The sequence below is a fragment of the Athene noctua genome, chromosome Z (genome assembly GCF_965140245.1).
Source record: "Athene noctua chromosome Z, bAthNoc1.hap1.1, whole genome shotgun sequence".
Lineage (NCBI taxonomy): Eukaryota > Metazoa > Chordata > Aves > Strigiformes > Strigidae > Athene > Athene noctua.
In genome coordinates, this window is record NC_134077.1 from 29,319,548 (window position 1) to 29,463,710 (window position 144,163).

At 39.9% G+C, this 144,163-nt stretch overlaps 1 protein-coding gene across 1 annotated transcript; it reads right to left on the minus strand.

Annotated features, from left to right (window-relative positions):
• Window positions 1–9,579: 9,579 nt before the first annotated feature.
• DTWD2 (DTW motif tRNA-uridine aminocarboxypropyltransferase 2) lies at window positions 9,580–120,049 on the minus strand. Its single transcript, XM_074931588.1, has 6 exons — window positions 119,400–120,049; window positions 75,614–75,704; window positions 69,499–69,593; window positions 49,685–49,874; window positions 19,002–19,130; window positions 9,580–14,612 (listed from the first exon to the last, which is right to left on the minus strand). Exons 1-6 carry the CDS (start codon window positions 120,047–120,049, stop codon window positions 14,442–14,444), a joined length of 1,326 nt encoding a protein of 441 aa, XP_074787689.1. The 3' UTR covers window positions 9,580–14,441.
• Window positions 120,050–144,163: the final 24,114 nt, after the last annotated feature.

Below are 144,163 nucleotides of genomic sequence, written 5' to 3' on the forward strand. Positions count from 1 at the left end.
GCATGTGGAGCTGGTTGAGTCCATAGAGTTGACACCAGGAGGGCTTATGCTTTCACTGGCAGCACTCAACAGACACAGTAACTACCTCGGAAAAACGTGTAAATATCTACACCTGCAGTAAACACCTACACTGTGCATGCCGGTTGGATGTCCACCACAGCTACCTTGGGCCCCTTTAGAGTGCACCGGTTGCATCCATTCTGAAAAAAGGGAAGGCCTGTTTCCAGTTTGTCTAGAGCTTGTATCCAGCACTAGAGTTTCATCACAAAGGGAAGTAGAAACCAAAGCTAAGGCCTGATGTGTACCAATATATAGATGACTGAGGGACAGGGTTTAAGTAAGAAGATAAAAGTACCAACATGACCTTACAAACTCACTCTCACACATCTCCTCAAATACAGTTAACAAATCTTGAGCTGGCTCTTGTATTTTATAGCCTAGTAAGTGCTCTATAGAAAGTTATGATCTGAGAAAATGTCAGTTAACATACATGGAAGCAAAGAGGTCCCAAATGGGAAAATTAGTGAGATCTTCCTGAAAGCAAGTTTAAAGCATAACTGCTTATAGAAAACAGATGCCATGGCAGCACACAATTGTATGTTGCAGTTTTAGTTTAAGATACAGCCTTATGAACCATAAAATGTTGTAACCTCATATTGAGATATGAGGTCTTTGGAGCAAAGAAAATGGATCTTTGAAAGCGATGTTAATGGAAAGTGGTTAGTACAGTAGGGCAAATGAAAGAACTAATTTACATTCAGTTAAACTCCAGAGACTCAGAGAAGTAATTTACAAGTCTGTCCAATAAAAAACTGGGCATATAAAAATAAGAGAAAGGATCTGATAATTTATTAGGTGGGAAAACTGGTACACTGGTTTTTAGGAATTTGTCAGACAAAAGCCAAAGGAAAGATATTTAAATGCAGCCTTTCAGAGAGGTGGGTCATATGCCCTAATCTGGGGAGAGGGCACGTCAAGAGACACCAAGAGGTTAGAATGGGATTCCTAGCATAAAGGAGATGTTGAAAATCAAAGACAAGACAACAGAGGATTTTGAAATGTTCCGGAAACCCAAGCAGTCCTGAAGGGATATCTGCAGTTATCTCATCTTTTTGTAAAGCATAAAGTATGATTGGAGATTTATTTAGGAGAATTACAATTTTGCTATGGATAAATTGCTTGAATGATAAACCTCTAGGAAGATTTCAGACCTTATTTCTTTTTCACAGAGGGACAAAAGTCTGTTAAGAGAAGAGGAATAAACTTTTTTTAATGCTGAAATCAGTTTGTTGGAGTTTTCTTCCCTGAGTACTTTTGCAGGGACAAGCTTAAAGACTGGTATAACCTACACTGCTTCACTGAGCATCTGCAGCTAACTGGACAGCTCACCACCTTGAAAAACATGGTCACAAGATTCTAGCATCGTAACTGTGTTTAGTATTAATTACTCTACACTGCAGCTTGTCCTTCAGAGGACACACATGACCAGTAACCACATCTCACCCACCAAGAAATACTAGTCATCTACATTACCTGACAACTTTCTGCTCATATCATTAACTAAAAATTATTCTCAAGCATGTACACTTTGAGATTTAAGGACTAAAATATACTGACATATTTTGGTTTAGCTCGTATTTCCTAGGTTTTATTTGCTGAAGCTGAATATGACCTGTTATCTGGAATTAATTTTTTGTAGTGTTAATTTCTTGAAAGAAATCAAAAGCTATAGGGAGCCTGAATTACTGACAGTCTTGCTAAAACTGTCATTAAATTTCAGTGGGATCCCATTTGCTTTCCTGAAATCATGTCATACTGTTCCCTGCAGCCTTAAGAATTAATGACCTATGTATCATAGCATCATAAATACTGTGTAATTTTTTATTAAAACTGACTTTGATTCAAGGCACTCTGAAATATAAACCTGTCACAACAGTTCTGTGTGTCAATGTGCTCTAAATGCCATTAAATATAAAATTAATGTAAAATTAATGTAAAGGCATCATTAAAATAATTTTCCAAATAGAGTTGGTTTAATTAAAACCTATTATATCCTGGAGGGCACACTACAAAAGACAAGGATAGCATGCAAAAGCTATATACATTTATTTCTGCTCCTAACAAAAGTTGTCAAGCAGAAACTAACACCTTGTTTAAAAAGAGCAAGCTGTTAAGATTCCAAGTAATGGGGAAATGGTGTGCAGTGGTATTTCATCGAGTTATCTTAGATGTGTGGTAGAATCATAGAATACCTCAAGTTGGAAGGGATCCATAAGGATCATGAAATCGAACTCCCTGCTCCTCCCTAAGACTAGACTGACACAAACATCGTCCAGACGCTCCTTGAACTCTTGTAGGCTTGGTGCCGTGATTACCCTAGGGGGGCCTGTTCCAGTGACTGACCACCCTCTCTCAGTGAGGAACAACCTTTTCCTAATGCCCAATCTGAACCTCCCCTGATGCAGCTTCGTACCATTTCCTCGTGTCCTATCACTGGTCACCAGAGAGAGATCAGCACCTCCCCTTCCACTGCACACCTTGAGGAAGTTGTAGACTATCATAAGGTCACCCCTCAGCCTTCTCTTCTCCAAGCTGAACAAACCAAGTGACTGCAGCTGAACCTCATAACACTTGCCCTCAAGACCTTCTCTGGACACATGTCTCATGTCCTTATATTGAGGTGCCAAAAACAATAAAAGGACTTGAGGTGGGGCCTGATCAGTGCACTATGAAGTGGGACAATCACCTCCCTCAACTGGTTAGCTATGCTGTGCTTGATGCACCCCAGGATACATTTGGCCCCTTTTGGCTGCTGGGTGCACTGTTGGCTCATTTTCAACTTATCATAGTTATATACATTGAGGAGATCCCCCCTGAGCCTTCTCTTCTCTAGGTGAAACAGTCCCAGCTCTTTCTACCTTTCCTCACAGGAGAGATGCTCCAGTCCCACACAGACTTCTCCAAGGGGCACCCCAGAGATGGAGGACAGCTGTGAACTCAAAAAACCTAGAGAAAACTACTGCAATCATGAAATGTGATTTTCTGACTTCAGTGGATGACAGATTCTAATCCCAGAAGGAACAACCTGGCCTATCATATCATCTTTGAAGTGCATGGTAAAGATTGGCAAAGGGGCTGGCCTGCCTTCTTGGACTGGCTTTTCCAAGTTATTGTCTGATGCCCTTGAGACAGCAATATGCCACTTGTGCCCTGAGTTTGGAATCAGGGATGCACTAAGAGCTGCCTCCAGCACCTGGCGCTCCACACGCAGCATTTCTTATCTGGGTCTGCTTAGGCACTTGCATGGTGCTCCAGGGGGGTAGGCAAAGCCCTGCTGCACATCACATACTCGCCCTTCCTTCTCTGCACTCCCAGCTCTGCCCTGAGAGGCTCCCCTCCTGTGCCACTTGAAGCTTGCAGGAGAGTAGAGAGGGAAACAAGGAGTCATCCCCACAACTTCTCCATTGTGAAGCTCTCAGGATAGTGTTTGTGCAATGGGGACAAGGGGGAACCTCAACAAAAACAAGGCTGACCCCATCTTTGCCAGTCAGTACAAGGTGGCAGTTGGTAAAGGGGCTGGTCTGCCTTCTCAGGCCGGCTTTTCTTCTCAAGGACCAAGGTCTCAGCTGGGTCCACAGCATAAAGCTTCAGTGCCGTGGCATGTGCTGTGGTCTGTTGCTTGAAGAGTTGCACTGAAGTGTAGCAGCCCTCCACGTGCCAGAGGCGCTGGCTGTCCCCTCCTGCAGAAGCCCAGGCCACGGCCATTGCTCGGGAAGGTGACTGCAGAGGTGCGAGGCAGGACAGCGTAATTCCCATGCTCCTGAACCATTCACTGAGATTTATGAACAGGACAAGTAGAGCAGATGACTGCAAGGACTTTGTGTTGCAGCAAGACTTTGGATGATGTCTCCTCCCCTAGGGAGGGAGCATGGCTTGCAGCAGTGCCCAAGCCCTGTGCTGAAGGGGATCTCCCTAGGTCCTAGTGGGTAACGGCTCTGCTGAACTCCTCCAGGCCAAGAGCACAGGAAACGTTGCCCTCAGCTAACGAGCTACCTGGCTGCTTGTGGTGCAGCAGGAGACGCCCCGGCCAGGGCCATGCCTTGACCTGACTCTTGGCCCTGCCATGGGTGACACCAGGAGCCAGCTGCACAGGGTCACAGGGAGGGAGCCCAGCAGGCTGACCCAGCTTGCCCAGTGCATGGCCAACAAGGACAAGAACAGCCCCCAGCCCTGGGCACAGGGACCACCTCGGGTCCAGCACCCCAAAAGCCTTCCTCTTGTGTGGCCCTCCACCATGACATGGGGGGCCCTGCCACCCGCATGCCATGGTGCCATTACCCAGCAACGCAGCCCAGGCAGGATGAAAGGGGCATCCTCCTGTGCCCCACCGCCAGCCTGACAGGCTGCGTCATCGGAACAGAGCTGGCCAGGGGCTGCCCCACGGCATGGCAGAGGATGGCTTTGAGCGGCCAGTGGGATTAATTGGAGGGGCTGCAGGGAGAAGACTGAATGAGGCTGCTGGGGGTTCTCTGCCACAATCCCAGCTCATGGCAGGCCCACGTTCAAAGCTGTGTCTGCTGGATGGAAATCCTGCTTCATCCTCCCTTTGGGTAATGGAGACAAGCTCCTGGGGAGATGAGAATCTCCACAAACACCTGGAGGTGCCCACAGCTGTCAGACCTTTTCAGCTGGGGAGCAGTGGCAAAGGTTGGCTTGGCAGCCAGCCAAGACCATGGGAACGCGTTCTTGGTGGATCTCAGGATCACTGCAGAGCTCGCCATCCTCATCCCCCGTGGAGCCAAGGAGTGGGCTGCAGACATGTTGCAAGGGGTATCGGAGCCAGCACTTTCCCCCAGTGCTTTGTATCACACACTGGTGTCATGCCAGGCACGGGAGGATTTTCACCCCCAAGGTCGATCTGGCCAGGGGCTTTTGCCAGACTCAGAGATGGATCCAGGTTGCAGGAGGGAAGGGGTTGGGCAGTGGTGACATCTCTGTTAATTGTGACCACCCCATGGGGCCGGGAGGCAGGTCTTGCTCATATGCTCAGGGAACAGCCGACAGCTCTAGGATCAGGAAGGAATTTTCCTCCTGGGGCAGATTGGCACTGGTCCCTGGGGGCTTCTTCCCTTCCTTGGCCTCACTGAGCACAGCCCTTTGACAGGGCTTGTCTGGGCCATTTTGGCTAAGTGCCTGCCTGCTGTTCAAGACACCACAGGTGTCTTGGATCTCTCAGGACCTGCCACTTTTCAGCTGTCCCTGCATTCAATAAAAGTGCTTTTTCATCCTTCATCTGCTGTTGGTGTCATGTGTGTGCTGGTCTTGGACTGGAAACCTTGTCCTGCAGCTGTTCTGACAGCAATGGCGTGTACAATGTATTGGGTTTACGTGGCAAGTTTTGAGGCAGGGGGGAGGCTGCAGGGGTGGCTTCTGTGAGAAGATGCCAGAAGCTGTCCCCATGTCCAATAGAGGCATTTCCAAATGCCTCTAAGACAGACTGCCACTGGCCAAAGCTAAGCCTGTCAGTGACGCTGATAGTGCCTCTGTGATAATATATTTAAGAAGCAGAAAAAACTTCTGCAGTAGCTATTCAGGTATTGCATTGAGCTTTTGAATGCCACTGCACATTAGAACACATTTTCAGCTCTGGGATGCTGAAACAAATTTCACACGCTGCAGTGGAGTCCTTACGCCAGTGTACAAAATCACGATGATGGTAAGGCAGAAGCAAAAGATCAGTCTCCAGCTGTACCTTAGAGAGGCTTTGAAGAACCACAATCACTGCAGGATGAATTCTAGCCTTACCAAACAGCACTAATGAAGCAGATAAATAGGAATGGTACAATCGACCCATCAACTTTTCAAGAACTCCTTTCAAGCATAAAGAAAGCATGTTAGCAGGTTTTGCCACCACAATGAAAAGGCAGAAATTAAGCAACCTTTTTAAAGTCCTCAAAGATTCTCAGATAACAGTCTTTATCCTTTGTATAAGTCAAGCATCTACAGACTGCATTCACATCTGGGACACATTTGAACAACAAATATATTTGTTTAATAAATATGGAAATCAAAACACAACAGTTGGTTATTTACTGCACATTTCTTACAAGAGCTACAATAGTTCATTTTAAAAAGATACTAGATTTCTATCAAAGCTTGCTTGTGCTCCTGCTTAGAATTATTTACACAATGTTTAACTCTTCAGGAAACAGAGCAACACAGAGTGGAGTACCTGCTTTTTCCCTATAGTTATTCCACACCCATCTGTAAAATTTTGTTACCATGCCCTCTTTTAAAAGCTAGGTCAGCTTGTCTGGAGCCTGGTATTCCTTTAAGCAACAGTGACCATCCACTTGGTTCCATTTTAAAACAGAGCATTTGTGGCAGCCTCAAAAGTGATATACACAAATCCTGTTTGGGGCTCAACCCTACTGCACTTCTGGCTATCCTACAAGACAAAACTTATTAATACTTAAACATGAGCATTAAGACTATCATGTATTTTACATAGGATGGTTTGGTTTCAACATGATTTCCTTACTGAGTCATTGGCCAGCAGGGCACTTGTTTCCATCTTATCTGAATTATTCATGAGGCATTCCTCTATAGAAATCATCAACTTAACTGGAAGAATCACTCAACAGAACACTCCTGTCATATTTTATTTTTTCCCCTTTATTAAGTTCTAGTGTTAATCAAAAGCATTCCATTTTTTCCCCCAAGACAGAAATAGTGTATGAAGTGAAGCATTTATTCATGAATGTCTATTACCTGCCACACATCAGAAACAGCACCTTGAACTAAAAGGTTGGAAATTTGTTATGCAAATAACAAATGTTCCTAAAAGTTACTGAATAAGTACAAATAGGTAGATATGAAAAACACTTTGATATAAATACAATTTGATGTAAGTAACTACTTGCCAAATATCTACTTCTAGAAACTAGTCATTTTCTCAAAATAAAGGAACTAGTATGACTGTACTTTAGAGGAAGTTACTAAGGGGAGGAAAATTAGCTGTTGGCATTGAATCGACACAATTCATACAATTATTTTAGGAGGACAATGTTTCATTATGAAAGATAAACACATATACAAGGGGCAACTAGATTCCCATCTTCTACAGTTGTTTCAGCAATTTTGGATGCAGAATATATGCAGTATTTTACAGGGAAAAAATCAAGGCTAACTACAAAACTTGTAGTGAATTCAATCCAAATCACCAAAATTTAATCCAAGACTTCACAAAGGTGAAGTCCATACCTCTGCAAAAGGCAGCAATGGGCCTTTTTTTATTATTTCAACAGAATATATAGAGGAAGACTTAGTTCTCTGAAAGGTTATAACATTCACATTACAATTTTTCTGACTTGAAAGTGCTAGGAAGTCAGAGCAGTTGCAAATTATAGGGTCTAAACTCTATGATACTGTAACTCATACCTCTCTCCACATCCACTTCCTCCAACCATTTTTCCTTCACTCCTGAACTTTAGAGCTACCTTAAAATAAATAAATAAATAAATAAAAACTAGAAACACCCAATTCCCTGTCTGTAGCAGGAACCCCCTTATTTGCAGGATGAGGCTGTGAGACAAGACACACACCAATATGGTTAACAGTCAAGCTCCCACGTTTATTAGAAAAACAAGTCCTTATATATTCCTGCAACAGCAAATCCGTGTGTTGCTCTGGTGTATGCTCATTTCAAAAACTTGTTCCTCTCAGCACTTTTAACAAGCACTACTAAGCGTGCACAACTGGTAGATCAATTTCTGCTTTGTTATTCTAAAGATTCCCTTCTTATCTGTTTCTTCCCTAATGAGCAAAAATACTTTTGCTTTTAGCCGTCATTAATCTAGAGGCCATTAATCTTCTAACACAAGCGCGTCATTAATTTAGACATCGTTAATCTCCTAACTTGAATCCTGATGACACTTTTACATTGTCAGTGATGCAGACAGTTCGCGACCCAGCATACGCACCCAAACCTGTCCCCAAAGTCTTGTTATCGCTTTGAATTAGGTAGTATTTTGTCGTATCCACACTGAAAACAACAAAAGTAATTCAGATCAGTTTATATCTGAGGTAAATAATGCTGCCAGGTAAGTGAATGCTCCTCACTTAAATTTTTAAATATGCTTAACTTCCTCTTGATGTAAAGTCCTTAAAAACTTTAAAAAGGACATATCCTAAAGAAGAGGGTGTATCCATCCACAGATGCACTTTTATAGTGGTACTATTCAGTGTTACAACAATTGTGAGCTACATAATAGTCATGCCACTTTCCCTCTGAAGAGATACAGGCCTCTAGAGACAGAAAGAACTGTTCTATTCCCTTAAACAGAAGAGCTGCGATTTTCCTTGCATCTTGTGAAGGGCACATAAGTGAGGACTTCCCATTACCTGCTACTAGGAAAGGTGTAAAATCTGGTCCTTAAAAGTTCACTTTCATATTTTGTCCTTTACCACTGGACAAATACTGACTTCTTTTTCTGTTTCAGATAAACACCTAGTAAACAGTAACTGCAACAGGAATTGATGTTCACACTGTGTTCTTCTTCATCATATCAAAAGCACATAATGCCCCAACAGTGCCAGCACAGTTCTGCAAACTATCACCTGCAACTCCACAGTGACGACGAGGTCAAAAAGGAAACGTGACTGCTGTCTGAACAGAGAGGAAGGGATGATTTAGTTTTGCAGGCAGAGGTCTAAATTCAGCATGCATGGCTAAAGAAGGTGAAACTCTTGCTGATCACAGGGAGACCAGCAGCACAAATCCCAGAGGGAAGCACTCCTGTCTGTCTCGGGGGAGACAGGTGAACAAAGCCTAGCAGAACAAGAATCTCACAACTGTTTCAAGATCAGCTGAAGTACATATTTGGTCTACTACAAATGCCTGCTCAAAGAAAAAGAGAAATAAAATGTCTTTGAATAAGGCAAGGGTCACAAATTTTAAGTGTTCAATCTTTTTGTAAGTGTTCAATCTGACTGCCAGCACTTTCCATTAACAAATTCATTATTATTGCATCCAGAACGAAACAGAATGACCAGTAAGATTCCAGTTCTGTATAACTATTAGACTCAAATGGAAAAACCCATAGACACTGCTCCATAGACATTCACTCTCAGTGAAAAAGAAAATACACATAACCTTTCTAGGGAAAATTATTATCTTTTTGTGTAAATTTAGTAGTCCTCACAATACTGATTCTGCATTTGGCATACACCAGCACACCTGTCTAATCCCTAAAAATAATAGGGAACTTGATTTTGTATAAAGTTAAAATCCCTTAGAGGACTGTAAGTATAATAAAGTAGTGTAAAATGATAAATTAATATACTATAGTATCACTTTTTCTTATTACCTCAGTTCTGCAAATGCTTAATCACAACCTGTATATGACCCATTTCTTAACACATCCATTTAAAATGTATTCAAAAAGCATATTAAAAAAAGAACCCACACTAGAAATTTACTATTACTTTTATATACATATCTGCTACATATATATATGATCCTTTTGGCAACAAAAAGAAAACAAGGAAGTAAAACCACTAACTTTTTAAATAAAAATTTAATTTTACTTTTAAAACCTATTTAAAAGATGGTGATCTCATAATTATATATTTTGTAAGCATATGATCTATATTTACATGCATGTAAATATGCAAATGTTCACCTATTACTAACTTGACATTCACATTGTTCTGTTCCACTAACACACAGATTAGAAGATATATCTTAATGTGCTTTAAATCTTTTCTATACACTCTGCCACACCTTTTTTTGAGAGTAAATCCAAGTATTCAAGCCCAAAAGAATCTTTCATATGCCAGATAACATCCCAGTTTCAGTTCAGCTATAAAAGCTAAAATATGTTACCTGTCCTTATAGACACAGTAGGCCACAGCATAGCATATGGTCTATTACAACTACTGAAGGTTTTAATTATTACTTACATGGACAGAGAGAACACTTCAAAGCTACATCCAGCTGAGCATCTGCTGCCTTTTACGTCCATGACAGAAGATGTGCAGTATGCACCAACCAGATCAAGTGGTGTATATACATAAACTTATGCTGTAATTGTGCTGCAATCATTGCTGCCCCATGCATCTTTTAGGAAATCCAAAGAAAAATTTACTGAATCTTAAACCAGTAAAAGTATCTGCCCTAGGATATATTGCCAAAAGAAGTCAATACCAGGACTGTCCTAACAGTTTAAGTGAACACCAATCCATAGTGATGAGTATCAAGCTTTATAGAAACTATACCCTAGCAACAGAAGCAACTTCTATCTCTCTTCTACAACTTCTTAAAACACAGATCTTTCTCTCCTCCCCTCTTTGCTTTCTCCTGTCATCTGTCCCTCACCACAAAAGCAGCAGCTCTCAGGACATGAAATGCCGGGGCTTTGGAGGGATTGTGAAAAGGGACACAAGGAAGAAGCCTGGTAACTGAGGGTGTACACACGTTCCGAAAGTGGAGGTTTTGTTGCAGGGAGATAAGGAATGGCTGCACAAGAACAGAACCTTTTTTTTTTTTTTTTTTTTTTTGAGTACAACAATTTGGGGAAGGAAAAAATGTGGGCGAGATACAGGATATGCAGATCATTACTCCTAGCAGGACACTGAGCTTGAGATGCAGCGCTTGGGGGATGCTAGAGCATGGTAAGATGTGGATGTTTGTGGGGTAGCAAACAGGTATCAGCCACTACTGCAGAAAGTGAGAAGAGAGCTCTGAAAATGAAATGCTTGAGAAATTGCCACAGCAATTTAGTCTTCATGGAGGTTTCAATGATAGCAAAGGAACCTTTCTCTTCAAATCGCACAGGAAAAGCCACATCTCTTCATTAGCTAACTGAATGGTGTTAAAAGGGCACAAAAAAGGACTCAGCTTACCTCTTTGTGAAACCAGCACATGAGGACAAATTCAGTTCTGCAGAGATGCAGTGGCATAACGATCACAGAGAATTAGATCTTTTATTGCTTTGAAGCAGAAACAAATATATAATTTATGTGCATTCATGTATATAGGCATAATGAACACAAACCTCAGGAGAAAAGCATGAACCGCTATCCCTTTTTAAAAGTTCAGTTTTTAATTAGATTTCAAAACAAGCAGGAAAGTTGTAGAAAAGAATGCAGCATAAACAATTTTTTATCTAATGTAACAATTGAAAAGAAAACCCTTAGTCTTAAAATAATTTTTGCCCTTTTCGAAGCCAGTTGAAAAGTTTTCTTTTTATTTTAAGAAAAGCTAATAAAAAAGTAATTTATTGGTGGTATTGTAACACCATCTTCCAGCTGGAATTCCAATGGGGTTATGAGGCAGTGAAAGTAAAATCTTGAATAAAAGTAAATTTATATTTGTCCTGAGTGTCTCTTCGCTTTTAATTTGAAAGCTTTCTAAACAAAAGGGGTTGTATTCTTATTTTGAAAGGTTTCTACCTCAGTATTTTTTCTTAAACTTTGTCTTACAGATATGAAAATATGGAGACTTAACAATGCCCACCTTTGTAAAATTTTTATGTGTCTTCACTTGTTCAAAATCCTGCTATCTGTGTCACCAGTTCCCCAGAGCATGACATAGCGGAACACAGAAGGCAGATTTCATTTCAGTAGCAATATTTGGAAGTACAAAGTGTACAAGGATAAAGGACCAAATATTAGAAGCAAACACATCCCTTTCTTTTTAATCAATATCTTGTTAGACTGGTGGGTTTCACTCATTAATCTTCTGGTAAGTGAAAAATGAAGCAGACTGACCACTACACCAAAAAACAAAATTCTAAATTAAACTCATTCTAATGAAATTGCTTGCAAAGATTGTTACTTTGTCATGCATAACTTTCATCAAGAGTCTGGACTTTGGAGTACACATTTCTTTGAGGTAACATATTTAGAAGTAAATTCTGAATCCAAAAGGCCTGAAAACAAACTTTCTTACACTGGGTATATTTTTAAAGACATACAAATTTCACAAAAAAAAAAAGTATTTTCTGTTTAATAGCTTTCAACAAATCTGAAATCGAACTTCATGTGACTGCTGTGTGGCCTCTAAATGATCACTATGTTATAGCTGAGATGGGACATACAAAAAACCCAAAAAATAAAATGCCTGGAGGTTTGCAATGAATTGTTTTTCATTTCTTCAGCAACTGCTGCACAGTGATTGATCTAGTTTTGTAGAACACAGGAAATGAGCAGTTAAAGGCTTTCCTGCATCCAGCATTAGGTCCTACAAATCCTGTTAACAACGGGGGCAAAATTAGAAGAACAAGAGGAATCAACAAAACTAAGAAGTGCTTATTCTAAGCTGTGTGGAATTTGTCCTCTCCTGAAAAACATGAAAACTTTGCACAGAGTGCACGCATAAAAATATTTAATGTAGGATTATAACAATTAAGACAACTATTTCTCTGATCCTGTAATTCTAAGGCATTTTGCAGATGTGTGTGAATCCCAGGCTGTAATACAAATTTCTTTCTGTTCTCTATAACATAAACTCGTATTTTATGAGAAGACACATATGGTCTTTCGTCTAGGAAAATAATCTTCACAATGTAGGTCAAAAGATACACTACTGTTCTAGATGAATCTAAAATAAAATAAATTAACATATGTAACATTAAATGTGACTATTGTAAATACTGCATTAACAATAAAGCCTAACTGATACCCTTGTTTCCTTAAGGAATGCTTGGACCGTGTCCCAGAGCAGAGTCCCAGCTCAGCACAAGCCATACCACTGACTTGTGTGTGTCACACAGAAGTTGCACAAGACTGCAACTTCAGACTCCAAGCTAGTGTGGAGATTGCTGTGCTGGGCTTTGCTACAGGAATAAACATGCCCTTTCTCTGTTCCAACATGAACAAAAGTGCATCTACAGTATCATTAATCACATGAGATTGTTTTGCTTCAGATTTGTCAAGACTAATTGAGATTTGCCGAATTTAGCAACAGATACAGGATTTATCTAGACTGGGAGAAAAGGAAAAAGCTTATATAAACTTTGCTAACATAGCCATACAAATTAAATTGTTAGTCTATGCCTAAACAAAAGGTCACTATTAGCTTGGGTTGACTAAAACTTCTTAGCTAATCTTTGACCTAACTTTGACCTCTCTTGTTAATTGAAGAAATATTTTCAGTTAATATATTGGTTAGCTGTGTTTACATCCACCACTTCTGTAGTTTCTTGCCTTGCAGCTCATAAATTAAAGATAAAATACCTTTTTCTAAGACTAATTAGTACCCAATTAGCTCCATGTTGTTACCTAGAGTGGAATTGATAGTAGAGACAAACATCAAGCATTTTAATCTGTTTCACGAAGGAGGCATTTATGAACATGAAGAAAGGTACATCAAAACCTTTATTTCACTTTTTTTTCCTCCAGATCTTAAAATATTACTTCACAAAGCTTGTAAAAATACCCAAATCTTTCCCTTCTAGTGATTACCATTACAAAGAGGTAGAGTTATATGACTGTTAGAACAACTAATTAAAGAACACATGTCAATCTAATGTATTTGCAATCATGTTAGTAGGATGTATCCAGACATAATAATTTGTCATTGAATCATACTTCTTATAGATCTGTTTACACTGGGCTTGTTTAATTCCTTTAGTATCACAACCTTTGTATGTCAGGGTATGGGTATGACATATACATATCCATGTCCACTTCTGCGGAAGAGTAGTTTTTGCTCAAGTGAAAGTGAAGCACCTGAGTTATAATTCCAAAAGTAATTTCTCCTTTTTTTTCCCCCTACGTTGGAAGTGTTCAGGTTCTGGTAAAAACATATGCAGGCTTAATTTAAAAATTAAGTCTGAGTCGTAAACTAAACCCAACTGCATTGGAAAATGTATATAAATTTATGAAAAAGAATTCTAATAATGTAAGAAATAAAAATCTGAGTTAAAAAGAACTGTACAAATAGAATGCCTTATGTTCATCTGAACTAAGCAATACAAGGAATTACAGTTTGAAATCCTATTGTAACTAAATACTGAAGTTAAAATGCTCAGCAGAAATTCAATATGCTTCTAAATGTTGAAGCCTTACCGTTCCATCACATTCATATCCCTTGTCTTTTTGTACTGATAAAAGCTTCTCCAAAGTAAATTTATCCAGTCATATTGAGCATCATACCTTGTCACCCAAGAGATAACATAATTCTAAAATATGCGCAGACTTTTCTTCTTTTCTGTAGGAAATGACAATGATCTTCCGTCATCTGAACAAAGGCACCTGGTCTAATGCAAAAATGAAAAAGCTTGTCCATTATTGTTTGTCACATTGGTAGATAAAACTCTTGCCTATGAAGGGCCTAAAAGTTGTTTTATTACAGCACAGTCAACTGTTTGGATCATATCCAGATTCATATTCATTTGCTAGTTGCAAATAAATCCCACTGTACTGTCAGTACAGTTTTATATTTTAACATTATTCACCAAAAGCTCCATTCTTCTGAGCTTGCGCTTGTTCTTTGGCATTGGCTTGTTGTATAAGCCATTTTTGAGAAGATGCTCCTTGCTGTGATGGATCTGGGCACCATGCTGAAGCTGGAAAGAACATAAAGCTTGAAGTGGACGGAGTATAGTCTGCAGAAAGATGAAGGGGTGGGGGAAGACAAAAACCCCAACCTTTTAGTAAGCTATTTTAGAGGCATCAAGTATCCCTGGTTTTGTATTCCAGGGCTATTTAACAATGCTAATAAAATATAATTTGGATGATAAATCCTGATAAAACATAACCTTTGGAGACATAGAGGGCACAGCTGAATAAGAGATGTACTGAAAAAGCCACATAGCAGGCATACATCCATCTACCTGCCGTCATCATCCCTTACTCCTTCTTTGGACCTACTTAATCCTGACTTCAGCCCCAGCTACATTACTGTAAATTATGGCTTTACCTTGACCTTAGCAATGCACTACAATCAATTACTATGGCTCAGCCAACAAGCTGTAATAAAATAAGTAACAATAACTAAATTGTTTGTGCTTGTATGAAAATACCTTGAAGGCAGGGTTTTAGAAAGAGAGGAGGGACTCACGATCAAGGCAGCTAGACTGCTATCCTGGACACTGGACTTACCCCTGCCTCTGCCCAGCAATATTATGTAGGACTAATGAAGCCACACAAAACAAATTTATCTCAAGTGGCTCCTAATTCTAGGTTCTTCATTTTCTGGTTGCCTGACTCAGTATCACAAGGTCTCATGTGCAGATGTGTAAAGCAATCACAAATGTAACTGCAGTCAGCAGGAGCTGAATTTCTACCAAGTAAAATATGACTCCTTCAAGTACACAGCAAAATCAAGCAACATACATTGGGCATCAAACTAGGTGCCCATTCTTAACTTCCATGGCTCTCGACTTCAATTCACCATTTTATATACTAGGAATAACACTCAATTCAGAGAGGGCATAAAAAAAGAGTACGAATGTTTATGAAGCTCTTGTCTATTACAACATTTACAAAAGCACCTTTGAGAAAGCATCTGAGAAAACAGATAATTTTGCCTTTGAAAAGTAGGCTGGGCCAATAATGAGTGAGTGGTAGGGATGAAACAAATACAAGACTGGAAATTGTAGACACTAACTAAACATTAACCCTGAACCTGAGTAAGACAGAAGTCCTAATGAAGGAAAAATATATCAACGTTGTTGTAGCACAACAAAGGAAAAATATACAAAACTCACTTTAATTTCATTATTACTAATTCTTCATAGCTTTAACTTCTACATCAAGTAACTTATCTCTTTAGCATGAAAGCATGTGATATCTGTACCATCATAAAAGATACACAAATTTCTAGATAAGTTTCTTTATGCAGAGTTACAATTTCAGAGCCATGTATTTTCTTGTGTGGCCGCATACTGTCGGTCTGGTTCTAAATGCAACATTGATTTAACGTTCAGGTGACTCTCTAGTGTCACAGAGGTAGACACAGGCATAGCATATTCTGCACTATTCCAATGGCAGAAGCAATTTTTGACCTGGGAACATTTTTTAGTAGGCAGAACTCAAGTACCAAAATATTCATTATCTGATAGAGAGGGATAGGATAGGAGCACCCTAGGGTGGACAAAAGAATGTAGTGAATACATGGATGAGCTTTAAATCCCTCTTCGCAGACCCTTCTGTACTACATTCTGGGCACATAATCAGATTGCAGACCTGAATCTCTGGTGCGAAACTACCCATAGATCCTTTTCAAAAGGCTTATTAAATTCATATTACTAATGCCAGCAACAAAAGATTAAGAAGGACATTATCTTAACAACCTCTTCCATCACAGATTAGTCAGATCATAGCTTGCAAGGAAAAGGCTAATGTCCAATTAGTATTCTTTGACCTGGGACAAACTTAAACTCAAGAATTCCTCTAATAAGTCCCAAATTCCTCTGATGACATGTAAGAGCTGTGAGCTGGCTGGTGGGAAGACATAACACAGTGGGTAGTACTCCACAGCTGCAGGAGTGCAGGAGGTCAGTGGAAAAGGCTTACAAAAGCATTTTATTTTCAAGCTAGCTGTGAGGGAGCATTCGGATCATCTCTGCTGTCTAGTTTGTGCAGAAAACAACTGACTACTTTCCATGCAGTAATATAATCAACTGCCTGTCTCAAACTGGATCAGCTTTTGGGTTTTTGAGAGTCAAAGATAACCTTGTTATGCTTTGACTTCAGAGGATCATTTAAAAATACTGATCTATTAAAAAAAGATAATGGTTATGTGACTCCAGTAAATATTCCAAGACCAACACAAAAGGAAATTAATCCTACCTGACTGCTAATGAAATGAAGCTTTTTAGAGTCTAGTACCAGTTATTCTCAATAACATTTCTCAGGCCCGTACTTTCACGCAAAGTTAACCATTAATTTAATGGTAGCTAAATAATTTAATATCCTATGTGAGAGGGATAAACTTTACTGATACTAATCTCCAAATTTTCTTAAGTTTCTCACATCTTGGAAATACTCTTCCTTTTTAACAGGTTGTATAAATATAAAGATATTTTACAAATTCCCAAGAGCCTCAACTGATAGTACCTGAGGTAATACTATTCCCCACTATTAGAATATGAAGAGACTGGTGAAAATACCCGAATGTTTCTGACAATTTTCTCAACTAAAGTAAATAAACATTTCAAGGTGTGTATACATATACATTGCCTCCTAACATCTATTATAGGATGTATGATTTAAAATTAATAAACTCTCCTCACTTTAATTGGCTTCAGGTTTTATCTACCATTAGGAAAAAGCACAAGAAAGTCAAGGGCACAAAGCCTTTGACACCCAGCACAAAAATTTCATTCCAGTTGCCACATTATTCAGTACCAATGAATCACTAATCAACTAAATCATCATCATGCTTTTCTGGCCTCATAAAAATTAGACATCAGAGTGATTATAGGCTATAATCTCTGACAAGTTTAATATCATCTTCCTTTGCTACAAAATACTAATAATACTTTAGAGTGAGTATAACTTCCATAACTGAAGAGTGCAACAAGTTAATTCCATACATTACAGCAACTGAACAGTTGTGAACAGTTAACTGTTAACTACAGTTATTTAACATAGTACCTAAAGCAAAGTAGTTTACAATACACTATAGTTAAGAAATACCCAAAAGAAAACTGTTTTAAAAAAAGAAAATCAAACTAGTGACTAGTGTGTTACATTTGTACAATTTAGTACATTAAACATGCCTTGTACATACTATATGTTTTGAAGATTGCAGTAAGGAATGTTGAAAAACAGCAGAGGAAGAGATAACTAGAACAGTGCATCTCTGCATTATTTGCCCTGCAATATACATAGTAGTACTTCTGTTTGTTTTGGATTAAATGTCCAGTTATCTCTACAGTTTTTTATTCTGTATGTGGCAAGCACAACATGTATTTGGTGCCTTAGAAACCAATTTTTTTTTTAAAAAGTAATGTACAGGTGAAGAGAATCTGAGTCACTCTTGTAATCTTATTTAGAATTACAGGAAGAAGTGTGCAAGAAAGTAGCACATGATGTTAGAATGTGATGGGAAAGAAGAATGAAGTAGAAGGAAAGAAGAAACTAGAAGACACTAGGAGTGTTAAAAACACTTAAAAGGCACAAGTGAGAAACAGTGAACAGAAAAGACAAATGGAAAAAAGAAGGAAGGGAGATTGAGTACCAAGTACAGGAAAAATCACAAATCCTGAAACAAATTAACCTGAAGTCTACACAGTGAAAATCTGTAAAAGTGGAAGTGTCTGGGGAAATGACTAGACAACTCAAGAAAAGGAATGAAAAAAAAAAAAAAGGCAAAAAAAGCGCAATTGACACGAGATGTGTTGGGCAGGTAGCAGTTGTTTTCAATAACCAATCTGTTACTCCATACACAAATGGGGTACCATAGTAAAAGTGGTATGTAAAATAGGGAGTCTGCATTCAGCCTTGACGGACATTGCAGCACCAAATACAATCTGTTACAGGACATGATCTGACCCTAACTGGTACTTTAAATATCATCAAAGCAAAATTTTTAGACCTGAATCTTGCCCAGGTTTATCTTCAGACAACTCTTTGTGGTAAAAAAGCTAATTTAATTCCATTGTGGTATAGAACAAAAAAAATACCATACTAGAATTTAACATATTGAAAAAAGGAATAGCAAAACAATCATTCAAATCATTCAAGATCTTTGTATCTAACAAGTTCACTCAGCAATCTGACAGTAATGTTGAATAAAGAATAAGAAAACTCTAGACACTTTTGGAACACGACAAGAAAGAGTCACAGTAATCTGAATATACTAGAGTTAATAAATATCTGAAGAAATATAGTTTCTATTGGTACATTCTTGTTTTAGCTTGCTATGCAACAAAACCATTACAATATCATTAAGATTTTGACTGGCAAATGTGATATTAATAGCTAAGGGCCTTTGCTGCCCCTCTACTAATCATAAAATACAAACTCAGGTGTTTAAAATTACATACCTCTTGTATACTCTCATTTTTTTCCATGATAGTAAGAGCAACAGCTGCACATTCAAGTGTAGACAAACAGGTGTTTGTTGGCTGTGTACGAATTACGTATTGACTTGAAATATTGGGTTTTAACTGCACCTGAAAAACAGCAAACTACTAAAATAAACAGGTCAGTATAGCAGACAAGATATTTCTCCCCTACACTAATAAAACCACAGGGCATTCCCCTCTGTGGTCAGTTGCCTTCTTTCCTGTTTGCTGTTTTGTCTCCCAGTAGTTAATAACCCTATGCTACTGTTAAGTATGACATTATAATAACTTTGAGTCACTATCAGAGACAAAACTGCACATTTGTTAGTGTACAAACATGTAAATAAAATATAACTGTTTGTGAGAGAAATTTTAGCAACAAATTTCAGTTGCCATAGATATCCTATAACAAAAATGAAATTTTTCACTTATGCTTGTTTGACTGCACACTCTGAACATAAACACATGATCCCATATGATGTACAATGACTGTGTAGTCACTGACACTATTTACCTTGGTTAAATATTATTTGTCAAATTCTAAATGAAAGACTTTTAGAAACTACATTTATTCATATAACGTACTAGGTCACTGATTAGAACTATTCGCTTACCTAAATCATGGCTGAAAATGTTTTATTGGCTCTGCCTCAAGTGATAATCACTCTATGCTATCTCAGAAGTCAAAGGTCTTTAAGAAAAAGAAATTTAATTCAATCACTACACTGCCTGTTTTATCAGCTCCAAAAGCTTTTACTGAGTTTACAAATGGCGGTTGAAACATCATGGAATTTACATTACTAGACTTTGTGTGAAAATTCAGATATTATTCCTTTATTTCTAAAATTTTGATTTCCACATATGTTTAAAATATAATTTGCCAAAGAAGTCAATGTTTTAGCAACATTGTCACTACTCTTAAACAAAAATTTTCAGTTCCTTTTCCAAAAAATTTTAATACAGTGCAATAAACCTTAAGGAATTATTATAAAAGAGCAAATTCTTTTTTTTTCTTTTTCCCCAATCTCCTCCCAACAACCTGTCATTTATTTTTTCTTCTCAAAAACTGAGTGACTGTTCCCCATGGCCATCATAATATTGCTACCATTCTGCCTGACAGATGTTTTTCAGCATTCCTCACTTCATTCAGTTTTTACCTCTTCATCTTTCTCCTTTTTGCTTTTATTTGTAATGTTTCATTTTCCTTCATCTCTTTTACATGCAATTACCCATTCTCAAAAGTTCAAGGTATCTCATTTATAAAAGGGGAACTCCAAGCTGCTGAAGAAACATGAATTAAGATCAAATTCCAATGCTTTTCCTGATCCCAATGTAATAGCAATTAAAAATAAATAAATAAAAAGAAGGCAACAAGAAAAAAGGAAAGCCATTCTGGAAAGAACAAATAATTTAGCTACAAAAGTTCAGTATACTTAAATACAGGAAAAGACAGAAGAATGTAGCTTTGTGACAGAAGGTCCTAACTTGTCTATCATAGGAAACTTTTTTTAAAAATGCTAATCTTGTTATTGTTTGAAGGACCAAAACATGCACATTTCACAATGTTTTAGAAGCTTCCAATGAGGACTGAGTTTGGAGAGATCACTTTCAACAAGACAAATAATACACACTTGGGTTGAGAAATTGAGAAGATGAATGCATGTTAGGTACGTAAACAATACAGCATACTAACATGATTTTTGCATTATATAAAAATACATTTGTATTATTTTCACAGCTGTAATATTGAAGCTGTTATTTTAATTAAATTATTTAAAAATCACATCTTTCAAAACCAATTTTGCTTCCTTGAGTGAAGATTGATGCTTTAACTATTTTAAGTCTGCTTACTGTAATAATTACCTGGAATGTACTGTATTTTTAATTAGGTTATACAATTACCAACTGTTAATTAAACTGCAAATGTACCAGTGGCCTCAAAGCACATATAAACGTATCTTTCCTGAACATACTTATTATTCTTAGATATTTGAAAGTGATGGCTACAGGTGATGATATACAGTTATTTCCTGCAAATTCAGTAGTCACCTCCGCTTAGTTTTAAAACCATTTTAATTTTCTGCAGCTATTCAGCCTATTTCTGCAAATGAATTGGCACAATGTATGATAAATTACTCACTGAATCCCTATTACTTACTCTAAAGTTGAACCTGATATTTCATATTTAAAGCCAAGATAGTTGAAATAGTTGATGATTCCATGTCAGCAAACTCAGGGTCTTTAACCTCAAGCTCTGTATTCTGACTGTTGAAAGAAACAAATTTATATCTAGCACCTTACTAGCAGATTATGCTAGCTATTACACTATACTGGAAGCCTATCACACAATCTTTAAATTAAAGTCATACTGTAGAGTTTTTATCTACTGTATGAAAGATGTTAACAGTTACTTGGATGTTCAACAGCAAATTCAGTCCATATGCTGGGGAACAGATCCAGAGCAGATTTAAGAATGAAGTTAGTGGAATATACTAGCCTTTATCAACTACATTCTTCAATTTGGTATTGAAAAATCAAGAGAATAATTTAATTTAGAAGAGAAAATGTAGAATTTGGACATCAGTGTAAGTAATGAAATGCAAATAAAATTAAACTGAAATTAATATTTTCACTTGTTGTTCCTCAAGGTTTGCTTTGTTTTTATGCTCCCTTTACTGGGACCATGTATGGATCTCCATCATGACAGAGTAAAACGCTAGTTATTTCAAGTACACAGAGATCTATGCTGGAGGGAGATTTTAGCCCCTACTTAGAAATTTCTGGATAAGTATTAAAAAAACAGGATAAACTCAGTCCACTGTTTCTCCAGCGTGTACCCTGAGCAGCAGAACAGGCATATATCCACACTTTTTCTCAACAGCTGACAGCCACATTCTTCATAGTGTCTCTAGGAGGTTGAAACCACCTCATGAACTACCTGCAGGCACACTTGCTTCCCCCTCCTTGTACGTGGACAATAGTGCCTTAAGGCTTTTTTTTTTTTTAGGAGCCAGAAATAGTTCAGTCTGTTGGTTTCTATATTTTGTTTCTTGGGTGTCACGCTGGAAAACTTTTGAGGATCATCAGCATTCCAGAGAAAGGAAAATTTTTCATGATTGCAAGGCAATGTCTATGGAAGAAAAGATGCCTGCACTTCGCCTTACACCATGACGCCAAAAAGTCTGTAAGTGCAGGTCTCAAACAGCTGAAAATGTATGAAAGGGCAACCTTCTATTTCTAACAGCAACAGTAGCAGCAACCAGGTTTCTTCTTTCCTGGGAAGAGTGAGAGAGGATGGAAAGAAGTGGTGCCCATCCCTTTTTCTAAAAAATTACATGTTCACTGGGATGAGATGAAAATACCACAAGACAGACAGCACAGTGGCAGAAATGAGAGGAAGAATACCTGATCAGGACAACTCCCTGCTACAGTTTGTCTCTTCTACTTCTTTCAACAAACATGCATTTTAACCTACTCTTTACTACAGAGCAGCACAGTATCTAAAGAAGAAATCTTCAGTCACCTGAAATATAGTTAGGGTCAGTCTTTGTCTGTCACAAATTGGATAAACCCACAAAATGACTGATTGTCTATCAGGAACTGATACACACAGTATACACAGGATACACACACTGAATGAATACAACACCTAATGAATGAGGAGCTCTACCAACTCAGAGCATAAACTGAATGGTAAGACAAAGCAAAAACAATACAGAAACCCAAAAAAATTAATGTAGTGAATGCATATTTCAGACATGGCAAGAATATCTTCTTGGAAAAAAAATTGCCTAGATATGTGAAATATTCACTGTTCTCAGACATAACTGAGTAGGAGGATGACTTCACTCATTTTCAGCCAACAGGTCTAAAACTTGCCCTGCCTTCTGAGTAGTTAATAGTTTCAAGTAGGGTATTGCAACAATCTCATCAAAGCTTCTGCACTAGCTAGAGGGATTAATTCTTTGTCTGTCACCTGCATGTCTCAAACCCAGTTGAACAAGCTTAATTCAAAGTTACAGAGATGTTCTCCACAGTTAATGTAAACAAAATGAGACAGTCTGTCCCTTATACTACACTTCAAAAACTCGGAATGAGTATACATAAATATCCTACTCAAGTATATTTCAAAACAACATTTATAGTATTTTACAACCACTTCTCCATAAAATGATAAAGATACCATGATACAACAAAGTAATTTGCAAACCATATGCATATTTTGGAATCATGTCAGTTACTATCAAAATACAGCAATGTCAATTTGAAAAAAACAGCAGCCTATTCAACAGCACTCACCAAAATAAACAATAGCATAAGACAGAAGATGGAAATTATCTAAACCAATTCAAACTGGAGAGAGGAATTTAGATAAGCTGAATGCAATTACTCACTGGAATTTAGCCAAGACAATGAAATTAGCATCTCTATTCTCTTTATAACTGCAAGGGAGTTTGGGGGCTTAGTTTCCAAGCCATGAGAAGCATGAAGCAAGACATACAACTAAGTTCCATTTCTACATGTAACTCAAGACCCAGGGTTTCCAAAAGCCTGAATGTCAGCAGCTCTCACAAACACTGACTTCTCTGCGGGTCCACCACCCTCTTAGCAAATACTACAGCCTCTGAGCATTTACAAAGTATTTGAACCAGAGTAAAAATAGTGACTCTTCAGTATTTCTCAGGACTGAGCTCTTCCAGGGCCCTCTTTTGAAGATCCCCCAGGCATGTGACAACCCAGCTGATCCTGTTCAGCTGTTCAGAACTAATGGAAGCAAAAGTGTTGCCTTGATAGGGTTAAAGACCTGCTGTTTGAAATTTTTAAAATTCAAGTCATTAAAGACAGGCAACTCATTTCTGATCTTATGTTAAATATTAGGACTGGAGCTCTTGCAGAAAGCTCTAAGTGTTATCCTCAGTCCTCTCCTTAATGTCAATATCCTTATGTTTTTACCTTTCTATGCTGATTTCTCCATCAGCATTTTACTAGCTTTACCTTCCAAACAGAATTGAGCATTATGCAAAATAATATCTGGAAAACAGTGAATCCCCAAGAGCACAGAACAGCTATAAAGTTAGTACACCTGTCTCACAGGACACACTCAACAATTCTTGGTTTTGTCTGTCCTGTTTTCTGCAGTTAGAATACAGGCAACTCAAAACAGGCAGAGAAACAACATATCCTTCTGTGGCTTCTATGAAAAAAACAGTACTTACTTATTTTAAAATCCCCTCCTCTTTTGTTTATATTGATAATGTTCCTATAAAATCTGAATTCCTGTTTGAGAATTCATTTTCTGAACTCTCAGAGAATGAAGTAAGCAAGTACTATCAGTCATCCTGCCTAACACAGGCAGTAGTTACTGTTCATACATACTGCTACTTTAACAAGTGTCTTCCAGAAAAAATAGCTATCTTTTTTAAAGGAACTCAAAATATACAACAAAAACTTCAGAAAGAGTACAACCACATCCTGCCATCTCGCCCACCGTTCTAGAAACTAAGAACAAATTCCTTTAAGGTGATGAAGAAGAAGAGCATTCTCTGTGTGCCACTGGACAAACTACCTCAGACTGAAAAGGGTGTTCAGGCATGGAAAAGATCTTTCACTCAGTATCCAGTTGGCATGAGCGCCTTTTACCTGCAAGCCAAAACAAACTCTTTTCTAAATCTTATAGAAATTTCATGCAGTTAAATAAAATGACCTTTGTGACAGAAAAGATAGCCTCAGCATGCTACTGAAATTTAAATCAAGAATATAAATAAGTTATTTGGCTCAAAATCTTGGCATTAATTTAAAGTGACATCTTAAGAGCACTCTGTACTGGAGGGAATAACTGCCATGTAACTGTCACAAATGGATAGCCTGAAATGGTATATAGATGTCACAAAAACCTCCATCCACTTTGCATGTCTTTTGACTGAATACTTAGGCATATCCATGACGTTCCTGTGTAGGTTCCATGTAAAATCATGAAACAAGTCACAATTATACTGTGACAATCAGGTAAACTTGAAGAAATTTGTTCAATTTCTACAAAATGACAAGATACCTTGCACATTGTCTTCAATAATTTCCCATGAATCCCAAAACCTTTGTGTTTGGGTATCCCACAAACTTCTCAGGCAATTTATGGCATTAGTTTAGACTCCAGAGTCTTAACACTCGCTACAAACCTCAGGATAGCTCACTGCTGCTGTGATGGGAAGTGTGGTGAATATGTAATATTCCATTTTTGCAAGAGAAGCATAACTGCTTCTGCTGAACAGTGGCTCTGTGTAAGTTCTATTTACACCCCTCTCAGCCTCTGCAGAAGAACCTGAATTCAATTAGCAATTCAGATTAGCTCTTTTGAAGGTGAAAACCAGAAATCTTCTTGTGCACTTATAAAATGCACCTGTGCAAAGGCAGTGCCCAGAATTTCTTTCACCAAATAAGTCATTAATGTATGAAATTACATTAAAACCTCTAAGCACTTTCAAGAATGCTATTTCTTTGCTTTCAAAACCAAAACAATTTAAGAACCAGATTCTATTGCTTAGGGTATTACATGCTAAAGATAAATGGTCCAGAAGAAATCAGTAGAGCTACTCACTGAATGATGTAATGCTCATAATCTGAATATAATCCTACATGATGCCTCCTTGTTCCATGCCTATGCCAAAAGACACCTCTTTTAAAAACATCACATCTGTATTTCATTATGTCTCTTTCCTGTTGCTGTATAAACAAGTTTGAAGAAATAAATATCCTGTAATTTGGTATATAGAAAAATATTTAAGAATATCACAAGTATATTCTGGGAAAAAAAATATTTTTTGGTGTTTCACAATATTTTGACCTTTCTTTTAAAACATCTTTTTGATGAGGATAATTCAGATTATACAGAGTATTTCTCTAATGTGTCACTTGCTTTCATTTTAAGACATAGTTGACTGACAGGAAGAGATTGCAAAAGGAATTTGTCCTTCACAGACAGAGATTCTTACATCACATTGCTACAGAAAATTTTTGGGGGGACAAGAAAAAAAAAAAAAAAAGGAAAAAAAGAAAGGAACAAAACACAAAACCTCAAGTATACACACTTTCTCCACCTCACCCCTGCCAAACTTTAAGTTTTTTGATTTACACAAAAACAGAATAGTTTGCAGTGGCCTTCTTAGTACTTCACTTGTTTTATAAAACTATTTACAACAGTCTTCTGCCTATGCAATAGTTTCTTAAGTGTTTTCACCAGGATTCTGTTATTACAGTTTTTGTATAATCTCAAATTTTCAGCATCTTCTCAAAGATGCTAAGAGAATTCAACAATTGAGCACTTGTCACATCTTGCAAAGTCAAATGAAATTCTCTCCTCTTTTAGATTGTGAAATAAGGTAGCAGAAACACCTGCAAACTTTAGTAGTTCAGATGTATCATCAAAGTAGACATAACATCAAAGTAAACAATATTTTTGAAAGTTATTTCTGTTGCTTATGCAGATCTGCATACTTTGAATCCTTAACATTACATACAACATGTACGGGATAAAATTACAGAATCAATGCTTCAAACCATTTCCCATGATGTCTGTCATCATTTATACCACGCATGGAAAATGTTTAATATGAAATAAGTATCCACCTCAAAAGAGGTTTGGAAAATAAACCAATGCCTACCTAAGAACCTTTTTTTCCAAGAAGAGAACAGGATATTCTGGCTTACACTTAATAAATAAGATGTAAACAGCATGTAAATATTAAAAAAAAGAAGTAATCTCTTCAGCTGCTCTGTAGAAAGTAGTATCTAACTTACTGGATAAGTAAAATGAACTTTTACATTAATGAAAATCTTCATCAGTAAAAGTTATCTAAAATGGCATTCTAAGGTTTCAAGACCAGGCTGCCGATAGTGAAAGATAAGTATCAGCCTCCAGTGGTGGAAGAAAATTGAAGAAACCTTGTACGCACATCTGCTTCCCTGGAAGATAGGACATTGGACTTGATATCAGGAATTAACCTGAGCTCACTAAATCCCAGTGCAACTTCAGGCAAGCCACCTTCCTTCTCAGTTCAGTCTCTATCTCTGAGACGGTATTTACCCAATGCTGTAAAGAACTTTGAAAGGTGGGGGAAGTGATGATGGAAAAGCCAGAGACAAACCAGAATCAGTAACTGCTGCTACTGGAGATAAGAAAAAGAGCATTCTGATACTTTTTTGAGATATATTTCTAAAAAAGCTATGGATATGGCAAGGCGAAAAAAGCAAACAAGAATTATACCAATCTATCTAACATATAAGGATAAAGGAAAATCAAGGTTCTCTTCACTATTTCCTGTGTGTTTCTTCCATGAATATTTAGAAGCACAAGAAACACTACCAACAAAAACCAAACAAACCAAACAAACAAACAAAACCCCCCCCCAACAAACCAGGAGGCCTCACTGTCCTTAAAGGAAGCAAAATAGTATGGTCTTCACTTAAAATAGATTACTGAAATAAAGTCCAAATACAGACAAGCTGTAGTTAATAGTTCAAATTCCTGTAAAAAAAGGCAGCCTGAGGCTGACCCAAATGGCTTACATAAAATTAAGAGCTAACAGACAGTGAAATTTTAAGGAAAGGAAAGTCTTCACAGCTAAGGCATAACAGAAGACAGGACTGACCTAGTAATATGTGGACTATATATTTTGCACAAATAATTGACCTGGCCTCAGGTTCTGGAATTGCAGGTTTTTATCTGTAACTAAGAAATGAAATAACAATACTTTCATTATGTAAAAATGATTATATTTAAGTGCAAGTCATACAGGGCATGCTTGGCAGTTCATAAAATGACTATGCATTTTTAGTTAATTTCCATGCATTGTAATTTTTTGTATTTAGAGAAAGAAAGATCCAGAAATTATTTCTGGTAATATCTCTCTTGCTCTGCTTACATTTAAAAAATGAATGTCAGGGAATCGATCAATATTTTATGCAGCACTATTCTTTTAATAATTAATGTAACAGGAAAGTGCTGCAAGTAAATTCAGTCAGTGAGCAGAGTATGGATCCACAGAATGGGGTCATGAAATGAAGGAAGAAAATTTAATAACTTGTATTGTCACAGCCATTTAACTGTAATTACCTGCAAATATCAGAAAATTGAAAGAGAAAACTAAATACCTTAGTGACAAAAAATAGCATCAATGCAGTGACTTTGTTCTTTGGAATCTACTAATTACTTCTGCTTTCTCTGATTTCTTTTTTTTCTTATTATATGTGCATAGTAGTAAGCACTTCCTTGGACAGGGAAAAAGCAGTGGAAGAAGCTCCGGAGAAGAACTTTGGCAATGGCACAAGGGAACATGTAAAGAAAGACTAAAGAAGGAAAAAGGCTTCAATTGAAAGCAAGCTCAATCAAAATGAAAAATATTTCTATTTTCTTTTTACAAAGTGTTCATATCCCATGAGCACCTCAGCACAGGTACAATGGTACAAAACCCACAATTGCTCTGAATTGTTATAGCAGCAGGATATTCAGATATTCCGCAAACAGTCTGACAATAATTATGAAAGAGAAGGCAAAGAAATAAAAGCAAATTTCTACATGAGTGAAAGGTGTCACTTCTGACATCTGACAAATTACCCGAGACCTTTCAGTCACAAAGAAAATGTCACTGTATTGAAAGGTGTTCAGACAGCTGCCTATACATCTGGAGAAGAGAAGGCTCTGGGGAGACCTTATAGGCCCCCCAAAGCAGGGGAGAGAAAAGCTTCAGAAAGCTGGAGAGGGACTTTTTAGGAGGGCTGTAGTGATAATGGCTTTAAACCGAATGAGGGTAGATTTAGATTAGATGTAAGGAAGAAATTCTTCACTGTGGTGAGACACTAGAACAGGTTGCCCAAGGGGGCTGTGGCTGCCCCTTCCCTGGCAGTGTTCAAGGCCAGGTTGGACGGGGCTTTGAGCAACCTGGTCTAGTGGAAGGTGTCCCTGCCCATGGCAGGGGGGTTGGAACTAGATGATCTTTAAGGTCCCTTCCAACACAAACCTTTTTATGATTTCATGATCTTAAACTGTGTTACGCTAATGTCTGTAAGCACTAACTTCATTAGAAGGAAGTTTTTAACTTTCTCCAGAAAGATTTTATCTAAATGGCAAATTACTTTTTAGAATAGCTGCTTGCCCCAGCAAAGAAATTCTTCTGATTTTTGAACATGCTTTCAGAAACAGACTTCTACTCCTTCTTTAATCCTTTAGGCATGAAAACAGCAAATCCCCAAATAAATTTTTATTATCTAAACATACTAGAGGAATAGACCACAAAAGCCACTTTAAAGCACATCAGTATAATGATTCTCACACCTTTAACCATTTATCTTGGTTTTGGCCAGGAGAGGGTTAACGTTCCTTGGGCTGGGAGGAAGCACAGCTAGAGGGCTGGGCCAGGATCAGTCACTGGAGTATTCCATATCACATGTCATCATGGTCAGTGTATAAGGAGACGGTTTCGGTTTCCTGGTTGGTCGGTGGTAGGATTTCCGGATCACTGCTAGAGGCGGGCTGCGTACCGGTCACAAGCTGGTGAGCAACTACTACTGTATATTACCCGTTTAGACTTACTATTGTTACTGTTGTTTTGTTACTATTACTAAATTTTATTTTTTTTTTAATTCAACCTACAATTTTTATTTTTTTTTTGTCCCTCCTCTATTTCACTGGGGAGTTGGGGGGAAGTAAATGACTAGCCATGTGGTGACTGGCTACTGCCCGAGGTCAACCATGACACCATTACAGGTTGTCTATAAATTCATTAATGACTTTATCCATCATTACTGGAAAAATAAGAGACAATTTCAGCTTCTGGTCAACTATGCAAGCTGATAGTTTTGTATTGATAATTCTGGCACTGCTGCAAGTTGAATTGCTGGCAGAAGAACCTACTGCCAACAATTCAGTGTCCTATACCTGTTGACACTTGTGTTTTATCCTATTTGCCATACATATTGCCTTAAAACAGATGGCATTTTATCACTTCCTGCCCAGCATTTAATCTCTTATTTTCCCCCATGGGCTTCTCCTACCTAGTAACTCCAGTGGCATGACTACAATTGAAAAGCAGGTAGATCCCTAAAGGAACAGCTTTTTTAAACTTTGTTTTTCTTTTCTTTTAAACAAAAGGAGTGGCACGAGTGTTTTGAACCAGCTTGTTTTAATAAAGATCCCTTCCCTTTGTTTCCATACTCCAAGTGCAGTGCCTACATTTCAGTACTGCTGATACAGTGCTCAGTGAGGTCCTGCCAATAGTTTGAGCATCCCTTCACTGACTCCTACAGAAGAAGGATAAGAATCCTCTTCCAAAGAGTCCTTAGGAGGACAGCATTTCAACCAACCTGCTTGATAAGACTTACTCCTAAGCATCTGTGAGCCCATGCTCACTCAGCAGAGGCAGCACAGAAGCAATAATGTCAATCCATTAAGTGCTACTCAGTTTGCACAGCATGAAGTTTTGATGTGAGCAACAAGGTAAATTGGCAAAGAATTCCTAAAGCAGATGTTGATGTGACTGATTTTGGCGGAAGATCAAAACTCTGGAAACTCAAAAAGCAGCTTATGTTGACAACTTCTTAGACATATTACAAGATGGTCAGTGAACAATGGGAAAGAAACAGAAATGCAGAAGTGTTCCATAAATATTTCATCACAGTCTTCCAAATTGCAACATACAGATTTGGACCACATTTTTCAGAAGCTGAGAATAAGCAAAAGTTCCCTCTGTCCCATACGTTGTCAAAATTCTCTTACATTGACTGTAGTTCACGATAGTATATAGGCTTGATATTACAAATTTCTAGGGCCTTTTTAGAAGACAGCACATCAGCAATGAACTGATATTAACACTTCCAATTAACCAGTTTATAAGGTCAAAGACCATAGCTTCCAGTCATAAGTAACACCTTTTTTAAACTTTTCCTTTCTACTGAAGAAAACAAAGTATTTTGAGGGGGATTTGGAGTACTATGGTATTTTAAATTATGAATAAGCATTCTTAACAACCTGATTATATTGTTTGCAAAATGAAGCATGTTTAGTGGACTGTGCCCATCATATGCATGGAGTTAGAATGTTACACAAACATAAAACAGAAGGGAACAAACAAACTCAGCAGGAATGATTCTTTTATAAATGCAGTATTGAGTAAGAATATTTGCATTGTACCTTGAACTTTGCAGTTTATTGCCACAAACAAGCTCATAAACAAATTGCCCTGAAAGTTTTGGCTCAAAACCATTGTTTACCTGCAAATGTGCAACTTATTTTAATAGCTTTCTGATGATGCATTTTACCACCAGATTTCTAAGATCCCATATAAATATGAGTAATTGGCTGTAAAAAAAAAAAAAAAAAAAAAAAGGTATAAAAAAGAAAGCATATGCTAGCATTTACCTCACCTACTAGTAGGTCACATTTTTTCCGAGGTCATTTAACAGTTCATTTCAAGCCCATAAAACTGTGTAACAAAGAACATTTAATTCAGTTGGAAAAATGGGGCAAATTGAATTTAAGAGAATGTTTAATTACTCTGGGAAGAATTTGGCTAGGATGCCTGAGCCAACAGCTCATCACTTGAAAAAGACATCATAAAAATCTCAGGTTTTGTTTGTTTGTTTGTTTAAATGAGTTGAAAGCACTTCAGCAAAACAGCATTTCCAGCAACAGGGGCTCCTTAAACTCTATTCACCCTGGTACAGATGTGAGAATATGTGCATAGGACTAAAAACCTGGTATCATTTGAGAGCAACCTGCTGACTGTTCTATACAGTTTCCACCAGCCATTTTAAACAACCTATCTCAAAGGGAAACCTTATGCCCCACAGCTTGTCACCTATTACATGTCTCCTCAAGTGATTCCCACTCTGATTGCCTGGAGCAGTCTCATGAAGTTGGGAAGGCACCTTCCCACTTCACCCATGGGATAGAGGGACACATTTGCACTGCTCCCTGAACCTTTCTGACCTTGTCTGGGAGTCCTGACAAGGTGAGGCACCAGCACAGAGATGAAGACCTAGAACTTGTGCTTTGTGCACTGATTGCCAGGGTGTCGGTAGCAGGGGCAGGAGGGCAGACCATGGTGGGAGGAGGTGCCCTGTGCCTGACACAGCCAGTTCCAGAGAACTCCACAAGGGACATGTTCTGCTTCAAGCCCATGCCCTGGTGGTGGCCTGGAGCCTGGGCCATCACTAGGGGAAGAGCAGGACTGTTTCGCAGAGCTGGGAAGTCCAATCAACAGTCTGTGTCAGAACAGCAGGGCACTAGCAAGTGCTCAGCTCAGAAGGGAACCAGCAACCAACAGTGCTCATAATGGAAGCTGCTGCCCAGACCATGGAGTTAAGAGAGGGCACTGCCAGACAGTGGGGAGCAACTGTCCCCGACAGTCAGGCACCCCAACATCTGGGACAGGAAAACAGAGGAGCCTGATCATGAGTTAACAACACAGACCAATCAGTCCACTCCAGTTGCAGTTCTTCGCTCAGAAGAGTGAAACTATCTAAATGAGGAAGACCTAGGGTCACTGCCCCAGGGAGATGCTTCTGCATGGTGTATTGGATTTATGTGGCAAGGTTTTGGGGAGGAGGAGAAGGGAGGGCTGCACAGGTGACTTCTGTGAGAAGACACCAGGAGCTGCTCCCATGTTGGACAGAACCAGTTTTAGCCAGCTCCCAGATGGATCTGCTATTGGCCAAAGCTGAGCCAGTGATGCTGGTAGTGTCTCTGTGAGAACGTATTTAAGAAGGGGTAAAAAAAATTGCACAACAGCAGCACAGCTGTGAGAAAGGAGTGAGAATATGTGAGAGAAACAGCCCCACAGTCAGTGAAGAAGGGAGAGGAGGTGTTCCTGACACTGGAGCAGAGATACTCCTGCAGCGTGTGGTGAAGACCATGGTGATGCAGGTTGTCACCATGTAGCCCATGGAAGACCACAGTGGAGCAGACCTCCACCTGTAGCCCACAGAGGACATCCACTGCAGCAGGTAGATGTGCCCTGAAGGAAGCTCTGACCTTGTGAAGAGCCCACACAGGAGCAGGTTCCTCACAGGAACTGAAGCCCGTGGAGAAGAGCCCATGCAGGATCAGGTCTTCTGGCAGGACCTGTGGCCCTGTGGGGAACCCATGGTGGATCAGTCCATTCCTGAAGGACTGTATTCCATGGAAAGGACCCACACTGGAGCAGTTTGTGAAGAACTGCAGTCCATGGGAAGGATCCACACTGGAAAAGTTCATGATGGATTCTCTCCTGTGGATAGGACCCCACGATGGACTAGGGGAAGAGCATGAGGAGGATGGGGCAACAAAGTGCTATCAACTGACCACAACTTCCATTCTCCTGTGCCCCTTAGGGGGCAGGAAGTAAAAGAAGGAGGAGTGAAGTTGAGCCTGGAAAGAAAGGAGGAGTGGGGGGAAAGTGGGTTTTTAGATTTGTCCTTATTTCTTATTATCTTGCTTTGTCTGACCGGCAATAAATTAAATTAATATCCCCAAGTCAAGTCTATCTTACCTGTGACAGTAACTGGTAAGTGACCTCCATGTCCTTATTTTGACCCAGAAGCTTTTCATTGTATTTTCTTCCCCTGTCTTGTTGAGAAGGAGGAGTGACAGAGCAGCTTGGTGGGTACCTGGCAACCAGCCAAGGTCAACCCACCACAAATGACTATAGTAATGAGCTAGGGAGACACCACTGATAGCTCCAGAGAGCAGAGTCCTGAGAAATCTGGGCCTATGTCACTTATAAATGCTGTCCTCTATAGGGAAAAAAGCCTTTGGGATGAGCTGATGGAGGTGTATGTGGAACAGTGGGTCAATCCTGTTGCTTCCACAAAAGAGACACCCCCCGGAGTGACAAAGTTTGGAAGACATGCCAGATGAATATGGAAACAGCTATGATGGTCAGGATGCATCTTTTGTAGAGACAAGGGGTGGAGGTTGTTGAAATGTTGAACCTGAACCAGGGCCTACGTCCTGACAAGCAGTGGAGATTGCAATGCATATAGAGGTTGAAACCATCGTAATACACTTGATATTGGTGTTTTGCAGGGACGACAGCGGGAGTATCACTGAGCATGTGAAAGTATTGCTGCCATGTCCATTCCTTTTGTGTCTTATAAATTCTGTGCTTCCTACCAGATGTCTATTGACATTATGGTGACCGTAAAATCAGAGCTTGCAATAAATGTAATATTTTGCTGAGGAGAAGGATAGAATGTATAAGCTAGGATAGAAGGATAAAATGGCCATAATTGTCAGGGTTTTGGTAGCAGAAGGGCAGCAGGAAAGTCCACAGCAGGAAGAGGCCAAGGGCTGCCTACTCTGTAACAAATCCACCACAGGTCACAGCTGAGCCCATCAGCCAAGCATGGTGCCTCTGACTTCTGACTCAACCAGAGGAGTTTGCAGCACAAAATCCTATTTAAGAAAGAGTATTAAATCAAAAAAAAAAAAAAAAAAAAAAGATAGAAAAGAACCCACAAGACCAGGAAGAGAAGAGCAGAGATAAAAGCCAAACTAGCAGCAGATCAAGCAGAGACCACAGCTGAAGCAACAACTACACAAGTAGTAGCTGAGTGGTGGGATGCCGAAGGGACAACCACCTGTACAGGAACCACCCTGCACTGCTCCCAGCCTCCTGCACCATCCATCCCCCTCACTGAAGGGGCCAAGTGTAGCAGGCAGCAAGGGCCCTGGAGAACAAATCAAGGGAGAAGAGGTTCCACAGAGACAAGGGGAGCCTTCCTTAAGTGTGTGTTTGTCTTCTTCTTTCTATTACCAGAAGCAGTAATTAGAAGTTTGTTTACTGACAATAAATTGTTTATTGAAATTACACTGAAATCACTAAAACTGTTTTGCCTGCAACAAACCTGGCAATAAAATCGTACCATAAGCAAATGAAGAGTGACAGAAGAAAAGGAGATAATACAAACAGGTTGAAATGCTGGGACTACAGAGAAAGAGAGAAATCAGATCCTTGGAAAAGAGGCATACCTCTGGTGTAGCAGGATAGTATTCAAACCTGAAAAAACTAACAAAGTAATGCTATAAGTAAAGTAAGCCTACCCATATATTCCCAGCAGTAATGCAATAGCATCCTGCAGCTCTGTTCTTCTCAAAACTTGTTTAATGGCATTAGCTAAGTGTGGCTCCAACACACTCTTAATGGCTATTTTAAAGGAATTCTGTCTCCCCTCCTTAATTTAGCCACAGAACACAGCATCAAAAGAGTGAGAGCAATTCTGCCATTTGTAGATCATCAAGCATTGCACAAAAGGTCCAGCCTACACAACATTGCCCACAATACTTTAAGAACCATTGTCTCTCACCTAATCCTCAATTTAACAATTTTGCAAAAGCTGAAGCAGGCATGGCTCTGTGTTACTAGAATCTGCAATGGGGAGGATTTTATTCCTCTTCAAACCTTGTAAGGAAATCCAATTCAGCAGATTTTCCCAGTTGTTTAGATGGCACAATTTAAGATTAAAAAAAAAAAAAAACAAAAAAAACCAAAAAAACCCCCACAAACCAAAAACCAAAAACCAAAACACTTCTATACAGATGTAGAAGAGTTATCTAAAAACTAATCCATGGCAATCCACCTGCAGATTGTACCAGAGGCATGGAAATGAAGTTGGAAACAATTTTAAAATCCATTGTATTTCTGAGATCAAATTATAAGAAATTCCTGTTATTAGTAGGATGGTTCTGTATTTTAATGAAGAACTCTGTATTAAGAAAACTTGAAATTGCTTTTCTGAGACAACAAAATCTTCTAGACAACCAGAGACCATCAAATAAACAGTGTTTTGCTTTTGCTTCCATACACACCTGTCTATTAGGACTTAGGAAAATCTACTATAATAAAAATAAAATTTTCCATACATAATTTTGTATATTAACCATTTAAAAAAGATACTAGTGATAGTCACCCTTTTTCAGAGCTATAAGCACTTGTCCAAGAGACTTCAGCTTTTCAACTCCAAATTTGTTTTACTCAGTTATATGTATATCTAACTGTAATAATTGCTACTATAAAACCAGAAATGTTTAACTAATTGCAAACAGTTAAACTGACAGAAGTATGAATTGAAAGGTGGATAAAGTACAAGAGTTACAAAGTTCTTAAATCCATTTTATTAACTCCCCTGCTTGTTTCTGACCTTGCTGAAATACCTTACATTCTGTGCAATTCTTTTTTCCAGTCTATAAAGTGACACTGTCCCCCTCCCGCTTTGAAACAATGAGCTGTTTGGACAGAAAGCAATGTTTAGAAATTCACAGGCAATGTATGAACTGATCCCCTGGTTTTAGGTAACATAATGTTGTCTTGGGGCTTAGGAGTTAATCATGTCTTCTCCCACTGCCTTTGGCAGAACAAGCTAGAAGCTGTTGCTGCCTCTGATTTCATGCCTCATCAAAAAAAAAAAAAAAAAAAAAAAAAAGTATTTCAGGATTTGCAAGATAATGTTTTTTATACATTGTATAAGACTGTGAACTAGTCACCAAGGCCACAGAGATCACTCAGCTGGAATAATAAATGCTGGACAGGGTATTACATTACATGACATGGATGGAAGTCTACAAAACCTGCATGTTGAGAGTCTTGTATGAAGTTCATATATCACATTTGATTACTACTACTTCACAGGATGTCAACTAACTGAAATCCCACTTCTAATTAACTTCAAAAGAGATAAAACCTCAGATTGCTGTACTGGACTTACCAACTTTTTTTTTTTTTTTATTTGTAGTAAAGAGGTGTTCCAGGTGTCTTTGGTGAAGACATTTCAAAGCAGAAAGTATCTCATCCACAGTGGTATTGCCTAGGGACACACTGATTTAACAATTCCAAATTTAGTCCTGAATTTGAAGTGTTGTTTTGTGGGTATGTAAAGTCCAAAATTTACACAGATAATGTAGTTAGATACTTGAATTTTGCCCTTAAATGTGACTATCTTTTCAAACAAATGCAATAATTCCTATCAAATGCCCAAGTTCATAGGCTCAAGGACTGCAAGAAAGCCACTACTTACACTATTGAGCAGCTTCTTACATTAATATTTAGTAATTGCTCAGTGGTATGAGAAAGACTGTGGAATGAAATTTCAAAACAAAGGACCAAAGTCCGCTATCCTTTATTTGCACAGGAAAATACTAAGCTCAACTTAAATAAATGTAACTGATTTGTCATATGAATCAGAGAAGAAAACCCTGGTCCTAATTTTTCTTCTTAAATGTTAAGAGCTTTAAAATTTTACTTTTAAATTAAAGCACATCTAGTTGTCCCCTTGATTCATAATTAACCCTGTAGAACCACCATTCCTCCAGAATTTTTTAAGAATAGCAGTCACTTTCATGAAAACGATTGAAACAAAATAATTTCTATAAAAGCATTTGGCCTTATGACCGTTCAGGTGGTGAGGCCAAAAAAAAGTCTGCTTCAGCTTTCTCATAAAATGAAGATAAAAGACTTTAATGTAAGAACTAGTTATTCTAAAAAATAATGTGATAGGGAGACAGCTGGTGAAACAGAGGTTGCACTGGAGTGGAAATCTGAAATAAAAAAAGGAATGCAATCAAGTACAGGATCTGCGAAATCACAGAAGTGACTTAAGTCAAATAATCCAGTAGTCAAAAAAAAAAAAACAAAAAAAAAAAACACAGGAGACCTAGTAACACAAAAGACCATGGTTAAACAAAACAAAACAAAAAAAGCACCTAATTAAGAAAAGTCAGAAATAGCCATACAGGTAAGAAACTTTTTTAAAAATGGCAAAATACCAACTGTTTTCTGTCTTCTTAGAAGCAGTTTATACCAAACACGTATAAAGACAACCATAAAACAGAGGACAGATGCTGCAAGCAAATTAGTAAGTCTGCAGAAGTGAACATTGCTGTGCAGAAAATACATCAAGAAAACAAACAAAAAAATACAACAGATTCTGAATTTTAACAAGTTTTAATACTGAAGGAGCCAACAATAGTTGTATTATGTGATTGGAGGCTTTTGGAAAAATGACTTCTTGTCTCTCCTCTCTCTTGAGGTTTGGGCGGTACTGTTCTCATTATCAGTTGCTACTTATCTTTAGTTGTTACTTATGCTGCTACCATCCACTTAAGGCCCATTCAAGTTTCAGGGCTTCAGTATCAATCAGTGGCTCACTGTCCCACACAGTATTTCATTTTTTTACCCTATTTTTCTACTTTCTCTTTTGGAGGAGGGATGGGGCAACAGAATATACAATTTGTCAAGTATGGGTTTACATCTGTCCCTAATGAGAAAAAAATAATTTAAACAGCAGAAGCTTACAATAAAGTACACACAGACGTACTTCCTCTGGATGTTTTTCTAGCCTCCAACAACTCAGCTATCTCACAGGCTGAAACTGACCTCTTGGCATTTAAAAACAATCCAATCCTTGATGGATTTTTCTTCTGTGATTTTGCCCAGTTACTTTCCAAACTCTGAAAATACACAAATTCCAACTGCAATGAATTCCACTGCTTTGATACATGTGCGAAGAACTACCATTTTTTCATCTGAATTTCTCACTACTCATTCCTTTTGTTGCCTTTTATTTCCTGTATTGGCAAGGACAGTCAACAGTTGGTCCATATTTTGCCTCTGTGTATCACTTACACATTTATAAATCTTTGCCACGCTGGACTTGTTCTTTCCAGCTAAAGAATAGCCCAGTTTGCTGTTTCTTATATGCAACCCATCCGCTATTTTGTTCTTTTGTCGTTTTTCTTTGAACATCTAGATGTTTGTCAATTTTTGTGCTTTTTTTTAAAAAAAGAAGAGGGCTGTGGGCCCGAAAGAGACAGAATACATGCAAGCAAGCACATGTGTGCATCTAACATTAAACTTAATTTTTCAATGCTCTTGGGCAATGAACTGAGGTTTTCATGGAACTTATTATAATTCCAAAATCTCACTGCTGATGAGTGAAGTGCCCAGTTAAGAGCTTTACTTTTTTTAAAAAAAAAAAGTAAAATAGGATAATTTTTGGTGTATGCTTTCACTACCATTTATCTATAGTGAATTTCCTGTTAATGTCCAGTTACTGAATTTCATAGTCTTTCTCCAACTCTTCACAGCTGGACGTTCCCATTACCAATCTAAGTAACTTAATGTCATGATGAAATTTTATCACTTCGCAGTAAACACTCCTTTGTATTACTTCAGAATATGCTGAATGTCACGGATTCACTGGGAGCTCCAGTGATGTCATATCTACAAACCATAAAATAAAATTACAATCACTATGAAAACAGACCAGTTACTGCTATCCTGCTTAATATTTTTCACATGAGACAGTTCTTGTTATGACTCATAGTTTTATTGATGATATTTGGTGAGGGCATCTGACAAAAGTGACCTCCACACGCGGCTTCAGTCAGATTGCTTCTGAAGGAGCCATGAAGCAGGTGGATAAAGAGCTCCAGTAAACTTGTAAGATATGTCACCTATTTTCAACAGCTACATTGGGCTAGCCTGATACTGCATATTTATACATGGATCTTCTAATTCTATTCTTTATAATCTTTTCCATTAACCTGGTACAGGTATTACCGCAGACTTCCTAGATATGTGAAAGGATAAGCAGAAACACGGCCAATAACATGAAGTCCTAGAGGAATAATCAGGGACTATAATAACCTTAGACTCTGGAGATGTTCAGACTTCCTGATGCCCACACTCTCCAAGTTGTCACGATGGGGTGAGATGCAAATGAGGCACGATTGTCCTTAAAACATTGACAATTCTAGAGCTGAACATAAACTTTGTGGCCACAAGATCATTTCGGGATACTTTATCCTTCTTTTAAGAACTTTCTTTGCATCGTGTCCGAGAAATTTAAAGCATGGTAGGATTGCCTTTGACATCTTATAAGGGGCTACATGTCCTTATATATACATCACTATGTCTAACACACAGGAGATAGCACCTTTTCTGACACAGGTATTTTATTTGTGTGACAAGTGTTGATAGGTCTATAGATCAACAAAATGATAGTTATATTGAAGGACATGGACCTCATTAAAAATGATCATATACAGAGCCTGCTTTGCATCACTTGAAATAACTTCTGACTATTAAAGGTTGTTCTCCAAGGGCTACTCCAGATAGATGCTCTCAAGTCTAACCAAAAACTCTAGTCTCCAAAATCTCTAAATATTCACTAAAATTACTATAGACAGTGTTTGTCAAAAACCTTTGAATAACAATCAAAGTCTGTACACATACATTCTTGTAATTTCCGGGTGCTTCTACCATATATTCTCCAGCTGGTGTTTGGTATTCTCACTTCTCTTGCAGAAGAAGAAATACAGAAATAATTTTCAACTGTTAAAACACTAGTTAAAATAAGTCAGATTTACTGAAGATTCCCTGATCTCAAAACTACCTCTTATTTTTTTAAAAGCTCAAGCAAAACTTCTTGCAGATCTGTTGAAAGTCTTTAAAAGTCACATCCTGGGCTCTGAGGAAGCATCTCTGGGATGGAAGGATGAGGAGGGAGTAAAAGGAACAAGAGAGATCACAAGCATAATCTTAACTCAGATATCGAAATATCAACCCATTTGAGGGCTAGTGCTTGGATCAGTACAAGCATATACACACAAATGTTCACCACTAGTCAAGCATATTTAAGCATACAGTGCAAGCTGAATTGGAATGCTAAACCTCAAGGGTTAAAAAGTTGCTGTAAGAAGCCAGATTTTAGCTGATGATACCAATTTTCATATAACAAAGGAAATATAAGGAAAACAGAATAAGTGTGTCAGAAGTTGTGAAGGTATGATAGGAAAAGAAAATGAGGTGTTCAATATTTGCATAACAGTAATGCTGTGATGAATGTATAAATAGACAGTATGATTTGCTGGCATCTTGTTGCTGAACATTATTATGCCAATTAAGTATCAGAGAAGTGCATCAACAAAGAATTATAGAGTCTAAGTGAATACGAAGCCATCCCCAGCCTCAAACTGTGCCCACTCATGCACAAGTGGGCACAACATTTAGATTTACATCTGAATTAAGTGAATTAAGCTAGGAGCAAAAAGTTAGAGAGTCTGTGCAGATGGTAACATTACAACTGGAATACTCCTTGAAAACATACTTAGCTTTTCTGAGATGTTTAGGAAGTATTTTGTGACAGCAAAATGTCAAGGAATTACAGATTATTAGGTATAGATGTAATGCATAAGAAGACAGGAAGAAAAAGTAAACTAAGTAAAAGTGAATTATGCTTTACACCCCTTTCCTGACTGTCTGAAATCATATTTCTCTTGACAGTTGGCTAGACTGATGGTAGCTTAAAATTACAGAGGAACACTCATAGTTTTCATAATCATTGTACATTCAGTTAAAATTATTTTTTGATACCAGAATGCCAGTATACGAATTCCTCCCAAGTCTCAAAATCAACATATAGCACTTTCCAACATTTTTAAGGGATGGATAATTCTTTTTTTCTACAACTATACAGCATAAGCATAATGATCCCAAGGAGATTGTACCTAGCTGTTTAAAACAGGAAAACAAGGTATCAGGTGATAGAAATAATCCATTCAGGTTTCGAGGCAAGAAGCTTGGATTTACAACAGTGTCCCAGAAGCCCTTATACATAAATAAAACTGATTCACCTGTTACCTACTCTGATAAGACAGTAAGTACTTGGGATAGAATGCCTACCTTTTTATACCTGTGCTTGCCACTAGGTTAATTTTTTCAACCTTTTTTTGATACTGAAGGAGTAGAAGGTCAAATGTTTTTTTTTCTTTAGCCATCTGTTCCCACTATGCTATGCTTATGTCCTCATAAACAGAAGCAGCTCCACCCACAGTGCTCTCTGATTGCTTTGTACAATATACCACCAGCCTAACGGTGCCAAGTACGCCTGCTGTGCAAACCAGATCATTCTTCCCTCTGAACTAATTCCATCCACTGCTCCAAGTTAACAGAATACTTTTTCTGTATCACCTTTGCAAACCACAACAGCTGTTGCAAGAAAGCCCGCAGTGCATACTGTAATGCTTGTGGTCTCTTCCTCAGTTGTGGCTATGCAAAACATCCTGGGATAATGTGCTTCTCTAGAGGATGCCAGCTCATGGAATACAAGACGTAATCAATGTAATCATATTAAAAACTATAAAAGTCACCTTAAGACATGTGTTTCGTAAGTTTCTGCTATAAACTTTGTTCAAGTTCATGCTTTGTCATTTGTTAAAAATTCCAGACCATAAGAATGATGCTGGATCAAGACTTATATTTAAATCCTTCTGATAAATTTAAGTATGTTGGATTCATAAATATATTTCCAGTGGGACTTTCTGGAAGAGCTCAATTGAAATTTCTTCCAAAATTCTTTTCAAAGTAAAAAGCTCTGCTGACTGAACTGTTGAATAAAAGAGCTTTTCACTGAAGATATTTAGATTTCAATACTAATTTAAAACAACAACTAAGTTTATTAAAATATCCTACAGTATCTTTTAAATCATTCAGTATAGGAATTTGTATTACCCACAATCAGTGAAGTGTGATCTTCTAACGCCTCCAATTTATTGCATTTTTGTAGTATAGCTTACAATTCAGAATTGCTAATCTCTTCATTATTAAAATAGCTCTTTTCTACTACAGAACATTGATTAAAAACTCAAATCACCATTTGTTAAAGAATTTTAGTTATAACAGCTTCTTTTTCACCTACAGATGATGCCTGCAGGAATCACAGCCTCTTTTCCTTCAGTACCCCTTTTCTTTGGATACTGTCATATCTACCTCATTCTATTTCTGGGAGAAAAACCTGTCTTCTTAAATTCCAAATATAGTGATGTACTACTAATATTAATCTTGCAAAACTTCATTACCAAACCAAAATTTCAAAACATGAAACAAAACCTCCTTAATTCAGATAGACAACCATTTACAGAGTATTTAAATCAATAGGAAAACAGGAAATAATGTAGAAATAGTAAAAAGCCAGGAAAACCTTACAGTGTTGGCCATGATGTCTGGCTCATTAAGAAAGATGAAACAGAACACAGTCACAGGGTGAACAAAATTTAATCCGTAGGAGTGCTGATGTTTGCTTACAGACAGTTTTATTATAATCTTTTATCATGTAACTGTTAATCTTAACTATTTAGAAGTTACAGTGGATCACACAAGTACCTCTAGTTCATTTCAGCACAAAATGACCAAACTCAGTTTAATACGTAGTTGTATACACAGTGCTTAAATGTCGCCTTTGCACTGCTCCATGCTCAAGTGGTGTCTTCATTGAGCACTACCTGTCTCAGCAGTTACAGCACAAGTTCTGACTTAGCACTGTACTACCTCTAACAAACTAACTCCACTTAGGTCCCACTTCAACATGGGAAAACATTTTTTTTTTTCATTAAGGAAGCTGTTTCTGCATTTGAGAACTCCAACAATGTTCTTAAAACAGCACCATGTGATCTGAATAATCACCAGCATATAAAATGAAAAACAAATCAAATATTGATTTTAGTTCTGGTATATTTGGTAACAACCAAACTAAACATCATAGTTTAAAAAAGTATTTTAATACACTTAACTAACTTACTGCTTCAAGAGCCACTGTATTTTCATTTTCACTAAGAATTTAAACCCTTTAAAACAAGAGTTGCAATGCAATTCCAATAAAAAGAAGGGTAGGGACAGCAGAATATTCTTTTCCTTTACAAAAAGATCAGACAAGAAGTAGAGTGTTAATTCAGACAGGCTGTAACTGCAACTGTTAAAGGCTGTGATCCATGCAATGCAGAATTCAAGTACATGCAAAGAAGCAAATCTGCTAGGAATGTTTTTGATATTCCTGCTGTCTGCTTGTATTTTTCCCCAAGAGCTTAAGAGTATGATCATCTGCATCGCTGCTTCATAACTCAAAGCCTCAGAACTTTCTCAGCAAGAAAGTCTGTGACTCACCCCAGTGATAAACCATATCTGACAGTTGACTTTCGCAGAGTCTTAAACCCTCTATACAGGTGCACACTGCAAGGGACTGAAGGTACACAATTACCCTGCCAACAATTAGCATCTGGAAGACTGATTCTTGAACTTTCAGGGCTATCATGTAGTTACACGCATTTATCCATGTTCATGGACAGATTATCATTACCACACTTACCTTTGTTCCTATAAAATTTTGTAAAAACCAAAACATTTTAAAATCCAGAAAACTATAATGGGGAAATTTTCTACAAAATCACATGTAGATGTGATTTATACCTAGTCTTTCTGGTGCAACAGCCTCCTACAGTAAGAGCAGATTTGTTTGTAAACAGCAAATGTTATTTTCAGTTTCCTGTAATACACAAATACATTTTAACATCTTACTGAAATCTAAAGTAATAGTAAAGTAAATCTGAAGTAAATAATAAACTTTTAAATTAGATTTTATTAATATTTATTAAATATCAGTAGTTCTCGTGAAATTATAAATGTTTTGGAAAAACACATTTCACTCAAAATCACAGAGCCAAAGAAGAAAGCTTAAGAATATTAATTCTAATTAGACTTTTTCAGAACACCAGTTCTAAGCATGTAAAACACTAAAATGTCTCTCTTTGCCTGCCATTTTATCATTAGCAATTTATCGTTAGTATCATTCCACACTTAAAAAACAATTCTTAGTCTTTAACAAAGAAATACTATCATGTTTCATCATTGTTTTAGAAAAAATATGTATACAGACACATATGTAGGGAAAACTATAAGTATCAACCATAGTGGGAATGATGAGAATATCCAGCAAATGTTTAATGAAATATTAAATATTTTGTTTGTTTATAAATATGCAAAATAAATATTTTGTATACTGAAGCTCATCTCTACAACCATTTTGTGGTACTATCTCAAAAAGTGAAAAATGTTTTGTGCAGCATCATCAATACTACTCACTTTTCCAAGAGTTTCTTGGCATACTTTCATAACACGATTTTCACTCATCCTACCACTTCGAATTCTTTTTCAGTTCCATATTGCATTAGGCAGGATCTCAGAATTTTAAAAGAATCATTTGTATGTTAAATGATCCATAATTTTTCTGTCCATTATTTTAACAAAGCAATCATTTTAACAGATTCATGGATACTAATTGCATTTTACACTTCACTACAAGGTCTAAAAAGATTTAGGGGAGTAAAATGCCAAAATACAGATGTATTTAGTCCACATTCCTTGGACTGTCAGTAAATACTCAAACTGTAGTAGCATTTATACAGCTAGGTTCAATTCAGTTAGTATTTAACATCATTGGCTTAAGCCACTGTTTACCAGGATCATAACCACACTTACACAGTACATGCTGTGACCACACACTGCTGTGGTAAGACTGCTATTGAGATTTGTATAAGACAGAGCAGTTTAAACCAATTGCTTCAAAACTATCTCAAGGACATAAGCACAATTAGGAAAACCACTCTCTCAAGGGTAATGCAGATACAATTTTAAGGCTCAAAGTGTCAGTGTTTGAAAATGGAATTAAACACTGAAGTCTCTTCAGACTTCAAGGGTGCATAATTTTCAATATTTGACTATGATCTCATCTAGCACTGCAATACTTCTTGCCGCCTTTTCTCCCTGGAGAAAAGAACGCTCAAGGGGGACCTCATCACAGTATTCCAGTACATAGAGGGCAGCCACAAAGATGACAGAGGCTCTCTCTTCACAGGAAGACATGTAGAAAGGACGAGGGGAAATGGGTACAAGTTGAAGTGAGGGGTTTCATCTCAATATAGGAAAATTTTTTACAGTAAGAACAACCAATGACTGGAACAACCTTCCTAGAGACATGGTGGAGACCCCATCACTGCAGGTTTTCAAGATGTAAATCTCATCCAGACTTCCTTTCCCACAAAAAGGTGGACCAGATAATCATTTCAGGTCCCTTCCAACCTGGGCCATTCTAGGATTCTTTAATTCCAGTCCAGCAGAGTTTTGCAGGGTATCGCATATGAAAGACAAAAACCATAGCATGAAGAAGTGGTCCTAAATGGAGAAGTGAAGAAGTAAATGATAAAAATCATAGATCGATTTAAGATGGAAGGGACCTTTAAATATCATCTAGTTCCAACCCCCCTGCCATGGGCAGGGACACCTTCCACTAGCCCAGGTTGCTCAAAGCCCTGTCCAGCCTGACCTTCAACACTTCCAGGGAGGGGGCAGCCACAGCTTCCCTGGGTAACCTGTACCACTGTTTCACCACCCTGACAGTAAAGAATTTTTTCATTATATCTAATCTAAACCTACCCTCTTCCAGTTTAAAGCCATTACTCCTTGTCCTATCACTACATGCCCGTGTAAAAAGTCCCTCACCATCTTTCCTGTAGCCCTCTTTAAGTACTGGAAGGCTGCTATAAGGTCTCCCCAGAGTCTTCTCTTCTCCAGGCTGAAAACCCCAACTCTCTCAACCTATTCTCAAAGGGGAGGTGTTCCAGCCCCTGATCATCTTTGTGGCCTCCTCTGGACCCACTCCAAAGTGTCCATGCCCTTCTTAAGCTGGGGGGACCCAGAGCTGGACACAACACTATAGGTGGGTCTCACGAGGGTAGAGTAGAGAAGAATCATCTCCCTTGACCTGCTGGTCACACTTCTCTTGATGCAGTCTATGACACGGTTGGCTTTCTGGGCTGCGAGCGCACATTGCTGGCTCATAGTCAGTTTTCCCACCCACTGCTATTCCCATGTCCTTCTCCACAGGGCTGCTCTCAACCCACTCATCACCCAGCCTGTGTTTATGTTTGGGATTGCCCTGACCCTTATGCAGGACCTTGCACTTGACCGTCCTGGACTTCATGAGGTTCGTATGGGCATAACATAAGAAAAAATCTGAAAGGAACATAATAAATTCTCAAATCAGCGTCAAGTATTAGAGACTTGGTAGTTTTCAGAGTCTCTATGGACCTTTACTCTGAATAATTACCTTCTACAACCCCTGAAATTTCACTTGTGGATTCCTCGCCATAAGATCAAATCACTCAGATAACCCAAAAGGCCTAAGAGAACATTATGTACTTCTGACAAAAAAAACCCAGAATATTGAAACCATTTGAATTTTGAAAATAGAATTAAGGAATTTATTTTTAACATTGAGTTCTTCCATAATGATAATGTACAGACCAGATTAATAACCTCACTTCTGACCTCTTTGATACATGCTGCAATCAGAAATAGGTGAGGCAGGGTGTAATTTTTTCATAGACAGGTTTCTTGTCAGGTGTTTCTGACAGGCACCTCAGGTGCATTCTAGTTGCATCTGTGTGACCAAATTAATTTATTTGTAATACAGAAGGTTAAGTAAGAGGAAAACTTATCCTGATGTATTATTCATTTTCTGTACCTTATTTACTCAATGCTATGCTTGGCAGGTTAAAATAAACACTTTAGGTCTACACTTAATACAAATTCTTTTTATGCCCCTGATTTACACTATGATTATATAAAATTTTGCTTTTTGGAACAGTGAAGTTTTGAGTTAAATAACTTTTCAACTATTGGACAAAACTTAATATTCAATGAATTCTGCTGGTTTATCCATCACTGACTATCTGCTTTACACTCATTTAAATAAAAGTATGGTTCACAGGCAAAATGGAATTATAACACAGAGAACAAAATTCCAGCATGAAGTTGTTTAAAGAAGGTATCTGGAAAACACTTTATTTCCAATATCTTTCCCATATGGAAACTGGACTTCACCCCATGTTATTTAATTCCCTTGATTATTCTTAACAGATATATGTTATAATCAACCATCATTTCACAGGCTGGTAAGCTCCTGATTTATTTTTCTCAGCAATAATGTGCAAGAGTGAAGCAGAGAAAAATAAATGTTAGTAAGGAATAAAGTGAAACAAGACAAACATCATTACCTTCTACATCATGCATCATGCCATCTACAAGAACCCCAGTGATCAAGACTTCTGCCCCATTTTGATCTGTAGCAAAACTGCTCTTATATGTGATTTGGACAGTTAAATCAAACTATCTGATGGAAACAAGTATTTCAGAACATTTACGAATTTTGAATTCAAACCAAAAGCCTGCAGTGCCCAGAAGTTTCAAAAAAGTAAATAAATAAGGAACTGCAAACTAGTTATAAACTAGAACAAAGACTGGAGTTAAGACAGATACTTAAACAAGAGCTGTGTTCACTGCATTTGAAAGTTTGAGGTGTGCATTTTTCTTTCAAAGGGCCAGAAGCTCTTCACCCTTCCAAAAGCTGTGTGCTCTGCCACACCCTAGGTCCTTACCAGTATGACCACAGGGAAACTGGTCAGGAGGAAAATCAGGAATCTTGTTGTAAGAACCAACACAAGAGAAAACCTAAAGCTATGGCAGCACTAAATTCAGACATCAGTTTGACTTCCAAACAAATCTGAACTTGTATTACAGACAAGTTCCAGCCAGAGAAGAAATGTAATGGTTGACCAGTTTTTCCATGCTCCATTGACCAGCATATGAGAAAACTACAAAGACAAAAAGTTACGTTTCCTTTCAAAGACTTATAACGAATCCAACCAGTAACATTCTCTAACTTCTGGATTTAGAAGTTCTTGGTTATGAATGATGCACAACGCAGGTAACAAAACTGCAGTGTGCAAAATCAGAGCCTTTCCTAGAAAATCGGTTTTTGAGCATTTAACTTACATCATTGTAGTACATAAAGAAATGCTGCTTGGTGTGTGTATGACACAAATACAAATTATTTCAATCAAGTAACAGGAGAAACAATCAAGTAACAGGAGAAAAACTTACTCAACAACAGCAACTGAGTCACACAAGATTACATTTTATCTTTTAAAAGTACAATTTGGTACTCCTGTACCAAAGTCACACTCAATTAGCCACTATAAAATTTGTTGAAAAGTAGCATCATACCATTAACAATGCAGCAACAGGAACCTATGTCCACTAATGTTATTAACATTGTATTACAATCTAGGATACTTTCACTAGCCTTAATCCACATTGGCAGTTCAAGTGGGTGGGTGTTGATGTTCCTAAGGCGGGGGGGGGGGGGGGGGGGGGGGGAAACCCAAACACCAAAAAACCGCAACAAAACAAAACAAAAAAAACAAACCTCATGTGGACAGTATCTGTTCTGCTTAAATTCTAAGTAACATTTGCCAAAAGTCATAAAGTTTTTAATATGGTGGAGACCAAATATACAGGAAAGAGTGTGACACTTTCACAAGAGGCTAAGAAATTCGACTTTCAGATTTCCTATTGCTGCAATGTAAAATACAGGAGAGAAAAAAAAAAATGCTTATTTCACTGTCTATGTTGTAATATTTTAGGCAACAGGCAAAAATTTTCCAACACAAACCAGTTTTCAATTTTGCAAAACAATGATTCGCTATGAAGTTCAACGCTTAAATAAAAATAAATTTTAAGTGACAAAATGAAAAAACCCCAGTATTTACAGTCATCTTTCTCATGATTTTATAGATTCTTTATTTAATTATTAAAGTTTTCCTTATCTTGTCAGCTGGTTACAGCTGAGAAGGAAAACAGGTTTCCATAATTTTCATCCTCACAAAAACACTCCCTTGTGGCTGGTCAGAAAGCAAGCATCTATTAGACACACTTAAAATTTTTATTTTACATATTATAACTCACCTGCCTGGGAAGGCGGAAGAGAGAATTTTTGTAAAATATATCCTTAGCCTGACTCCATGTTCCATCAATGATGATCATAATAGATGAACTAGAAGACATCACAGCAACTTCTTCCAAATCGGTTGCTTCAGCTCCAGGATATAAAATTAGAGTATTGGGATTTCGGCACACAGTTGCTAATTCAGGATACCTTCAATGCACAGACACACAAAATGACAATAACTATTAAAAGGTTTCACAATAAATACATACTTCCAGATATTCCAAGTTATAAACCCACACTCATCTTCTCCAAATTTTACTTAAGTTAAAAAAAAAAAAAGAAAAGAAAAGAAGTCCATCACTGAGCTACCACTTTCTCTTTCCAACACCTCAGAAGTAGTTGGTTCTCCCTCAGGTCCTAAGGGGGAAGGAGAAAACCAGCCACAGAAGTAATCAATGGAAGCTTGATAAAGCAATATATCAGGAATAGAACATTAGCAATTCATGGTCCATGTCTACAGGACATTTTTGAAAAATTTACCATCTCAGGTTTCTGTTTGGTTTGGGGTTTTTTTTAAGTACTACTTCTATAGCTACAATCCCCAAACTTGTACATTTTCATCTTCCTTCCTGTTGGCTTCTACATTTGGCAATGGTACCAGAGGAATAACTACTGTCTATTCAAAGTTCACTTAATGTACATGGAAATTCCTGATTTTTTTGCAGGACACCACTGTAAGTCAGTTTATAAAAATCTATGAAAGGCACTATCATTTAAGTAGTACTGGAAGCCTCAACAAACCCTTAGTGGCTGGTAAGGGAGAATCTGAGAAAAAGCCAGCCTTGTAACAGACCGCATTAACTTTCTTGAATCAAGTTTCAGCAGTATCATCATGTAGTCTTCAGAATCGCCTCAACCAGAAAGCAGGAAGAAATATAAAGCAAAGGCTGACTGTCTGAAGCATATGACAAACCATAAGAAATTAATTCTGCATAGTACCTCAGATATTATAAAGAGTAACTGATGTAGTAGAACAGCAGTATGTAGTTGAAACAGCAGTAGTGAGTGTTTGTGCTCTGAAGTGAAAAGGGAAGCCAGTATGGCTTATCAGAGAAAATAAGATATATCAGAACAAGGTTAACAATATACAGCACATAAAGTGGGCTCTCCATGCTACCTATCAAAAACCACACAGGATCATGAACACAGACACAGGCAGAATGTAGATATATTAAGTCCACACAGAGAAATTCCTAATGCTGCTGTGACCTCACAGGTTTTTGGGCAGGGCACCTGCACCACTCCTCCAATAATTAAGCAAGAATCTTTCTTCTTAAAAGGGAAAAAAAAAATTAGAAAAGGTTAAGGAAGAAAGAAATGCTTAATAATGGGTTCTGAGTTGACATATACTAGGTGTACTTCAAATCTGTACACTCCATTATCACTCTCTGGGGACTTACGTGAAAACACAATTTTATGTGTTACATTCAGGCAGAATTGCAGTGCCTAAGACATTGAGATCCTGAGCTTAAGACCAACATAGGACCATATGAGAAATATCTGAAATAAAAGAGGGAATTAATTCAGTGTACCAGTATGCCAGAGCTAGTATTGCAGTATTTGACCATCATCTCTCCAAGCAAATATTCCAGACTGATTCAACACTACATGTTTCATTACTAAAAAAAATAGTAATGATCTTTCTTTCCAAAATGAACAATAAAAGAAGCGTAGAGTCAGGAAATCTGTAAGATAAGTCTGTGGAAAATAGAAGTACATGGAAACTTCTCCACCCACTACTTTTGTAAACTTTACTTACATTATGGTGATTTGGTATCACTTTAGTTTAACCAAGAATTATGCTACACAAAATCAAAAGCAAGGCAGGTATCTCACCACAAGCTACCTAGCACTCAAGGTTTAAATCTCAAAAATCAGTTGTTAATTTCAGATGTTTAAGAACCCAATTCCTCAAGAGTAAAGTATCCTAATTCTGGGACAGCAGAGCTTTCAAACCACTAACATCTATTAGATGATTTAAAAAAAAAAAAAAAATTCTTAAACTAGTCGAAAACCATAATGATTATGAAGCACTACAAGTTCGTATTATGAACACTACAACTGAAGTCTTGGTCTTGAAAACAATGGTTTTCAACACATGCTCATCCAAAAATTCAGATCACTACAGTTTATATGCAAAATCAAAGGTAAGGGGGTGGTTCAAACAAATTTTGTAGCTTTGTCCCACAAATTTAACCTAGGATTTGAAGACTGATTATGCGTACACTGCCATGAAAAAAAATCCTATCACTTGGCAAACTAGTAGGAGATGCTGCTATCTTCTAAGAGTTTACTACCCACAGACTTAATCCTGTGACACTGAGCACATGCAGAGAGCTATTTAGTACTCTTTCCTTCCATAGAAACAGGTTCTCAGAAATATATGTTGTGCAATTCATTCTAGGTCATGCTTCACACTGACAGTCACAGTCCATGTTAGTAGCTTTATTAAAACACGTGTCTTCCCTTCATAAAACAAGCTTGGTTTTCCTTCCTTAGTACAGCACAGGAGGAATGAGCTAAACAAACACCTAATGATTTGCTTAGAAAGGGAATAGTTCATATAAAACAAGTTAAAAAAGTTTTTTTTACCTATTTCCGTACAGGCACATCCTGTTAATTTGACTGTAGGTTTTGTACTTGCTGGAGTTTAAGACTTTTCTTCCTGTTAGTTTGTTGCTGATGCATAGCTCAATTAGACATTTTTCTACTCACATACTACCACCACTAAGAATTTGTTGCCCAAACCAGTTTTTAGGTACATCCTTTGGCTGCATTTAATTAGATCTGTGAAAGAAATTTAAAGTCTCATTAAAAGACCGAATTGTATCTGCTACATAAAAGTAATCTATTAACTGAACAAATTGGTATGGCATTCAAAAGGCAAGTACATATCAACAATCTCACTTCTCTCAGCCACTTTGCAAGAATATGTTTCTGACATGCTTGCTTTGGGTAAACACTGTAATACAGTGTATTTAATCACATGCTACTTCTGAAATACTGCTATAGGACAGGATTTTCTCTACAAGAATCAGATATTTTAAAGGAAGCTTAAAGGAAACAATTCTGAAGAATTAGCCATTTCACTGTAATGCTGAAACAGAGTTGTTTAATGCTGAGCTCTTTTGAGAACCTGACACACACCCTATGGTACAACTGTTTTTTCACTTGTATGCTTAAGATTACTACAGCATGTAAGTAAAAGGACTAGGAATTAGATTTCACAGAGCTCTACATCTGAAAGTAAGTGCATATAATTCTACTGTAAAAACACATTCAAACAATGTTAATATTGATTTTTGATTACCAATCATTTATTCCATTGTTTAAGTACAAGGCTGATTTGAGAAAAATATATGGCATATACAGGAGACAATTTCATTAAGGGTGATGTTTGTATTCATGACGACTCACAGAATATTAAAGCATACAGGCCGGTTTTGAAACTCTCCTCAGAGCCACAGCAGAAGCTCCTTCCTCAGTCTTGTGCTTAAAACATGGTTTCACCTTTTATCCCTGCCTGAATTTCCCCTGCAGAACAAGGGTGGAGTAAAAAACTCAGCACCAGGTCAGCTGGCAGTCCAGACTCCCTTGTTCAGAATGACTAGACAGAAATTTCAGGTCACACACTAGATCACTGCACTGGGAGGAAGGTAACTTCTTAGCAAGATCCCAAGTCCTCCAAATAGGTAAAAGCTGAAAGAGGAATTGGGTAACTCTCACCAGACTTGTAGACACTCTTCTGTTTATTCTCTTTCTTCTTTTGGGTGGTTTTTGCTTTTAAATTCAAGCTGCTTTTATTTAAATTCAGGAACGCAATTCTGTAGTGCAGTTAAACTTGCGTATGTGGGGAAGTTAAACCCAACAGAAACACAGAGGTAAGTTAGGAGCAGGATGCTGAGTTAGAATAAGCACAAGGACAAGTTAAAAGCACAAGCAGTAACACCAGAATAAGCTAGTCCAAGCTACCGGAAGAACAGTTGATTATGATGATGGAAGAATTTCACGCAGCAGCTGCCCACAGTCAGAAACCTGGTCTTCTTGCTTTTCTTGCCATCTTGTGGCATACAGCAGTACACAGTTTCACAGCATATATGACTTTGAACATGGCAAAATACAACATGCCTGTCATCTAGACAAGTAGCTTCAGCAAGGCAGGTGCAGCATGAAGGGGGATGTTTGTGCTGGGAGAAGCAGTTGCTGTAGACAAGATAGCCATACCTCACACCTCACAACAACGCTTTGTTCACAAAAAGTCTCTGCAAATGAGTTTGCCCTCTGGTTTATGACAACCTGGATTCAGGAACAATTCAGTGAATGAAATTCCTCCTTTAACTGCATCTCTTCACACCAGTGTTCAGAACACCTTTTCATGCCATCTTTGAAACCTCAACCTCATCTGCAAATGCTTGAACATACCTGTGGCCCAATACCAGCTGACATGTCAAAGACAGCGTCAAGGCTGGGCATGGTAAAGGGGCACGGCAGTAAGCCCAAGAAGCTAAACTGGAAGGGGAAGAAGAGGTTGAAGGGCAGTGTGGTTGCTGGTCAGTGTTGGAGACTACTTGAAGTGACACCTTATTCCACATGATAGTCCTAGACCTTTACACAGTGCTTTTGTAGAAGCCTTTCTTAGTGTGAAGCATGACTAATTTCAGGGGATTCATGAGGACTTTAATTTTACCTTCTGTTTCAGTCAGAACAGACATGCTGATGGCAGACTCCTTGAAGCCACAAGTTTCAGGAGGAAACTGAGAAGCTGAGTTTCTAAACAAATACTTTTCTTCCAGCAGATCAGAGGCTGACTTTTAAAGAATTCACAACTCTGTGTTAGTCAGGGTAAAAAAGAAAGGTAACATTTCTACATATGAAAAAATCTCTTTAAAAGTCTGCTCATCCTTCAACAGAGATGCTGCAAAATAATGGTATAAACTCCTGACTGACAATCGGAACTTACTTCTTAATTTAGGTACTGTACTTTAGTGTATTACTAGACTTAGAAGGCTTTAGCATTACTTGATTTTGCATGCTACTTCACAAAGAGATTTTCTCATTAAAGTAGACCAGGTAAAGAATTTCAAATACAAAATTGTTCTATGTTAATTTAATAGCCATGAAGACAATCAATTAAGCAAATCCTTCACTTATTTTACATCACATGTGTTCATGCACTATCAACAGCAGTCACCAAAAGCTTCCTGTGGATTTGATGATTAGGACTTTGAATCCATGAATCGCAATCCTTAAGTAAAAATTTCAAAATAATATATTACAGTGAATCTCTAATGAAGTTATGAATATATACTATTCACTCATATACACATAACAAGGAAAAAAAGATGTGCAGCTCTGTAACATTCCTCCCTAACCAAGGCAATTATTTAACTGAGTTCTTAATTGTCACTAGGAGTGAGAGGGAAGGGGAGAAAGAATACAGCCTAGCTTTCCTTTTGGAAATATTATAACTGTAACAGTTTATAACAGTTTTTAGTTGATTTTAACCGAAAGGGCCCAATAATGAACACGGCTTGGTTGCCTATAAGGCAATATTTAGATTTGTGAACTACTGTAAAATTAGTATTAAGCAATATAATTATAAAAATGTGATTTAAGTTATAGAAGTAACACTTAGTAGAACTAAAGGGACTTTAAATTCATGTGTTGGACGTTAGAAAAAGAAAAGAGTAGAAACTTCGAAGAGACTTCCCCCACAAGCTTTCCAAACAAAGACAACAGAATCTAAAACCAAAAGTTGTTCACAGAATTGGTGAGCAATACTATGTGTAAGTATGAAAGGACAAAAAAAAAAAATTACTATTTCCACAAAAAAAAAAGTATAGATTAAAGGGGACAAAATGCAAAGGATGAGAAAGAAATGCAACGCACATTTTTGCCAAATCCTGAACACTTCACTGATGTCATGAACTGTATGAAACTTAAGGAGTATAAAGCAAAAATTAATATAGATACAGAGAAACTCACAAAAATACTTAAGGATGGTTATAAAAGTATACCACAAGCCTAAGTGAGTACCACAAAAACTGTGTAAAAATTAAGCACATTAATTAAAAGTGGGGGTGGGGGAGTGGAAGAAAAAAACATGAACCACCACACTGGTACGTGATCCAGAAGAAATATTAGTAATAACGTTTGGAATAAGTAAAACCTCAAAAACTGAATTTAGCAGTTGACTTTTTCAATGGAATAATGTGAGCAACACAACCAGCATCAACAAAAAATGTCAGCTTTTACATTAGAATACAGGCCACCTCAAAATTACTCCACTGCAGTTAAAACACAGTGGTCTTTCTTACACCAAATCCACAAGAGGAGGGAAATAACTTATTCTCCATGTCCACAGAGGACAAGAAAAGAAGTAATAATTTTAACTGCAGCAGTAAAGATGCAAACTAAACAGGGACAAAACTTCACAAGATTTCTAATGGTAATAAGTTAAGTTCACGTTAAAAGTCCCACTGAAAATTCTGCAAACTATCCTTTACATGGTATTAATACCATGCCTACATGAGGCTGATGTCACTTAATAAGAGAGTAACAGTGGCATCTTGAGGATCTTTCTATCCCTATTTCTCCAACTTCGTTGAGATATAGATAGATAGATAGATAGATAGATAGATAGATAGATGGATGTAATGAATATCGAATGCCAATGCTGGTCTTCAGTTGATCTTATTCTTAAATGTAATGGTTTCAAGTAATAGAATTATGCTGAAAGAATATTCTCTATACAGATATGATGATGTTTCTAGTGTTTGCACACATATACTTAATAACACGACTTTCCTATGAACATTCATTCCTGGTGAATTTGCAGGTATTACTAGCTTTGAGTTTTTATTAGCAGTTTGTGGACTTTATAAATGCTGTAATTACCAAGAAAAATAAATTTGTATCATTTACAGTTGCAGTATTCCACTTCAATACAGGTAATGTATCGTTACAATAATTAAAAATAAGATGAATCTGAAGATAATCACTTTCTCTTTCTACATATACATCAATATAAAATTTCTTATCTGTTACCCATCTTTCCATGACCAACAGCTAATGTAAAGCTCAAAAAGATGATATGATTTAAAAGATACATTTTAAGGTGCAACAATGGTCTTGAACTCTGTAGGAAAAATAGTTGCCAATACTTGTTTCTCATAGAAATCATTATTCAGCCTTAGTTTTGGTATGCAGCAGGCACTGCAGGCCTATATAATCCATTTAGTCTGACAACAATTTCTGCTAAACAGAACTATTTGGATCTTTCATTTGTGCTTGAATTGTATCCAACCACTTTGTCATAGCAGATTTATACATTCTCATGATCATACCTAAGACAAGTTGCATTTCATTATTTCTGGGATGACTCTTGAGATGTGCAATTTAAACACCATCATATCTCATTATAATCCAGTTTTTGTGTCATAAACATTTTTATTACACATCTATATTCAGTTTCTCTCAAACTCTAAGTGGTTTTCATTCAACAGGGATCTATTAAACTTTGCCAGTGCAAAAGGCAAGTGTTCAAATTTTTAAAATCCAACGTTGCCATTTACTAGCAAACAGTACTAGCAGTACAGAACAGATGTTAATTTATCATCTGTGGAAAACCATCAGGTTAATGGGAACTTCTGTTTTTCTCATCATTTTTACTATTTCACCTTGGTCATAAGCAGGTGCCTTTGCCTCTCTCAATACTCCAACACTTGGAAGATTGAAGGACTATTGATCTCCATAATTCCCATAAGGTAATGAAATTATTAAAGGTAGGAATCCTCTAACATCTCCACACTCAGAACTAGTCCCTTAGGATCAGAACTGAAGCATAAGAGATACCCAGCAAGAGAAAAACCAGTATTTTCATATTAGATGCCCAATTTTTGCAGATAAATGTCATAGTCTCTAATACAATCTGTTTTTGTTGGGTTTTTTCTTCTCTTTAAAACAGATCAATTGTATAAACAAATTATCTTTAATTGAAAGATCAAATAATGAGAAATATTTTTAAGGTTTGGAAACCTGTAATTTTATAATTAAATATTTTACCATTTACTAGGGAAGAAGGTCATAAACACAGCATATTAAATATCCTTTTTAATCTATGAAAACCTGTATGTAAAATACCTAGCAAGAACTCTGCTAAGCTCCCCAGTGAAAAACCATCATTACTAATGCCTCCAAATAACATCAGCTTTTACATCACAAACATGTAAATAAAACAGAAGTGAGTTCATCTGTACCAGGACCCTAGTACATGATACCTAGTTTCTTATTACTGTCACAAGTGGAGTTGACCTGCAACATTTAATAAACTAGAATAAAAAGAAATAATGAGTAATAATGGGTGGGTTTTATTGTGTCTTCTATTATTCCAATTTCAATTTACTTCTCCTTTCTCAGGTACTGTGCTTAAATTAAAAGAAAAATAGAACATAAACTAGTAATAAAGCAAAACTACTGTCTGTAATATTAGAGTACTAACAGTTTTTTCTAGAAAAATGGTTTTCAACCAATCTCAACATTTAAAAATCTGACTTCTGACTAATTTGTCAACAGTCCTATTTTGTAACATGGGCAGATGAGTTTTGAAAATTAATGCAGTGGCAGCTAAAAGTACAGTCTTGTGAAGAAATGAAAAGCAGAGGCGATATCTTGGCAAGTATTTGCTCTGTTAGTGGGCCTCAGTATCAAGTGCCTCAAATATTTAATGACTTCCTCAATAAAAAGAGTTTATTGCAAACCTCTTCCCCCCCACCAAAAAAACCCCAAAACTTAAAACAACCCCACAACAACAACAGATTCTTATGCACTAAAACACAGGTCTTAACATTCTACTGAAGGCACCTTTCTCCTTTACACCGCATTCAGTAACCTCTTCCTATCTACTGTGCATACAACATAAAACTTACCAAAACCATTTCATGGCTTATCTAGAGTAATGGAAAGAAGTCAGAAAACTAATATACAGTCTTCTTATGAAGAAAATTAATATTCTTTCTACAGAAAAGCAGCAGCAATATTTTGGTTTAAGTTATACCCAGGTTCCTTAAGCAATTAATGCAGGGAAGCCTAGCCTTGGTTTTCCCCTAATATTTCCATAGTGAACAGCAAACCTACTGCTCAAAAAACCATACTGCAATCGTTAGATATGGTCTTATGTACGATGCTAGGACAAGACATTAGCACACTTCCCTTCACTCCCCCACCCCATTCCCCTACAACTCCAGTTTCAGAAAACAATACTGCACACTGTTTGTTCAGCTATATAAACTACACTTTAAATCTGTATTCAGGAAAGAAAAATTACCTAGACAAAATGAGAGAATACCCTAGCTACCCCTCTGTCCTCCACAGACAATTTTTTAATCACCCTTGCTCACTGTATCGTGTACTAACAATAACACTCCATTTTCAGTGCAGAGCTTGAAATTTATATTATGTAAAGCAAACTTATTGTTGAATATAATTAACTGGGCAGACTTTTGGATTTGACCTTCAAGTGTGCTAGTACCTTGACCAAATGGGCATCTTGGTTCCCTTTTAACACCTTAATCATTGCTACTATGCAACCTTCATAATCTACTGTGAATTCAGTAAACTTTCTTTGCCAGAGTACTCTCAGTGCAAACATAACACACAAGAAACAGGCTCTGCCAAAAGGGGTGGCACACACCTAAACTTACACTTGGCAATGCCTGAAGTCCGAACTTTGGGATCGAGATGAAATATTCAATGCATAAGTATGGTGGTTTAGGCCCTGCCAGGATCCAAGACCACGCTGCCGTTGTCCCTCTCCCACCCTTGGACTGGGTGGGGCAGGGAGTGACATACAAACCCCAGAGTTGAAATAAGGAAAGATTTAATACAAGAGCGTAACAACAACAAACCAAACAGCGATAACCATAACAGTAATAACAATGAAACAGAACAAGAGATATACCACAGGGATCCATCAGTGAAGGTGTCAACACGTACAAACACCGTCTCTGCTATTCCCACACTTGGGCGTCCGGACCTGACGTCAGCATGGTATCGAATAACCTGGCTAGAGCTCCCTCCCCACTGCTGGGGAAACTTAACTCTATCCTAGCTGAACCAGGACAGTAAGTTAGCCCTCTCTTATACGGTATTTAACAGAAAGTTCAGTGAAATATTTTCCAAGTGTCATTGTTTGAATACAATTTGTTATTAAATAGTTCTATGTAAAAGAACAACTTTAGCTTGTGGAGTAGAAGGAAGAAGAAAAGGACAGACATTCAGTGTTCCCATGCCAACATGATCAAGACTGAATGTGATTCAGGCTATGTCTGTTCATGCATATGTAATCACATGCTAATGTGCTTAGAAAGTCTCAAACGTGTGCTATAGTAAGAATACTACTCACTACATTTGCAGAACAAATACACACATAATACTACAACTGCATATGCAAGTTTCAGGTATAAATTCTAATGCATGAATTTGCATTACTCAAGCACTGAAGACCCTCTTTTTTGGAGACTAGACATCAGTTCACTGAGGAACTGTGAAAACAGAAGTATCTAGTCCCTATCAAGTAATTAACACGATGTAAAACAGATTAAGTTTCTTAAGTTTCCTTTCCAGTAAAGGAATAAGAAACCTATAGTAAGAATAATGGGGAGCAAAAACCTCAAGTATATTCAGTATATTGGGAGCCGGACTTATGATCCTTCGTGCGCATATTAAAATTTATGGCAAACTGAGTTTTTCAGACAGATAAATAGAGACTAATTACCACTACAAGTGTTTCCAGGACAATCAGCCAAGCCTAAACAGACACAGAGTCACAGAATCACAGAATGGTTTGTGTTGGAAGGGACCTTAAAGATCATCTAGTTCCAACCCCCCTGCCATGGGCAGGGACACTTTCCACTAGACCGGGTTGCTCAAAGCCCCATCCAACCTGGCCTTGAACACTTCCAGGGAGGGGGCAGCCACAGCTTCCCTGGGCAGCCTGTACCAGTGTTTCACCGCCCTGACAGTAAATAATTTTTTCATTATTTTAAATGAATTAATCTAAATCTACCCCCTTCCAGTTTAAAGCCATTACTCCTTGTCCTATCACTACATGCCCGTGTAAAAAGTCCCTCATCATCTTTCCTGTAGCCCCCTTTAAGTACTGGAAGGCTGCTATAAGGTCTCCCTGGAGCCTTCTCTTCTCCAGGCTGAAAACCCCAACTCTCTCAACCTGTTCTCAAAGGGGAGGTGTTCCAGTCCCTGATCATCTTTGTGACCTCCTTGGACCTGCTCCAATAGGTCCATGTCCTTCTTATGTTGGGGGCCCCAGAGCTGGACACAGTACTCCACCAGGTGGGGTGGAGCTGGACAGAGTACTCCTCCAGGTGGGGTGGAGCTGGACACAGTACTCCTCCAGGTGGGGTCTCACGAGGGTGGAGTAGAGGAGGAGAATCACGTCTCTCAACCTGCTGGTCACACTTCTCTTGATGCAGTCCATGACATGGTTGGCTTTCTGGGCTGCAAGTGCACATTGTTGGATCATAGTCAGTTTTTCCATCCACTGCTACTCCCAAGTCCTTCTCTGCAGTGCTGCTCTCAACCCACTCATCACCCAGCAATGATGGGCAATGACCACACTGCTCAGGATTGCCATGATGCATGTGCAGGATCTTGTACTTGGCCTTGTTGAATTTCATGAGGTTTGCACGGGCCCACCCTCTCAGGCCTGTCACGGACCCTCTGGATGGCATCCCTTCCCTCTAGCGTGTTGACCAAACCACAAAGCTTGATATTGTTGACAAACTTGCTGAGGTTGTTCGCAACTTGCTGACTGTCACCAATCATGACACAAATTCAACCAACAATCAAAAAGAAACATGCATCTTTGAGTAGCAGGAGGTAAAAGCACACATTTCAAGAGTGAGTGGGATGACAGGGCATAAGACAAAGAAAAGCTCTGAAAATTACATACTTATTTTGAGTTTGACAACAAGAGGTAGCATCCTGACCTGTCAAATAATCAGGACAAAGCAATTCAATAAGCTTCGAAAACAGTTGATCAGCAGGATTTTGGATGGACCTTCAAGGGAAAAGACTATTATACTTATCAAGGCTAAAGAAAACCAAGCTATAATATTTAAAACAGATGAAAGTCAAGACAAGAATTGTAAGCTCAAGCTTAATAATCACCAGAACATATCAGAGAACTAGGACCTCTCCTTATATTCCAAAAGAGCATAGATTTGCAGGTTTTCACCATCTGGGCGAGATATGACCACACGTCTGTACAGAATCAGTAAAAATCAAATGCAGATAAAAGCAGCAGGCCTCTATGAAACCAATACACAAAGCTGACTCAGAGAAGAACAGCATTCGGAAGGCAAAACGATGAAATAGGGACAGAAAGTAATCAGTATGAGAATATCAAAATATAGAAGATATCCCAAGATTAAAACAAAGTTTTGAAAGATGAGACTAGTGTGCTGGGTTTGAGTGAGTGGCAGAGTTTTTGATAGCAGGGGAGGGGACTACAGCAGCGGCCGCTATGAGAAGCTTCTCAAAGCTCCCCCAGCTCCAAGTTGGACCCGTCTCTGGCCAAGGCTGAGCCAACTAGCAACAGCGGCTGCACCTCTGTAATAATGTATTTAAGAAGGGGAACCTGAAAAGAGGAGTTGGAGTTGTGCGGGGGAGTTGCAACGAGGACACTTCTGCAAACACTAAGTGCAGTGAAAGAAAGGAGAAGGAAGGGACTGTGCTGTAACATGCAGAGACCCCCTTTGTGGTGGTGCAATTCTTACTCCTCCCCGCCCCTCCTTCTTGGGCTGCTTGGTGTTAGGTGTGATTCCACCCATCTCCCCCAAGCTATACATCAATCTGTGGAGACAAGGACTGCTAATGTTAAGGCACCCCATCAACCAGCCTAGCTCCTGCCCCTCTCGATTGCTCAGAAAGGTTATAACAACCCATCATCTACTAATGGCCTGGCACACCTGTGCCTGGGGAGTGGTCATATGGGAACAATAACAGAATTGCACATTCATCAAGTTCTTGTGCAACTGCTGGAAGGCACCAGAATACTTGTTGTTTGAGCTGGGCATTGTTTGAGCTTGGACCCTATAAATTGCGACCACAAGGGAGACCCTTTGAGCTCTCCTGGATCACAGCAGGCCTATGACCAGCATCTCCCCTGAGTTGGGATGCCTCTCAGGTATCAAAACCCTTAAAGTGTCATCTGCTGACAGAGCTGACAGAAGGCCAGGGCAAAATCAAACTGCTCAAGTCTCAATTATCGCTCGTTGAATGCCAAGGCATTGTATTTACTCTGAACTCAAGAAGAGGGAAATTTTACTTCGAGCTAGCTTCAATTTCACTCTTTCTCTGCTTGCTGGTGTGTGGGTACATACTTCATTCTACTGGATCTGAATAGTTCTGTTTCTTGTGTATTTTATACGTTTAGTGTTTGTGTATGCGCATGTACATATGTATAAATTAAGGTACCGTAAAGTAAGTTAGTGTGAAACTTGTCGTTTTAGAATCTGTAAATGTCGCCTTTTTTAATAACATCTTCTAAATTATTTTGTAAATGATCAATTGCTGTTATTTATTAATAAATCGAAAATTCCTGTTAAATCATTACCGTGTTAATACTTTCATCCGCAACACCCTTGCAGCCTGCAGTGAGACAGCAGGCCACCCATGGAGGTTCATGGTGAAGCAGGTGCTCACCTGCAGCCCATGGAGGACCCCACACCACAGCAGGTGACTGCGCCTGAAGAAGGCTGGAACCGTATGGGAAGAAGCTCCCGCTGTTGTAGTCCAGTGCTGGGAAGAATGCAACATGTGAGGGTGACCCATGCTGGAGCAGCTCAGGAAATGCTACAGCCTGTGGGAAGGACTCACATTGGAGAAAATTCATGGAGGACTGTCTCCTGTGAGAGGGACCCCATGCTGGAGCAGGAGAAGAATGTGAGGAGTCCTCCCTCTGAGGAGGAAGAAGCTGCAGGACTGACTGCACACCTTCCATTCCCTGCCCCCTGCGCCACTGTGGGGAAGGAGGTAGAGAAACTGGAAGAAAAGCTGAGTCCAGGAAGAAGGGAGGGATGGAAGCATGGTGTTTTTAAGATGTGATAATGCTTCTCACTGTCCTACTCTGTCTGTTAAGTGTTGTTGTTGTTGTTGTTGACACTGTCTGAATTAAATTGACGTTCTTTTTCTTCTTCTAAGGAGTCTGTCCTTTGCTCATGATCATAATGAGTAAGTCACTCCTCCCTGTCTTTATCTCAATTCCCAAGACTTTTTCTTTATTTTCACTTTCCCATTTCTGAGGGGGAAGGGCTCACTGAGTGGCTGCATGGTTCTCAGTTTCCTTCTGGGCTCAAACCACAACACTAGGCCAAGAGACATGAGAAGATAAAGCGTCACTAGATGAAATACTTTACCTAGAAGAAGGGATGAGAAAAGTATTTTCTTTTGCCACCGCAGAACAAAAACTACACTAATATATTCTGTCAATATTATCCTAGAGTATTCATCAGTATTGAGGAAAGACAGCAGAAGAGTTGGAGGAAGATCTACATGTTTCAAAAAATACAGTCTTGATGGTGGTGTAGGTTGCAAAATACACTGGGTTAAGTTGAATGAAAAATTAGAGTTGCTTAGCTGCAAAGATAGCAGAACTAAGAAAAAGGTGAGCACAGAAAGTTTGTTCTTTCATGGACGGGAAGGTCCATTGTACCAATGAAAAACAGGCAGCAGCTTTGGGGCTGACAATCGTAGCAATGAACACTAATAAACTGATAATCATCTGATGACCAAGTAAGAACAGAAAGGAAGATGCTGCTGGAAATTACTCAGAGGGAGGTGGAAGTATTTAGAAACTTAAGAGAACATTATGTTTCAAGAATTATATATGCCTTTGATAAGCAGAAGCACTGAACCAGAGATACTGATTTAATAAAAAAAGGTTTGATCAAGAACTATGAAATACAAGTTATCTTGATTAATGCTGAATAACTTGAGATACCGTCAACTAAGGAAGACCTAGAAATCTTAAGTGAAACAGAAGGGCTTGGATAGGTGGTAGCTAATGAAAACAGTAAGAGATTTGTAAAATTATTGGATGAAACAATGCTGCAAGAGGGGAAAAATAGGAAATTTCTATCTGGACTTGTGCTGCTAGAAAACTTAATCAAAGAATGGAAAAAACCAAAAGACATCTGTAATTTCTAACATGAATATACCAAAGAGGACAAGGGGAAAAGGAAAGGAAATTATGCCTAAGTTATGCACATTTGAATGCTGACAGGCAGAAAAGTAGCAGTATGAATGGCTCAAGTTGTCAACACAAAAAAAACCTATTTTATAAAAGAACAAAACATGAAGCAAACAGCAACTACAGTCATGAGAAAAGCACTGTTTCTAAGTGAGAGAGGAACAAAATAAAATGGATACAATGGTAAAAAAATGCATACGAACATTTTTCTACCATTCCTAATGAAGGCGATTAAGTTACACACATTACAGCTATTACAGTTAAAAACCCATTTGTTTCACAAATACAGGATTAAAATATTCTGAGATATCAATGTAAACTTTTGCATTTTCCTTTCTAGAAAAAGAACTAGAAGGTTAAAAACCTAAGGTACAGGCCATTAGAAGAGTCTCTAGTAAAATTTATTGGTAAAACATACTCTGTCAAGGTTATAATAATTCTCCTGGGTTTTGTAGCATCAACACCACCAAAACAACAGCCTTGTAACAGAAATTAATAGAAATAAGTTAAACTACCACCAATTTAGAAATTAACTAGAGTCCTACCACACTGTTTAGGTAGGTCTGGCTAATCCTTACTATCAATTTTTCAGTGTCTGTTATGTGATAGGTGGTCACTTCATTAAGTCAGAAGTGAAAACTCCAGTTACCATGGAATCAGCCTGACCTCAGGCAAGTAAGAAAGCTTACATTGCATGAAAGTTTTGAAAATTTCAGTACAAATAATCTGAGCTCTCTGCTTGCTTATGCTGTCCTTCTAGCCAACGTCTAAAAGGTACATATATTTAACAGGCTCAGCATCTATACTAATAAGGTATGTCAGACACACAAAGTAGTATTTTACACTTTTACATAAAATTCAATCTCCAGTCTGGCAGTGATGCTAACTACACCCTCCCACACCCCTGCCTGCCATACTACGATACTGGGTTCATTCTAAATCTATAAAAAGAATTGAACAGAAAATATGAACAATTCACAAATGGGATATTTTTACAATACCACAGTTCAGTAAGTACTTGTGCCAAACTGTTCACTTTAAACTTAATAATTTTAGCGCATCAGAGATTAACCCTAATATCTGATAATAATGTAATCAATACAAAAAAGGTCAGAAGTTAATGTCTTTGAGTACTTGGGGAAAAAAAACATAGATAACCAACAGAACTGATCTTTCAATTCAGAAATACCATCTGATGAGTCAAGTCACCATGCAAACATTAAATACTTTCAGAAGAATTAAAATGCCAAATTGTAGGAAGAATGGACAAGACTAGGAAAAATCACAAATTAGCAATGGTGAAACCAATTGGATTAATCACTTCTCATCTTTACCATTACTGTGTCAGTTATATGCTGAAGATAACTTCAAAAAAAGCTTTGATTAGCTGTTTACTTCTGGCAAGACTTTTGAAAGTCAGTTCTTCGGCTTTTCTGCAAACCAAGTCAATAAAGAATAAGCTAAATGTAATCTACATAATTTGTGTATCAGTTCTCAACCACAAGAAAAGGTGATGCAAGAAGGTGGAACTGTGTAGAGGAAATGCTAAAAAAAAAGAAAAAAAAAGTGTGCTTTATGTTTACCCTTTCACCCAAACACACACAAAAAAACCCCTTATTTTCAGTCTTACTGTCATAAACATCAGAAGACTAAATGTTAAGCTTTCAAATCAGCCTAGTTACTCTGTAGTACCCAATTCTATCTGGAGTTCCTGAAGAAATGCCTCTGTGTTCCTCACTGGTTTTGGACGCTGATTACAAAGCACAGGGAAAACATAATTTTGTAGCCCTAGGACAAATGAGGAAAAATAACCTGCATACACTTGGTTAACAAACTTGCCTTCCCCTTCAAGAGAGGATCACTGAAGACTGAAAGAGCTACCCACCTCAGATGGTATGTGCACCTGAAAGCAGACATCTTCTGACAGCTACAGATGAACAACTGTCAGTTTGCTGCTTGATAGAGATGTTATGAAAGAGAGTTTAAAAAAAAAAATCAGCTGCTGTGTATGACTTAATTTTCACTCAAATCCATAATGACAATTATTTATGCTCCCAAAGGCTACCTTGAAGTGTTCTAAGTTTTCAGAGCTGTTGCCAAGCTCCATGCTGTTGCTGGATCCTGTGATAAAACACATATGACCGCTACCATTCTACTCTTGATAATTTACAAATGTATAGGCAAACATCAAGGACATCACTTTCCCAAATCTGCGTGGTAGGGTTTCTGTATGTATGCAGAAGAAGAACGTGTGCACCACATTATACATCCATCTGCAGGTACTGTTTACATGCAAGATCAACACAAGCACAGATTTAGAGTTACACTGTTTCTATTCCTTTCCAACCCATGTACTTTTGGTGGAAGCTGCAAAGGACATCAATAATATCACACAACTTTATAAAAAAAGAAAAAAAAAAAAAGAAAAAGAAAAAAACAAAGGTATTGCCTTAATGTGCTTCAAAACAATGATACTTATAAAATGTATCAGCAAGCACTCTTTCGTATTTTTTTTTCTTCCAAGTAAAAAAGACAGAAGTCATACCCTGACACAGGGTAAGGTTAAATTGCTTGTACAGCAGCTACCAAATTGTTTACAGGCAGTGTGGCTTTTAAGAAAACCAGAAAAAAACAAGCACTGCTTAGTTTAATATGCCCTAAAACATAAGCTGATCTACTGCAGTTCATGAGGCTTTATAAGTCCCATTAGTAGAGATTTTCACCCGAAGAGGAGGACAGGCACCAGTACAGCCATTCACGGCAGCCAAACACTGCAATGTTTCCACGCCTGTCACCACATGCCTGTTCACAGAACATACCACAACAGAGAAAGAACTTAAGTCATTCATTCTAGGTGTTTAATGTGAGTTCTCTGAACACTTCTACCAAGTTTATGGCCTCAAAGGATGCTAGAAGTCCAAGATAACATTGATATGATCCTCTAACCAGCTATTCAAGTAGTGAGTGTTACTTACAAATAATGATTATGGATTATAAATTTGGCAGAATATATATATATATAGCTAAGAAAAAAAAATGTAGCAATAACACATTGCAAAGCTAGAAAATAACTTTTCTCCCCTTCTCATCCTTCCTCTCCCCAGAAAGGTGGGAATGAAGACCATGGTGGAGCACTACCAATTTCTGCAGTCTCACTTACATCCACAGTACAAAAGAGGCATAATGCAGATACTGAGTGGAGCCATGATTACTACCTAACTACTTTTAGCCGTGCATCCAGGTAAGTCAGAGCACTAAAATTCATATTAACCTAAGGAAAACTTTCATTTCCTTCACCACCTCCAGTATGTTTTATGGCAAAAAAAAACTTCATAGGAACAAGATCATTATGAACACATTTGAACTATTTTGAGGCTGAGATGTTCCACAACTGGTTTTGATATAAATAGGATCTGTTAGGTTAGAGAAATGTGTCTAAATTCAAATTTGAGGAAGCTTTAACACTGACATCATCACTTCTAAAGAAAATTCTAAGGAGATATACTAGAAGCAGAGTGTATTGATAGTGTTACACCCTGTGCATATCAGTATGAAAAAATGCTTCATTTTTCAGGTTTAATAGGAAGACAGTACAATTTCTCTATAACCTAGAACTTCTTAGATAATTACTACAGTTAATATAATAGAAGATTAACAGAAGAGAAATTTCTATCTCTAACATTCTCTAGTTTTTCAGTATTTGTAATGTGCTTTAGTTACTATACAGGCAGCACAAAGTTAGGGGAGCACCATTCTGAATCCCCTTCCAACACTGTTGTTCACTGAACTCTACAAAAACTTTTCTCCAAAGACTGAACTCAATTTTAGAATTAATTTCCTTCATCAGTATTCATGATTTTTATTTGCTTTGACTGAAAATGTATGAAGTAAAATTTCATTTGCATTTGTATCAAGAACTGGTTACTGCGAGAGATTATCTAGTGAAGGTTAATGACATCACGCGGGAGACCAATATTGTCCAAGAACTCAAAATAATAAAAAAAAAAAAGAAAAAAAGTTGAAAGCTATACTTTCTTATGATTAATTTTAAGAGAAAGAGGAAAGGATCTGGAAAAAAAAAACATTCTCTGAGATTTTTTCACCACTGGACTCCCTTCTCAAGTACAATCTCTCACACTTCAGTAAAAATGACTACTTACATTTCAGTAACACCAAATCATTTGGCAGAGAAAGCAAACATGAAAAGAACCATAGAGAACAGCAAGACAAACCTAGTACCAAGTAAGAACAGAACTGCAAAAAGCTAAGAGTTGCAAAGTAACCACCCAAACTTTCCAAGAGCACAGAACTGAGACAGTATAAGTTAGAGGAAGACATCAAGTGTTTCTGACTGTTATACATAATTTATCTTTGCTGGAAACCAGAAGCTTATATCAACAGTGAATGTGCACACTTGAAATAAAAATTGAGAACACTGTTGGCTATTAATAAGACAGTGAACAAAAATCCATCATTTACAGAGGACCAGAAAATGCCACTCACCTGTCTTCACTAAAACGTCGACCAACCAAAATTTTACACTTGTCTGAAGGAAGACAAGCTGCTAGTAAAGGTACTGTCCTTAACACTCGACTCTCCTGTAAAAAATAAAAATTACTTTTGAATAAAATCAAAGAGGGCTTCTATGAATTGTTAATGTTTCCATTTATTTTCAGGTTGCATTGACTAAAGACACTGAAAAAATCTTAACAGATAACAGAAAAAAAAATCTACAATTACCCAATTTTGATGCATTCAAATCATACTGTTCTGACTGACAGTGTTAACGTATGATCATCAGCATAAATCTGAACTAGGCTATCAGAATCAAAACAACAGAACTTTACAGAACAATAAACAGTGGGCAAAAACGAGCATTATCATTAGTGTAACAGGTTGATGAGCTAAAGTCTCTGTATTGGAAAATGAGGGGAAGGCTTGATTTCTACAAACAGGTGCTAAAAATAAAAGCACTTGGTGCATCAGAATAGACAGCGTGAAATACAAACATCTCCATGCTGCTCTCACTTCACAGTAACCAGGACAACAGCACCAACACTGCCATGAGTACTCCTTCTTGTACCATTTAGGCTGTGTTGACCAAGCATCTGCCTACATCTTTGTGCCACATATAAGAAAGGTGGCTGCCACGCCTTGGTGGGGAGCACAGGCTTTTCAGATCTCAAAGAGCATTAAAGAGAACTGTGTTGGAGCATGGCTTCAGAAAATGGAGGAAGAGGGAAGTACTGCTCACTGAAGCAAACTATCTACTTCTCAGAGCAATTTGTTTCTTTTTTTAACACAGTTGGGAACACACTAGTTTTTGTCTAGACAAGAAGCATTGCAAACTGAGCTTAAATATTTAACTCGTCAATTTTTGTTTTCCCATCAGCAAAGAGGGAGCATAGGTTTATCTTGCATTGAATGAAGACAGCAAGCCAACACCAAAAACTGAGTGAAAGTTTCAGTTTTTTCATTTATCACAAGAGGAACAACGGAAGGTTATATAGCAGGAGGCAAGACACTAGAGGTCAAGTGAGGATTACGAAAGCCCTAAACCGGTAAGAAACCAGTTCTTGTAATGCTCTCAAAATGAATGTCACATGATTCAGACAATGAAAATCTGAAAAGCAGTCCTTAAACCACAGGATTAATTAATGAAAACCCAGAGGGGTTTTGGTCCATCTTTTGATTTATGAGCCATGTATCAACAATTCAGTATTTGCAAACATGTAAAGCCTTGATTACCTCTCTCAGTTCTCTCTGGGTGGCTGTTACCTTCCACAATTATCAATGTGCAGCTGTCTGTGGCTCTCACATTGTCTTGCTACCAAACTGCTGTTAAATTAGTTCAGTAAAGACTTCTATCACTGTTGCCTATAACCTTTATTGATTTTACTTTTTCTGATCCATATCTACTGATCATCTATAAACAAAACATCATAGAGTTGAAGGAATAAGTTGTCCTGCCACATCCACCACCACTTTGCATGGTAGCAGCAGCATAGCAGCATTTATCCCTTCTAGGAATAAATGAAGTTCAAAGTACCTGGGGAGTGAAGTGCTAGCGAGGGGAAGGAGAAATATCCTTCAAACTACCATTGATTTCTTCTATCTCAGCAAAGTGGAATAAGCCGTCAGTGGCGGTACAGTAATAATTGTCTTTGTTTCATCATAATTAAATAATATACCAATTCACTAATCAGAAGACTCCCTTCTTCATAAGAATATGAGAACTGGTATTAAAGGAACTGGAAGAAAATAAATTATTTGTCTCTGATAAGCAAAATCAAAAAAGCTATCATCAGTCAAGGGAAAGTCATTCAACTGTTCTCTTCAATGTCATATCATTACTTCAGAATTCCCGCTCATATCAAATGAATACATTCACTTACCAACAGGGAAAATGAAATTTTCCAATCTAAAAAACAATCCATGTTTACAGGAAGATGAAATATAAAATACAAAGCTGAAAGGAATTTTTGAGAACAGAAGCTTAAGAACAGCTAAGACTAACATTAAAAAGGTTGCATTTGTTTATAATTTTCTTCATGAAAAACTATTTGTATTTAACAAGACTATATATAACCTATTTGTTGTTATATCTGCTATTTTTGATTTACTGGTTTGAAAGTGAGCAGTTACTCTCTCCTTTGTTCTTCTCAGTGTTCTAATAGTGACTTGCAACTCTTTGTTTATTCATTATTTGACCACTGAATTACATAAATAGAAACAGGAACAGAAGACTCATGTGGTGTTGACCTTGGTTGGCCTCCAGATGCCCACCAAGCCGCTCTATCATTCACCTCCTCAGCAGGACAGGGGAAAGAAAATAAGATCAAAATGAAGTCATGGGTCAAGGTAAAAGCAGTTTAATAAAGAAAAGCAAAAGTGCAGAAGCAAAGGAAAACAAAAAGATTTTATTCTATACTTCCCAACAGCAGGTGAAACCCAGCCACTTCCTGGGAAGTAGGGCCTCAGCACATGTAGCAGTTGCTCCAGAAGACAAGCACCTTAATAACAAATGCTCTGCACTGCCCCCCCAGCTTTTATTGTGTCATATGGTATGGAATAACCCTTTGGTCAGACTGAGTTAGCTGTTCTATATCACTTCCCAATCTCTTGCCTACTCCCAGACTACTGGCCTTTGGAGGGGCGGGTTGGAGGGACAACCCTGACGCTGGGTGAGCACCAGCAGTAGCCCAAACACTGGTGTGTGATTAACATTGTTCTAGCCACAAAGCACAGCACTACAGGGGCTGCTATGAGAAAGTTACCTCCATTACAGCCAGATCCAGTACCACTTACTTACGCATTTGTATTTTTTCTTTTCTGGGAATTAGTGGTGCTTTTGGTTAGCATAGCATCAATGTACATTGAACAGAACAGTTCTAACTAACAAAAACATTTATTAAAGCCAGCAGATATATATTTCCTTCATTTTTGTTCACAAATTTTTAGGACAGTTAGCAAAAATTCTCCCCTTATATTTGATTCTTACTGTTCAATAAAGAATAGAGAAGAAGCATTATAATATGCAAGTCAAAGCTAGTCACTGGAATTAGATCAATATATAAATTCATTAAATACATGCAACCTAAGTTTGCTTTGCAGATGCTTAACATTGAGAATTCTTACACTCATAGAAAGAAAGAAGGCAGGGAAGAGAACAACCTAAACAGACCCTCTGTTGTGCTTTAAAGGTTCTGTCCTGAGTTACACCTATCACTCAGGTTTTGAAAAGTACGTAATGGCCTACACTCTGATGGAGATCACTCCAAGGATGATAAAAGGCTAAGGTAAGAAAATACATACGCAGGTTTGTACATCTAGCTACGGCACTGACCTCACATAAGCTTCATAACATAACATACATGAGAAAGGAAAAATGACAAAATTATTGTATCTACTTTTATATACATATATATATATATGTATATGCAGAAGAAGAAGAAAAAAATTAGGCTAGGCAAATAACTCCTTCACCTTTCCACCAGTCCTGATGCTGAGCTTGAGATACTGGGTTTCTATGTAATTAGTTTTAAATTACTCCCATTATGAACAATGTACATTAATGCTATTCAGAAAACAAGTATTTACCCCTTGAGATGGAATACTGAATTCTCTCTGAATTCCTTCACAAATAAAAAATAATTAATTCATGGACTAATTATGCAAAATGGAAACTGAATGGTATGATTCCTCTGGGATCCACTGCTCTGCAGTAAGTCTAACTGTCTTTCTCTCTACAATCTGTCTTTCACAGTACCTGATACCTGACCAGGTCTATGTGGCAGCATGGCCTCTGGATAAGTAAGAATCTGGAGACACAGTCACATTAATCAGAGCACAGGAAATGTTGCTCCTGACTTCCTACATTACTACCTTGCCAGAATACAAATCTCAATAGCATCATTTTACTATAGCTGGCTTACTTCACTTCACAGCAGACTTCCAAAGCCAATAAATAATGAAGCACGTGGAAGGTAAGAGTCAGCACCGATGTACAGTAGGGCAAAGACATTCGCTATCTGGTTAGTTTCATGAGACACTTTTGAAACAGACACTTATAATGAAATGGCAGACTGAAGGATTAGATACAGTCCTGAAGATTTATCTACCGTCAAGACCAATTGAGTATAAGCAGCTACAGCAAAGGAAACCTACCTTTTGTCAGGTATGCCTCTGAAGTTCTGGAATCAAAAGCATCACCTGTGATCATCTAAGACAAATAATACTTTCAAAGATGATTGTAAGATATTCTTAACTTCACACCATCTGTTTGGATTTATCTCTGATAAGCCAAGTGCCCTCTTATAGTCAAAGTTGCGTTTTTCCTCTCGATGGATTGTCTTCAAATACAGTGGTCTTCCAACACTAATTTGTTGTGTTATGATTATGTAACGTGTTATGATGTGATGGTTTGACTCTGGCTAAATGACAGGTATCCACCAAGTCGCTCTATCACTTCCCGCCCCCCCCCTTCCCTTTGTTTTCTCAACAGGGTAAAGAGGGGAAAGAAGATAAACTAACCCTTGTGGGTGAAACAAAAGCAGTTTTAATATAAGCAAAGTGAAGCAAAAGTCCGCGCGCGGAAGCAAAAGCAAACAGATTTATTCTCTACTTCCCATGGACAGGCGCTGTGGGGCCTTCTCAGGAATCAGGACTCCAACACGCGTAGTGGTTCCTCGGAGGACCAAGGGTGACCCCACCCCCTTCCTCCTTTCTCCCAGCTTTATACTGAGCAGACATCACATGGTCTAGAATATCCCTTTGGTCGGTTCGGGTCAGCTGTCCTGGCTGTGTCCCCTCCCAAGATCTTGCCCACCCCATCTCACTGGGGGAAATATCAGAAAGAGCCTTGGTGCTGTGTAAGCACTGCTCAGCAGCAGCCACAACACCAGGGTGCTATCAACACCCTGCCAGCTCCCAGCATAAAACACAGCACTGTGAGGGCTGCTACAGGGGAAAACCAATTCCAGCTCAGCCAGACCCAGTACATATGATTATGTAACATGTTATGATTATGTAACATATACAAATGGAAAAGTTTCATCCCATTGTAACAGCCAGCTGTTGTGATTGTTGATCAATAAAAAGTGTAGCCTTTCAAAAGCACACAGGAACAGTGTATGGAATCTAAAAAGAATCTGCAAACTTCTAATATCTTTCAGCACAAGTAAGAAATTCAGCACAATTCCAATGCCAGTTCAAAGTTCTCTGGTACATTTTTAAACCTCATTTTTCCAGCAAGTATATACTTAAGTACTTTTGAAATAAATAACATTAAATATCCTTATTATAAGTAGCCATTTAAAAATAACAGCTTTCCCATTTAGGGACCAAATATATCATGGATTCTGGTTTGTTTCTCTGTGAGAGAACACTTTTTTTCTAACTTATGCTTTTACATTCTGCTTAAGTTCTTCAAGTAGAGTCTCTGTGTGCTGACTGAGCTACTGTACAATGCTAAGTAAACAGCTGAACCAGAAGAGTACAGGCTTCTAAACTCCAGAATCTAATTTGCAGACCCACAATCTATCCAGATCTGTGTAAGTGCAGTCCAACTTCTAAAACTCTTATGGTCTACCACCATACTCCATTGTTAACAGACAAGAAAACACCAACGTAAATTCTCCTATTAGGTAAACCAAAACATACTGTTCCGAAGCTATACTTTTTTCAGTGGCTAAACAGCTAAGGTCATCCCTAAGATGAATTACTTAATTCATATTTTTAACAGAACACTAACATTAATAAAAGACCACTGCTATAATCAGAACATACTCCTCCCTGAATCAAGTCTGAACAACTCCGTGAGACACCATGTCAAGATTAATTCTTCCAATTTGTACCAAGGCAAGTAGACTTCAGATTCTAGCAGGACTATGCAGATAAGAAAAGATGTCTTGCATTCATGGAAGGTGCAGAAATAAGGTGTGATTTCTCAGAAGAACTAAATAAAAGATACAGTAACTCAGATGAACTGGCATTTCAATCAAGTTTAAAAGGAAAAAAATCATTACATTATGTTAATATCATACCTGTTTCCTCTTGCCTACCATTTGCTGCATTAAGATTCTAGCTAAACTTCAACAACTACTGTAGCCTTACTCACCTCTGCTGGATGCTGAATGATATACAAGCAGCTGGAGACCTTTAGTGGTTGTATTGGCAGGAACGGACATAAACACACCTTCTGAGGACGGCTACATGACAGAACAGAGTGAGGGAACATTACTTTTGTAAGTAATCAGCAATTTATGAAAGATAGGATAAATACATTGCAAAAATACATTCCGCATTCTAAGAGGCACACTAAGAACTTCCCCATATGACACAGTTAAACCCGATGTAATTTTCTGTTTGAAACTCCTTCTGTTTCTAAAAATAAAGAAGCAAGGTTTTCATTGAAACAGAGTTTTCAGAACAGTGATTAGACCCCTCCTGTGGTCTGGTTAGGGTTAATGCACTCTAAAAATCCTTTTATAATCTCCAAGAGAAGAAGCGTACTAGTATCCATACCCCAATTACTAATTCCATACCCCAATCAGAGAAGTCTATTGCTGTTTTTCATCTAGCATTTCAACAATTTGATTAAAATATTATAATAGAATATATAATTTATAACTGATAATAAAAATATTAGATTAAATAAACCAGAAAATTTTAGATGTGTACACACATAAAAAACCATATTTATGAATGGGTTCATTTTTTGTAATTCCATCTATGCTGAAATACGTAGGAGGCATGTAGTATGAAAAATATCCTTATAAGGAACTTCTAATGTAAGTCTGAAAAAACAAAATAAACATTATTTAAAATTTTTTTATGTACTGCATGTAGCTGTTAAAATGACTAGCAGAACTGTATCAAATTAAATGAAAGAATTAAGCTTGAAGGTATAGAGTAACTGAATTTGTTACACCAAGAACACATATACACACACTTAATGAGCATGCACAGAAGTCACTATAGCTACTTGCATGCGTTATTCAATAACTCAGAAAAATTAAGGATTTCCTTAACAGTGAAACTGTTACTAGTATTCACCACTTAAAATGCAAACAAAGCTTTCTGAGCTTAAGAAACATAAAGTCAGGATTTTCAACTGAATGTGAGGGACTTGGAGCAGAACTTCATCTGCATCCTCCTTGTAATCTTTACTTGTAACAGTTTATATCTTGGTCACACATGAGAGACAGTAAAGAATCACTGCAATAAATGCAATTTAAAGAAGTGAATTCTGAAGACAGGTCAAGTTTGTGGTGAGCCTGACACACTGCACTTGCTTGTCCACAAGAGCATGCACCCAGCCAAGTGTACTAAGTAATGTAACGGTAACCCAAGCCAGTACAGCTGTTCCCTAGTCAAATATTACTACTTACGAGTAAGTCGTGGCATTATAAAAAGGCAGTAACAATGGATAAACCCCTCTTTAACAGTTGACAGGTTGTGTTAATTTAATTTCCATACTTCTAGCCCCAAATACTGAGACACAGAGACTATTCACTTCTCCATAGGGTGTGCAGTTAAATGTCACAGCAACAGTTTAATCCAAAGTAGTGGGGGGAGTGTTGATGCAAGGGAAGGAATTGGTACTAATCAAAATAAGTACTGGGGAAAGTATTTTTAAATATTTAGACTAAAAGGCCCAGGGCCAAGAAATCAGCCTAATGACAAAATGGAAAGCATTCTCATATGCTTTTCTGGTATACTGTTCTAGGGGCCTGCTGTCTGTCTTTCCTTTGCACTTCTAGCACTGGCATTTTCCTGTTGCAGACATGTGGCATGTTTCCAATCCTGTTTCCAATCTTGCACACATTTGGCATGTTCTGTTGCATTAATGGACAGGCTTTGAGCCTAAATTAAGTACTCATTAATTTCACTATTCAGTGAGCTATTCCAGGGACCTTCACCATGAATGAACTGAAACCAATCTCGCTTCCAGGTCTGGTGGGTATAATTTCAGTTCTCCAGCACTGTACCACTGCCTTTTTCCCAAAATTTTCTCATGTCTAACCAAATGAAAAATAAATTTTTGAAAACAGTTTTGCTAAGAACCTGGAAGCAGCAAATACCCCTGGAGGCTGACTGTTGCCTCTGCCCTAATATTTAAGTAGAAGTTCATCCTCTTTTTGATTATCAGATTTAGTGGAAACTCAATTTTGTAATAAGCATGATTCCTCTTTCTCTCTGTTATTAAATGGCTGTTTTCATTAACAAGAGAATTTCTTAAAGTTCTCCCCATTATGGTATTTTCTACTGAGAAGAGATTAAGGCATGAAAATGTACCACATAAAGCTGTTCCAAAACAGTTAGCTGATGACCTCAATCCAAAAAGCTGCATTGTTCACTAGCTTTTACAGACAGATGGAAACAGTTTCCGGTGATTTCTGACCTCAGCGTATTTGACTATAACAAAGTTGGCTAGATATAACTTACTTATTTTTAAGTCTCCCTTTTGCATATGCCTTTTGTATTTTCCACATTGGCTTGGAATTTTCATGTGTAGTTTTTTAAGCTTCGTTAACCTCACCAAAAAAAAAAAAAAAAAAAAGGAAACTACCCAGAAAGCATGCATTTTCAAATAGTTACAGAATAAACACTACCTACAGTTTGATTTGCAGGGAGCAGAGCACAAATCATGACAAAATACCTTCTAGTATAATTTAATTACTTTTGTATGTATATACATTTCTTAACTTTAAACACCCAATTAGGTACTTAATTATGTTGAATACGTACTTTTACAACACCATCCTGGGGGCACAAGACTTAATTCTGTACTTAACACTTTGATACCTAAGTTACTGTGTCAAGAAAAAAACCAAAAAACAAAACCAAAACAAACAAACAAACAAAAAAAAACCACAAAAAAACAACCCACACAAAACCACGTTATTCCGACATGATACTGACATTACCAGTCTATATCAGATAGGAGGCACTGCAGAACAAGAGAAGTTCTGTTCCACCAACACAAAAGCCACCTTTGCTCTGAGAAAGGCCACCTAGGTCTAAGAAAAGGCTTTTTGTCTTTTTCTTTTGTTTAAGGATGGTGCTACAGTCTTGCCCTACATATGCTGTTGATGTTACAGAAGAGTAGAAGCAGCACCAGGGAACTTATTTAATGATGAACATCAATTTGCTCACATTTCTGTAAATGAAAGTAGCAATCTGCTCCAGGCAGGAACAGTAGTATTCAGAATACTAAGGAAAAAGTTTGTGGGTGGGGATTAGGATTTGACGATGATAATTTTTACAGTCCTATTCACCTGTATGCAGTTTCACTACAGCTCAAAGCTATCCAGTGGGTTCTTACCTGTTTTTCAATACAGCATTTCTAGTTTAAAAACTCATGAAAAATTAACTTGGCACATTTGGTGGGACAGAAAAAAAATCATTCTGTGTCTTGCAGAAATGCTCCATATGCAAAGATGGAGCCATGCATATATATGCAGACTTCTCATAGCTTTCTTTCCTTTGTCCACAACTATATCAATGATGTTCAGGTTCAGAATAATGTTTTGTCTATTTTCCCCAGCAGAACTGAATCTTTACAGTGGACTGTGCTATACCATGGTGTCAGGTTTAGTGTGATTACTAGTTTCTGGGCAGAGATACTCTAGAAATGACTATGCAACAGCCTGGAAAATAATGAGCTAATCCTCAAACTTTTTAAAAATCTTTATGATTTTCCTGCAGATAGCAATGTCCTCACTTGCTTCAGGACTTTTACCTTGTTACATGTCCAAAGGGCTTCTGAAAACAGGCACCACTCTGGGAACGCAAATGAGTGTACTCTCATACCACATTCAGACTAAAGGCAGGCAAATCAAGGATTCAAACCCAGGGTAAGCAAAGAGTAACAATGTTACAGTTTTATGCTCAGCATTTGTAGATGTTTCTAGGGAGAGATATAGCGGTTAAGTGTGACAAACAAATGTTCTGGAAACAATATTAAAATAAAGAGGAAGCTGATGTTTTTAAACTGCTAATACATGTGGCAACATTTTCATGTTCCAACACATACTGCCAAGGTCAGGCCCCAGACTCTATTTCCAAAGAAACAAGCCTGTCCAAACACAAAGGGCAGCTTCAAGTAAATTAGATTTCTCAAAACACCAAGGGTTCAAGGTCAAAACCCACCTGAGAAGTTTGGAGAAAAGCCACAGTTACCATATGTTTGTTTTATAGTAATGTTTTAATACATGTTTTATACTAACACAACTCCATTACACACATGCATTAAAACAACATTTGGGTTTTTTACAAAGCTGTGTTGGAAGTTTACGGGGACAAGCCCATACATTTTACAGAATTTGAGAACAAATGCTGTTTGTACTATTTTTAAATTAGAGGATAAACACAAATTTAAAATGGGGTTTAGATTACATTTTGCATCCTCTTCCTTAACCACTAGAGCTATAGAACACCCTTAAAAATATGAGTGGATTAAGTCAAACATAGATAAAACATAAAACAATGCACTTACGAAGAAACAGTCCTAACCCAACATACAGAAAAACCCCAGGGTCTGAGGTTAATATAGCATGGCATTCAGGAGCAAGAACTTGATTTTTCTGTAAAAAAGGAAGTTTAATGTCCAGCAGTTCTCAAAAATGCAGATCAGATGTTAAAAGTTAGTAGGAAAGGATGAAAGAATTAAACAGGGAACATTATTACTCCACTACATAAACCTCTGGTTTGCACTCCAAGTACAAAAGCAGGCTGGAGAAGCCAAGTCAAAAACAAACATGAGGAGAAATTCATGCCAAGGTCCACATACCTCCTTGCTAATCAATGCTGTGGATACAAGAATTTTACATGGGCTCAAGGGAAACTGGAAAAATTTGTGAAATAAAAATCCATCTGGAAGCACCACCACTGAAGGTACAAAGTCACAGCCAACTCAGAAAGTCCCCTGAGTTAAAAGCAGCTGGAGAGAGCAGTAGCAGCAAATGCTTACATTTTCTTCTTTAGATATACATATACACTCATTACTACACCTGTTCATGGCCGGTGAATGTATGCTGTGAAAATGGACCTTTAACATGCTCTGGTATGGCCATTCTTCTATTCTCAGACATTCTGCACAATTTAAAATTAATATATACAATGCCAATTGCAGTGGCTTGAGACTACCTAGCTGTAATTTTTTACTTTTTGGTTTTTAGCTATAAAACTTGTCTATATTTACTTCTGCATTTCTCTGGACAAAATCTTACAGGTCCTTTGGGGTAGCCTTCTGTAATTGCCAGGATCTACTGCCATCTTCAAAATAATTTTCTTAGTATATTTTGTTTCTGCTTTCCCACACCCTATGGCTACACAGCATGTGTGACCTGACGCAACTGCCACAGCTTTCACGAAAAATATGAAGCCACCACTATTAAATGAAAACCTATCTCTCTTGCACTGAACAGAACTGAAATAATGGATTACCTCATCCTCTACATGGCCAAGGCCCCTCTGACAAACCCAGGACCAGTGCAGCCATGAGGAGGGTTTGGTATTCCCTGTAGCTCTGCTCACATTAAGCACAGATTGTGCAAGAAGAGCCTGGTCACCAGCTGACCTGTACATTAAAGACAAGCCTCAAGCTCACTCAAGCTAAGCCTACACAGTAGACCTGAGATTTCTGAAACTTGCCCATCCTCTGATCCTAATAAATACAAGTCAGATTTAAAGTAGAAACTCCATAGCTGACATCCCAAATATATACATTCCACTTTTTTAACTGAAGCTCACACATGCTTTTAAACTACTGAGGAAGAGGGAAACTGAACTGTAATAGTGAAATAATAAATGAAAGAATTACTTGGGAGTTCTGCCTCTTCTTTTGTTTTAAGATTGAGCAGCATGAGCCAATTCAATCTTTACCACTCAATCAATTATTATGAGTTGCCCTTATTTTCTCAGTAACAGGTAGTTTGTAGGTAATATGGCTGAGTGATTTTAAGGCACCACAAGATGGCTGTGTAACATTATCATGTAAGTATTTCTCACCATTGCAGTGCTAGTAGTCCTTCAGTCTCATGCTCAGTTACCCTGGAGCACAGAAATAACAAAATATCATCTCTGCTATTCTTCAGATTTAATTATGAAATTCACAGTCATATTCTGTTGTTTTAACTCTCCTGCTTGCATTACTATACTTCTAAGATATCTACTGCTATCTTCACAACCATTCAAATTTAATTGTCCTACAGAAGACTGAGTCCCACAGACAAGACCAAGAAATAAAGACTTATCAGAAGTAAAATGTGATAGAGCCTCAGTTTTCTCATTATCTGCCTACCAGCTCTTTAATTTCTCTTTAAAGTAAGTTTTAGAAAGTCACCTTTTTGAGAAGTGCTACAGCTCTCATGAAATGCAGAGAAACTCAAGGAGCCATCAGCACTGTTTGGGTTTCTTCTAGGCTTACATTGAACATTCTTTATGCAAGCAAAATTTCCAAGATTTAGTTTCATGGTGTTTCCTGAGAAAAATCAGGCATAGAATATTACTCTGACTCCATCATGTTCCACCTTACATCCTTTCTTTCAGTCTCTTCCAAAAGACTTTGGAAATCACTGACCATGAAGTAAAAAAAATTAAAATTTGATCTTTCAGTAAGAGTCAACAGCCACATAAATTAAAAACACAGTATCAGAAACAGAGGTGGAGAGAGTATTGAGAACGATCAAGAACGCACTTCCTTTTCCACTTGGTAATCTGAATAGCACCGGGTTCCTGGCAAGAGACAAGGAAAAAAAGGGGTGGGAAAGGGGGGAGTGGAGGAAGAGAAGGAAGGGGGGGGAAGAGAAGGAAGGGGGGGAGAGAAGGAAGAGGGGGAGGAGAAGGAGGGGGGGGGAAGAGAAGGAGGGGGGAAGAGAAGGGGGGGGAAGAGAAGGAGGAGGTGAAGAGAAGGGGGGAAGGAAAGGGGGGGAAGGGAAGGGGGGGAAGGGAAGGGGAGGAAGGGAAGGGGGAGGAAGGGAAGGGGGAGGAAGGGAAGCGGTGTATCGCTAAGGTTTTGCTTCCCATGTGAATTTAAAAATAAAACAGTTGTACGGTTCTGCTGTGTTGTTTTGGTTAGGTTTTTTTAATAGTACAACCAGTGAATTTAATAGAACATGAATCAGTTTCCTAATTAAAATGACACTTTTAAATGGAAAAGCATATAGTACAATTCATAGTGAAAATTATTTGTGCCTTTTGAATTTCAAATGGATAACTTAAAAGGTAATTAATTATATATGTATTGTATATTAATTAACAGGACACAACTTTTAAAACTGATTATGATATCTACTGATTATAGTCAATATGTATTCCAGGACAAATACTCCTTCTCATCCCCAGCTCCTCAACCTCTTCATCATCTCTAGATGCACAAGACTAACTATTCTGCTAACCTCCTCTGTAAAAACATACACAGAAAAGGTATTCTATCTAAAGAAAAGATCACACACCACGGGAAAAAACTTATTTCCATGTTACCTGCCAACATGCATCAACTACTTTAGAAACAAAAATTAGGTGCCTTTAGGTGTAAACAAATTTCACCGGTATCCTGCACAAAAGCTTTTGTATAATTTTCAACACAATTCAGGCAATTTGACAGGAATAACTTAACTCAGCTGGTCAGAAATTTGGAATACCTGTTCCAATTCATACAAAAGCTCTACCACTATACCGTGAGAGAGCTACAAAGTCATTTGGTGTCTTTACATTTTGTGGAAGGTCATTTTCTGATGCATAGGGAATGTGAACTGTGCTTAAGGAGCTAGAGGCACTGAGTTTGAATGTCAGGACTCCATATAATGTCTACACATATCAGCTTCATCCTTTCATTGCTCCAGAGTGACAGGCAGAAACAGAGAAGCAACCTCCTAGAAACACACATTTCAGGCACTATCAGACTAGAGCAATTTGAACCTGTAGTGTATTGTTACACGTTTCAAAACTTTTCCATCTAGTTCCAGGAAAGCCACTGCAGCACAACATTTACAATTCATTAAAATATACCAGACTAAGTTCAGCATTTTGTACCACAAGAGATTCAAGGCAGTACCATCAATCTCCAAACCAACATGACCATGAAAGTAAACAATTAAGTACAGGTTATCATTGCATTTGACAAGTTAGTTTCAAGATGATTTTTCTGATACTTGTACAGTTGACACAACATAGTGAAACAAAGAGCTTCACTCAACAGTCAGAATTGAGTATAACTGTTAAGCAGGTATTCTTTATTCGCAGCGCTGGGCAGCACTGGGAATCGCTCCACCACAACTGCCACACTTATTAACAAACACTCTAATATACATGAAAACCATACATATTCATCAGATTTCTTAGAAGAGGCAATCTTATGCTAATGGTTCTCAGAATTCATTTACATAGTCTGACAATGAGTAATAGAGTGAGGGTCTTCTCCCTCTCCTTAGTGGTCTACATAGCCTTTCTCACACTGTCCATTAGTGAACTTGAGGTTTCTCGTGTCCATACATGGTTACAGAGTTACTTCATCCATCCTTCAGCTCCTGTTTGTTCCAAGGAGATTAGTTTAGATCAGCTTTCAGTCACTTATTTTGACACTGACATCTTCTTAGACACTTGGGTTTTTTAGGTTTCTGCTATTAGGGATGTACTCAGGGAGTTTTCCAGACTGTCCAAGGTCTGTCTTATCTTTATTAGGCAAGAAGTTAAAGGTTTCAAAACATCTTACAAGTGGGTCATGACTACAGAAGGTAGTTAGGAAAAAGTATAAATTAAATTACATACATTGCAGTAAAATACGAGAAAAATAAAAGCTAGTAAAACACAAGTGATGATTAATGTTAAAACTAAATGTCCTACTTTACAGGTCCCTGTAAGTTAGCAATTTCAAGTATAGTTGTAGCAACTTCCCTTCAATAGCATCTGTTCTTCTTTCCATAAGACACTACCAATACAATGTCATGGTTTGAGCCCAGAGGTCAACTGACCACCATGCAGCTGCTCACTCCCTGCTTCCCCCCCAGCACTGGGAAGGAGGAAATGAAGCAAAAGGCTCAGGAATCAAGATAAGGAGAGGGAGGGGTGGCCCACTGTCCTGGTTCAGCTAGGATAGGGTAAGTTTCCCCAGCAGAGAAGGGGAAAGGGATCTCCAGCCGGGTTATTCATACCATGCTGGCGTTAGGTCTGGGCGCGGGAGTGCAGGAACTTTTTCCTTTGTGGCTTTGGTGACGGGGAGCACGCGAGCGAGCTGTCTGTAACCATTGCGGTATTTCTCTGTATAGCTTCTGTCTTGTTTACTGTTATTACTGTTTATCGCTGTTATCATTGGTACTGTTGTTGTTCAGATTGCTTACTACACTGTTGTATTACATTTCTTCTTATTTTAACCTGGGGTTTGTGCCTCACTGCCAGCCTGACCGGCTGAGGGTGGGGGAGGGGCAACAGCAATGTGGTCTCCGGTCCTGGCAGGGCCTAAACCAACACACCCACCCATTATGGTCATGAGCAAAAACCAGGCTCATTAGGGGAAGAACATCAATTTAATTCAAACACTAACAACACTTAACAGACAGACTGAGACAGTGAGAAACATGCCACACCTTAAAAACACCTTTTCCCCACCCCTCCTTTCTTCCTGGACTCAGCTTTTCTTCCAGTTTCTCTACCTCCTTCCCCACAGTGGCGCAGGGGGCAGGGAATGGAAGGTGTGCAGTCAGTCCTGCAACTTCTTCCTCCTCAGAGGGAGGACTCCTCACATTCTTCTCCTGCTCCAGCATGGGGTCCCTCTCACAGGAGACAGTCCTCCATGAATTTTCTCCAATGTGAGTCCTTCCCACAGGCTGTAGCATTTCCTGAGCTGCTCCAGCATGGGTCACCCTCACATGTTGCATTCTTCCCAGCACTGGACTACAACAGCGGGAGCTTCTTCCCATACGGTTCCAGCCTTCTTCAGGCGCAGTCACCTGCTGTGGTGTGGGGTCCTCCATGGGCTGCAGGTGAGCACCTGCTTCACCATGGACCTCCATGGGTGGCAAGGGGGTAGCCTTGCTATCTCACCACAGGATACAGGGGGTTCTTTGCTCCAGCACACCTCCCTCTTTTCCTTCTCCTTTCTTCCACTGACCTCGGTGTTCACACAGGTGTCCTCCTTGCAACTCCTCCTCACAACTCCAACTTCTCCTTCCAGGTTCCCCTTCTTAAATACGCTATCACAGAGGCACAGCCACAGTTGCTAATTATCTCAGCCTTGGACAGAGGCAGGTCTGACTTGAAGCTGGGGGAGCTTTTAGAAGCTTCTCACAGAGGCCACTGCTGTAGCCCCCTCTCTCAATACCAAAAACCCCCACCACACACACAGACCTAGCACATACAGTAAGCTTTGACACAATATAAAGAAGCATAATATACAACAGAGGCACTCAAAAAGCAATACAGCATTTTTGGACAAAAATTGCCTTTGAACCAATCTGGTATTCCACCATTGGAACTATCAGGAGCAGGGGATGCAGCAATGGGAGAAGGCAATGGGATTGGGACAGAGACATGTCACAGAAGAGGTTCTGAAAGGAGGACAGGGAAACAGAGCCATCTCCCTGCCTCTCAAGACATGCACTACTAGTGAGTAGCTAAGAGATCACAGCACTGTTTCCCAGCATTCAGATTCCCCTGGCACCAGCTCTCAGCAGTTCTGCTGGTCCTAAGTGCTGTGGTGAAAAGATAATTCCCTTGCCCCTCTTTCCATTTTCCACTCTCACTAATATGAACTACAACCTCGTCTCGTCCCACGCAGTGGGTTACGAGGGGGTGAATCTTTTGAATTCCCCAAGAGGCTGCGTGCGGGTGGAAGAGCCAGGCTCTGCTCAGCAGAGTGGAAGGGCAGGCCGAGTCACCACAATGACTCAGAGGAACAATTGTGCTGCTGACTGTATTGACTGATCACTTTAGTGAATAAATGGAGACAATTTGGCAACAATCAACTGATAACCATAAGGAGAATGAATAATGGCACTTTGGCAATGAGACCTATCAATGATCAACCGATAGCAATGGCAATGAGACCCATCAATGATCAGCCGATAGCAATTCAATTCCTACAAAACTTACATACATGAATATATGTAAGAGAGAGAGAGTAGAAAGAGAAAAGAGAAAAAAAAAGAGAAGGAGGGGATAGGAAAAGGGGAAATCACCACCCTTGGATCCTGCGTTGTCACAGAGTAGCCAGCTTGGTCTATAGGTGATGGGTCGACAAAGACACATATGGGGTGTTGCCTTTTACGTAGCCTTTCTTACACATGTGCTATAGATTGTTCCAGAAGGTTCTCATTTTCTCTGGCTTGTACCTGCACAGTTAGGCAAGTTCTGTCTCTGGGCAAAAACAAGAGGAAGATGGAGAGAAACGGCGCACCGCCCCACTTCCGCAGAGCTCACTCAGCTACTCCCCCATGGGCAGACCCACTCAAGTTGTTTGAGGTATCCTCTTTACGAACAGTTTCTTGTTTATGAACAATTTGTGACAAACCCTCCTAACCAAAAACCTTAATTATGTTTTTCATTGTATTCAACTGAGATTTCCTCATGAATTTGAAAACTACTGATCTCCTGAAAATTGAAACAATCCTGGGCCTTTGCCTAGAGCAATGGACTTCAGAATAAGGCAGTTAACTGACAGGAGCATCAAGCAATGCCAGCAGAGAGTGAGTTCAAAAGGAAACCCCTATTTGCATCTGTTTCATAGATAGCTGCATTGTACATCTTATCACATGATCATGGGAACAAAACATTTGCGTCAGGAAAAAAAAGTAGCCATCATCATAAGCTATTAAAGCATGACGATATATTTTTCAGTTTAGTAAATCCAAGAACCACTATTCCTATCACCCAGAAAATATCACTCCAGAGTTACCCTGTATTTGTGCTGATCCCCAAGCACCTGTTGTTCACCACTGTTGAACTCTCCACTACACAAACTCCATGTCTCACACATTTGTTCTGCTGGTACAAATCACTACTTAAAGGAATACAGTTGTAAAGGCATGTGCAAGCAGCTCTCAACTTTTTCAGTCTTCATCAGCATGCTAAACATGTTTTACTGTTACTGAACAACAATACAAACAAATTGTTTGGCCATGGATCTCAAAAGAAATGAAGCAACAGACCACACCCAGCTCCTACACTCAACAGAAGAAAATAAAGTTCAGCAAAATAAGTATTCAGAACAAGACACTATATGTGATTCCATTTTAACATTTACTTTCAGAGTAACCCAATACATTTCAGGAACTGTGTCCTGATCTTACTGAAAAAAAAGTGGCCAAATGTATCTCAAAAAGCAAAATCATCAAAACTACTCTCAATGAAAGTCTTAAAGAAGCTGTTGTGTCCGTGCTGGGTTTGAGCTTGGAGATTTCTGTTGACACCCAGCCACTGGAACTGGGATTTACATCGCCAACTCATTTCTTTTTCAGCACCAAACAGCTATCAGTTTTAAATGATTTTCAGTCAAACCTCAACTAGTCTGGATTTGAACAACTGTAGCAAAACATCTGAGAAGTCTTACTTATTAAGATTATAAGATGTTATTCTTCCTAGATTTATGACTAAAATTGGACAAAACCAGCAACTCTCCAGAAGTAAAGGATGGAAACAGTAATTTATTTCATGACCTCAGAGTTCTCATTAAGGACAACCCTCCTGGCTTTTGGAAAATTACATCAGCTAGTGCGCTTCTTGAAAAATTAGGCTATTAAGTATATTTCTCTCCAGAAAAGGTGTATTTTTAAAATATCTAAAACTAGTAAAGAGCAAACCTTGCCTTTCAAGTATTTAGTAGTTTATATATCATTCCAGACTTCACTTCTATTTTGCATTATCCTATTTTTCACAGTGGTTTTGAACACTAAGTAAAAATTACAACACATTCATTTTTGTTATGTATTGAAGAGATAGTTCTATCTAGAGAATTACCAACTAAGGGTGAAGTGGCTTTTACGAAGTTTATAACACTACAGTGAAAGGAAATTACATTAGAATGATTTTAAATTAATTTGAACATTTTCTTCAGACTTTAACATTACAGTAGAAGGTAACAGGTGGCCTGGTGAAATTAGTAGCTTCATTAGTACAGCATCTGTACGAATGCTATATGTTAAGTGTAAGCTGTCCTCAAGCAGTGTTCTTTTACATACTTTCATGCTGAACTTATACAGACAAAAATCACTACATTTCAGAAATGTGGACAAGGTCCATACCACCTTTATTAAAGGCTGTAAGTTGTGCGGTGTTCGCATGTGACCATTTCTCAAGGCAAATAATCTTTTTGCCTGAATTAAATAATAAAGGGCAAACAAGTAACCTGCAATTTTTTAACCTGGAAAGTTTATGGCAGCTTTACAAGGCTAATCTGAGCATATTAAAAACAACAAATATCTTCTGGTGCTATGGAAAAGATACAAAGAAGAAAAGAACAAAATATCCACACTGTATATCTTCCTAACTTATTGTATGGAAGCAGACCTTGGCAGGCAGCTTTCCTTGCAAATAACAAATCAACAGAACACCCTTTCAGCTATTTCATTTGTTTACATTAAAGTTGGCTGTGGTTTCCACTGTAACTAATAGGACTAAATACAGAAATAGCATTTAGCTTATGCAGCACTGCAGTCCTTTCAGAAAGGCCAGAAAAGCCCAAAACTAATGAGCCTGAGACTGTTGACATTTTCATGAGTCTTGTCTTCCAGTCTGGCAAAATAGCTGGCACTCTGACAAGCTTGATGCCAGACAGTTAGCAGAGCTTTAAATTTGTTGAAGAAGGTAAAATGTGATGGCATTAAAAGCCAGCCATTGAGACATTAAGATTAAAAAGTTAAACTGAACACGCTGCCAGTTTTATAATACCCAATCTGTCACAGAAGTTTATAGGCTGTCACAAGAAAAGATAAAATAGAATTATGTAACCAAAAGTCTTGTGGAAAAGCTCAGAATTTGCCAGGGAAGCCACCAAACCAAGAAAGAAAAAGAAAAAAAAAAAAATTCCAACAATACAGAATCAGCATCTTGATTCTTTCAACCATTTGTATATATGCAGAGAACACTCCAGTTAACAGCATAAAGTAAAAACAGAAGTATATATTTAAAGAGCATATGAAGTTCCTAAGTTAATGCTTCTTAAGTTAAACGAGGTCTGTGGATATCATTGGTTGAAGATAATTTTTTTTGCAACACTATAGAAGTACACTTGTTTGAATGTTTGCTTCAAACTGAAGAGTTTTGTTTCCCCAAATGTTTGCTACTATTTTAGCCTTTGAAATAATAATTACAAAATAAGAAACTGTGCCATTGGCTTTATGTGATAAAGTTAGTCCAGCTATAGTTTATTTAAATTGACATGTAGTTTGCTCAAAAGATGGTTAAGAAGTGCCTACGTCTGAAAATGCTGCACCAAACCATTTCTAACATTAGAATACAAAATGCTTATAAAAATAAAGACTGTCAAAGAGACTCTCTTGAAGTTTTCATTTCTAACCCTTTCTTAATTTATGTCCCTCCATTAATTTTCATCGAGGAGACACAGAATCTGAACTTTGTGTAGGCAGGATTTTATGAACTCTGGTTATACAATTTGACCTATTCCCCTTTCTAAAGGCTTCTACATGAAAAAGGAGAAAAGGTGTGAGCAGTTACTTGACTAGAATCTGAGCTGTTGCCTATCTACCTGCAACAACACCCTGAATTAGGAAGGTCTGTCCAAATGTGGCCCAAAATATTTCCATTATCTTATTTTCTTGACTAGAACTGAAAATAAAAAGCTGAAAACTATCTTACAGGCAGGGACTGGAACAGGGCTGAGATCACTAAGGTATGCAACAGTCCAGAGAAGCAAGAATGGTCATAACATAAGAAGTGTCTGCTGTGTGGCTTCCCTAGCAAGGGCCACCAAACCAAGACCCAACCTGGGCTGCTCCTGCCATGCAGTGGATGCCCTCACCAGGCAGCACCACCACTGCCAGGCTGCACTGTGCCCATGGCCCCTCACTGCTGCACCTGCTCTTCAGCAACTTCGATTTCAGCAAGCTTCTAAATAAAAAAATTCATTCAATATTAAATTTTATTTAATAATGTGGAATGACATTTTAGCAATCATCAATACATTCATCAGCAATTAGTATTTTTAGCAGTATTTCAGTTTGTTTACATTAGCAACAAATAATTCTGTAAGTCTGAATTGTGTATGTACACAATTACTCACAAATTTTATTACATTTTTATACAGATTTGCAAAACAAATCAGTCCAGTGCAATGCTAGTATCTGTATCTCCACACACAAGAACATACATAACTGATAAATTAAAGAAGTATTAGCATAGCCTAAACAAAGTTTGCTTCTCCCTCCTACTCAGACTGTTTTCAGCAGAACAACATAGTTCCTCCAAGGCAATAAAAGCCACTAGACGCAGAACTCAAAACTCATTCTCTGGTGACACCAAGATTTCATTATAATCCAGAAGAGAACCAAAAATACATTACACATGGAACTTGGACTTTGGTATAGCAGATGACCTTTTCTGACCTGGCATGACTAGTGGTCAGGGTCTTCTCTTTAGCCTCAGGTTCTGGTAGGCTTGCTAGCTTCCCTGCATGCCTGCCCAAAAAGCCTCCCCGTGGACGACTCACAAATTGTGGCTAACCAGCCCTTCACCCCCTCGCCTTCTCAGTCTGGTACCTTGGCATGAGGGAAGACAGGGTGAACCCTATGTAGAATCATAGTGAACATTGCAGGGAGCAACGGGAAAGGCAGCTTAAGAAGCTGAGGGATAAAGACACTGCTAGCTGGAGTTATGACAGTACATTTTAGCTGCATTCAGTGGTTCAAACAGCAACTTAAGCTGTGTAAATACAGTCTACAAATCTGAAGCTACATTACGTTAAAAGTTAAGTTAAAAGCTTCCTACACTGTTGTTTTGTTATTGTCGGTTTCTTGATTTAAAAAGGGTAATTATAACCTGTCACTAAAAGTCACCTTGCAAGAATCTATGCAAGAATAAAAACTTCTAACACTAACTTTCCATGTCACAGTTCATGAAGTTTTTCGGTTTTGATTGAAGTTAATTAGTTACGTCCACGGCATTCTCTTGTTCCAAAAACACAGACCAAGTAAAAACAAAATTGACTTTTCTATCTCTACATAACGTCTACCTATACGAATTTACCTTATTTAATATAGTATTTTATAAGCAGAGCGTACTGGCATGTAATTTAATAATTTAACAAATTTAACAAAACAAATAATAACAAAGTCTGAATCCTAGTTTGAAACAAGCAGATGATAAATTGGAGTCAAATTAAAAGCTCAGTTCTGCACCAAATGAAGTCAGAATTGAATTTTGCCACTGATTTTTAATGAAAATAGCTCAGTACCAACACATCTTTCAGAAATTAAAAGAGCTAAGTTTTTGTATCTCTCAATTCATGAAAAAATGCCATGTCCTGTTACTTAGAACTATGAATTTAAGCTTTCTTCCTTTCAAAAACAACCAAAAAAAATGCAATGAAATGAAGGTATTGCAATACTTTTTTTTCTTTGTAGAACAGATGAATACATAATAGAAAGCCCATTGTAATCTATATTTAGGATTAACATAAAAGTGGATGTGTTCTATCAGACAAAACTTCTTTAAAGAATACATACTGTTAAAAGGAAAAAATCTACCATTCTCTACAGTTTATCTTCAACTGAATGTAAGCAAAAAAAATACAGTTAACAGAACTTCATATGACCAATGTTAGGAAAACAGTTAAATATTAAATAGAATCTTCAATTATTCTAGTGCACTATTCACATGTTCTGCCATAGATGGTGAAGAATGGAGCTGTGTTTATACAATCAGAGAACTTCAGTATAACTCAACATTATAACACCATATGAAAAAAGGCACTGTGCAACCAATGTTTTGTTCAGAAGACTTCCTGATACTCATCTGTAAGAGTACTATAAATGCTAAACTACACTCTAGCGTCCTTTTTCTGAATAGCAGGCACTCTGTCAAGCACACTTTGATTTTGATCTAGGATCAACTTTATTAAAAAGCAGTCAACTGGTTTCCTGGTAATGCAATGAAATAACATTTTAAAATAGTATATCTGTTATTAAACAGTAAACAGTTATTATATTTCATTAAAACATTGATTTTTACTGAATACAGAATAATTTATTTAATTAACCAGGCATGAAGTTCATTAAGTTATTCTAAAGCTTTTTGGGCATACTGTAAATGCTGGTTTTAAGGCATACAACAATAAAAGCATACAAGTGCTTTTAAATGCTACATATAGCAATCATCACATCAATACTCAGAGCCATATTGATTTTTACCTAATGACCATTCAAGGTGCTTTATTGGCAGTGTTTCTTAGGAAAAATACATTACAGTACTACTTTCTTTTGAACAAAAAAGCTAGAAGTCTGTTGTGTAGATGAACCTTTCTTGTGTAACTTGGAAACACTAGTTTTATAACTACTGTAGTGTATTTGGCAAGGATGCTCATAAAAGTTAAAACAAGGTTAGACTGCCCCTGAGCACCTCATTTAGAGACTGACGAGAATGAGATGGACCACAATAGCAAGACTTTATGCTGAGAAAATTACCATCGCCTGGTCTGAGAGGTTACTGATATTAACTCAGACAGAGCACAACATTCCAAAGCTATAAACAGACTCATTAAATAATTCAGATTGGAAGGGACCTCCAGAGGTCATCTGGGCCAGCTTCCCACGCAAAGCAGGAATAATTTCAAAGGCCCTGAGCAACCTGATCTGAGCACTTCCAAGGATGGAGACTCTACAGTCTCACCAGGCAACCAGCTCTAGCATTTAACCACTCTCACTAAGAGTAATTTCTTTTTCTTAGGTTAAAACACAGCTACACTCTCATTGAAACAGCCAGGATACACTGGATCTCTTCTGCCACCAGAGCATGCTGCTGGCCCCAGCTCAGCCTGCTACTCACCTCAGTGCCCTAGCTCTTTGCTGCGGAGTGGTTCCCTCCCCAGACAGTATGCAGGCTTGCAATGCTGCCAGGGCTTATCTGGCCCTGGGCACAGGGCTCTGAATTTGGTGAATTTTATGAGGTTCCTAATGACAATACAGTCTCTGAATTGCAGCTCTATCCTCCTACAGTACAGCAACTGCTCCCTCCATGTTGGTGCCACCTGCAAGCTTGTCATGCATGCTTTCCATCCCACCAACCAGGTCACTAGAAGCATGTTCACCAGCTTTGCACACAGCATAAACCCCCACAGAAACCTCTCCTAAGCAGCTGTCTCACAGACTTTGAACTGCTGATGACCTGAGTTCAACAACCCAACCAGCTCTTTGTTCATTGTGCAGCCCCATTCATCTAGTCTGTATCTTCTCAGCTTGACTACCAGGATATTGTAGAAAGTTGTCAAATGCCTCCCTAGTATTCTTATCCAGTCAGTTGACTGTAAACACACTATATCAAAACCCGTCATCATGGTTAGGTACTATTGAATCCATTAACCAGTCTGGCAAAGAAGGTGGGAATGTTGTTCCTTCTGTCCTCTACTCCCACTTCGTTTTGTGGTACATGATTGCGGGAGATAATGGACACGCACACGACCAGTATGATCAAGCAATGCCAATCTATTGAAGGTAAGCAAGCCCTTTTGTAGGTTTCTCCTGTGCACGCGAACGGAACATGGTGCGATCCTTATGACTGGACAGTTAGCTTTGTCCACGCGCTTCAAGCCTTCTCCCGATTGGATAATAAGCGCCACACTCAAATGTCTTTCTCCACCCAACCCATCTCCTGGAGTTGGTTGCTGAGTTCTTTGTTCTATGTCCTTGCCGAGCGTGCACATGTGTAGGATTGCTCACATGTCCATTATCTCCCAACATATCCCTCTTTTTGTTTTTGAGCAATCCACATTCCATGCGGGCTTTTTTGCAATGATTGTTAATACAACAAACTAAGCATGGCAAAATAATAACAAACATAACAATTCCAACAATTCCAACAATTTCAACAATTCCAACTTGTAACAACTTCTTCAACTATCCTGTGAACATAGTTAACTTTACTATGTAACTTGGGCCCCTACTGGTTTGGAAGGGATTTCAATAAACACATTCAAAATGTATGAGCATTAATCAATTAGAACCATCGCAAGGCTTAGGATTGTGAGCTTGACCTTCTTTCCAAGGCCACACCCAGCGAGATGGAACCCACCGTAAGCCATGATCTGTAAGCAAACACATATAACCTCTGCCTGTTAACTGTACTTTAACAGGTCCTTCCCACTGCCCAGTATTTAAGTTTTCAAACATAACTAACGGTTGCTGTGTGCCCATAGATTGTTCAGCATCACCCTTTATTGCTAAACTGCGAATCATCATCGGTGGTTCCTGACGTTCTCCTGTAAGCCTCAAAAAATTCAAAACATAAAACTTTATTTAATCGTTCAGCTGGCATCATACCTGACATTCCCCCTTTTTGTTTTTGAAGCATTTGCTTCAGAGTTTGATGAGCCCGTTTGATGATTGCTTGTCCAGTGCAAGAGTGTGGAATTCCTGTGCAGTGTTTGATGCCCCATAAGATACAGAAGCGTTGGAAGCATCCAGAAATATATGCTGGACCATTGTCTGTTTTGATCTTTTTTGGCACTCCAAGTACAGCAAAAGAACTATATAAGTGTTTTTCAACATGTTTAGCTGTCTCTCCAGCTTGAGCTGTAGCCCAGATAGCCATGGAGAAGGTATCAATAACAACGTGTACATATTTTAACCTACCAAATTCTGCTATGTGAGTAACATCCATTTGCCATAATTGCAGAGGGGATAGGCCCCATGGGTTAACTCCTGTTCCCAGGCCAAACCCTATTTTTTTGACAGGATGGGCAAGAGGCAACAATGCCCTTCGCATCCGCAAGAGGAATTTTAAATTGTTTATGCAACATTTTTTGCTGACTGATGCAAAAAATTGTGAGATTCTCTAGCTTGTGCAAACAAATTTGGAGAGGGCCCAGACCAGGCTGGAGCAACCAACTGATCAGCTAGTTCATTTCTGTATCCTAATCCTTCTTTGGATTGATGACTTCTGATGTGAATAATAAAGTAGACAACACTTCTCTGATCAAGACTGTGAACTAGTTGTTGCAACAGTTTCCCTTCTGTATCAGGCACGGGCATTAGGGCTTGACAAACTATTGACTGTGATAGTCGCAACACTTCATTAGAGAAACTGACTTGTAGAACTACTGTTGCAAAGGGTCCTGTACCTAACAACATTTGCGCTTGAACGAGATAAAGTGGATCACCTTGTGGTCGTGGCTGAGCTTGCTCATTATTAGCTAATTTAGCCCATGCACTTTCAAACAACATTTTTTGAGATGGAGTTAATATAACTGCTGCTATTTGATCAATATCTTTTGGAATTAACAGTGATGATGAAAAAATATAATTAATAATTTGTTTTGTTAATTGATGATGAAGACCATTTTGCATTACTGAAGCTCTAGCCTTTTCAAGCAATTTCCAGTCTAAAGGATCCCATTCATTAGTACCACTAACACTATTAATAGAAACAGGAAACGCTTGTACGCTTTCAGGAATACGAGACCCCTCCACTATAGCATCTCTAATACTCCCTTTCCATCGGCGTGTAGCCACAGAGGCACTCTGCACCTGTGAAGAAAAAAGATGTGAAGTTGTAGGGCGAGACGAAGGCAGCGCAGCCTCCGCCTGTGATGATGGCAAGGATGGATTAGAAGCAGGTACTGGAACCGAATACTCAGGTGGCGGGTCAGGAGCAGACGGTTGCAGTTGCTTGCCAGATGAAAAGGTGTACGGTCTGTGCTCCATCTTCTCCTCCCGTGTTGCAGCCAGTTTTTCAAGCTTGTCTACGAGTTGCAAGAGTGGAGTTTCTGCGTTTGAAACGCCGACTCGCGAGGCGCGGGGTTTCTCTCCGTGCGCGGCAGGCGTGGGCGGCGATACGTCAGTTCCGCCCACGTGCCCGTCCGCGCCCCGCCCCCCGCTGGGCTCCGGGGCCGCCCCCGCTCTCCCCTCGCTCTCCTCTGGCGCGGCGCCAGGCGCGCTTCCGGCACCGCCCGCTCCCGCCCGCGCGGCTCCCGCTCCAACCCCCGCTGCTCGCCGCGGCCCCGCCAGCGCCACCGATGAGGCAAACGGGTTTTTCGGCTGACAGAACGCCATGGGATCTGCCGGCGGCGCAGGCACCGGAGGCGGCGTATCAGAGCCAGAAGCCGCTTCTACCGCTGCAAAGGCGGAAGTACCAGCCATGCGCTCGCCAGCCATGAGATCGCCAGACACGCGGTCGCCAGCCACGCAGTCCCCAGCCGCGCAGTCCCCAGCCGCGCAGTCCCCAGCCTTCCGGTCATCGCTCAGCTCCTCTACTGTGTCGCGAATCAGCTTCCAGAGCACGGGATAGTCGCTCACTTCTTCTGCCGACCTTCCCCCCTCACTGATCGCGTCCCAAAGCTTTTTTCCTATGGATTCCCAGGTAGATATCTCAAGTATGAGACCTGCACTGGAGATAAGTCCTCTTTCCCGGCTCCATTTCACCAAGCCTTTCAGGGTGGACTTATCGTATTTTATGCCTCTCACGGAGAGGATATCTTGGAGGACATTCACTGCTTGCTCGTCCCTGCCGAGAACAGACCCCATTCCTCCCCAGCCGCCGCTTCTTTTCATGGATCTTCAACCCAAATTACAGCACGCTGCTTCTCACCTTCAGACCCCGGGGCAGGGTCTGGATTAGTTTCGACCGGCTTTCCATCCTCGACTGCACCTCCGTCAAGTCCTCAGTGAAGACTTGTGCCAATCTTGAGGGTCCCTTTTCGGGCGCCAGATGCGGGATATATGGACACGCACACAACCAGTATGATCAAGCAATGCCAATCTATTGAAGGTAAGCAAGCCCTTTTATAGGTTTCTCCTGTGCACGCGAACGGTACATGGTGCGATCCTTATGACTGGACAGTTAGCTTTGTCCACGCGCTTCAAGCCTTCTCCCGATTGGATAATAAGCGCCACACTCAAATGTCTTTCTCCGCCCAACCCATCTCCTGGAGTTGGTTGCTGAGTTCTTTGTTCTACGTCCTTGCCGAGCGTGCACATGTGTAGGATTGCTCACATGTCCATTATCTCCCAACACATGACTTCATTAGTTCACTAATAGTGTCCTTATTAAATTTCTCCCCTGACCCCTCTCCAAACTGCTACACAATCTTTATTTGCAAACATTAACAGAATACAAAACCAAAGCAGCAGCTCATACAGAATATTAAAGGATAACTAACTTAATAGGATTTGACAGATTATATACACTGTATATACACTGTTAGAAATGTTTAAGATGTCCAAAGTAGTTCTAGAGACTGAAGCTCTACAATATTTAGGTGTCTACATCCCTTTGAAACTACCTGAGTTTAACACATCTGTCAAAATCCCTGCTTCAGTTTCATAAGGCATGAAGGGGTTATACATGCAAGAAAGTCTGTTATGCTAGATGGTTTTTTTTTAAAATGTACCTGGAGATGACATATTCTAAAAGGCACTTAAAAACAACTTAAAGCATTAGCTGCCTGCTTTTCCAAACATTATTAAAAGAGATGTTCATGGGAATTAAATATAGGTCTCCAAGAGAAGCAGCACATCTGGATTTAATCGCTCATCTCTGTGACATTTAATGAAAAAATTCCCTATTAGAGGGTACAATTAACAAGCTCTTCTATTAAAAAATAGCAAAACACATTTAAACCCTAATGATTTTACAGGCTCAAAATTCTATTTAATGAAAAAGAGAGAAATTATCAAGTTTCTAAATCAAATCCTGTACACACAGAGGAAAAAAATTCAACAGATTATTTCCAAATTGCACAAGTGCAATACTGAATTCAGAACTACCAGAAAAAACAAGTTCCATACATTATAAAACTGAAGTGGACCACTAATGTTGTCCCATACAAGTAACAAATCATAAGAACCCCCAAATAACCCTTTTTGATCATCCTTCTTTTTAAAATACCACTCTCTTGATTTACCATTTTCTAGCAGTTAAGAATACAAACCAGTACTAACACAACTAGTCATGGTTAGTCACTATCCCCTAACAGTCTGACCTTATCACTGATTAACTCTTCCAGCAGTGGATTTCTCCAGGCTGCTTGGCTTACTTAATAAACCCACAAAATGTAGGCGCTTCATTTAAGGTAAGGAGCATTTTCTTTCCACTATTTGATACGAGCATCAAAATACACAATTCCTGAATATTTCACATTCATTCCAATTTGCTCCATTTATTCTCTAGTGCACAATTCACCTATTATCAATGTCATTAAACTGGACTTTTGAAATAAATAGAAGTGTTGAAATGCTGGTACTAAACAGAAGTATAGGGAAGAGTGCCTATTACCTGACACCATAAGAAAATGAAAGTATTTTGTAACAAACACTGTAAGGTTGTGTAAGCAGATATTGTCAATTCATACAAAAAGTGTGCCCTTTAAGGTACTTCTTCCAAAACCTAGAGCTTACACACTCAATTTTATCTAAAATCTCTAGCCTTTTGGTTAACAGTTGATTCACTACTTAAAACAGAAAACAAAACCCCAAAAAAATATATTCATAGTATTATCAGAAAATTGTATTATTCATTGTCAGTGTAGAAACAATTAAGAAAAACATGTAGAAAGAAAGAAAGATCAGCCACAGTGAGTATCTGACTACTCATTAGGTAAGAAAAATTCGAGTTAACTTTACAACATTAATCATCTACCATCTACTACTGTTGTGCCAGAAGAGCCATAGGATGAGGCCTCCAGGACTCATTTTGTGTTTTCTTTACACAGTGCTGCCCAGCAAGACAAAAGTAAAGTACATTCTCCTTTAGGTGACTAAGCTGAACATTCATGAGAAGACAAATTTGAGTTTAAATAAAAAACACTTGTTACAGACAGTTTGCAGGTCTTCAATATTGACATAGATGTTTAATAGCTTTAGGAACTAGGAAAAATAATTTTAAAATAACCCATTACCAGAAATTACAGGCGTCACTGGTGTAACTCAGAAATGGCATTTAGGAAGATGGAAGAAAAAAATACAGCTGAGCACTATGTCTTAGACACCAAAGGAGAGCTATGCTTCCGGGAACACCACAGGCAGCTACGACACTGACATATCCAGGAGTTTGAGATTGGATTATTTGTTCCAAGCAGAAAGTGTTAGAGACTTTGACAAAAAAGTTTTGGCAGAGCTTGTGGAGCAAAAGTACAATCCTTGTAAAGCCATAAAAGAGCTAAGAGAAAACTGAATCCAGTGCCCAGAAGACAGTGACTTAAAAAATGAGAAAGTGACACACAGGTACTGGATGGGAGATCAGATGGTGGAATGAAATACAGTCAATAAAAGGAGGAGACAAGACTCCAACAACCACCTTCCACTACTGAAATGGAACATACAAAAAAAAATCATGAATGAAAGGCAGCCAAAAAACTAGTGGTGAAAGTCAGATCACTCTGATAATTCATTCTCAGGGAAGTCAGGAAAAAAAAAAAAAAGCAAAACAAAAACAAAAACCACACCACTAAGAAATTCTAGACATAGATTCAAGAAGGGAGGGAGGTTTAAGTGGTGCATCTGAAGTGACGGGAAAGCTTGCTTTTGTAAAAATGAAACTCAATCAGGCTGACAAAATTTTTTAAAAAATGGGATAACTGAAGAATCTGAGTGAACTAAAACTACATCAGTCACAGCATGTTCAGAAAAGCTCTACAGTATTTTTATATCATAAACAACTCTGGGATATGTCAGAGCTGGCTTTCCTCAAAACTAACTACTGTTCTGTTTCGCAGCACCACATTCCAGATGAAATTCACCTATGCCAATCTCAGATGCAAGCCTCAGAAATTACAAGAAAAAAAAATCACAGAATTGGCTGCACTTAAACCAACACTTTTTTGGGTGTATGAATAACAGTCTTCAGCTCTCACTTACTTTTGAAACCATCAGAGCATGAAAAGTAAAATACATATTTTTTTTAGGTTTTTGCTTTGTGTTATATTTATAAAAATCAATAGCAATTCCTGTAAAGGAGCTATTGGTATTTTTAGTATTCCTTATGATTAAATTGGGAAGGTTTGATTAATGCTGAAGCATCTTTGGCTTCTCTTACAATACACAACCATCCCCAAGGCAAAGTTGCACTTGGTGTAACTACAGAAAAGAAGCAGATCAAAGGTACCAGAGTTGTTTTAATAAACAAGATTATTCTCTGCTGCAGTTCTCATCCCTGGCTGTGCTCCTATTAGCCTATAGTTGTCCATAGTCAAAAGGATGTGGCCAGTCTGACATACTTTTTTTTTTTTTTTTTAATGCCAGCAGGTCAAAATGGATGCTAATGAAGTTGGTTGAGCACAAAATAAGTGGCCTAAAAAGGTCGCTACTCATTAATCTGATGACAATATAATAGGAAATGAATAAATGCCTTTGAAATTTAGCCCAGCAGAAAGAAGTAACATTCAAGTTACTAAAATTTTTCATTAACAGTGCAGGCACCACTCATTACTGCTAATACAGTAACTTCTGCTAAAGAAACAATGGCATGAGAAACTACTCCAGATACAGTAACTGCTAAATGCAGAACAAAAATAAACTGAAACCCACCGACCAGTATTTAGCTTGATATTTATAATTCTAATCAATAGAAGCCACAGAATTAAGTGTGTAAACTACAATCATTTAACACAACATTAATAAGACTGTTAAGAATGTAAGAGGCACTGAACTTCAAAGCTAACACTTCATAATTTTTCCATTTACCTTTAGCTTTTTTTTCCTAAAATGTGGTACAGATTATATATATCTCAGTTCATCAATTTCAAACAAGTTACACCTTCCCTTTAGTTGGTAAATTCTACATCTATTTTACTATTAAGTGTATAATTTCAAGAGTACCTCCTAACATTCTTTAAAACTCCTTGAGAATTTTGTACTGAAAATAAGAACTCAGAAGATGTATGTCTATGAAGAAAAAAGGTAATTCTTGAATGGTAAAGACCTTCAGCTTGTGTACTCTTGCTTTCCACACTCCCAGCCCTATTAAAATTTCTCAGCCTCTCCAGAAGAGCTGACATCGCATAGATATCTCTGCTGCTGAAACAAACTTTCACAGTTTGTAGAATAACCTTTGCCAAAATTCTGCATTAGTCTGTAAAACCTTAAAGGAATGTTTTCCCCTTCATGCACGTGTGTTTAAATGTAAAACTCACAACCATATTTTGTTTTGTGGTCTTGCAGCTGGATTCTCTGCTGGTCAGTAAAGTACAACAAACCTCAATTCTAAGGGCAGGCAGGTCCTTGCTTAAGAACTTAACTCACCTTCCAGCCTTCTAAGGGCACTGCTTCAGATCTCTCTATGCTTCAAGCTGGCTATCAACACCTAAATCAAGTTATCAAAAATAATACAGTCATGACAACAGAGATCCTCTTCATGTCACTCATGTTTGCTATGGGGTTGACTAAGCCCCAAAGCAGGGTCAGACACCTGATTTACACCAAGGTCTCTCTTACCTTCTCATCTGCCTATATACCTACACTTAAGGAAACCGAAATACATTTACATTTCTACCTTTCTGTATTAAATTATTTACATATTTGAATTGATTTATATAAAAATCACTCAATGTCAAGAATAAACACTTATTTTACATTCATAATAAAGAGATGAGAAATCTTTGCCAATACTTCTAGCTATTTTTTGAAGAAATACAACTTACAGGTGACAAGACCTGTTATTATTTTATCAGGCTTATCTGTGTTGAAACTACCTTACAAAAGTCTTATCAATTCACCAGTTCAAGGAATTCTGTCCCCACATTTGGACACTTTGAAAAACCTATGCATGCAGTTATTAGGCCAACACAAGACTACCAAAGAATTGCAAATGCACCATGTTTTTTGAAAAGTAATAAATGAAGAAAGTTACAAGAAATAAAATTCAGTTCCATAGGGAAAAAATCCATGAAGATACGAATAACTTCTGATTTCTTCAGCTATACTACAACACACAGAATATACCTACCCACTTTGCTATTAACAGTAACAGTTGAAGACAACTCTTAAAAAACGCAGCTCCACTCCTCAGTGTTTCCTTGCTAGGCACTCCCCTCTTCCCCAGCCTCAAAGTGGAGCTGTGTCACTGACAAAGTCCTTCCACAAAAATTCAAAAGGCAGACCTAAGATTTAATTTCTTCAACATAATCACTCTTCACATATGCTTTGTTAGACATATCTACAGAATACTAAATACTACCTACTAGAGTATCTTCCTCAGCAAATGCTGATGATGCAAACACACTTGAGACACTGTCAGGCAAACTACAGTATGTAGCACCTGACACAGTATGTAGCACTTGACTGACACTAAGAACAGTACTATCATATTGTATCAGTACTACACTATAACTCTGCCACAACCAAGTCCTCTGTTGAGTTCTTTCTGCCAGCTTTTGGTCAAATAGCCAGGAATGACAGCATTAATATGACTTCATCATTAGTGATTAAATTATTATCTTATGTATCTCACAAGAAAGATACATGTCATTAATTTTAATTCATTTTGAATGGGGATAATTCAATACTACTAAATCAAAAGTATCTCAGTGCTCTTTTACAGTAGTTTAAACTTTCCCAAGTCAAGCTTCCACAGTTCCACCTTCTATCTCCAGTCTGATAAGCCCACCTACAGCAGCTAAAAAGCAGGTGAAAGCCCATGCAGCAGAAAACTCACTCAGCATAAGAGCTAATTGGTTTGTTCAGCTTGGAGAAGGCTGAGGGTGACCTCATCACTGTAAATTCTTTAAGGGGAGCAGCAGAAGGGGAGGTGCTGATCTCTCTCTGATGACCAGTGATAGGACACGAGGAAATGGTACGAAGCTGCATCAGGGGAAGTTCAGATTGGGCATTAGGAAAAGGTTGTTCCTCACTGAGAGAGGGTGGTCAGTCACTGGAACAGGCTCCCAGAGAAGTCACAGCACCAAGTCTGTCAAGAGTTCAAGGAGCGTCTGGACGATGCTCTTAGTCATACCAGTCTAGTCTTAGGTAGTCCTGTGAAGAGCAGGGAGTTGGATTTCATGTCCCTTACAGGTCCCTTCCAACTTGAGATATTCTACGGTAATTAATCTACATTGCTCTCAGCAATGGTGGTCACAGGGCACAGTTCTCAGTCTCCACTGGAGTAACCATCCCTTTGCTATTAGATCCTAAGATCCAGATGGAGCTTCAGAAGGAGGACACACCTCTGCAAGTCTCAGGCTGCAGGCATTCTCTGCAGCCTGTCACTGGGACATGTTGCCCACTATCTGTTCTACAAAGTGAAAGAGAGATGGGGGAGATCACCCTGCACAACATCAAAGAATGTAAGAAAGAGATCAGCTGGATCTCTTCTGAGACCCTCAGCCTTCAGCTGCAGCAAAGGGGCATAAAGAACCTGTGCCCATTAAGCTTCTAAGACAGAACTCCTATTACAGTGAAGGCTGGAAGGTGGTGACCTCTCATACCAGGAAGAAGGCTCATGCCTCACCCAGTGACTCGCAAATACACAGTAAGTTCACCATCTTCACAGCTTCATCACTCCCATTCTCATCAGCTGGGAGTACTGTCCAATGGAGCATCTCTGATGGCTTAGCATAACCCACTCAGGACCACTAGATGAAAGCACGAAGTGATAGCAGTAAAACATTCCTTGCTGAAGGGGATGAAGGCCCTCCATGGTCTGTCTTCTAGGAAAGTTTGCTGCTTGCTGGGGGCTCACATTTGGGGTATTGTGGAAAGGCAACCAAGACTCATCTGGCCCTCTGACGACCACCCTCTGCTGCGCTTCCATGTAGGCACCAGTGACACTGTTGGGGTGACCTGATGTCCTGGTTCAGCTAGGATAGAGTCAAGTTTTCTCTAGCAGAGACAGAGGGGGAAGGGATCTCCAGCCGGGTTATTCATACCATGCTGACGTCAGGTCCAGGGGGCGGAACCTTTTCACCTTGCTCTTTGGCGGGCTCGGTGGTGGGAACCCTTTGCCCGTAAACCAGCTAGCGGTATTTCTCTGTATATCGTTTGTCTTGTTCACTGTTATTGCTGTTTATTGTTATTATCACTGCTACTGTTGTTGTTCAGATTGTTCTATCACTCTGTTGTATTAAATTCCTTGTTACTTTAGTCCGGGTCTGTGCCTAACTTCCAGCCCGACTGGCTGCGGGTGGGGGAGGGGCAACGGCAATGTGCTCTCCATTCCCGGCAGGCTTAAAACCTGCACATTTATAAATTGGTGCCCAACGTGGGGCAGACCCTGACCAGAGTGTGATAGAGCAATCTGTTGGGTGTAATCTTTCTGTTTGTATTTGTGTTTATTTGATAAGAAAATGTTTGCAATGCTGGCCCACTTGCTTGCGTGGTGGGGCTGGATTACTCCTTATATCCAGTGTATGATCCCTGTGGTGGCGTTTGTTATCGGTGGAAAATGTATAAAGGGTCTTATGTTGTTATACGGGCTATTGAACGCTTATGCTGCCTTTGTATTGCTGGGGGGGGGGGGGGGGGGGGGGGGCAGGCCGGTACCTGTTTGCCGTTTGGGCTTTTGTTAGGGGTCTCACCCCCTCTATGGGTGAGCCAGGGGAAGAGATCCTCTTGGCTTTGGGGCGGTTCAGCCCTCCTTGGAGCCTGCAGGCCAGTGTGATTGTGGCACAATGCCTTCTGAATGTCTGCTTGATTTCGGTTTTGGCCATGCGGCACTTCTCTAACAATAGCAGTGCCCGGAAACCTGCCCCGAGGTCAGATAATAGTGAGTGGCAAGGGGTGTGGGAAAAGATGGGCAAAGGCCTGAGTCGGTGGGCACCCCCAATGCTTTGGAACTTCATTCCTGAGCAAATGCAGAGCCCTGAGAAGCTGATGGAGTGCTTAGAAAAGGTGTGTTACGAAGCTGGCAAAACCCAGAAGACACAAATCGCCACAATGTGTTGGGGACTTGCCCATGCATACTGTGTCCTCTTTAATACCACCTGCTGCCCTCAAGGGGAAGAAAAGGCCACACAAACAATATCTGAACCGGGGGGACAGGCAGAGCCAGTCTCAGTCGCCTCCACCAGCACAGCGACTGAGCCAGAGAGCCAGCCAGCGCCGGTATCAGTCGCCCCGATACAGAAAACAAAGTCATTTCGCAGAGTGAGTGATGGGGAAGAGCCAGGCCCATCAGGGGAACAGGATGAAGGGGCAGAGGTGATCGTCCGATCTCTGTCCCCAACTGACCTGCGAGATATGCGGAGAGATTTCGGCCGCCTGGGAGGCGAGCAGATTTGCACCTGGCTTCTCCAATGCTGGGACAATGGAGCCAGTGCTTTTGAAATGGAGGGGAGAGAGGCCAAGCAGCTGGGATCTTTGGCCAAGGTTGCTGGCATTGATAGGGAAATAGGGAAACTGACTCAAACCCTCAGCCTTTGGAAGCGACTCCTGCTCAGTGTGAGGGAGAGGCACCCCTACAAGGATGACATCCTATGTCAGCTAGGCAAATGGACCAGCATTGAGAAAGGCATCCAGAACCTCAGGGAACTGGCTGTGTTTGAGATGATCTGTGGTGATCTGAATGATGAGCAGTCACCCATGGACCCAGATCAGGCCCCTTGCACACACCTGATGTGGCAAAAGTTCCTGAAGAGAACACCAGAAGCACACTCGAAAGCACTGGCAATAGTGTCCTGGTGGACAGACACCCACACTCTGACAGTGGATGGAGTGGTTGGCAAGCTCCGGCAATATGAGGGAAACCTCCCTTCATCTCAACATTCCTGGGCCTCAGCTGTGGAGGAACTGTCTCAGAGGGTCCAGAAAGTGAAAGAGGACATGTCCTACATTCCACCTGCATGGTCTGATGTCTCAGCCATTAGAAGTAAACGTTTCCCCACCCAAGAAAAAGGCAGCAGAAGGTACACACCACGAGGCACCCTGTGGTTTTTCCTCTGTGACCATGGAGAAAACATGAGGAGGTGGGATGGACAGCCCACTGCTGCCCTAGCTGCACGAGTAGAGCAGCTGAAAGGGAAGACCATCACAAAAGGGGAGTCCTCCAAGAGGAGCGCAGCTCCAGTGTCCAGTCAGAAATCCCCCAGGCAGAATAGAATGGTGAACGTTATGTCTGACCCTCTTGAGGGGACCAGTAAATCATTCTTGCAACAAGTGAGTGATGATGAGCAGGATTAGAGGGGCCCTGCCTCCAGCCAGGTGGAGGAAAGGGATAATCGGATTTACTGGACAGTGTGGATCCGATGGCCTGGCACGTCAGACCCACAAGAGTATAAGGCTTTGGTGGACACTGGCGCACAGTGCACCCTGATGCCATCGAGCTGCAGTGGGGTTGAATCCATCTGCATCTCCGGAGTGACAGGGGGATCCCAACAGCTGACCCTACTGGAAGCTGAAGTGAGCCTGACTGGGAAGGACTGGCATAAGCACCCCATTGTGACTGGCCCACATGCCCCGTGCATCCTGGGCATAGACTGTCTCAGGAGAGGGTACTTCAGAGACCCAAAAGGGTACCGGTGGGCTTTTGGTGTAGCTGCCCTGGAGGAGGTTGAACCGTTGTCCACCTTACGTGGCCTCTCAGAGGATCCCTCAGTGGTGGGGCGGCTTAAGGTTGAGGAGCAGCGAGTGCCGATTGCTGCCAGGACGGTGCACCGGCGGCAGTACCGCACCAACCGAGATTCCCTGGTCCCCACCCATCAGCTGATCCGCCAACTAGAAAGCCAGAAGGTGATCAGCAAAACTCACTCACCCTTCAACAGCCCAACATTGCCAGTGAGAAAGCCCAATGGTGAATGGAGGCTAACTGTGGGCTACCGTGGCCTGAATGAAGTTACGCCAGCAATGAGTGCTGCAGTGCCGGACATGCTGGAGCTCCAGTATGAACTGGAGTCAAAGGCAGCCAAGTGGTACGCCACGACTGACATTGCTAACGCATTCTTCTCCATTCCGATAGCGCCAGAGTGCAGGCCACAGATTGCGTTCACTTGGAGAGGCATCCAGTACACCTGGAATCGATTGCCCCAGGGGTGGAACCACAGCTCCACCATTTGCCATGGACTGGTCCATACTGCACTGGAGAAAGGTGGGGCTCCAGAACACCTGCAGTACATTGATGACATCATTGTATGGGGGGACACAGCCGAGGAAGTCTTTGAGAAAGGGAAGAAAATCATTGAAATCCTCCTGAAGGCCGGCTTTGCCATTAAGCAAAAGAAAGTTAAGGGGCCTGCAAGAGAAATTCAATTCCTAGGGATAAAATGGCAAGATGGGCGTCGCCACATCCCAGTGGACGTGATAAACAAGATAACAGCCATGGCCCCACCAACCTCTAAAAAGGAGACTCATTCTTTCCTGGGCGCTGTGGGGTTCTGGAGGATGCACATCCCGAACTACAGCCTGATTGTGAGCCCTCTCTAACACGTAACCCGTAAGAACAACGATTTTGAATGGGGCCCTGAGCAATGACAATCCTTCGAACATATTAAGCGGGAGATTGCCCAAGCAGTAGCCCTCGGGCCAGTCCGGGAAGGGCAGGAGGTTAAGAACATGCTCTACACCGCAGCCGGGGAGAACGGCCCTACCTGGAGCCTCTGGCAGAGAGCACCTGGGGAAACCCGAGGCCGACCTCTGGGCTTTTGGAGCCGGGGATACAAAGGTTCTGAAGCTAATTACACACCAACTGAGGAGGAGATACTGGCAGCGTACAAAGGAGTTCGGGCTGCCTCAGAAGTGGTTGGCACTGAAACACAGCTCCTCCTGGCACCCCGACTGCCGGTGCTGGGGTGGATGTTCAAAGGAAAGGCCTCCTCCACGCATCATGCAACTGAGGCCACGTGGAGTAAATGGGTTGCGTTTATAACACAACGGGCTCGAATAGGGAACCCCAGTCACCCAGGGATACTAGAGGTGATTATGAACTGGCCAGAGAGCAAAGATTCCGGGATGTCACCAGAACAGGAGGTGACACGTGCTAAGGAGGCCCCACCATATAATGAGCTGCCGGATGAGGAGAAGCGATATGCCCTGTTCATTGATGGGTCTTATCGCATTGTGGGAAAACATCAACGGTGGAAGGCTGCTGTGTGGAGTCCCACACGACCGGTCACTGAAGCTGCTGAGGGACAGGGTGAATCGAGCCAGTTTGCAGAGGTGAAAGCCATTCAGCTGGCTTTGGATATTGCTGAGCGGGAAAAGTGGCCGAGGCCCTACCTCTACACCAACTCGTGGGCAGTGGCGAATACCCTGTGGAAATGGCTGCAGCAATGGAAGCAGAACAACTGGCAACGTAAGGGTAAAACCGTCTGGGCTGCTGAAGTATGGCAGGACATTGCAGCCCGTGTGGAAAACCTCGTTGTGAAGGTGCACCATGTGGATGCCCATGTACCCAAGAGTCGGGCCACTGATGAACATCGACACAACCAGCAGGCAGACCAAGCTGCTAAGATTAGAGTGGCTCAGGTGGACTTGGACTGGCAGCGCAAAGGTGAACTGTTCATAGCCTGGTGGGCCCATGAGACCTCGGGCCACCAAGGTAGAGATGCAACATCCAGGTGGGCTCGAGATCGAGGGGTGGACCTCACCATTGACACCATTGCAGAGATCATTCACGGATGTGAGACGTGTGCTGCAATCAAACATGCCAAGCGGGTGAAGCCCCAGCGAAATGGAGAGCGATGGCTGAAATATAGATATGGAGAGGCCTGGCAGATCGACTACATCACACTGCCACAGACCCGCCACAGGAAGCGCCACGTGCTCACAATGGTGGAAGTAACCACTGGACGGCTGGAAGCTTATCCAGCGCCCCACGCCACTGCCCGAAACACCATCCTTGGCCTTGAAACCCAAGTCCTGTGGCGACACGGCACCCCAGAGAGAATTGAGTCAGAGAACGGGACCCACTTCCGAAACAACCTCATAAATGCCTGGGCAGAAGAACACGGCATCGAGTGGGTCTACCATATCCCCTACCACGCACCAGCCTCTGGGAAGATCGAGCGCTACAATGGACTCTTAAAAACCACATTGAAAGCACTGGGAGGTGGGACCTTCAAAGACTGGGACATGCATCTAGCAAAGGCCACCTGGCTAGTCAACACAAGAGGATCTGCCAGTCGAGCTGGCCCGGCTCAGTCAAAACCTCCACGTGCTGTAGATAGGGATAAAGTCCCTGTGGTGCGCATGAGGAATATATTGGGAAAAATGGTCTGGTTTAGTCCTGCACCAGGCAAAGGTAAAGGCAAACCCATCCACAGGATTGCTTTTGCCCAGGGACCTGGGTGCACCAGGTGGGTGATGCAGGACAATGGAGAGGTCCGGTGTGTACCACAGGGGGACTTGATTCTGGGTGAGAACATGCCGTAAATTATGCTGTGCCTGTGTAAATTATTACTTTGTTATTGTTAACTGCTAAATGGCAGCTGGACATGACGCAGATGGTATAGAATAAAGGGGTGGATTATGTCCTGGTTCAGCTAGAATAGAGTCAAGTTTTCCCTAGCAGAGAGAGAGGGGGAAGGGATCTCCAGCCGGGTTATTCATACCATGCCGACGTCAGGTCCAGGGGGCAGAACCTTTTCACCTTGCTCTTTGGCGGGCTCGGTGGCGGGAACCCTTTGCCCATAAACCAGCTAGCGGTATTTCTCTGTATATCGTTTGTCTTGTTCACTGTTATTGCTGTTTATTGTTATTATCATTGCTACTGTTGTTGTTCATATTGTTCTATCACTCTGTTGTATTAAATTCCTTGTTACTTTAGCCCGGGTCTGTGCCTAACTTCCAGCCCGACCGGCTGAGGGTGGGGGAGGGGCAACGGCAATGTGCTCTCCGTTCCCGGCAGGCTTAAAACCTGCACACCTGAGAAGCATCAAGCATGACTACAGAGCTCTGGGTGTGGTGGTTGAGGGAACAGGTGGTGTTCTTGTCAGTCCCGCTGGTGAGGCTAAGGGTCTCAGAAGAACCAATGGACCCTGACGGTTAACAGCTAGCTGTGCAGCTGGTGTCAGCGGCAGGGTTTTGATTTCTACAACCATGGGATCCTCTTTGAGAGTCAACAGCTACTTAAAAAAAATAGGATGCATTTACTAAATGGGTGAAATAACCTCTGTCAATAGAATGGCCAAACTATTCTTAGGGAGAGATTTAAACTAGAAGTTATAGGGAAGGTAGTGATTCCTCAGCAAACAAGTAAGGAAGTTGGGTAGGGAAGCCTCAGAGTGATAGAAACAGAAGGAATATAGAAACTAAAAAAACAGCTGATGTGAGGACAGGCATGAGAAGGAGGTGCCTGTAGAACAGCCTAATGGGGAAAGGGTCTTAAGCCTGTACTGAGGAATTGATTCACTTGGGTGACTTTCTGAAATGCTTCTAAACTCAGGATGAGAACAAACATGACCAGTGCTGAGCAGAGAGGAAGGATCACCTCCCCTGACCTTCTGGAAATGCTGGCAGGAAGAGAGAGAAGTTTGTGTGCAGTTACAGGGCTACAACTTCCTTGGGATCATGGAGACGTGGTGGGAAATTTTACACGACTGGCATGCTGTGATGGAGGAATATGGGCTTTTTAGGAAGGACAGCCTAAGAAGGGCAAGTTGCCCTTTATGTGAGACACCAGCTGAAAAGGCTGGAGCTCAGCCTTGGGACAAGTCAGTCAGTTTAGACTGTATGGGTTCAGATCAGCAGGCAGACCAATACAGGTGCTTTGTAGTGAATATCTGCTCTGTGTTGGGATTCAAGAGGACTTTCTGCAAGAGAATGGACAAGTGAGCAATCCTGCATGAGAACAAGACTGATAAGAGCCTCAGCCTGAGCAAGAATGCGATAAGGATGTGACCCTGAATGAGGGAGGAGAAACTCGAGTAGACAAACAACCCCCGGAAGGAGTTGGGACGGAAGAGGAAGTTCCACAAGGCAGGAAGCCTGGCACGGCTGATGTGGCACTTTTTATCCAATCATAAGAAGGTTTAAAGCGCGGGCTAAGTGAACTGTCCAATCTTGAAGACTTGTACTGCATGTTACTCACGTGTGCGGGAGAACATTATAAAAGGGCTTGTTGTAATAAATGGGCATTGCTTGATCACGTTGGTCGTGTGCGTGCTCAGATCTCCCGCAGCTCTAGACCTCCCAATCAGGGAGAAGTAGATGAGGCTTTCTTCAAACAACTGTAAGCAGTCTTATATTCACAGGCCTTGGTCCTCCTGGGCAGCTTTAGCCATCCTGATACCTGCTGGAAGGACAACACAGCAGGGCTCAAGGATTACAGGAGATTTGAGTACTGATGACAAATTCCTGCCACATATGATTGAGAAACCCACACAGAAAGTTGCTCTGCTGAATATGACACCTATGGACAAGGTAGAGGCAGCCTTGACATGACCAGGAGATGGTGGAGTTCAGGATCCTAAGAAGAAAGAGCAGAGCAAAAAGTAGGACCATTGCCTTGCATTTCTAGAGAGCAGACTTCAACCTCTTCAGGGATCTGCTTGGAAGAATCCCACAGGATGTAGTTGGCTGATATTCAAGGATCACCTCCTCCAAACTCAGTAAAGGTCCATCCCAACAAGCAGGAAATCAGCAGAGATGGCAGGAAGCCTGCATGGATGAGCCAGGAGCTCCTGACAAAACTCAAGACTTAAAAAAAATCAAAGAAATGTACAAGAGATGGAAGCAGGGACAGGTGACCCAGGAGGAATACAGAGCTGCTGTCTAAGCATGTAGGGATGGCTAAAGCTGACCTGGAGTTTAATCTGGTCAGGGAGGCAATAAGGAAAGTTTCTCCAAGTACCAAACCAGCAAAAAAGGCAGCTAGAGAAAACATGAGCCTGCTGCTGAATGGGGCAGGGGAACCGGTGACACAGGATAGGGAAGGCTCAAGTGTTCAATGCCTTCTTTGCACCTGTCTTTACCAGTAAAACCAGCCTTTGAGAATCCCAGGCCCTTGAAGTCAGAGGGTGAAGTATGGAGCAAGGAAGACACCCTTGGTGGAGGAGGACAAGGTTAGGGAGCACTTTTAACAAACTGGATGCTCAAAAGTCCACAGGTTTGCACTCATGCATGGGAGCTGGCTGATGCCATTGTGAGGTCAATCTGAATTATCTCTGGGTAGTGACAGAGGTTTCTGAAGACTGAAAGAAAGTAAACGTCACTCCAGTCTGCAAGAAGGGCAGAAAGATCCAGGAAACTACAGGTCAGTCAACCTCACATCAATCCGTGTGAAGGTAGTAGAGAAAATCCTCATGGAAACTGTTTTTAAACACATGAAGGACAAGGGGATTGGGAGTAGTCAGATGGATCTACAAAGAGGAAATCATGCTTGACCAACCTTATGGCCTTCTGCAGTGAGGTAAATAGCTTGGTGGATGAGGGGAAAGCATGGATGTTGCTTACCTCTAACTCTGGTAAGGCTTCTGACAGTGTCTCAGCCTCCCATAACAGCCTCCTGATAAAGTACCACTTAGATAAGCCAACAATGAGGAGTGAGAACTGGCTGAACAGCCAGGTGCAGAGGGCTGTCACCAGTGGGACAAAGTCCATTTGAAGGCAAGTCGCTAGTGGAGTACTTCAGGGGTTGATACTGGGGCTAATACTGTTTAACCTCTTCATTAGTGACCTGGCTGCTGGGACAGAGTGCACCCTTAGCAAGTTCAGAGATGATATACTGGGAGGACTGGTGGGTACATGGCTGTACTGCCATTCAGAGGTGTGACTGATAAATGAACAAGCACCAAAGGAACTTTGAAGAGAGTAATGGGCTTAGGCAGGGTTCGACCCACACGTTCCTTCCCAGCAACTCAGGACACATGGTGTAGCAATGGTTAGCACTCAGAGACTGGTAATCACATTTGTTTTGTGATCCAACATCCACTGTAGATTGCAATTGCTATATTGTGATTCTATCATGATTTCAGTACACTGCTGTATCACTCTGCTAAATCAAAATTTGTCTAACACTAGATATGTTCAAATAAATAAACCAGCTATTAAACTTTCAACCTTTCGCTATGTGGAATACCTAGAAAAACCTCATCAGGGAATATTGTACTTCAACAAGATGGACCTTGACAGGCTGGACAAATGGGCTGACAGGAACCTCATGAAGTTTCAACAAAAGGAAATGCAAAGTCCTGCATATGGGGAGGAATAACCCCAGGTACCGGCACACACTTTGGGACCAAATGGCTGGAAAACAGCTCTGAAGAGAAGGACCTGGCAGACAACAAGCTAATCATCAGCCAGCGAAATGTCCTTGCCCTTGCCACAAAGGCAGCCAACAGCATCATGGCCTGTATTAAGAACATTGCCTGGAGATTAAGGAAGTGAGAGGCCAGGAGTCATCTCTAGTCAGCACTGGTGAGGCTGCATCTGGAGTGTTGGTTCCAGCTTTGGGCTTCCCAGCCCAATACAGACAAACTTACCGGACCATGTCCAGCACATGGCCAAAGATGACCAAGGGACTGGAGCTTTTTTTGTAGGAGAGGCTCAGAGCTGGAACTCTTCAGCCTGGAAAAGAGAACGGTCAGGAAGATCTTATCCATGCGTATAAATGCCTGATGGAATGAAGACAAAGAAGCCAGACTCTTCCCAGCAGCACCCACTATCAGGTCAAGAGATGATGGCCATAATTAAAACACATGAAACTCCATCTGAACACAGGAAAACACTTTTCTACTGGTCAAACACTGGAAGAGGTTCTCAGACTGGTTGTGGAGTCTCCATCCTTGGAGATATTCAAAACCCAACTGGACATGGTCCCAGGCAACCTCCTCTAACTGACCCTGCTTGAGCAGACGTCTGGAGAAGATGATCTCGAGAGATCCCTGCCAAACTCACCCATTCTGTGATTCTGTGATATAAGCAACAGTGACATGACACAATAATCATACTCCAGCTGCAGCTGAGAACTCTAACCCTGACAGACTGTGAGAGACATCATTGACAGTTATGTTCTGATAGGAAGCGAGTATTTCACTTCACACAGCAAAAGAAAAAATGCCTACAGTGGCAAAAACCGACCCCAAAGTATGAGATGTTAATACTGCACCTTTTCACCACCATTTGGAGAAGGAGCTAGATCACTAGAATCTTGTTATCACTGCTGCACCAACCACAAGTAACAGAGATTCCCACAGATTAGATGAAACTTATTGTCCTTCACAGTAGCTCAGTACATACACAGACTAATACTAAATCATGAGATACATAACTCCCGCCTGAAATCTTACAAGAGTCCTTCCAGTCACACAGTGAATTCACCTCTCCTGATGAAGGAAAATAATTACTGGTACAACCTGGCTTTTAGTTGCTGTCAAATTTAACATCAATGTGAATGGATCTCATTTTTGTTTCATCTGCTCAGCCCTTTTCTTTCTGCCTCCTGATGATGCACAAATTCAGTTCCTTCTAAATTCTGCTGAACCACTTTATTTATCTATGTAATTTTGACATGTAGGTTATCAGAGACACTTGTAAACCCACTTTATGCATTCACCTATACTGAAAATAAGTAAATTCAGAAAAAATGTTGCTCTGATTTAGGAGTCATTAGAAGTTCTAATAGTGTTTTAAAATATTTGTCTTTGATACACCACTTAAGAATCTGGAATAATAAAATTCACTCAAGTCATGTCTGTCACCTGACCATGTGTATTTTTTTCCTTTTTTCAATGCAATTTTAATAGGAAATGCATGAAACTTTTTAAAGAATATAAACAGAGTAGTAAGTCACCTCTAACAAGTCATGAACCATGGTGAAATAAAAGGTTTCAGTTACATAATAAGTTTATTTAAGCAGGGATAAAGAATCAATACTTTCAGGGAGTGAAAAATTCCAATAAACTTAGAGCAGTGGAAATAAATGCCTAGAGTTCACTTTAAGAACATCAAAGAAATCAAAGGCTATGAGGCCATTTTTTTTCAGCAGGCATTGCTAAAGAAATTAATGCATGCTTATTTCACTTTTTCTGATAGTTAATTAAAATTCATGTACACTTAACTATTATACCAATGTGCTGTAAAGCAACTGCATATATTTACTGTCCTGAAGTAAGACCCCGTTGCTTATTCAGACTCAGACTTTATATGACTTCACTGGATTAACAAATATGAGACACAATACATTATATTTTTCCTCAAAATATGAAGCAGCACTATGCCATCACATGCCATTATCAACCTATCAGTGCTATCAAGAGCATGCACACAGTACCCAGATTAAGTATATTTAGATTTAGGCAAAGGGAGCATTTGTATTAAAGGATTACAGTTACTCCTTCCTTTTTTTTCCCCCCTCTTGAAATACAAATACTGTATAACAGCATATATCATAGCAGAACATGAGAAAACATCAGTGCTTATTATCCTAACCTTACAACATAAATGAGTCCTGCAAACACAGAGAGTCATTTCCAGTGGGGATTTGTGATGGCCCACAAGATCTAGCAGTGCCCATGGATCATAAATGATACAGTCAAAAATCTTAGTTTTTCCTGAAAGCATTCCTCGGAAAAGAGGAAAACATTCCTCTTTTACTCCTGCTACAGTAAAATTCTGCATATGCACCATCAAGATCTGTGGTAGTTATTGCGCACTTAGTGCTTTTGTAGGACCAAAAGGCTTCTTCCCTAACAGCACACCAAGTATCTAGAAAAGAGTAAACACTGTCCCACACAAGGACACAATTTCAAAATGTTATATTGCTCTCAGAGTGTCACACCACAAAATCAAATTGTTGTCCTATATGGTTTCAGTTGTGGGGCGTACTGATTTTGTTTTCCAGGCTAACAGCAACTTGGAAACTATGTTGAGCTTATTCTCCAGTTTAAATGTTTGGGTGTCGGGCTTTAACTTCTGAAAGGAAGTTGAATATTTAAGTCAGCTGAGAAAGCCTTAAGAATTTATCAAATAACCATCACTGATTCAGTGTTTATCACCACTGATCTTTTGGTTTTAGCAGACAAACAGAACACGTACTAAATTGTAGCCTCAAGTATAAAACAGCATAAAGTGAACTGCATGTACTTCATTTGCATCAGCCATTTGTCATCTCAAACATCAACTATGCATAGGATCATTTTCCACAATCTTTTTTTTAAACTAGCACTTACACATACACCTTTAAAATGTAGAATTTCATTACATTATTTCATTCAAGTTCTCCAACATAAGCTATTGCAAACACTAGCATTTTGTTCACAACCACCATGGGCAACAGAAAGTCTCAAAGATGTTAATACTTCTGTTCCTTCAGGGCACTCAAGTCATTCACATTATCCAAAATGAAAACTTACCTACCTTACTCCCACATTTGTGTTTCACATCTTGACAGATTCAGTACTTGCTAGAAAGCTGTCAATCAGCTGTCTTGTCATATAAAAATAAGCCAAAACCTCAAGTCGGTCCCCATCGGGAATCACTAGATGATACTAAAGAGAATCCATTCTTCTATGCTTTTGTATTCTATTCAGACTATCACCACTACAAACATTGATTCCAAACACACTTAAATTACATTAAGGTGCTTTACAATAAAAATCTACTCTGTAGTTTAGAAAAATCAAGGGATTCAGCTGAAAATACCTATTCCCCATCACCACCATAATGTTCAGAGTAATAATCAAGTTTCATAATATTCCTTCCCATGATGTACCGTAAGTCACTGACTGACTTTTACTCCAGGTCATGTCACAGAATGCTGTGCTCAATGACAAGCACAATTTAGTTATATTCCTGAGGAAGACGATGGAGAGGATACACTGCAAAAATAAACTGAGTGCACAATTCAGTCCTGCACTGCAATCTCCACCAAAACTGTAGTTTTAAAAAACTGTCACTGAATTTGTCTCTTAAAAAGTAAGCAGCTCTGTGGTCATTTTATCCTTGGTTTCTCTGGCTCCATATTGAAGTGTCTGTTCTCATTGTATCTTTACAGTACTGCTCTTCACAGCAAGTGTCATGCATTTACAGCTTTTTAGGAAGCTGGTGTTCTAATACTACATGGTGATGAGGAGCTGAGTAAGTATATCAGGTTTTTTTATGGAAGAAAACAGGGAGATGCCTATTCTGGAAACCATTTTTGTGGGGAACTCAGGGAATCTGTTCAAAATTAAAGGAACTAGAACAGAGATTATGAAACACACTGACAAAATAAGCAGAAATCAGCAGTATCCTACAGACATTTTAAAAGAACTCAAGGTTAAATAGCTGAATAAGAAATGACAGTGGGATAACTCTCAGCACCAGTTCCTTGGCACCTCAGATCTAGCAATGGCAAACATGAAACAGCTTTAGAAAAAATAAAAATCTGCAACAAATAAAACTATTAATCTAAGCAGAAAGTATAATTTAAAAAGTGTGGCTAGTGGGCACTTACAAAAATGCACGAAGTACATAAGAACTGGCATGGCTTTTGCAAAAGGAAATCCAGCCTTTCAAAACTAATTAAGATCTCTGAAAGATTCAACACACACGTGGGTGAAGGTGCTGTAGTTCTCAAAAATCAGCTTTGGCTCTCCAAAAGACTTAAGTCCGCTACCAAAAGGTTACTAGGAAACTAAGCAGCCTAGCATGAGGAACGACCTTTATTTTACAAATGTTATGCCTTCCACAATACTTATTTTTTATGATGACTTATTTACAAAAACCTCACTAAAAATAAGCTCCTGAACCCTGATACTTTAGACAGACTACAACAGCAGTGTTAGTAAAATTATGTGCCTTTCTACTTGTTTTACCAATCAACAGAAGCAGATGAAATCAATACAGGTAGAAGAAAATTTTTTCTTTGGCAGCTCTGCACAAACTTCTCAGTTCAGGAACAACTGACATACTGCCAACTCCATTAAAAGGTCATATATACACAGACATATAATCAGGTTACCAGATATTTCTGTAAGATCAAAAGTCACAGCCCACTCTAAAAAAATACCCAAGTTAACGTCAAGTTACATTGACCCCCTGTTATATTGACCCAGGGCTTGGATTTCAAAGTTAGCTGTAAAGTTGTCAGATGGTAGTTGTTTTCTTTTGACAGAGCACCAAAGAGTGCGCGGCCATACTGAGGTCTCATGTACTTTACTTTTACTGCATGGCATCAGGGGACACCTCACCTGTCCTTTTCCACCTCACCCTCCCAGACTCCAGGCTACATTTCCCACCTTGTCCAGGCGACACAGAGGCAGGCTGTACTTGGGAAGAGAGGCTTAGGGTCTAGCCCAGTACAGCCAAATGGTGAGCACAACCAGAGGCTTCTTAAAAACCAAACCCCACCAAAACCCCCACAGCTTTACAGCATCTCGTTGCCAGCCTAAGTGCCCCCAAGCCCTCGCCTCCTGCCCGCTGCCCACCACCTTCACCAGCAAGTGCTGCAGAAGCGGTTTCCCCGCCCCGCCGAAAGGAAGGCGCCTCTCTGACGTGAAACGGCTGACGGGCGCCCCGAAACTCTGATCCACCGCTCCGCTGTCTACATACATCGTGTAGATCTCTACGAGACGCGTGTACAGGCTGCCACGGTGACACGGCCTGTCTCACACAGAGACACGCGACACTTCAGTTACAGGCGGCGGGGGGGGGGGGGGGGGGGGGGGGGGGCGGTCAGCGGTGGTCGCCGTGAGGGCGACTTCTTCCCTGCTAAGTAACCGGGCCCAGTTGCTAAGTAACCAAACGCCGCTTCCCCCGAGCTGCACCGCCCGCCGCCCCCCGCCACCACGACGCACCGCCCCAGGCCCTCAGCGCAGCCTCCCAAAGGCCGGGGCGGGGCTAGGGCCGGCCGGGCCCGCCAGCGCCGCGGCTTCTCCAGGGCCCTGCCCCGCGCCTCACCTGCAGCGCCCGCATTCCGGCCGCCTCTCGCAGCGCTCCACCGGCAGCTCCCACAGGCCCGCGCAGCCTTCGCCCTCCTCGGCCGGGGCCGGGGCCGGGGCCGGGGCCGGGGCCGGGGCCGGGGCCGGGGCCGGGGCCGGGGCCGGGGCCGGGGCCGGGGCCGGGGCCGCCGTCGCCGTGCCACCCCGCTCCATGCCTGCACGGCGGGCGGCACCGGCCACCGCCAGAGGGCGCGGGCGAGCAGGAAAAGCCGCCGTTCCCGCGAGGCGCCCCGCCCCTTCGCGGGTCTCGTCCAATAGGGGCGCGGGGAGCCTTTCACCCGGCGGCTGGCGGGGCGCCGCGGGCAGCAGGGGGCGCCGCGGGCAGCAGGGGGCGCCGCGGGCAGCAGGGGGCGCCGCGGGCAGCAGGGGGCGCCGCGGGCAGCAGGGGGCGCCGCGGGCAGCAGGGGGCGCCGCGGGCAGCAGGGGGCGCCGCGGGCAGCAGGGGGCGCCGCGGGCAGCAGGGGGCGCCGCGGGCAGCAGGGGGCGCCGGCTCTCCCCGCTCGGCCCCCTCCCGCTGCCTCCCCGGAAGCCGCCGGCGCCGGCCCTGACCCGACCCGGAAGGGTGTCGGCACCTGCAGGCGGCGAGAGCGGCGCTGACAGTGCGTCCATCGCAGCGGCGGAGCTGAGCCTGACTGCGCCCGGCTGGCTTCGGCCTTGCCCGCCGCGCTGCCCCTGCCCGGCGACGAGCGCTGCCACCCGCGGCGTCGCCTTCGGCTCCAATTGCAGCTTAGCCTGTGGCTCTCGGCCCGTCCGAGCAGCACCGGGACTGGGGCGGGCAGAAGGCAGCGGGACGGCATCGGGGCCACTTCAGGGTAGACGTTTGGGCCTTCCCATTTTTGTAGGTACACTCGAGTTCACAGTCGGAGCGAGGCTGCAGCACAAGCTGTGCTCGGAGGGTGGTACAGTAACAGATGAGCTCCGAGTGTCTTTTCCAGCCTCTGTTAGTGCCTTAAAGAGAAGAAACTGTAGATACAGACCAGGATTTACATGCAGGTTATATTCTGCTCATTAAGTCAGATATGATAATAATATATTGGAGTCAGTTATACAGTGAAATGAAAGGTTTGCTTTAGAAATACACTGAAATAAACTAACTAGAGGATCTCCACACGGAGATCCTCTCCTGAAATTAGCAACTACAGATGACTTGGCTGGTCGTGTTACTTCCCATTTTCTGCAACCAAAATAAAATGTAGAACAATTACATACAATCTTCAGAGCCAATTGATGTAATTTAGACCTGCTGGGACTAGATACATGTACAATATTAAGATGGTTTTGCTTTTAGATTTTGTGGGTTCATAATGTAGTTTTGTATCGGTAACTCAAGCTACAGCTGAATTCATTTTCTTGTGTAGCTGTTAGAATGCATTTTACTCACAAGACAAAAATCACAGACTGGTGATTATGAAGCTGGCTGTAAAATTACTCAGTGTAAATGAAAATCTTAAAAAAAAAAAAAAAAAAGTAAGGAAGAGTAGAATGCCACTATGCAAATTTTGAATTATAAAGTTACTTATTGCTGGTATTATAGGTCACCTAATTTAGGATAGGGGATCCAATAGAGAGGGAGGAACCATTTCAGCTGAGCTGAAAGCCTTGTCACAGGGTGTGTTGGTATAAACTAGACAGAGCTTACTTAGGTTGATTATTAGAAGTAACACAGTTGCACTGGACAGGAGAAGGAGTATTGATGATTTAGTCCAGAGACACCTTCCTGCTTCTGTGTTACTGAAGAGAGAGTTCCTATTGCAGTGTTACTGGCAGGAACCTGGGTATGCCTTCACAGCTTCCCATGAGAGTGAGGTTTTAACTGGTCTGGTAACAGTAATCAGCTTCAGTCATAACCTTAAAAGTAAAGCAGGGTAGACCATTCTGGTCTGACTACTCAGAAGAAGAAATTTGATCTGCAGATAGATGCCTAAAATAAATGTAAGAATAACATGACATGAAGGGAATAAGCAGATATAGCAAGGAATAGAATACCTAGAGGGTAAACACAGGGGGAGTGCTGCAGCCTTTCTCTGTATATATGCATCTGAAGAGCAAAATGAACAGTTTCAACTGAAGGAAAATGTTGGCACAACTGCCCGTGACTAAAATGTAGGCTTGAAGATAGAGGGTTCCTGTTATCAGAACGTTGCTGTCTGGACTACCAACAAAAGCAGAAGGGTTTAAAAGCCAGCTCAACCCCAGTGTTTTTTTGGAACAGAGCTAGTGTTTGCTATATGTCTGTTGTTCCACAGCTTAACAGAGCAGCAACCTATCTGACTACAGGCCAGCAGACTATAAATCTGACACAAAATTCTCATTTAAAAAACCTGGAAGCATGATTTCTAGGCCAAAAAGTCTTAAATGTTCAACAGAACAAGTTTAAGAGGAGAACTGAGTATTGAAGATTGAGGCAAAAAGTAAAATAGTTCTGTTGCAGATCTTGATAATCAGTCTTTTGCAGGCTAATAGGTAGATATGTCGACACTACCTATTTAATGCATGATTACTTTGAGTATTTGATGTGCCTACTTAAATCCAAATTAACACTTCCAACACCATATTAGAAAACTGAGAAACAGCATCTCTTTGGACTGGTGTTTGCAATTTGTAAATTTACAGACTTAAATGATGGCGTGACTGGAAGATTTTTGCTTGCATTTAATGCTGTTTGATGTACTGCACTGTTCCTTTTCTGGGATCATGAATGATCATGTGTGTAGTGACTAGCTGTAGACTCACTGTAGTATGGAAAGTCCATTAAATTTTATGGAAAGTACCGTTCTTCTACACATCCAGTCTCTTCTGCATCCTGACACAAAGCATTTCTCTTTTATTCTAGAATTAGCTCTTATTAAGAACAGGTTAGACTTCTTGCTGTTAAAAGTCATGTACCCAGAAAAGTGTGTCTTCCCTCCCACACTGAGAAGTTCAAATTTAATATATACTTGTTTTAAGACATGTGAAGCAGCTGTCAGGCTGGCAGTTCTCAAACAAGTATATTCAAATGGCAGGTGTAGTTCCCCAGCAGCTTTAGCCAGTTTAATTCAAAAAGTGCCATGTTTCTACTCCTTGGCTTGACTCATGGTTTCAAATACCAACTTAAGCAATTTGAAATCCTGTAGGATTTATGATCTTGTTTTGCAAAAGCCGTATCCCCATTCAGAATGTGCTTTCATGGCAGTTCACAAATTTGAATTCAGGCCAGTTGTGGTTCTGCTTTCCTGTCCCCTCCATACTTGGCCATACATTCAGGGGATTGATTCAAAACCCGACAGTTAAGCTGGATGAAGTGCGTGGACAGGCTAACTGTGCAGTCACTGGTGTCAGCATGAGGTGTGGGCTGCATATGTGGAGTTGGAGGTAGGAGCTTGGAAGCCATGACAGGCTAAGTTGCTGTCTCGACACACATCAAGTGAACCTGGAGAACTGACTAGCACTGACTGTGAGCCAGGGGGAAACAAGGTTGGAGACAGGTGAGCTGGGAGATGTTCATACAAAGGCTGCTATGAAAAAGAAGAGATGATGGTTTTGTTTGTTATTCTGTATTTCTGACTCAATTCCTTACAACAGAAAACAGACAGACATCTTGCTATTTGTAGAGAAGAATGGTATTAACAAATCACCTAAGCTGTCAATGTGTGTGAACAGAAGCTTCCATGCCCATATAGAAACCAGTATATTAGATAAAGGGGTTCATGAACAATATTGGTAAATAGCATTATGGGTGGCAGTAGAGCTCTGTGCGGGACAAGTTTGGGGGTGCCTGAACTCAAAATCAGGAACTGGTGAGTTCTGGGGAAGAGCTTGCTTTGTTTCACACTGGCATGCACTGAGCTGGTTTGCCAGCCCACTTGTTTCCTGAGGTGGGCCTTTTTGAAGCAAAAAGAATGGTTTAGTAAGACAAAGTAGCTGGACAGAATAATACAGTTCCAGCCTCCTACCAAGAACTTGGTGACTACTGCTGAAGGTGCTGTATTTTTTGACATGTATAGAGATGCTGTGAGGCTCAAGGGCAAAAGCTGTCTGTGACTGTTCTAGAAGGTGCCATGCTATAATCAATTTACGACACAAAAGCTGGGAGAAAACATCCTATTTTACTTGTTTGCCTTGGCAGCTAAGTATTGCAGATAAGAAAAAACCAAACCAAACAAAACAAAACAACACCCAAAAAACAGTGAAAAGGATTTAGCCATCCAGTACTGAAAAACTGATTGCATGGTAAGAACACTGTAATGATGTACAATGCATAATGTTGTCTCCTAATCTGTTGAACCTGTGGTCTTCAGACATTACCTGTTGTGTTTAAAGTCTTTGGATTTGTCTGTCATTTGTGATCACTCACTGCTTTGTAAAAACTGACAGCAAGTGACTTGAAAAATACAGAATTAATTTCAGATATTTTAGTCACTACTGATTGTTTGAAAATGTCCTTTAAACTAGAGAAACATCATCAGCGACAGAAACATCCTGCTTCTTGCTTAATCTTCATCTGCATTTTTTTCTGTTGACTTAAGAACTAAAATTTGTGCAATCATATCCAAAATGCTTTGCAATAGTGATTCTGCCTTTATTCCATCTGATGAAAATTCTTCTGCAGACCTAACTATAGCTCTTTATCACCTCTCCTCTACAGTGTTTGCTGAAAGAAGGATACTTTCCATAACATTTTCAGAATCGCAGGATTTCGGGGATAATAATGTTCATCTATTAAAACTTTTTTTCTCCAGCCTGGAGATACCCTGGAAGGAAGCACCGTTAAGAACTATTTCCACGTGAGGAAATAGCTTAAAGTAACTATTCCATCCCAGCTATCTCATAACTCCTGTATATACGCTTTCATTTTTGGTTATAACTGCACAAATGAGTTACCACGAAATAATGAGGGTGTGACTTTGCACGTTAACTGCTACATCACAAAACTGCTGGTGTGCATGTTTTGTCATGCTGTTAATACCAGCAGAAGTGTTCTTTCTCCTCCCTTTCACTTACAGATAATTACCTGCCATACTGAAAAAGTAATACACATGTTACGAGTAGAACCGTATTTCTTCACTAAGTCTTACAACACTGAAACTTTTTTCAGAAGGCATTTCAACTAAGATAAAGGTATTTACACTGTAGGATTTTTATTCCAAGAAGATGAAAAGTACTGGCACAAGACAAATATCGATACAGACTGCAACTTTGCTTTTGAAGTATCACCCAGGTTAGTCTAAGTGGCTTAGATAGTTTAGTCACATTGTGAGGAAAGAATCCCTTAGGAGGCTGAAGACTGGTCTGCAACTACATACTTCTGCAGGCATCCTTCATCACTTGCAAATACATTTTATCTAACATAGGTGTACTAGCAGAGCCCAAAGCCTCTGGCATAGATACAATTATGCCAGCAGATATTATTGAGAGGCAGTTTTTGAGCATTTCAGTTGTATTTGTTACTATAAAATGTACTAATTAAAAAAACTACTCCAAATGAATTTATTACATACTGCAGTACTTGCATGGCTGTTTGCAGTCTACCTGCTCTTGTAAGTCTGGCATTCTGCATTTGGTGGGGAGACGCCAATGGCTCTGAAGGCATTTGTGCCTGATAAGGTACTCATTTCTAATGGTGGATTGGTTATCCCTTCTCCTAACAAGAACTGTCAAGAAACATGCACATATTGAGTTCTCAGAAAATAATGTTTACTTGTTCTGGCCCAGAAACTGGTGAGTGTTAGCAGTGTAGCAGGTGTTAGACGATGCTGCTGCAGGCTGCCTCCAGCCAATTTCCATCAAGCTCAACTGAGCATGTTGTTCAAGCCTACATATATTTAGCAAAAAAAGTCACAGCATGTCTCTAAATGTGACAAATAATTTGAAGGGGTACATAAATCATCACTGCTGCTGAAGGTGATGATCTTGCCTTTCTTCCCACCCTCCCCTGGTGCTAACAGAAGCACTCTGCAAGATTCTTTCTCTTGTTTATTCTCAGATAGACCAGCTCGGTTTACCCTGTGGCTGGCCAGGCGCTAGGGCTGGCATAAGCATGTTGGAAGGAGGAATGAGGAGGAGAAAAAAGTCCCATCTTTCCATTCAGATCCCTAGTGTCAGTCAAAAGTAAAAGATCAGTAAAAATGTAAATTCCAGGAAGAAAAAACTGCTTTCCTGAGTGTGTGCTACTGTCCACAGTGGCTGGCCTCAGTTCCCAGTCGCTGTCTCGGTGTGGGCCAGCCCTGAACAGTGTACAGTCATAACCTGCTGGAAAGGCAAATGGCAATATATCTGTCACGTCCCGCTCCGACAAGGGGGACAAGTGACTCAGATTCTCAAATCCCCAATTGGAGCGGACAACAAGTCTCCAAGTTCAAGCATTTATTAACTACCTACAGTGTACTAATTGAACACATGATAATTGGCTAAGTACAGAGCAAGTTGTGGCGAGCAATATAATATGCTTTGCATTTCTTAATAGAAAAAGGAAAAGAGGGAGATAGAGGGAACGGGGGAATACAGATCACCGGTCTGGGTTCCTGTGTTGATCCCGGGGGTTCCAGGAAACGGCCGTCTTTTTTGCTGGCATCCGTCTTCTTTGCTTCACTGCTCTCTCCAGATGGCCGGGGGGGGGCAGGGAGAGGGGGTCAGAGAGGGAGAGAGCGAGTCCTTCCTTCTCCCCTTTGATTTATACCCACTTTTCCTTGGGTCCGTCCCCTAGGTTGACCCACATAGCTACGTATCCCATGTACAGGGAGGGGTAAGGTGTTTCATGGGATGATGTCATTAGCATGATCATGACAGCCCTCGTTAGCATATTGAGGGGTGTTAACTTTAATATGCATTTCGTGGATAAGGAAGCAAAGTTCATTCACCGGACACATGGCCCTTGAAATTTGCCCAGGTGCCCCAGAGGAGAGCCGTCCTGTCTCCACAGGGCTCTCTCCCCCAGCTACATCGGGCAGCCTTATCAGCTTTGGCCTCCACAGAATGCACCCTCTGACTCAGAGTTTTGTCTTGCGAGTGTTTGAGGCATTTCTTCAATCAGCCTCAACTTTTGCTTTCCCGGGTTGTTTGTCTTAGTTGCTCACAGGCCTGGTTTCTTGTCTCTCACAATATCCAAGTATTGCCAGCTAAAAATAACTCTTTATGCAGCTTCAATTGCATTTTTTTCTGTCACCCTTCCTTTTGTGAGCCACCACTTTTCCTTTCTTGTTGCTCTGATGCTGCTTCAGCATTCACCTTGTCTGTGCCTTGCTGTGCTGTGAAGCAGCATGCCAGCCTGCTGCTCAGGCTGTGCTCCTTGCCAGGGTGCCACATTACACAGTGCTGTGTTTCCGTGATTTAGCAAATCTCTGTGTCCTTGATTCTTTATTTTGCTGTTAGTGGTTACTTGCAAAAGATGTGGAAGAGAACAAAATCTGGAAAAATACATAAAAGTACTATTTCAGTTGCCAAAGTCAGCTCATGAGTCTGATTCGTTTTGATTGTAAAAACTAACTGCCTTCTCAGTTGCTTTTGGTTTTATCTATTGCAAGTAGATCTCACATTTTGCATAAGAAACTCCCATGGAATTTCAGAAAAGTATTTTATGAGGTCACATGCAATTCTCATCTCCCTTTTTGAAACAGCTTAGACTGAACATCCGAGGTAAATTAAATACATCATGTGACAGATCATTCACTTTCATTCACTTCTTTTATAGAAGAAAATAGTGAACATTTATAAAATGTAAACACATTTTTAAACACAGTCCTTTCAGCACTGATATGAAAGTTTGGTAACAAGGCTTCTGATTGTGTCATGGCCTCACTCATGATACTGGGCTAATAACAGAGGTAATTATAATCACTAAACCTGTAATTGCAGTCTGTGATTGCAACTCTGATGACCTGGAGCACATTACAGTAATATATAAATGACAACTCCATGCTAATTTAAAACTCCTTGCCTAAAATCAGATCTAAAAATAAAAATCCTAGGTTGTCAAATGAGACAGGCTCCACATGTGAGAAAACTACTTTCTGTTCTTTAACTCACCTCCCACAATAAGTGTACCTGCAATACTTTTGGTCTTAACAAAGAAATGAGCAAAAAGCTTTAAGGATGAAAGAAGTCAAAACTCTGCCTGTCTTGCAATATAACGTTTGGCTTGTTCATTGTTCCTTCTATCAGAGTGGTATATGCAACCAACAGAGATGACTAGTGAGATTTATTCTTGGTTACAAGAATGCACCCCTGAAAAGAGGAAGAATCTCTCTCTTTAAACCCAAGAGGTTTTGGTCATTGGAAAACATGATGATGTAGAGGGGGAATATCAGGGCAATTTCACTCATGCCCATGTGCTTATCAACATCGTGCCAGTGCTTCATTTGGTCAGTTTCACAGAACAGATGCACAATATATGCCATAGGATCTGTTTTTCTGGTTCCATAAACACAGTGTCCTAGACAAGTCTAAATCAAATGGAGTAAAAGTCTCAGATTACAGCTATGGCACAGGATATTCCGCTGAAATTTATTGTAAAGAAGAAGAAAATAACACTATCAGTCTAAAACGTGAGCATCTCACAGTTTCATCTCTAGACTGCCTAAGAAAATTGTTGAGAAATGTGAAAGCATACAGCAAGCCAGAAAACCTCTCATCTTCCAAAGTGTAGTCATGCAAAACAATTGTCCTGGATTTATAGACCAAACCCTAAACTAGTGTTAAATAGTGTATCTGGCTCTCTGCCACTCTGCTGTAGGACCAGACTAGTTTGAATACAGACCACAGTGAAGTGAGAGAGTGGCATTTACGGATCAAAAAGTTCATCCTGTGTAGTAAGAGAAGAGAAAATAGTATGCAGTATGGAAAGAAAGGTGAATTTATGATACATATATTTCCAGCAGAAGGAACTTTGAACAAAACTATGGCTTAGACAGTGAAGCACAGAGCACAGCAGATCATTTTCTCCTCTGTACTAACAAGTCCTGGCAAGTGCATTAAGAGGAACGATTCAGGGTGCCACCTGGTCCTGAACAGGACTTTTCTTGGATACTTCTTGCTCACTGTCACAGAGCAAATCAGTCCTCTTACTCAGTATCTAACAGTGTAGGCATCCTCGATGTGCTGCTATTACTGTTATCCCTGTATTCCACATTGAGACACACTGCATCTGTCACAGCCATATCTTTAGTTTTATTCTTATAGTTGAGCCTGAATTGTTAAATGGATGCACATGAACAAGTCAAATAATTTTTAGACAAAGCAGTAGCAGTGATGCATTATGTAATAATGTCCTCCTTAGTTATCTCTTAGGTTTTGTGATTCTTTTTTTGCTTTGCTTCTAATCATTTAGCTTACTCTGGCAATATACTCACTAGTCTTTTGTTATCCCAACAATATCATTAATGATATCAGGCATTTAAGGAAGTTAAGTTCATGGATTTGTTTCCCCTACAAAGGGGGTTTTTTTACATACTAAAAATTATGGTCAGGCAAAACATGTTTTTTCTTCTGGTAGTTAGCAAATCAGATGGAGTAAAAATAAACTGCCTTATTTATTTTAGAAATTGTCCTGGTTCAGCTAGGACAGGGTTGTTTCCCCAGCAGTGGGGAGAGGGCGCTAGCCGGGTTATTCATACTGTGCTGACGTCAGGTCCATGCATCAAGCGCGGGAACAGTTTCCTGTGGCTTTTGTCTGGGGAAGCACGTGCGGCGGGCAGGGTGTGTCCCTTGCGGTATTTCTCTGTATATCTTTTGTCTTGTTTACTATTATTACTGATTATTGTTGTTGTTATTGCTATTGTTGTTGTTCAGTTTATTATTTGTTACACTGTGTATTAAATCTTTCCTTATCTCAACCCCGGGGTTTGTGCCTCACTTCCAGCCTTGCCCAGTCCGAGGGTGGGGGAGAGACAACAGCAACATGGTCTCTGGTCCCAGGAGGGTCTAAACCACCACAGAAATCTTTCTATTTTGCTGAGCAGTCAGTTTCCTTTTTAATAGCTTAATTTGAATGCTTTGCTGGACCCTGACCAAATTCTTTTCCTTAGACTGGACTGAATCTCTTCTCCCAAGAAGTTTTAATGCCTAGGGAAGCCTTTGAACAAAACTAAATAACCTAAAGACATAGTTTCATAGAGTGGCTTTGCACAATAAATAGTTGTGATAGTGCAGATAGTTTTGTGTTACTGCAGCTCTACCATCTTCTTGATAGATAATTTAGTAAGCAAGATCAATGCCTAAAATAATTACAACAGTAGAAACCTTGTTGTAATGTAGACATAATGACCCTGCAACATACTTCCTAGGGAAGTCCCCAGAAAAGGGCATGGCATCTATATTGTCTTTCATCTGAAACCTCAGCCTGACTTTTAGCAGTCTACAAAACCCCTCTGACCTTGCAACAGGTCACAACAGAGATTTTCTTAAAAGGATGCTGGGGCTGTTTCTGCCTGACATTGCCTCTGCAAGGACAGCAAGCTGTGCAGAGATTAAATGCATTTAGGGGGTATGCTTACACTTCTAAACAGGGCTAACCCTATGCGGGCACCACATGCATTCCTTCAGGCACATAATGTACACAATTTTAGTCATAAGGCTGCATAGGAGGGATAGGGAAGACAAAGAAGGAGGGAAAGTCTATTTTATATATCACTGTAGATGCCAAGCCAGCAAAATCATTAAAAATAGCATAAGGACACAAGATGCAGGGGGATATATGGTTGTTATAAGGGAGCTCCCTGCTTAAGGAACACCCTGGCTGTGAATTTAAGGTGTATATTTGCATCTTACAGTATTGTCCAGTAAGAGGGAGAATGGTCACTCATGGTGTTGGGCAGATGCTCCAGTAAGAACTGTGTTCTCAGGAGAATCAGATCCAGCTTTGAAATCAGTGGTAGTAGTGAATCCGAAAGAGCCTACTGACATCATTTTCTTTTCAAGACCATGACCTGATTTTGTCCTGAATTAGGCATCGCCAAGCTGTTTTCCAGCAGTCCTGGCTGACCAGGGAGGTCCCGACAGATTGGGAATTGGCCAGTGTGACGCCCATCTATAAGAAGGGTCGGAAGGATGATCTGGGAAATTACAGGCCTGTCAGCTTGACTTTGGTGCCCAGGAAGTATGGAGCAGCTCATCCTAAACACCATCATGCAACACATGCGGGACAACCAGATGCTCAGGCCCAGTCAGCATGGGTTTATGAAAGGCAGGTCCTGCTTGACAAACCTGATCTCCTCCTATGACAGGATGACCTGCTTATTGGATGAGGGAAAGGCTGTGGATGTTGTTTACCTTGACTTCAGTAAGGCCTTTGACACCATTTCCCACAGCATTCTCCCGGCAAAACTGGCTGCTTGAGGCTTGGATGGGCACACGCTTTTCTGAGGAAAAAACTCTGGATGGCCAGGCCCAAAGAGTTGTGGTGAACGGAGTTAAATCCAATTGGCGGCCGGTCACGAGTGGTGTCCCCCAGGGCTCGGTTTTGGGGCCACTCCTGTTTAACATCTTTATTGATGATCTGGACGAGGGGATCGAGTGCACCCTCAGTCAGTTTGCAGCTGACACCAGGTTGGGTGGGAGTGTTGATCTGCTCGAGGGTAGGGAGGCTCTGCAGAGAGACCTGGACAGGCTGGAGCCATGGGCTGAGGCCAACTGGAGGAGTTTCCATAAGGCCAAATGCCGGGGGCTGCACTTGGGCCACAACAACCCCCAGCAGCGCTACAGGCCTGGGGAGGAGTGGCTGGAGAGCTGCCAGTCAGAGAGGGACCTGGGGGTGTTGACTGACAGCCGGCTGAACAGGAGCCAGCAGAGTGCCCAGGTGGCCAAGAAGGCCAATGGCATCCTGGCTTGTGTCAGCAATAGCGTGGCCAGCAGGGACAGGGAAGGGATCTGACCCCTGTACTCGGCACTGCTGAGGCCACACCTCGATTCCTGTGTTCAGTTTTGGGCCCCTCACTACACAAAGGACATTGAATGACTCGAGCGTGTCCAGAGAAGGGCAACGAAGCTGGTGCAGGGTCTGGAGCACAGGTCATACGGGGAGCGGCTGAGGGAACTGGGGGTGTTTAGTCTGGAGAAGAGGAGGCTGAGGGGAGACCTCATCGCCCTCTACAGCTCCCTGAAAGGAGGGTGCAGAGAGCTGGGGATGAGTCTACTGAACCAAGTAACAAGCGATAGGACAAGAGGTTATGGCCTCAAGTTGTGCCAGGGAAGGTTTAGACTAGATATTAGGAAGCATTTCTTTACAGAACAGGTTTTTAGGCATTGGAATGTTCTGCCCAGGGAGGTGGTGGAGTCCCCATCCCTGGAGGTGTTCAAGAGTCAGGCTGACAGAGCGCTGAGCGATATGGTGTAGTTGGGAACTGTCAGTGTTAGGTTAATGGTTGGACTGGATGATCTTCAAGGTCTTTTCCAACCTAGATGATTCTGTGATTCTGTGATTTAACATAGTCTGAGAAGCCACTATCCCAAACTAGCTTAAAACCACTATGAGAAGTACATTTGTAAGGAATAGGCTGTTGCAGAGCTGTCATAGGCTCTGTCACCTGTGTAGATTTTGAGAAGTCTGGCAGTGGCCCACATGCACCACCCTCCTATTTAAATACAATATCATTAAGTCTTTCCTAATCTACATCCCTATTTAGCCCTCCACCCTTGAGGAATCCCAACCACTGTTCACTAGCAGCAGTGGGATCCTCCAAGATGACTTTTGGGATGAAAAAATAAGTAAATTAGAAGGCTTGAAACTTACAGTGATGTGAAATCCTGTGGAAAAGGTAACAAGGCTTTTAACAAGCTGGATCCAAGGAGAAAGGAGACTTGTAGAAACTGCTGATTTTCTTGAATATTGCTGGAGTTCTTAACAAATCAGGATGAGAAAGCAAGCAGCAAGATTTTACAGACAGTAATGATAACTTCATTCCTAGGAAAAGCTGCTTTTAACAAAAAAAAAAAAAAAAAAGATTTTACACCAGACACCAGCAGAGAGGAGAATTCTCTAAAGATTTTTTTGACTGAACTTTGAATAATGATTGACACACAATTCATTGTATTCTTCATATATAACTTAATACACTTGCTATCATACAGTAATTGAAATCAAGAATACAAAGTGTGGAAAAGACTAGTAGAAGATACAGTCTAACTGTTATCAAGCTCTCTAGATGTGTTAGTTGAAATAAAGAAATCAGATAGAAATAAAATGTTAGAGAGAAAAGATACAACTACAGTAATTAGACTGTCCTCCAAAAGAGGAGCTTGGAAAGCTGGAAGACTTTTCAGAAGAGAGTGTACAGATGCTAACAATGTCCAGCACCTGAAAAATCCTGTGACAGCTGCAGAAAGATGTACACATTTTGCAAGAATTTGTTGTCAAGAGAAAAATGAAGCAAAATAAGTAGCATATCTTTATCAGTATATCTTTAGTAGCAGAATAAAACTGGCTGTGGACCCTGTGGAATACCAAGTAACTGTCCCAGGATTCCTCATCCCAGAAGCATTCCTCCAGTCATGAGAAGCATACTCAAAGCACAGTGTAAACACCCTTTTACAATAGAAGTAATTAGTAAGAACAGAAGATCGTATTAGTTTTGCTATGTAAAAACTGAGGATGACAGATTCTGACTGTGGTGCTTGGGGGTAATTAAATATATGACATTTCCGTTGAAATATTCTTTTTGGTAGAAGCAAATTAGAAACTCAAAATATCCCTAGGAAAGGAGAAATAAACAGGTGTGCATCCCAAAATGCAATGACAGGGTTTTCCCCCAGATATTACTCTATGATTACATAACAGGGTTTAAACAGAGAAATGAAGTTTGATGAGGCATCTGGTAAGATGAACACCTTCAAAAGTATTTGACAATTGTATTTAAAAATGATAGGCTTTTATACCTAAGTAATTTTTTTAGATTATCCAGTCTCAGAAATAGTGAGGAATAAATTTGCAGCAATCACAGCAACAGATAAGACATTGCAGAAACTCGTTAAGGTCATCCCAGTAAGGCAGTCAGGGAAGTACACAATGAGCCCCTTATTACCAGCTCAATTCAGAGATACATATAATTGAGGCAATAAAATGATTCAGCACGAGTATTAAAGCAGGCTTCAGAAAAATATGTGGAGCTCACATGGTCTAACAAACTGTAAAAGAAAAGTCTGTAGAGAGAGAAAAAAAAATAGGAAGTACAAAACCTGTCAAGAATACTAAGGGGGATAAATGCAGTTCTGGACGTGCAGAAGCCAAACTCTAAAGTAAGTACATTCTGGCAAAGATAATGTTATCGTGTTGTGTCATTACCTTGAAATAACATTATCAGAGACTCTAATAATAAATTCTGTCACAGCACACCATAAATGTATATCTGTCAAACGTATTAAAATTTATGTTTACTAGCAGTTCATTGTAAGTGGTCAGGATTTTTAAAAAAATAGTGGAGTATTAGAGAATTAAATGGGAAACATACATTCCCAAATATTATCCACTGAGCTGTTTACTGGAAAGTGCAATAAAAGAGCAAACACATTTTCCAAAGTTTAGCCTTTGACAAAGGATCCAACCTTGGCTCTGCTGAACTTCAGAACAATGCCTTAAAATATAGACAATCCTCAGAAGAGCTGTTAATTAACATGAGATAGTAGCCAGAAATCTTTCTTTAACCAACAGAGCAAAAAGCATCATTGACTCCAATTAATTAAAAACATCATAAAAATGAAAAGTAAAGTGGCTGGAATTCCAAGATGCTAAAGCCTCAAGATTATATTTACATGCACAGCAGCATGTGGTAGGCTCAAAGGGCTGTCGTTACTGAGGAAACGGTTCGTATCCTTGTGAAACAAGCTTTTGAATGACAATCTTTCAGGAAAAAGCTGTCATTTCCCCTTCCCTTTAGTGGGAGATACAAAGGAGGAACATGTAGCAGCAATGTAAACATATTCTACCTACTCTCACATGGAAAGAGGAGTCAGCAGCTGCAGCAAGCAAGAGGGAGAAAGAAGTGACTCTTAGGGATCTACTTCATCAAACACACCCTTGAAAGGGTTCCTAAGCACTTTCAAGATGGTTAGTATTGAAAGTGCTTATAATATTAAATGTTGTAATATAAAATTGCGGGGTTAAATATTTTTCTGTTAATATCAAGGATAGGCTTGCCATCATTAAGAGCGAGGAAGAACTAGGTTCAAAGGACCATGGTGCCATAGGATAATCTCGGTGAGGAGAGAGTTCGGGAGGTGCTCGGTGCAAGGGGCTGTTCCCAGCAGGGTCAGCCATGGGGTCAGACCGGGTTACTCAGGGAGGGAGGGAGCCTGCACAGCCCCTGGGCAGCCTGTGCCACTGCTCACCCATCCTCCTGAGGAAAGGTTTCCTTACAGCTGGTCCCAGACTCGCTTGTCACTCACCTGCCCACTGTGCCCCTCTGAAAGATCCCATCTCCCTAGCACTCGCTCAGGCACTGGAGGCTGCTCTTAGGTACTCTCAAGCCCCATCTTGCCCAGGCTGAACCAGCCCTTGTGCTTCAGCCTCTGCACACAGCACTGGAGCAGGCTGAGAGCCCAACATTGTGTCTTCTGGTAGGTTGCGTCCACGGACTCTCTCCTATCTGCTGTAGTGAGCTCAGTGACATTTGAACTGTCAGTCTGGCTACAGGTCTGCTTCCCTAAAAAGCCTGAAACGTCCCCACATTGCCCTGAAATTTTTGTGGAAAAATGAAAATCCAAAGGATAAAAGTAATATAGAAAGCTGTATTTCTTAAATAATGTTAATTCTGCGCATATATAGTCTTGTATTTGAGGACTTGGAAGCATCTTACTGAACAGACCTAAATATTCACACCCTATCATTTCCCATGACAACTATGATCCGGAGAACAGAGAAATTCAAAGTCCCATGTTACAACACTGTGACCCACAGATTAATAAGAACTGCTGTGAGTTAATGGGAAAAGATGGATCAATGCTTTTCCACTGAGATCAGTAAGAAAAATCATCATGCACTTCAGTGAAGAGTGGGAAATAGGCTGGAAGGAATAAAGCTCCTGCATGTTCAAGGCCAGCTGAAGCGACACCACAAAAGCAGCAGTACTGTGTCTATGGAATGCTGGAAGAAAAGCCACCTAACAGTGAAACACAAATTGCAATTCGTGTGACTTGCAGCTGCCCAATATTATGCAAAGCTGCACATTTTAGAGCTTTCTGTAGTTTGAGCTGTGTCTGACACTGATTTTGCTGTTGTACATCTGTGTACCCTGTGCAGCAAAGGTCTTTGTTACGGTCCTGCCACCTAAAGTTACGAAAGAGAGAAAAAGAAAACAGTTGTAATATGTCAATTTTGTGTGCCCTTCTCAGGTGTAAAATTAATGCAACAACTTCTATATTAAAAAGTCTGTGCTGATATGAATAAAGGTCATACATTCATAGGTAGCTTGTAAATGGTTTATCTTCAGATTACTTTTATTTGCACACAATTTATTTAATAGAGTGCAGCAGAAATTTTGGTGTGATGTGTGCAGTGCAAAGTCAGATGTGCACGAGTTAGTACATTAAATTATTTGGAACATGCATTTACACCACCTTCAGGTGCTCAGTGTGTGCAATACACCAAAATAAACTCCATTAGGTAGAAATAGAGAAGTGTAGGCAGTTTTTAACAGAGAAGCTAACTCTAAAATAATCTAGTTTGTTTCAATATGTACATCACCTGATTTGTCCCGTGCCTATAGCCCATTTGTAAGCAGATTGAAAGCTCCAACAAAGGGAGCTGCATATGAGCCTGAACAGGAGTGACAGGCAGGCTTTTATGCTGCTGACTACTGCTGCAGTAGGGCCTGTCAGCAAAGCACTGGAAGGTATGTTTAAAAAACCTCCTATCTTAATAATGGCACCTGTGAATAAATTTAGTGTCCCATCCATCTTAGGCTCACATATTTCCCTTAACAATGATAATGGAAGAGAAGGGGCACACTTCTCTCTTTACTCATTAATTTATTCCTGTCCACTGTGCCTAGTGATAGCCTCCTACTGGGGCTATTGCCAGGTATTTGCAATAGATGGGCGACAGATTGCATCTTTAGAGGGCACTAGTGATCTTCTCACCCTGCACCACTGGTGAGTTCCCAGGCATATTGTCTGGTAAAGTGTTTCACCAATATTTACATACTTAAATTAATCAACTTCACACCTCAGGACAGATGCCATTTATGTGATTTACATAAAAGAGGATCATATTCTTATTTTGTATATATTTAGTATCTGTGGAAAAGTTTGGAAAATTCTCAGGTCTGTCTCTCAGTTCCTTCCTCTCATCACTAAATAAAATGCACAGACTTGACTCAAACTTAAATCACTTGCCTTAGGAAGGAATTGAATTACTTTTGGATATTTTTCTCATTATATTTTTCCAAAACTGGTAAAATTAGCAGCTGATACATTCGGTGCATGATTTGCATCGTGCTTTAATTTCCATTCTGTCGTCTTACCAGTGGGCAATATACAATTGTGCACCAAGTCTGCTCATTTTTCTTTCTTTCATGAAACTTCTTCCAGTTCAATTATTTTATTTAGTATAATATTATGCAAAGTGGCTATATAACAAGTACTATTTTCCAAACCTAAAATGCATTTGAGTTCTTTATGCAATGTGTCTTCATAAAAAAGAATGCAGTGGTAGCATTTAAGTTGGAACCCCATAAATTCAAAGCTTTCATAACTAAAATCAGTTTACAAATAACATGAAAGATACAGAATATGAAATCTGAACACTTCATTTTTTCTCCCAGAAATATCTATATCCTTTGATGACACGGGTACAGTGCTTTGTTAAAGAGTTTTAGAGTTTTAAAATTTTTTTTGGAGCCCTCCTCTGCTTATGGTTTTGTGAGTTTTTGAAGACAACAGTTTTAAAACTGCTCAAGCAGTACTGAACCCAAGATATAATACTTCACTGGTACTTTCCTAAGGACAATTATTTTAAATTACATGTGTATCAATCATTCAATGGAAAATTACAGTTGTAACAGTAAATTTCAACTAGCTATGATAAAAACCAAATTGGTAACTTTAATGGTTTTGATACATTGTTTCATATATTCTGTTGCTTATTATATAGCACATTAAAATAATGAAATACTGATTTGTCAAATAGTCATGTGGCGCTAATGCAAAAACTGTAGTGCTACATCTAGGAAAAAAAGCTACCTTATATTAGACGGTACTTCTTAAGTACTATGAAAACACTGTGAAGTCTTAGAATGGTAAAAATCTTGTAAACTCAAGGGTGATGAGCTTTTGGTTGAATCACCTAGCAATAAAATAATTAAAGATTCATATCTCCTCATATTTCAAGTAATCATTGCTGATTGCTAAGCATTCTGAAAACATGCCAAGTAGCATGCATTAGTGATGATTCATAGTCTCTTTCTTTTTCTCATACAAAAACACATGCATATAGACACACACCATATGCACACACAGACTCCCCAAAAGCTAAGTAGGCCTGTTTAATGTTTACATGGAAGTCCAGAGCAGGAAACAATCTCCTAGACTGAACTGCCAATTTTAGGCTTTTGAGTGCTGATTATTTATTTATTTAATGAGTTAGTTATTTTCTCTCTGGGCTGATATATTTAAACACATAATCTAATTATAGATTATATCTGATTACTATACATTTTATTTCTCTCTTCTCCTGGGGCGAGGCTGGGTCTTTCCATTTTTATTTAGGAAGAAGCGTAAACTGTAAAATCAAACAGAATTTATATCATGCTTCTGTGTTGTAACTGTATTTGCTACTTCTGCAAAGTCCCCCAGAAAAACTAGGGATAATATACTTGATGGAAAGGTCAAATAAAAATACCTTATAGACATTGGTATTGCTTAAAGCACTACAGTTTATTTACCAGTGCCACTGAATCACAGTGGCCTTTTCAATGGAAGTTCAGCAGTTATACTGCATAAGACACTGGAACAGAAGAGAAATATATTTCTCTTCCTCCAAAAAGTGTATTAAGGGCATAATCTCTACCATACAACTGATAGTCTACCCACCAGTTAAATTTTATGTGCAAGCTAACTATTTATTGGATAAATCTTTGCACAGCTGTTTTTCATTTGCCCTGTTGGCATTTTAATGCCTGTATGGTTCAAGCAGATTTTGTGTTTTATAGTCATTGACTGAAAACCTGGCAGAGTAAACTGCTTACAAAAAAATACATCTAATGTGGAGGAAGAGACTGAAAGTGCCTTGCTTGAATCTGACTCCATATTTACAAAGCGATTTAGTGTATCAAAGCAGAGGAAGACACCAGCTTCTTGGTGGCTGTTGTTATTTCATTTCTCTCTTACTTTCTCTTAGGTTTGGTTCTATCTCATGTGTATGCTTCTGGTATAACAGGATCATTTCTGTTCACACATGCATGGAAAAAATCCTATTACTTGCTCCATAGGGGTATAACAACACTGTGGAAAACGCACCTTCCAGGTTTTATACATGCCCTGCCTCACAAAGTATTTCCCCATTGCTCTTTCAAGTCCTACAGGGCTATTGCGATACAAGCAATAAACAGTAATAATCAAGGCCCAGTATCCTGGTTTGGGCTAGGATAGAGTTAGTTTTCTTCCTAGTAGATGGTACAGCGCTGTGTTTTGGATTTACTGTGAGAATAACGTAGCACATTGATGTTTTCATCATCGCAAAGTAGCACTTACCCAAAGCCAAGACGTTTTCAGTTTCCCATGCTCTGCCAGCGAGCAGGTATGCAAGAAACCGGGAGGGAGCACAGCCAGGACAGCTGACCTGAACTACTCAAAAGGATATTCCATACCATAGAATGTCATGGCCAGTATATAAACTGGGGGAAGTTGTCTGGGCAGGGAATTGCTGCTCAGGCATTGGTCAGGAGATGGTAAGCAACTGCATTATGTATCCCTTGTCCTTTTTTATTTCCCTCTCTTTTTATTATATTCCTTTTCATTACAATTATTATTATTATTATATTTTATTGTTATTATTGTTATTACTATATTTTATTGATGAAACTCTTCTTATCTCAACATGTGAGGTTTACTTTTTTTCTGATCTCCGCATCCCACTGGGAGGAGGGAGGAGTGAGTGAGCAGCTGCACGGTGCTTGGCTGCTGGCTGGGATTACACCATGACATCTAGGCAAATAAAATATCGCCAGCATCATTCTCATCCACCATCCATGTATGATAGGGAAACTGTCATCTTCACATAAGCTGCCATACAGACAGCTGCCTCTGACTCTGGCGCCTGCCCCAGTAAATGTGACAGCATATTGTCCCTCTTTCAGGGATGCTGCTGCCAGCTCCAACCAAACAGCTATCTATGTGTGAGTATCAGCAACATCAAATAGCCATTTATCTTACCAAAACACCTAAGAAAATTCTCTGCCATCGTTCCCTTTTTTCCCCCTACATATTACATTTAAATGCACTTTTGCAATTCCACCTCCTAACAGGAGCTAGGACAGATGAGGAAATTCTGCCACTACCTGTGCTAAGTCTTATCTGTGAAATCAAGTGTTTTATACAGCAAAAATATTTGCCAATGAGTCTCTGCAATGAAACACTAAAATTCACGTACAATTAATGTTATGTTACAAGAAGAATCAAACTTCAAATTGAAAAATATATTTCAATATATATTTCTTAGAGCTGCTGTTACATACAGTTTCTGCAATCAGACTTCATTCTAGCACTTTGCAGTGTTGAGCACCCTTAACCCTAACTAGAAACCCATTGAATATGACAGGATTAAGTCCTAAATGCTTTAAAAAGCTCCTGGTACCATTCAGACAGGGATTAAAACTACTGCAGACAGTAGCAAAGCGGTAAATATTGACTCAGCAGTAAATAAAATCAGTCCATTGAGGTGGAGTACATAATATGTAGTAGAAGAAGAGTCATGAGAAAGCATTATTGCTTTTGGGCAGATTAATCAGTTTACATCACAAAACCACATGCTATTTCAGGAAAGTCACAGTCTTCATAAAACAGTGATGCTTTACACTCACAGCAAAATTTAAACAAGAAAATTGCATGTTCTTTTAAAAAAAAAAAAATAGTCAAAAAGTTATTTTCTTTAGTTGCAAACCCCACCACCCCTTAATATGACTTAAAATGTGCATATATAAATTTTAGATCCTGTCAACAACTATGTTAAAAAATCTTACAATTTGTTATTTATAAAATGGAGGATGTTCCAATACCATTCTCTACTATAAAAACACAAAACACTTTATTACCAGTTAAAGAAAACCAAATGGCATACAGGTGATAAAGTGATGAGAAAGACAGGAAGTTTAATCACTCTTTTCAAGACTTAACTTGTTAAGTGTGCTTTGTTCCACTCAAAATCAGTAACTGCAATGTCTTTTTCTACTCAGCATATAGCGGTCAACCTCAAATCTGCCACTAGGCTGAAATGTTAGTGGTTTATTAGTCTGAGCACCTTTTTTTTTAAATGTTTCTACAGAGCTGTATGTCATCAAATGATGGAAGGAATTTGCAGTAACACAACGATGAGCTCCCATTTGATTTCTCTTACTTTCTCTTCTCCACTTTCGTGGATAAAAACAATATAAAGAAGCTAACATTAATATTGAAAAAGCAAGTGTGCCTAACTGAGTAGGCACCTTGCACATGTGTGTATGAATGCCTGAGTAAGGCAACATGGCTCCATTATTGAAATATAGCAAGCAGAAAAAAAAAAAAACAACCAACTCTTGAACTTTCACTGTATACCACTAATAGTGCTGGCAAAAGAACAAAATGTGAGCCTACCTCATGAAATGGACGTAAGATAAGAAGGGGTGTAGGCATCTGAGGGGCAAATTGTTTATATTTGAGCGACACTGCACCAGAGAAGAACAATGGGCTGGTGTGTTTCCTGTTACTCTTTCCCAATACTTGAATGGCCATCTGCTTAAATCTGTGTAGAGGTACGGGATAAGAACCAGTCCCCTGTCACAAACTCACACCACCCTCCTATGAGGTTAAAACCTAAACAAACATAAAGAAAACATAAAGAACCTTAAAGAGGTAAAAGTTTGAAAAAATATCATAAAATCACTTCCCCCCCCCCCCGCCTCCCCCCCCCCCCCCAGGCTAGCCTGTAAGCACCTTAAGCCATTTTAAAGGCCTAAATATAAACATCTGTGTACAGTACTTTTGTGGAGATATGTTGATACTGAATCTAGAAACATATACATTCAAGCACTTGATATAAACATGAAAGGAACAATAAAGCAACTGCATTATACCCTGGATAATTTCATTAGGGACACCTATAAAGGGTGTCACCCTTTTAAAAGACATGGAAAACATATATGTAGTTCAAAATATGTAATGAAATATTCTTTATTAAAATAGGCTGGCAGTATGAATAGAATATTCATTACGTGAATTTATTTACATGTAATTTAACATTTTATACTAAATTTAAAAATAAAAATTCAGTATTATACTCAACCTGAAATCAACAGTATCTCAGAAAATAATAGACAGTGAACAATTTAGAGTTTACATAAAAAGGACAAATACATTCTGCTAAATAGTACTGCATAATGCATATTTCAATAGCCTTGCATGTGAATTTCAAAGAATAGACAATATATGATCAGCCTAATCAGAGTTCAGCACCAGCAGGTGAGCTGTCAGAGGCAAGGCCAGATGGAGTCTCCCAGGTCTACACAAAGAAGTAATCAACTGACAGGGCATCTATACATGGGTGGAGAAAGCCTGGCTCAGTCATTTTCAGGATACTGACTATTGCACCGTTGCACAGAAAGTACCCAATGAGACTGATGACATTTGGAAATTGACTGATGCATCTGGAAATTGGCACTGTTTAGCATTTGCAGCAAGACAGAACTCCTACATGCCATGCAAGATCATTCTCCACCACATGCCACAGAGCCCACTAGTAGCTCTATGCAAAGCAGCCTGCCGGCTCTCACAGTCCTGCTGCAGTGCAGCCCCATGGCCCGGCAGCAGCCTGCTGGGGAAGCAATGGGGGGATCATGAGAAACCTCTCCAAGGCCACCCTGATGCCCTTGCTCAAGAGATGAAGTCCATCTCAGCATCCTCAGCTGTCCTCAGTTCCTGCTCCCACTCCTGCCCTCATCTGGCCCTGATCCTGCTGGTACTTGGTGGAAAGGAGTGAAACACACACCATCTCCACAGACAGGGACCAAGACTGGAGCTTTCCAAACCACGCTTTAAAACACCGCCCTGTGGATCTCAGGGATAAAGAAACAGTGATCAGGAGGTGGGAGCAAATGGCTTGGCCCAGTCTTCCCACCAAGCTCATTAGGTCTAGATGAACTGGTGAGCACAAGCTGAGCTTACTGATACAGGGATCAGTAAAAAATGCAAAAAAGAGATACCTAATTTCCATTTTCTAATTGTTAATCATCACAGAGTATTTTATAAATACACAGGGAAAGAGTGAACAGTTGATGTATTATCCAGCATCCCTTTAATGATTTTCTTCAAAAGTAGCTTTCATCTCAGTTTGTGAAATGAATGCAAAACTCTGAATATTAATGGAAATTTTAAAATCTTGTTAATTCTTAACTGTTAATTTGTAAGCCTGAAGGATCTAATAATGGTTGGCTTTTACCTTGAAAACAACTACTGAAGACACTCAGAGTTTATGAAATGGAAGTATCACCAAAAGCCAAATAAAAGATGAACTGAATAAATCAAAACATCTTTACTAATGTCTTGTAAGAAAGGAATACCAGTCAGCATATATCTCCTTCACCAAATAAAAGGTTGTATCAGATCACAGATTTGGAATATACTGCACTGTACATATTAAGAGATGTGACAGCAACACACGCTGTTAGAAAATGTCTTTCACCAAATGAAAACAGTACAAAAAAGAGAAGCAAATACCACTTCAACCTGAAGGTTAAGATATAAAACACGGGGTACTGAAGTCATGAACAAAGTAAGCTTTTTGCAAAGAAAGGTTTCACAAAGTGGTCAACTGTTTAGGAACGTATTACTAAATGTCAATGTTTATGTATTCATGCACTTCATGTTTTCCCAAAATGCCAAGCTGTGTTTTGATTCTTTTTACACTGCTAAAAGTCACAAAAGTACAAAAATACTTCTTCAAGTGATTCCTAGCGTGGGCACAAAGGGGAAACTCCAGATCTTGGGGAGATCTGTAAGGGTTTTTTCTCTTGACCTCACTAAGGTCAGACTTCTGCCTCAGTATTCATAAAACAAAGAAACCCTTCAGAAAGATCAAGAGTAAGAAAGACAAGGTCAAAGAGTATATGAGGCGGAGCAGTTGTCCCCAGCTGCAGTGCATTGTTTTCTTAAGAAGCAAGTTAAAATATAATGAATTCCATCTGATAAATTGTTTCAGAGGGGAAAAAAAAAAAAGAATGCTACCTGCCTGTAGCTTATTATTAAGAAATCAGGGAAGAAAACAATGTTTTCTAGTACTGTAGACAAACTCTAAACAGGCCACTTAAACTGTAGGCTTTTTTTCAAAGCTGCCTGTATATCATTGACATAAGCAAGCTCACTGCTGTTAATGAGTGACTCATGGATGTTTATTGTACAGAAAGAACACAAAGTATGTCACTGTGCTTCTGCAAGTGAAATAATTAAAATATGCATCACTTCTACTGCATTACACAATATTGTTAAAATGGATTTGTTTTGAAGAGGTGCAGTTCTGAATTCGGAAGAGACTTGGGGGAGTATGATTTATCTCATTTCCTTGGACATAATTAG

What these genes read in the sequence shown, in the direction of transcription:
- DTWD2 (XM_074931588.1), bottom strand. Translation starts at nt 120,049, where the DNA reads ATGGACGCACTGTCAGCGCCGCTCTCGCCGCCTGCAGGTGCCGACACC. An exon ending in CCGGAATGCGGGCGCTGCAG is followed by an intron (nt 75,705 to 119,399) that starts GTGAGGCGCGGG and finishes TCTGTCATGTAG; the next exon opens with CCGTCCTCAGAAGGTGTGTT. An exon ending in TCTTCCGCCTTCCCAGGCAG is followed by an intron (nt 19,131 to 49,684) that starts GTGAGTTATAAT and finishes GCTGTTTTTCAG; the next exon opens with GTGCAGTTAAAACCCAATAT.